The sequence below is a fragment of the Chiroxiphia lanceolata genome, chromosome 4, assembly GCF_009829145.1.
Source record: "Chiroxiphia lanceolata isolate bChiLan1 chromosome 4, bChiLan1.pri, whole genome shotgun sequence".
NCBI classification, from domain to species: domain Eukaryota; kingdom Metazoa; phylum Chordata; class Aves; order Passeriformes; family Pipridae; genus Chiroxiphia; species Chiroxiphia lanceolata.
Window position 1 is genome coordinate 37,608,818 of NC_045640.1, and position 144,179 is coordinate 37,752,996.

At 35.8% G+C, this 144,179-nt stretch overlaps 1 protein-coding gene across 4 annotated transcripts; it reads left to right on the forward strand.

Moving 5' to 3' along the window:
• Window positions 1–15,590: 15,590 nt before the first annotated feature.
• Window positions 15,591–100,114, forward strand: GLRA3 (glycine receptor alpha 3). Of its 4 annotated transcripts, none has more exons than XM_032686636.1 (10): window positions 15,591–15,838; window positions 36,951–37,078; window positions 42,016–42,083; window positions 63,719–63,942; window positions 66,799–66,881; window positions 76,085–76,222; window positions 88,391–88,473; window positions 90,037–90,183; window positions 95,286–95,405; window positions 99,172–100,114. In XM_032686636.1, exons 1-10 carry the CDS (start codon window positions 15,720–15,722, stop codon window positions 99,439–99,441), a joined length of 1,380 nt encoding a protein of 459 aa, XP_032542527.1. In that variant the 5' UTR covers window positions 15,591–15,719; the 3' UTR covers window positions 99,442–100,114. The 4 variants fall into 4 exon arrangements, with proteins under 4 accessions (XP_032542527.1, XP_032542525.1, XP_032542526.1 ...); XM_032686634.1 differs by having other exon boundaries at window positions 15,593–15,838; window positions 88,259–88,473; XM_032686635.1 differs by lacking the exon at window positions 95,286–95,405 and having other exon boundaries at window positions 15,594–15,838; window positions 88,259–88,473.
• The last annotated feature ends 44,065 nt before the right edge of the window (window positions 100,115–144,179 follow it).

The window sequence follows — 144,179 nt, forward strand, 5'->3', positions numbered from 1 at the left end:
ATTACAGCAAAATGCAGCCTATGGAGTCTGTGTTGTAACTGTGTCATGTAAAAACGTCCTCTGAAATACCACTCTGAATGAACTTACACCTGTTTGATTACAGAGCAGGGCACACTTCCTTCTCCATGGGGCAGTACCACAGGGTCCTTCATGTGCCTATGCTTTGCAAGCACTTTTTCAATGACAAAGCATATATTTTCTGAGTACGGAAACACATGCAAGACCTAAGTAAGTGGGAGTCTGGGAGTAAAGGTCCTTCTCCATTTCCCAACAGTTATTCTCTTGAAGTGGTTACATTAATAAATCCCCAACATAGTTTTATCTAATAATGTAAAACCTTCATGAGGGCACTGTCATTCTTCACATTAGGAAAACATTTGTTTAAGTAAAGTCTTTAAATAGAAATCTCAATTCTGCCATGATTTTATATTATTTAATGAGTTTACTACAAGAGAAGGAAAGAATGCACTTCTATAAATTTTACAGGCAGTGCCTGCTGTTTTCTGAAATTCTTTAAGTTAGTTCACATGCTTTCTTCATTAATAAATGAAATAAAGTCTTAATATCAGCTGTATACCTATATCTGAAGCAAAATTCAGGGTGTGTTTAACTAAAGATGTAGCCAAGGATGTTACTTATTGTATATGTACATTACATATATGCGAAATATATACTTCACTAAAAAGACAACATATTTTTATGATTCACAGTAATTTTTTATTTCTGAAGTCTTTTAATTTATATTGCAATTATGCCCAAAAAGGTATTTAAAAATTCTTTAATTGTCTCCACTCCATGATAACATAACAGAGATAATAGGAAATAAATACTTGAAATCAAGCTTAAATATTTTCAATCATTAATTCAAAGTGAGGCTTTAATATTTCTTTTGAACCTTATTTCAGAGGAAACTTGATGCTATGTCATATTTCAACATATGCAGTATGTGTATTATGCATGTCACAAATACACATATCTGATTCAGGTCATGGAACAGTTAATAGAACAGAGAGGAAACAAAACACTATCTAAGCCTGAGACTAGCTAAGTCTGTCACATCTCTCCTCCATCTACACGTTTACAGTATTCAGAGCAGGATAGTCATTCCAGCCTCCTTTAAACATCTAGCTATCACTCTAACCTCCTGCTGTTGAAGCAACTGGAAGCACAGAGTTCAGATTTTCTGTAATTGGATCATCCAGGAACAAAATAATTGCCATACTGGAACAGAGAGGAGCTAGCAAAGATAAGCCAAAAGAAAGGCAAGTTTTCTGTTTCTTATTTTTTCTTATTCACTTAAATGATGTTATGAGTAAATTCAATGAGATTCATTTGGTTTTGGATGCTTTAAAGGTGAGATGCATCATGTGAATGACCATACATGTGTAGGAAATGCTGACTGCTGAATAGAGATTTTAAATCAAAATTTACTACATCTAGATAAACAATTATCTGTTTCATAACAATGAAGAATACGCTGAAAATGAGATTAATATCTTTGAGGCGAAAGCCTTTGATTACAGTGCATTTGGAGAGGAAAACCACTTTCTCTAACACTTTATATTCCAGAATATACAAGTTATGGAAGTAGCAGCTAACCCTTAAATCTGTGGGATTTTGAGACACATAAAAAGAAAACAAGATTTTTAATATTGTTTTTTGTTAACAGCTTAACCTATAACCCATAAAACTCCTACCAGAAAGAATACTTATGAAGTCACATCTTAAGGAACGAAACAAGACATATTTAATCAGAGCTACTTTGTGTTCACTGTCTGATAGAGAGCCATTACTGAAAAAACTTCTTCACTGTGACATTAACATACTGTCTTAAAAAAAAATCCACCTTTAGAAATAGGCAAGCTATTCTCTGCAAGATGCAACGGTAATGTGCCAAATCCACAAGCACAATAGTTTTCCTCTGCCTTTCCTCTTAAAGGATTACAATGAAGTGTATATATGCTCAAGCCAAAGATTACTTATTGGATATGCATACTTGAAGGCAGAATTCCACAGATATCAGATTCACAGATCAGGTCAGGACAATCATCTTCACAGCTCTGTGAAGATAGTTATTGACTTTGAATCATATTCCAGCTATACAGTTTCTTATCAGTTGATAAGAGGACTTTGAATTCAATAAGAGCATTTAAATAATCGCTTGTGCACCAAATTTAGATTAAAACCCACATTTTGTATAAACCGTTATAAAATACGTGTTCGACCAATTTCAAACATCAAGTATTTCATAACATCATTTAGAGTCATAGCATCATCACTTTTAAGAATCCTACCATAAACCAGCACTGAGAAGTCCATCCCCAAACCACATCCCCAAGTGTCACATGTACACAACTTTTAAATACTCTCAGGATTGTGCCTCCACCACTTCCCTGAGCATTCTGTCCCGATGCCTGACAACCATTTCAGACAAGAAATTTTTCCTAATATCCAAGCTAAAACTCCCCTGATACAATTTGAGGCTCTTTCCTCTTGTCCTATTGTTTGTTACTTGGGTGAAGAGACCAACCTCCACCTTGCTCTACAGGAGGGGTAGCTATAGAGAGTGATAAGATTGCCTTGAGTCTCTCCTTGTCCCCAGACTGAAAAACTCCACCTCCCTCAGCTGCTCCTCATCAGATTTGTGCTCCAAATCTTTCACCAGCTTTGATGCCTTTCTCTGGGCACTCTCCAGCACCTCAATGCCTTTCTTGTATTGAGGGGCCCCAAACAGAACACAGGACTCGAGGTATGACCTCACCAGCTAGTCACACTATCCAATGCAATCTAGCATTTAATATTCTCAAAACTATGTGCTATATGCATTTCTCTTTAAAGCTCACATGCTGAACAGCCCTGCAGGCTGCATGCGCCAGTCCTAGTGAAGCAAGCCTCACAAGGTGGACAGACTTTTCTTAAAACATAAATCAAACAAGTCATCTTGAGAAACAGGTGAATTTCATTTGTTCCCATTTCCTAATATTAAAGAACTCTGTGCAAAAAGTGCTTGACACAGTTTTACCATTACTGAAAATTTATGCTCTCAAGAGTTGCATGATGTTTTCAAATTATATTCCTTTAAGTTATAACCACATGATGCACTTACCCTTTCCTCCTTTCCAGAAGAATGAGGCTAGAAAAAAAAAATAGTCATTAAAAGAATGGCCAAATAGTTAGTTGTATTAAGTGAATCAACAAAGCAGAAGTATCTGTATAGAACCACATTTCTCAAAGCTTTCCTAGACCCCCTCACCATATAAAGCAATTCGCTACGCACAAATAGAAGCTGGGCAATCAGTGGAAAGAGAGAAGCACAGCTTCAAAAACAGCCAGTGGTCAATTATTGAAACAATCTTCTCCCACTGTCAAGCTACTGTTGGGCAAAAAATTACATGTACGTATCTATACAATCCACAGCTTTAGTTGCACAGTTGAATTTGAGTACGTTATGGCTGGTTGTAGGAAAGTTTCTACACTTTGGTTGGAAGTAGAGTAATCTAAACAGCTTTCATTTACAATAAAACCAGAAAGAAAGACAATGCCAAACAGCTCCTAGAAATAATTTCAAAATATTGTCACAAATCCAGTATTGACTTAGAAAATGCTGTAGTAATATTGACTAACAGTCATGTTACAAGACCTTTTCTATATGTACTTCCTGTCACCACGTCTGTGTTTCAGTCATGAACAGCCTTAGCTAGTGATGCTTAAGTAGAAAGCATTAGATAAGAGCAAACCAAAAACTATCATCAGTCTTTTGCAGGGAGCAGAAAGAAAAAATCAAATAATTAAACATGATCCTTTTCAAATATGTGACTTACAGATACTGCAAACATGAAACAAGGAATAAGATAGTAAAAGCTCAAGTTAGGAGGCAGATTGATTTGAGAATTATTAGAATGAAATGAAACAACAGGGAAATAATAGCAGCACTGGGAGTCCAATCGTCATGTGTGCCTTTTCCATACTAGTAGTCAGCTAAATGTTGCCAGCACAGCCTACTTTCCTCTTAGTACTGCCTCTTTTCCTCTGCACAATATGCTTCACACTGAAAACTGGAATAAAAAGAGAAAAATTACAAGAAAGTAGAGACTTTCTTTAAGAAGTACACAGCTGCAGCTATAAAACAGCTGAGCCAGCCCACTAGTACCCAAAATCAGAATAGGATTTTTCAAGATTTCAAGTCTTCCCTAGAATTTATCAAACAAGCACATTACAAAGAAACAGTAAACCATCAACCACGTTAAATGCCCCTATCTTAAAAATTATTACTGTATGTGGTGGGTCCCTGTATTCAAAAAATACTCATAAAACAAAAATAAGGGATACAAAGAACCATATTCCTGAGGAACAAACAGCAGTCCAGAGACAGGAAGCATTGCATTAAAAAAAACCCAAACAACTACAACAGCAACAACAAAAAAGCCCCTCCATAAAACCATCTGCTAATTACTTCTCTGGGTACCTGTACTGCATCAGCTGCTTGGTACACCAGAAAAGCATATCTGATCTGCCCTTCCTTATGTAAAGAAAGAAACAGTGTCTGAATCCAGTTTTTTTTGTTAACTTGTTAAGAGCTTAATTTAATTCATCCACTGAACATCTGATTCTACCTGCAGTTGCATTAGCCACTGTCTGGAGTGTGAAATAGAGCAAAGTGGTAAGGGCTACCATTGGAGAGAAATAATCTGGAAACACATTTACACACACCCCAAGCATAGAGACTTTTGCAATATTTTATTATCAAAAGTTTTTCTCAAAACTCCTCTTTTTAGGGGACAAATACATTTTTGTTTTAGTATGCTTTTGAATTTCAAACATGTTTTGTATAAACTGCTTAAATGTTTTTTGTCACTTTGATGTGACACTTATTGAAGTTTAGAAAAGCAGTATACATCAACAATAAATTGTACAGGCCCGGTGTGCCTATATGAACAGCATATCAGCATTAAAATCAAAAGAATAACATACATAAAGTCATATATTTTTTTTACTATACATTTCTGCATTGATAAATATGTATTCATACAATAAAAAAACCCAAATTCAGTCAGACATATCAGGTTGTTTAATATTTCTAGTTTGAAAACTAGATGCAAAGCTGTACCATTGAAGCTGACATGAGAGGAATAATCTAATGGAGAATATACTCTATGAGAGCTGCCATCACTAAGATATTTTTTAAAATCATCAGAGCATGGATATGGGTACAAAGCTGTATACTATGTTGCTGAGTCTTCACAGCCTGGCCTTTCGTATGATCAAAGCAGACATAAACCGCTACCACGTGAGAACAGAAGCTTTTCATACCCACTTTTCAGTGCACTTTCACAGACACTACACTTACCCAGAAGTTTACACGTTTCCAGGAGCACATACAGCAAGCTGTCAGGGAGCCACAGGGGCTGGCTGGTCCTGGAGGGAAGGTGAGCCAAAGGCCCAGAGCACAACCAATGCAAACCATGCCTTCTGTGATGGGATATAGTCCCACAGCACTCAAGAAGGGTGGGTACAACCACACGACAGTAATGCTCCATCAACAGTGCCAGACACTGCAAGGAGTAAACCAGGTCCAGGAGTGAGATCCACCAAGGAGCAGCAGGAGATGAGCCAAAGAGGTGAAGGAAAGCCTACATACAACACAGGTCCAACCAAGAGCAGCAAGAGACACAACTGGAGACTGACACACCCACAAGGTAGCTCAGGCCGTGAATGTAGGCTCAGTCTAGACCTGTTTTGGTGAGGTGCTGGCTCTTTTGGGGTCTCGATAAGAAAGGCATTGTCAGTGCCTAACAAATATATTAAGTAAAAGATGGAAATAACAGATAGAGTAATAGCAATCTTATGTCCCTCCTGATTTTAAATATGACTGGAGACTGCAGATGAGGCCATGTCAGCGTCACTAGTAGCTATTAGTGCACTTAGGACCCTGACATGAGTGTACAGGATCACTGTACAAATTCCAGAATTTGAAGAAACTCTTCATATTTTCTTTTAATTTAAAAATCACTGAATCCAGTAGACTTCATGAGCATATGAAGGATCAAGATAAGCAAGACATCTAAAGTAAAATCTAAAGACATCTAAAGCAAGACATCTAAAAGAAAAAATAAGATGGTCCAAAACCTATGAACAGGGATATTTTTGTTTATTTTCTTTCATTAGGTTCCAAATGAATACTGCATATGTCCAGAATATTGAAAGAGTTATTTTTTTAGGAAAGTACTAGGTCCACTTTATAAAGTCCTGAACTGACCTTAAGCAGAATATTGCATTTTATTCTCATCATTTAGTTTTGAGAAAAAGAAATTCAAACTGAAAAAAAAAAAAGGTGAGAAAAGCTACAGGAGACAACAAGAGCATGGTTTATTTGGTAAATGCATTGTCTGAGGTAAACACAAAAGAAGGAACAGAATAATACTGTCCAAAAAAACACAAACAAAGACAACAAAACCACCAATCAAACAGAAAAGTGTATGTGAACTTAAAATCCTCAGGAATAAATCAGGGTTTGAAATTAGATAAACGTTTCTAATCACCAAGCGGTGAGGTAGTATCCTTCTAGGAACAGTAAGAAAAAAAAAAGAGTTAGATATTTTTACAATGTAACATACATTTGTCAAAATGTGGATGACTTTACATGGTACAGTTACCCAATATATCTCTGAACTAAACTTATTGCCTTGGAAGTGAACTTCCAGACCTATGATCAGCTTAATAACACACACAGACATACCACTGCACTGAAGAAACAAAGGATCTCATTAGGAGAAGAATCAGTGCTATGCAAGCAGGCGTGTATATCCTGTTCCCTTCCCACCATCTTCCCAACCTGACTAACTAGGCCAAGGCAGAGCATGGCCATAGCATGGCTATTGGTGCTGTCAAATTGTTTCAGGCTGGCTCGAGTATCTTTATAGATTACTATACTGAGTCGGGTAGATTCATAAGTAATATCAAATGCTTCTATCAGTATATTGCTGCTTAGACCATTTTGACAGCAGACTTCATAGGGCACTGCTCCTCTCTGTCTCAGAGAGTGGTTTCTCATACATAGTCAAGCCTGCTGGAAGCACTCTGTGTTGAAAGTAGTAAAGTGAAAGCTAGAATAAATACAAAGTAAGAGAGAGTAAAATAGAATAAGCATAACCATGACCAATCATTGACATGTGTTACTTTCCCAGTTTTTAATGGATTGATCACATTCAATAATTACTAGTAAAATTAATAAATAATAATATATAATTATAATAAATTCCACTAGTCCACTATGCCACTCTACGACAATACAAAAAGAATTGCTAAAAGTAAAGTTGCTAACTGTAGAACATTAGCTTTGTAATGGAAAATTTTCAATCTTTTGCTGATATACTTGCAATCCTTTATCTTTGAGAAGTGATGCCAAAGAAGAAAAATTATTTATGTGAAATTGATTGTTATTACATATGTAATTTTGAAATATCATGTGTAATTGACTTTGATGCTTTAAATCCTTCAATCATGGATTCAGATCAGCAACAACTTTTATAGAAAATAGAATTTTAAGGTCCAGTTGAATTCAACAAAATTAAAGGAAGATATTAACAAGTATTTTGTCTGACTTAGAACATGAACATTTTCAAAATCTTATGAGCTATGAGATATTTTATGGTTTATCAGGATTTGATGAATTAGGACATTAAGGACTGGGCTTACAAGGGATGAGGAACAACATTTAAACTGAAACTGGGTCTTAAGTCTGAGTTTGACTTGTTATTTTTTCAGGCTCTTTCCTCTAAACTCGTTCAGCAGCAAGTCTGAGGGTGATGCATTCACTTTCCCTGGAGGATGTTCTCACTGCTACTCCCACGTTTCTTTGCAAAAATATATTTATATTTTCAATGAAGATATAATTCGCAATGTACTTAATCAGGATTGCTCATATGAACACATTTTCCAAAATCCCAAGCTATTAAGTCACTTACTGTAAAAGGAATGAACCTTATGATGTCATATTAATTAATTCTGCTCTTAAATGATCTCTTTTACAAGCTATTTCAAATTTTTCCAAGTTATTATAGCTCATATTCTACCTAAATGGAAATGCCTGATACATCCATTGCTGTAGAGAACAATAGGAGATGGTTGTAGTTTGTTCTATTTAGCTTCAGAGACAATGTTCATTTGATATATTTTTGAATGAGCTTCCAAGTGCAGGATTTTCAAGTAAAGTGCCAAAGAGGGAAAGTCAGGGAGATGGATAACTACACCTCAGTGCAAATGATCTAGTTATATACAAGTCAAATGATCTAGTTATATACAAGTCAAAATATGTTATCAAGCACTCATTACATGTAAAAAGTAATGCACATGAAAAGAATGTAATGTAATTGATTATCAACAAAATAACACATTTTTTACAGCAAATTAATTAGCTGAAATAGGTCAATAGATGTCAAAATGTATTTAAGAAAAACAACTGAGGAAAAGGTGAACAAAATTAATTTGGTTTTCAGTCACAACTCTGAGAATCAGTTTCGAGTAGCAGTGTTTATAAAGTAACACCAAGCTACCAAACACAGCTAGCCCAGGTTTTACAATTTGGAATCACCTCCCAGATTGTTATAAAGGATCCCCTGCAACCTATTTAGGTCATACAGGAATCCAAAGGATTATCGAAAGTTTATATAGCTCATAAAATACTTAATAGATTTATGTCCTTTCTCTTACCTTATGCTACAAGTATTGTGTACAGTCAGTACAAACTTTGGAGCTGAGCACAGACCGCAATGAGAGAGAGAGAACAATTAGTGGGAGATTTTCCACTTTGTTCTACATCTTCAGTATTCACTCTCTCCTTAAATTCATATTTGTGTTTCTTAGCTTCCAGAACATGCTGCAAAATCTGCATACTATCAAGATGAATGAGAAAAATACTGTAAAGTATGGCAGGATAAGAAAATCTGGGTGTCCAGCTTTAATTACTTCTTTTTCCCATACGCCTTCTGTCACTATGACTTTGCTGCATCTGTTCATGGGCACTGAGAAGTTTGGGGTTAGATGAGTTTTTTACATTTTAATGTAAAATACTCCAACAGAAACAAAGGTAGTCCAACACTAAGAGATTTCAAAAACATCGTATCTAAACCCTGTCTCTAAGCACAAATGACACAGCCTAAAATTTAAAGCATTGAAGTGTTCTTGCGATAATTTGCCTCATCACTAGCGCCACAGATTTTCAACCATTATTAAAATGGTCTCAACCCATACTGTGTATTACACATGCAAGCAAACATATTTGTAACATCAAAATCCGTGGGATTTAATTTGTACATGTACAATTTGCTTCTCCATTAATTTTTTGTATACAAAACTATCCCACGGGTAAAGAAAAAAAAAAAAGAAAAGAAACACTCAAGAAAATAGAAGGAACTGAAAGTTTCACACTGGGAAAATGGCAGCCTACTCTGGATGTTTAAGAATTGTTCTGCTATGATTACAAGGAGTAATTAAATAAAAAAAAAAAAGAAGAGCACTCACTAACTAGCAGGGATGGTCTCCCTTGACACTTGAGCCAGCAAAACACTCACAGAGCTGCTGACTCGAGCAGAACAGCTCACTTGCTTTGAGCTAAACAGAGTTTAATGGATTGAAGCCTTGATTAATAAACAGAGCTAATAGTATAGTATAAAATTAGTTTGCAAATCTTTCTGCTTTTGGTTGAACTCTACACACAATGGTTTATGGGCATTTCTGCCCTCTTTATAGATCTCTGTTTGTTCTGTTCTTTTTTATTAAAACATAGAGAAAATACTAAGTTCCCATTGACTCTTATTATCTAACAGAAATTCAGTTTATAAGCACATAAAGATCATTTTTTCTCCAAGGCAATCAAGACACCACAGTGAACATAAACATATCAGGTACACCTACAACTCGGCACTTCTTTTTGAGTGATGACTACTTTTGGAGTACAAATTTACATTGTATTTATATCTTTGCTTATTTGTCTTCCTATAAAGTGAATACATATGCACACTTCCTGTAACCACAATGGCTAATATTTAACAACAATTTCATATTTAGATATCAGACAACTTGGAGGTATTTTCATGTATATATCTATTATTTACTAAAATGGGGGGAGTTCACTGAATTTTCTAGTCTGTTGTCTCTGTATCAATATATTTTTCATATTCTCCTTTATATGCAGTTGATATGTACATGTGATATGTTATTACTCTGAGATACACCACTCTTCTTAATGTTGGATGGGCTCTGACCCTAAGAGTAAAATATAGACCATTTATCTGTATTTTCATTTTTCCTACTACTATAACCCACCTCCCTACAGACTAGTGTCTCGTATAGATTAGCACAGATCTAAAGATCGTGATGGATAGAACAGTTGCCATTGGAACTGGGGAATTCCATCAGAATTAAGAGAACTAAGGCTTAAGAGAGAAGGTGCTTGAGAATAAAAATTATCTGAAGAAAAACACATGCAATCTGGTGCTCATACCACAGTTTACTAAAAGACTGAAAATTTAATTAACCATGAATTAGAAACAATTTCTTTGTATGCATCCCAAAATTAAATGCAATGGCCAACAGTTAAGCAAACCAAACTAAAAAGTTTATTTATTTTAGGTATCCCAAGACTTGCTGTTGAGGTAATACATTTTGAAGAATGTTATGTTACAGTCTTGAAGTGAACACCTATATTTCTTACAGAGAAAATTGTTCAGCAAATGCCCTTATATAGACTCCTCACTTTGTTTCCAGTGACTGAAATACATTGCTAAGCCTTTTCTTGCTTATTGGGGTATATTGAACAACTAAATTTTTTCTTTTTAGTGAAGTCATTCTCATATTTTGAAATTGGCCTTTCTATTTTAGGACTGTGTTTACCGAAAAACATCTATTCTATTTGTAGTTTTGTGTTTAGTAATAGGTCAAAGCCTCTAGGGTTTCACACTTGAATGAATTACATCCTGAGGAATCCTGTGTACTGAGAAAGGCAGATTAATTAACATAATCAAACATGTCTCAGTAAAACCAGTATCTAAAACTACAGTGATGTCATATCCCATCACAACACCCTCTTAAAATGCTGCAACGTTCAATCTGGCAATACAAGTGTGGTAAAGACTACATACATGAGGTCTTTACTCCTTACTATTTTGATACATGTGGTTTTCAACTGTCAGCTTGGAAGCCAATCTACTGTTTGCAAAGTCAATTTATTGCTTTTCTAAGAAAATAAATAATCCTACCTTTGTAGCTGAATATATCATTACTAAACTTTTTGGGTTTATAGGTTCACAGGTTTTAACACTGCAGCCATTGTTGACTTGAACTTAATCTCAAGGTTCATCAGATTTTACCCAGTGGCTTCTGGACCAAACTCAGAACGTACAGCTGACTTAGATCTAAAGACCTTAAAGGGTGATCAGTTTTCCTCCCTCTTTAGTTGTTTCCATCTTTTAATTGCTTCAAAGGAGGATTATTCTTTTTCTATTCTGAATTCATCTTTTATTATGTTCCAGTCTTGCTAATTTACTACCTCTTCTTATTTTAAAAATTACTTTCACTTCACAATTGCTTTCATTTCATGAAGGTGTCTAAAGGTTCCTCTAAACTCTTCTGGTTTTTACAAGCTGAACTTCTTTAATCTTATATTAGGAAAGTATTCCAAACCATACTGTTCTTGCAGTTCTTTTCAGAAACCTTTCAAATCTGCCAGCTGCCTTCTTACAGAATGATTATTTAAATATACTGAACCATAACATGTTTAGAACTGGTCACACTAAAATGATAATAACAACTTCTCATGACTACCACTATGATTAGTTTGTCTTAATATTCCAGAAGAACTCTGTCACATCAAAAAACATATTAAGTAATCCTTCCATTCACATGTACACTTCGGTTTCTTGGTATGAATACTTTTGAGTACCTGCTTTGTGTAAACTGTGTGTTAATAAAATGAGATATTCTATAAAATTGACCTATCTTACCTTTTGCTGAGTGCAAATATACAAAGTTTTGCAAGTATCCCCATTTCAGAGACCAAAAAAAGAAAGTTATCTACTGTTATGATCCACATGAGGATCATCTTCTTCTAGTAACCTTAAAGCATTTTTGACTTGCAGGCTAGTCCTGGTGAACATGTCTCAAGCTCCTAAATACAAGTGATTTACCTTCAAATATACCTAAATTTTGGTTGGACTGGAGAAATAGTAGCCATACAGCCTGCTGGTTATAAGGAGGATTAGAGATTGACATTAGAATATTTTGGTGAAAATTTTATTTCAACATACTAGTGTTCTCTATTTGTAAAGAATGTACTTCGATTAATCTCCAATACTACTGAAAGTAAATTATACAGTTCAGCTTTGTGTGCACAGGGTATCCACATACCAGCTATCATATTTTGAAAGATTAACAATATTTTATGTTGTTGTTATCCATGTATATGAGGCATATATAAGTGAACATCATTAATATTTGAGAGAGATTTATGTCATGAAGAAACTCTGTGGATTATTTTTAAAACATATGGTCAAATGAGTCTCACCTTTCACTTTACTGTAACTGACAGAATGATCAAGAGATACCATAAAGATCTTCTAAAGATTGGACAAAGCCATTTGTTTGGCTTTGTATATTAAACAGGTAGGTCTACCAGTAGTGCTATGGTAAAACTAGAAAGATGGTAATTAAAAGAATAGTGAATTAAAACGCTTAGGACAGTATTAGGGAGTATTTTATCAAGGCTTTTGATTAAAAATGAAGTTTGCTTCTATGTTTCTAACCTCATTGGAGTCAACAGTGTATGCTCGAGTGCTCTGTTGAACTGGAACCTTTTATAAATCAAGGTGGGTTGTTTGAATTCACTCAGAAGAGAGAATTTTAATATTCAACACTGCCCATAGAAAATTTTCAAAAGCTTGAAAACAGCAGTCTTATTTAGCAGAACAAAATGATGTAATGGCAAATTGCTACTTAAAACACAAGCGAGTATATATTTTTCCCAAAAGGATTTTGAGAAGCTTGAATACTGCGTATATAAAGTATCACCTGCATTTATAATTAATAGAACTGTTCCTATTAGAAACCTGGACAGTTTGTGATGGTAGTTTTAACTAATAGCACCATAAGAAAAATGCACTTGCCTCAGTGCAAATACATGAAACGTTAGATCAATTAATTGTTGAAGTACATAATGCACAAGAGTAAACAGTGCCTGGAGAAGTAGCCTCACTACAAACTTATTTTGAGGAGAAAGATGGGAATCAACTGTTCTGAATATACTAAGAAAGTACTCTACACTGATTCTGTAGAGCACCTGCATTGACAGACTGCCCTTGAGTAAACAGAGGATTTTTTAGTTTGTTTGTTATTATGTTTTCTGTTAAGCGTTTAGACAAGTTCCTTTCACAATCATTGTTGCCACCCAGGACTACAGGGGGAACAAGAAAAAAAGTAAACTTTTTGCAAAGTGGGCCTAGAAACTTGAAGCATCCCTGCTTTAATGTAGCTACTTCTAATTTAAAAAGTTCGGGTATAGAGGAAATAAGTTAGTGATATTCTAGTTCATTCTTCAGCTGTACACTTGATATGTATTAACAAAGAAATCCCAACTGGTTCTAAATTGTTTGGCAGGTGTTATTATTCAGCAATACCTGCTGGAACAATAAGAGCTAAAAAAAAGAATAAGGATATTGTGGAAAGGGAAAATGTAAGTTAAGAACTGAGGTGAAGCTACATGTGGGATATTTTTGAAATAAAATTTAAAGAAATAGAAAAGAAGAGGTAATATACCTGAAGGTGGAATATCTGATTACTCTCAAAATTTCTAATTAAATACCCTATTTCTAACTCACACTCTATCCTTGGATATAAGGAATGTACAAAATCCCCATTTCTAGTTTCCTTCCTACATCTTCTCTACCAAATGACCTTTTAATCTCCTTTTCCGTTTTTTTCTATTCTGTGTTAAAAATTGATCTATATTGCACTCTCTGTCTTTCCATCTTCCTTTTTCTCTAATGAGGTTATTATCCTTCCCTCAAATTTCAGTTTCTTTTACTTTGCTTCATGTACCTTATCTTGCTGAACCTTCACCTTTTTCCACATCTGCTTTCTTCTTTGGTACTTTAGTTTTATATGGCTTTTCAATAGTTTTAATAAGATTCCAACATGAGAAAATCATGTGGGCTGCACAATTAATGGAGCTGCACAAGTAGTGGGGCTGCTATCTAACACAAATTAGTGGCTACTGGAAAAAACAAGCCAGCAGATTACACTAAGGCAGTTAAGGAGAGGGGAATATGCCCAGCCAGATTTCTCCTTCCATCCTTGACATGATGTGGGTGCTTGAAGGCCACTTTTTACAGATTCACACAAAGCATCCTTACTTTACAATCTCATACATATTTTCCTCTTCCGTCCCTCTCCAGGTGTAGCCCTTCCTCACAAATTTTTCATTTTCTTTCATTCACAAACCATACAGATTCCCATAAGAATTTCTCAAACAATATTTCTCAAATCAAATCCTAAAGCCTTATCCTTTTCTAAGGAAAGCAGCTTCTGGTTTGCATGAAATGTTATTTGGTTAGAGCTGATAAGACCAAGGTCATGGTTTGATCCCCATATGGACCACTCACTTAAGAGCTGGACTTGATGCTCCTTGTGGGTCCCTTCCAACTCAGAATATTCCATGGTTCTGGACTCACTTTCCTGCTGGCACACATACTTGTAACGTTATTCTCTGTTCTTCCCTCTTCTCGTAAGTAACTTTCTGGTTTCCCTCTTACAAGGTTCCTTCCCTTGTTCCTTCCCATAATCCCATCCACTCTCCTCCCCAACTAAGCTTTCAAACTCTTTGGGTTTCCCTCCTAGTCCACCTTATGGCACTAGATCATCTTTCTTCTCTGAAAAAGTCAAATAGAACAGGATATACTTTTCCTGCATCAATCAGCACTGTACTTTCAAAGTACTGAAATACAGAGATGGGCTTCCCTCGCTCATCCATTTCCTAAGAAAAAGCACGCCATCAGCCCTACAGGCAAAGCAGAAGCACCCCTCTTTCACCAGTCCTTTCCGACACCTGAGGTCCAGTGAGTTCATCCCGGCCTTTTGACAGTCGCTGCCCTGTGTAGGCATCCACCCGGTCGCCCTTCTTCCCGCGGGAGGGAAGGCGCTCAGGCAGGGACCCTTCTGAACACAGAGCAGCTGAGCTCTCCCCTACGCCTCCGCCCGGGGCACCCCTCCAGGGAGCCCCCTCGCCGCAGCTCTGTGCCCGGTCCCTCCCCGCTGCCTCCGCGGCGGCCGCGCTCTCGGGGGGGCGGCCGCAGCATCCCCCGCCCTGCCTCCCGCCCGCCCCGCCGCCGCCGGGTCGCGGCGCGCCCCGTGCCCGGGATGCGTCCGGCGGCGGAGTGCCGGCTGCCGGCAGGAGCCGAGGGCAGGCGGGCGGGCACGGGGGCTCCCGCCGCCGCCGCGGCTCGGCGCCGCCGCCGCGGCTGGAATTAGGCTCCCGCTCGGCTGCGATGCGGATCGGCGGGGCGGGAGCGGCGGGGCCCAGCGGGAGGGCGCGGGGGGCCGCCGGGCACTAGGCGGGCGGCGGGCGCGGAGCCACCGGAGCTCTCCAGGGTGCTGGGGCGCTGCCCGCCCGCCTTCCCGCGGGAGGGGCGCGGCCGCCCTCGCCCATCGAGCCGCTCCGCCGAGCCCCTCCGATGCCTCGGACAGCACCGCTCCCGGGGTCCGCCGCGCCTGCGAGCAGCATGGCCCGGATTAGGTACCTCCGCGCGGCTGTGTCGGGCTTTTATCTGTGGGAAGCTGCGCTACTTCTCAGGTGAGTTGTTTTATTTGGGGAAGTAAAGGTGTCCAGCCTTCCCGATTTTCGGGCAGCTGAAATGCCTGGGACTGGCTCGGAAAGACGCCGCGGTCACCGCCTTTCCTCACCACGAACGCCCGGCTCCCTTCGGCAGCCAGGCTGTGGGCACGGAAACTAAATGCACGGGGTCCACACTTCGCAAATGGCTTTGCAACATTGACCTGCCTCGACTTTTGGATTTTGCAAGCAGGAGGCTATGTATTTCCTCCACCTGCTCGTAGTTAGAGTTTGCCGATATGATCTGTGAATTTTATGGGTGTTTTTAACAGTAATTGTAACATCAATGGTATTGAAAATTCTCCATGTGCAAAGTGTCTATATGTAAAAGTTACAGAAGATAATCTGAGTTGAGAATATATAGAACTTCCTTATTACTCTCAGTTCTTTTCAGTAAAAGGAAAATCACGGATCGATCAGTGGTCAAGTCAGGTTGGGGAAGTCATATAGAAAAACACTAGCTGAGTGAAGAGAGGGTATGGTCTACAAAACTTCTGTTGAGAGGGAAAGCTTTTGCTGTGCTCCTAGCAGTCTAAGATTTGTATTATGAAAGATGGCAACATACCCATAAATTATGACCTCAGGAGAAGACTGAGGTTCATACAGCTTTTTCTACCTTCTGCCTAGCACACTCTTTCTAGGTAATGTTATTATATTAATTCAAGCATTTGAGTCTCAGTGAGGGAAAACTTATAAAGAAAAATCACACATGTAAAGAAGCAGCCTTCAATGTCATCATGTATTCACTGCTAATGCAGTTACCCATTCTTGTTATCAACAAATATTCTAGCTCTGTATCACAATAAACAAACTATGGCATATAACATGCCAGACTATTTTAAGAATCCTGCTGTTACTTAATAAAGATTAAATAAACTTAAATTCTGAGAGTTTGGGGATACATGTAAGGGATTTATAACCACAAAGTTAACAGTGTGGTGCCCCACAATGATGGCACACTTCACAAGTGATCAGAGGCTTATAACAAATCTTTCCTTTTTGACATTAAGTTAATGCCCTGCTTTGTATCACCATACGCAACATAAATAGTTTATAATGTGATTTTATTGTAATTGTGCCAAAAGGAAGAGATTTTAAGAAACTAGGTCACAATGAACATGCTTACTGTGCACAAGGACTATGTAGACTGAGAAAGAGTTAAGAAAGCTGCTCTGAATCTATGTATATGTTTCATATCAATCTCTGTATAGAGACTGCTGATGCCTTTAGGTCCAGCAATAATACAGAAGAAACCTGAGTCAGTTCAAGATACAGAGTAGTCTTCCCCATGCTTTAATATGGAAAAAAATGGGGGGGAAAAGTTAAAATATTAAAAACTGTAAAATTCTCAGGTTTCCTGGAGTCATTAATTCTAGTTCTTTTCCTGCTGGTAGAATGCTGTTTCCACTCTCTATGAGTCACCCAGAGTCCAGCCTTAGCACCAGTATAATACTTGATGAGAAGATGGATGTGCTGTGAATTTCTAGAAACAGTCAAAACTTAAGTTTTTATTTGCTCAGACATTTTGGAAAAAATAATGTTATCTTCTCTTAAATCATGCAACGTTAAAACTTTTCTGCTCTTCATTAAGAAGCAGAAGGCTGTGTGAGAAGACTGGATGAACCTAAGGGGAAAAGCTTTCAATACTTGTTCAACAGCCCTGAGGCTATTTAAAATTACTGTTTAAAGTATATGCCTATGAAGATAGATGTTTAGTTTTATTTTTAGTGCAGTTCAAATAAAATTTAAAAAGAATTTTTTTTGGTATAAAGTTACAGGCTTGCTACTTTAATGAGCAAAGTCTTAAGATTGGCATGCTTCAAAAGAGGAAACTGCACATTATTTATTTTTTTAAAAAATAAATAATTTTTCATCCCACATCAAAAGACTCTTCAAATTGCAATGAATGAAACAAGATGTATATTGCTCATTGTAGGATCTAATTATTAATTTGATTTCTGAAAGACACTGTAGAAAGAATAAAACAGTAGAAGAACAACAAAGCTGGTGAAAGGTCTAGAGAGTAAGTCATATGAGGAGGACTGATGGAGCTGGGGTTGTGTAGCCTGAAGAAAAAGAAGCTCAGGGAAGACTTTATTGCCCTCCACAGCTACCTGAAAGGAGGCTGTAGCAAGGTGGGGGTCAACCTCTTCTCCCAGGCTACTAGTGACAGGACAAGAGGAAATGGCCTCAAGCTGTACCAGAGAAGGGTCAAATTGGACATTGGAAAGGATTTCTTAACCGAAAGTGTTGCCAAGCATTGGAATAGGCTGCCCAGGGAGGTGGCGGAGTCACCATCCCTGTAAGTGTTCAAGAAACAATTAAAAATGGCACTTAGTGCTATGGTCCAGTTGACATGGTGGTGTTCAGTCAAAGGTTAGACTCAGTGACCTTGAGGTTTTTTCCAACTTGAATGATTCAGTGATTATTAATAGTCTTTTATAATATTGTAGGTTTGTACTACTATGTCATAGGTGAATAACACAGTTATTGATAATGTATTAATAGATTTTAAACGTGGAAAACAGTGGTGAAAGCACACAGCAGTGTGGTTTATGCAATGTATTTTAGGACAGGGAGAAAAGCTATGATCAGACCCAAAATTAAAAAAAATGTTGCTTATTAAGGACTGCCAGTCCAAACTCCAGTGTGATACTAAGAGAGTGGAGATGTAAAAAAGAGGGTAAAACCTAGAGAAAATAATTTAATGTAGCCTAAAAATAGCTTTAATTCACTACCAAAGAAGGAAAACCACTTCTGAGATATACTTTGAATTTATGATAATATCTAAGACTGAGTATTCTTCTGAGTAAAGTAATAGTGTTAACAAAAAACCCTCTGGATTTATCTGGATTCCAAGAGATCATAATGAAAGCAAGATCATATTTGTAGAGTCAACACAAATATCATATTTGTGAGTCAAACAGTTTTATAACAGGTCACGAACTTGCATGGGCAGCAGCACTGGGTCTCTTAGATCTACCCTGTCAGGGACTTGCCAGGGACTTGTTTTCTCTTTAAAGGATGTAGTACATCTATTTTGTATGTAGACCTGTGTATAGGGAAAGCACAGGGTGAAAAGGTAGGTGGCACTGTGGAAATGCAAAATAGATTCTCCCTATGTCATTTTTCTTTAGTTATCCATATTAGTATAGATCAAGAATCACACTACAATTAGGTTATTTCCTTTTGCTTTGCTCTTTTTAATACTCCACTGGCCTTACGTTGGAGAAACAGTATCACAGACATAGCTAATTGCTCTTTGAAACGAGATTCTTGTGGAAAAAACCTCCACGCAACCTAACTCTGGGGCATATCTGAATTTACAGTTAACTGATTTTGAAATTGTTCCTGCATTTCATTGTAAATTGATTTCAGGTGAATAGCTTTAAGAAGCAGAAGTCCTTATCCTTTAAGTCAGCGTTAGTGCCTTCAAATAAAAAAAGAGAAAAATAATCAGTCAAAAGCTATTAAATCTGACATAGCTTTACAAACATCTTTGAAAATAAAAATTTTCAGATGTTCTAATGAGACTTCAGTTGATTATTAATATGCTAAAAATTATACCTACAATACTAATCAAGAAATAAAAGTATCTGTTAAAATCAAGACAGGAATAAAAGTGTGTGAAAGAAAATCTATTAATTCAAGATGAGAGCACTGAGGTACAGTACTTTTCATTGTCAGTTCAGACTCAATTTTAAATGCGGTTTTTGTGAAATAAATCAGTTGACAGACTCCAGGTCTTAACGAAAAAGATTTAACATGTCTCAGAGAGTAGCAAGGGAAGGGTAGGTGAGCTAGGAGTTGAGATTCACAGCAAGTCAGGAAGGATCAGGATCCTACCAAAAAAGTTTGCAGTTGCACAGCACCTGTGCAGGAGAAGAACAGTTCAAACAGCAGTCCAGATTGATCAGCAAAGTTGGTAGTTAAGAGGTAGGTCCAAGGTCAAAGCCAAAGAGTCAGGTCAGCAGACCAGGCTCAGGATCAAAATTATGAAGGTACAAGTCTGGGTAAAAGTATACTTGGACACTAGCTCATGCAGAGACCAAGAGCATCTCTCCAGCACTCTAGACGGTGAAAAAAAAAAAAAAAAGTGAAAACCAAACATGGGAAAAAGGAACAGATCCTGAGAGAAGAGAGGTGAACCCTGCTGAGGATTCTACAATTCAAACAATACACACAGCTCTGTTTCAAATCTGCGCTGCTGCACTCCCAGAGTTCACACTGAGCCTGGGTGGTCAAACCCCTGTGACGGAGGACACTTATAAAACATTAGGAGGAGACCATCAGGGTCCCCTTGCATATACCCATATGGAGGCATTGTACTTTCCAAGACTGAGACAAAAATGAAGTGGGGGTCTTGTGACCAAGAATATGTAATTCTAATTCTCTTGTATTTCAACTGTTCCAGTGAAAACACTGAAATCCATTTGTATCAATTAGGAGTTTTGTCATGAGTACAAATTTGATCAGAACTTTCACTATCCATTCCTTATTTCTATAAAAATTAAGTTAGTTTTCTAAGTGACTACCATGTTCATAATTTTGAGAAAGAATAATATGTATATTTTTTGGTTTTTAATACTATAAACTGGAAGAAAATTAAATAATAAATAAATTTCAGTTAAAACCATGAGTCTTTCAATTCTTACAGTGCTAATGATGGTTTCTTACTTTTCAACCTCTCCTAATTCATTCCTAGCCAATTGATGCTAACAACAACTGAAAGCAAGTAATATTGTGAGATAAGTGCTGTGCTTCTGTATGATGATAAATGTAATAGCTCCTCTATCAGATTAGTCTTGTCCAAACATCCTAGGAATCATGACAATCAAAGAAAATGAAAATTTTTACAAGATTAGAGCTTCTCATTTTAACAGATTCAGAATACAAGCTTCAAATGACCTTACTGAGTATTATGTAATAATACCTATAGGGAATTATTCCTGCAAATCAGCTTTTCTCAAGTACTGAATGATGAAGAGCCCTTGTGTGTGTTGCTTCTTGTCCTCTTTATTGTTTTTCCTACTGATCTTCATGATGTTTATTGAAAGAATCAGTAAAGGGAGATAGGAAATAGAAGGTATCACTTTCACTACTATGTAGGCATCACGAATAGATGAAGGCACCTTTTTAGGGATATCAACTACCAGCAGAAAGGAATTATCTCAGAGAGCAGGAAAAGACACAGCTAAAAACTATGCTTAACAGGAATGTAGGACCAAAACAGAAGAATGAGAAGAGCATCGAACAGCAGAACAGCCTGCACAGTAAAGTCAAGAGAAAAGAAAGTGAGAATCTGTAAGACTACTTTTTTCCTAGCACAATCCACTATTTTTTATGGCTTCCAAAGCAATATGATCCCTTCTGACTGATTTCTTCAAACCTGTGTCAATGGAAATGCTAGAGTAGTGAGGATAAAAAGAAAGAAAGAGGAAAAAGGTAAAAAAAAATAGACAGTATGTGTTTATAAAAGTATAAAAGGACACATTTCATTATTACTTTTCCAGTCAGATGTCTAGTTAATTGCTCCAACACACATGTTGTTGAATACAACAGCAAATGGGGTAATGATATTGGTCTACACTGAACTGAACTTTCTACATAATGAACAGAATCACAGATTCAATTAGATTGGAAAAGACCTCTGAGATCGTCAAATCCGACCTATGACTGAACTCCACTGTGTCAACTAGACAATGGCACTGAGTTTCACATCCAGTCTTAAATACATCCGGGAACAGTGACTTCACATTCCACAATTTTATTTTTTTTTTTTCTATACCAAATACCACCCTATTATATCTCTGAACTTACCACTGATATACAAAATACGTGGGGACAGCAAGGAAGGTCGAGGGTATTTCCAGGTAGGAACTTCCCTAAGAAAAATCAGTCCTCTTCAATAATGTTATTACTGAAGTTTCTTCCTGGTGACATGAAACATTAGCAAAATGCAGTTTCTGAGCTAAACAGTTTGAGACCACAGAAAAGGTAGAAAATTTCAAGAAGGCTCTGGCCTGACAAAGTCATGTGGTCACTTATGGTGCTGTTGAAATAGTGGAGCTGCACAAGTGGTGGGGCTACAGATTAATACAAATCAATGGTTATGGGAAACAGCAAGCCAGCTAATTACCCTGAGACTTTTAGTGAAACAATAGAGTAGAACACAGGAGTACTAAATTGCCTCAAACTTTGAGGTTAATTGCTATTAAACTGCATGTGATTTTTACAGTTAAAACAAACTTAGGAAGGGCATCATAAACAAAATCAGTAACAGCTATGATATTTAAAAAGGTAAACCTATTTTTTTCCTCTTCCTAATTAAAATTCAAGCTGTGGTTACAACTACATAACTTACTGTTTTAATATTTTGCTCCTTATTGCATTCCCTCTTTGATATAAAATAGATATATAAATACGATTAATCTAAAAAAAGGTTCTGGATTGTGCTCCCCATCACACCATTGCCCAAGCCTTCATATACTCTCTACAGTTTGTGTAAAACTCCACTATGTCTAGAGTCTGTCTCCAGTTCCTTTTAAAATACATTATTAACACATTCTCCCTTTCTGAATTTTGAAAGGTAAAATATAAATCTAATGTAATCCTAAATGGCATCTCTGAGGATCCACAAGTGCTAGAATATGTAATTTCACAGATGAATTCCTAGAAAATTGGCTGTTTACAATTTTCTATGATTTTTACCAACAATTAACTTTAACTAATTTTAATTTCACTCAGCAGAAATACCTAGTTAATACAGCTATACCAGCATGTTTTATCAAAAGGTTGATATTTGTTTGGGTTTTTTAAACTGTTATGACTTTACGTCTTGGTGGGTGACTGCAGAACTTAGAGACTATTTTGTGAAAAGTTGGTTTATACTGTTCTGGGATACAGTGGGGTTCAATTATTAAAAAGATCCTGAGTTTTTTCCTGATAAGATTTTTAATTTCAAAAAGTTTTCAAAATTTCACTGTCCTCTATTATGTTCAGTAATGTACAGTAGAGTCCATGCTCTGGGCATGTGTAGGCTAAGATATATCCATCAGCAAGGACCAACTTCCATTTTTGTGAGCAACATATCTGCCGACTAAGAATGTTCTACTAGATAAATAGGAAAAAAAACACAAGTTGTAAGTTGCTGGCAAAAATAAAAGCTTTGAAATCTACCGTGACTAAAGCACTGACTTCACACAGCTAAATTATGGGTAACTCCAGTATTCTATGATAAGTGTTAATTCTGAGTCTAAGCATCTATATAGCTTTTCTATGAAGGGATGTCCATCCGGGCAATGTTTTCCCTGATGCTGTCATGTCAGATTCATTACCTCTGATTCAACAGTATTAGAACCAAATTGAAAGTGGGCAGATTTCAGTCATATCTGGACTACACCCCATAAAAGACATAGTGAGATTTTTAATTACTTTATACTGTTACAAAAAATCCTTTATGGAAAGTTTTAGGTTTTGTTTTTGTTTCATTTCTTTAAAAAAAATTATCAGTGTTTGCTTAAACTCTTAATTTGCAAGAGTTAAAGTAAAAATAAAGTATCTTCTAGTTTCCCTCAGTTTTTGCAGACCAAAGATTGATAGTCAACATTTTGAATATATTGCAAATTTTTACTACAGAAAATGAATATGAAGTGCCCCCACTTAAGACAGTAATCTATGATTATAGAAAGTACAGTACAGTGGAGAACTGGAATTAAAAATGCACTTTGCAAGTTTCTCCACATACATGTTAAAATTTTACCAGTTTTATCTCCAAAACTTATCCCAAAATCTCACTGTGCAAATGAACTCTCAGAATATCTCTATCTCTTTAACTGGTTTTTTTCTGCCTCTGCACATATTTTTGGATCTTGGATCGCTCAAATTTTCATCTGTAACCAAAATGTGAGCATAAAGGCATTTGTTCAGATTCTCTAAATAATAGTTAACAGAATATCCTTTTTCATCCCTTTTGACAGGGATAATTTCTTCAGGAGATGTATTGAACATAATAAAGGTTGCAGCACTGTTTGGGGGGTGGTGGGGGTTGCCATTGCCTTCATGATCATCCAGGAAATGGGAGGGGATACTCTACCTGGACCCCATGAGGTCCCTTGCTCAGCTGGTGTAGGATTTACAGGGGCAATAGGGGATCAGTGCAGGTCATGATCTTTCCTTCACTCAGCTTGTTTTCAGTTCTTTACACAAAGATTAGAAGACTGAGATGATAATTAAGAGGGTACTGGCATAGTGAAGACTAGAACAGCAACGACTAAATATGTATCTGAGGGGATGTATCTGAGGGGATGTATCTGAGGGGATGTTTAAACACCACTTTCTGTACATGAAAGAGGATGCGTGTAGTGGACCAGGATAATTTTGGTAGAAGCAGGAAAGGCTAGTAGCACTGTTTTTTTAACCTTCACACTATTTTCTCTGACTTATTCCGTAAGGAATATGCTTCAGTGCATGCATTAGGAACACTGGGTTCTGTCATCATGTGGCATGAATTCTGTCACTCTCATCATCACCCTGAAGCTCAACTCTGTTGTTTGTTAAAGAAAGTCTTATACTGATTTATTATGGTGTTGATCCTGGATAGAATTAATAAAAAGGAAAAATTATTTAATCCACATATCTTATGTAAATTAACGCAGCTGATTGAACATCACCATTCCTGTCTCACAAAAAATTCCAAAGCTCTGTAAAGATTTTCTTGCTTTTTCAATGCATAAAAAGAAGTTTAAGTTGCAGAAAGCAGGAAAAATCTCTACCAATTCTGTAGGGATGTTCAGAGTTTTAAAAATTAGAACCCAAGACCCCAACTTCAGTTCCCATTGACATTAGAGAACAGATTGTGGCACACAAAATAGGAAGGACACTGAACAATATTCCACCCAAGCCTGCCAACATTTCACAAAATGACATTGAAACAGATATGTTTCTGTAGAACTGTGTTTCAAGAAAACAGTATTTTTTCAAATAGAAAAAATTTATCTGAAGAAACTTCTAAATTAATAGTAATAACACAGATCTACACTATAATTAGCTGGCTAATCAAAATAAACAATTTCATGAGAAGTGTTTTGGAAAAAAACTTTATAGAGTGACTTTTCAGGCTATATTCAGCTTTCCTCTAACTGAACTTATATCTTGTCAAACTTATTTTGGAGAAAAAGTGTAATCTTCTAAAGAGTCATCTGACATGCTCACTCAAGATACAGAACTGATACAAGCAGAGCTTCCCTAAGACAAACAGAACAGTGTTTAATTGAATTGTTCTTGTCTTCACAAACCTGAGGTTTTAATTCAAAATCAATTTTGTATCTACCTTTGGTAAACCTCAAACATTTCATTCTACTGTAGGATTTTCTGTGAAGATTTTTATGAATAGTAAAAATTAAGAAACATTGGAAAGAACTCATTTTCAGTTTTGGTTATGGCTTACAACTCATAAAAGTGGATTTTTAAAGCAAAACTAGACAAAAGAGAAAAGGGATTCTTATTCTAATTGGTCATAAATTATGATAACAAGAAATATCCCTTTTCTACAGATGTACACTTTAGTGGACACACTGTTCCTGTTTATATTGAGTGAGAGTACAGCAACCTAGTAGATGCAAAGCTGATGGGGCAATGCCACAATATTAAAAAAATCCATTAGAACTAGAAAACACAGTAATATGCAGCTTTACAATTTAAAGAATATTTTGAGATGTATTCAAAATACAGAAGCAGCTATAACCTGTAGAAATCTGTTCACAGAATTCACAGTTTGCTCCTAGACTTAGGAAAAATTTGCCTAGAGAAACAATAGTTTGCGATTTTTAGCCAGTCAAAAGTCTCATTTGTATCAATTCACCTTTCATTCTGGTGTTGCCTCATTGTCATCAGTTGAATTACAATTTACTATGGTGATGAAAGATACCAGTCAGTTCCTTCACAAGTTCATTTGGCTAGAGGAATCATTCATTAATCATGAAAATAAATGTAATTGTTCAATTCTGACAGCTTTTATAGAAGGATAGCTGCTGTAATAAAATATAATAGTCAGAAATTATTTTACTTGGTCATTTTGCAATCTATCCATTACTCCAATAACTTTTCTCTATTATTCAGTTAATACACAAATTATTCTTTATAGTGAGATAGTAATGCTCAGACTTCTATAAATAAGTGGTTCACAGTTTCTATTTTCAAAAATATTGCCTTATTTTAGCCAAGTACTATCTAACTAAAAAAAAAAAGGAAAAAAAGTTAATTGAATATGAGGAAAATCTCACTATCTTTAATTGAAAGTTAAGATTGTCAAAACCTAAACCGATTTAGTAGTTCTTTGGGAAAGCAAGTGATTTATCAGAATTTGAATATTTGAAATATTCTCTGCTCCTGTTTGAGTCAGCTCCCCCCCCCAAAAAAAAGTAGGTTGAATAAATTAAGAAATAGCAAGAAGCTAAGACCTGAGTTTAGAGCATTTATAAAAATAGTCTACACAACAGGTAAAAAAGACTATTAGGTAGGGGCTTCTGGGAAAACAATGAATGAATATTCAGAATAGAGTCATAATTCATAAAATATATTAATTCACATACTGCATGGCTGAAATTGGCAAAAAAACCCCTTGTCTTAAACAAGAAAGCAAAACTACAGACAAAACCTCTAGTTTCTTGAAACTATATCTTAATTATCATAGAAAACTTTGCCCACAGGATTATGAAGGATGTTGACAAATTAATTTTCTTCCTTTACCCTAAGAGATCTTTTTTCCTAAAGAAGGAAGTAGTAAAGTTTTGTGCTTATATATATGTACCAAGTCACAAACAAAACCAAATGTATATGAACTTAAACTTATCTGCCCTCTGACCTGTAGAATGGTGATCATTTCAAAATTACTTAATCAGAAGACTTAAAACCCAATCATTTTCTATTTTTCTCTCTGTTAAGAAAAGCCAAAACATTACAAAGAGATGTAAAGCTTTTTGAAACTATAGTACACAGTTTATGTACTTTATGTAAACACGTCTTTGCATAAAGTAAACACATTTACTTCAACAAACTAATTTATTTCCATGACCAACATGACTGGAGGAAGACTGTAGAGCTGGAGGAATTCTCAGTTGTATTAATAAAAGGAAAAAAAATTGACACCATAAAGATATCAGAAACATCCTAAAATAAGGCTTGTAACCATCACCTAGGCTACAAAGATCACTAAAATTTAATGTTAATTTTGTGGTTGAAATAGAAAAATTAATTTTATTCAAACCTGAAAGAAAACATTTTTTAATAGTTGCATTGAAATGCAATCCCATATATATTTCATGTAGCTTTCATTTATAATCACTAAAAAATAAAGAATGGATAATTAGTGAACTTAAAATAGAAATTTGTTGTTTGTTGCACATAAAAATATTACTTTGGCTGAAAAATGTGTCCTGATATAACTCTACTTATCTCTGTAGCATTATACCAAAAAATTAATCTGACCATTTGCACTTAGTCAAAATAAGAGGATAAAAGGACAACTAGAAAAATCTAAAACTGTGAAAAATCAGTAGAAAATCTAAATCATTACACAAAATATTTAAAATTCTCTTGAGGATTTTGCTCAGAAAATACTCCTTTAAAATCTTGGTCATACAATGCTTCTGCTCCTCTTAGTTGAAATGACAGTCTTTTCTCTAGCAAGCATGAGTTGAGAGTTCTGTGTTTTTTATGATCTGATAAAACTATTATTATCTAAAACATTGCAGGATATGAAAATCTGCATTTTCATTGCATTAGGAACTTTCAACTTTATGACCTCTAACAAATAAAAGAGTTTTCATCTTTAATTAGCAAGAAATATATTATTGTCAGTTTTATCAGAAATAAAGGGAAAAGCATTTTAAGTATCAGTCTTTTTAACACATCACAAACTTAATTCTTTCTCCTTCATTTAGTATCTTTGGTTTTATTACATGCCACCCTCTTCCACTATTCTTTCCCCATAGGAAACTTTTTTTGTTTTTTGGTCCCTCAGAATGAAAGTAATTTATTCACCAATAAAGAATAATTCAAGTAGAATTATTTTCATTCTGGAGTACAATAGAGTTGGAAGGAAATAATCTCCACATATGAACCTTGAAGAAGGTAATGATCACAACACAGAAAATGTAAAGAGCTTGAGTCTTCCAATGGATAATTCAGAGAAGGAGAGGATTTTTTGGTTTTGTTTTGTTTCTTAAAAGAAACTCTCTCTATGTGAGCTAGAATGGGACAGCAGTGACAGCTGATTCTGTGTCACTTTCAGTACTTGATCCATGCAGATTGGATCCTCTGACACAGATCCTGCTTTTCCAGAATGGCCCTGAATTTTTATGAATAAATGTTGTTAATGGGTGGCCTCCAAAAAGACAAGTCTATTCATCTTTTTTTTCTATGAAGAATTTTTATTTTCAATACAGAGATTGGTTTAAAATATATTGAAATTTTTAAAAATATTTGCTATAAAAATATTTATCCCTCCTTCTGAACTCCCATTCCACAATATTTGCCTCATCTTCAAGGCTTTCAAAATTTAAAATTGTTTATTGCAATAAAAGAGAGAACTATATTTCTTTTCTCAGAAAACTATCTCAGGTAACCAGTTTGAACACATTACGCCTCAAAAGAATCACTGAATCTGTTAGGCTGGAAAAGACCCCTGAGATCATCGAGTGGAGCCTATGACCCAACACCACGTTGTCAACTAGATCATGGCACTAAGTGCTGCATTTAGTCTTTCCTTAAACACCTCCAGGGACGGTGACTCCACCACCTCCACCACATCCCTGGGCATCCCATTCCAATGCTCAATCACTCTTTCTTTGAAGAACTTAATGTCTAACCTAAACCTCCCCTGACGCAGCTTAAGACTGTGTCCTCTTGTTCTCTTGGTAATTTCCTGGGAGAAGAGACTAACCCCCACTTGCCTGCAACCTCCTCTCAGATAGTTGTAGAGAACAACAAGGTCTCTCCCCTGAGCCTCCTCCTCTCCAGGCTAAACAAACCCAGCTCCCTCAGCCGCTCCTCACAGAACTTGCACTCCAGACCCTTCCCCAGTCTTGTTGCCCTACTTTGGACATGCTCCAGCACCTCAACATCCTCCCTAAATTGAGGGGCTCAGAACCGAACACCATACTCAAGGTGTGGCCTCACCACTGCTGTAGAGGAAGAATCACTTCCGTGGTCCTGCTGGCCACACTATTGTGGATATAGGCCAGGATGCCATTGGCCTTCTTGGCCACCTGGGCACACTGCTGGCTCATGTTCAGCTTCCTGTCAATCAGTGCCTCCAGGTCCCTTTCTGCCTGGCTGCTCTCCAACCACTCTGTCCCCAGCCTGTAGCGCTGTATGGGGTTGTTGTGGCCAAAGTACAGGACCCAGCACTTGGTCTTGTTGAACCTCTGGGGATAAAGCTAAGGTTGTTCTAAATTTTTGCAGTTTCTCATTAAAGTGCATGTGTTCAGTTATATAGCATGACACAGCTGTTTTATTATCCACAGAAATCAAACAAATTAGTATTGCTTTACATTGATGCATTATATTTTTTTGGTGTAAAATTGAAGGCAGTTTTTGTCTTTCTAAAAAAAACAGGATTTATTTTTGTAAAAACAAGGTAAACATGTTACTCTGGACAGGCTTGAGGACTTCAGTAAATATTCTTGTTAATGTTTTTTATTTTTGATTTTCAGCTGTCATGCACTCGAACATTCTTCTGTCTAAAAAGTGTTTTTGTCAGGTTTATGTACAGCTCTTGAATAATGTGTGCAAATTCTACTTACTATAAATTCTGATCTTATTGGCCCTTTACTTATTTTAATTAGTAGATCAGATAATAAGAGACATTCCCTTTACAAAATAAAATTCCTATGCTTTGACCTCATCAAACTTACTATTTGCTTTTCCCATTAATTTTACCAAATATATTTTATGAAGATCTATATTGCTCAGAAGAAGATTTAAAGACTTTCATCATACCGCAAAATCTTATTGCTACAATTTTCAAAATGCAAGGCACTGTCAGATAATCCATCACTACCAATTTGAGGACCATTTCCTTTTAACAGACCTTGTTAATGGCATGGTTACACTGAATAATTTTTGTTTTTAAAATTGATGAATTCTATCACCATTACTTACAGTTACAGAATCAAGGGGAGTAGTCATGAGATTAATTCACCTAACTATTATTGGTGAATTAATGAATAAGTACCAGTAGACTAATTTACTGAAATGCTTTTGTGTGGTGCTGTTTGAGAGACGCAACTTAGTGCATATTGGCTGCAGTTTTTCCTTTCCTTATGAGGGCGTAATTGATTTCTTTGAGCTTCTCTTTGAACCATTTTAATATAAAGCGCATTAAAAACATTCAAACATCAGCTGGAGAGCATGGACCACAAACACACAACATCCAATTGCTCCAGGGGTTTGGCCACACTTGCTGTCTGAGAGAATAAGTTAAGTAATGAAATGAAAGAGCTACCGGACCATCACAATGCATATAGCAGCACTGAAGTATGCATTTTAAGATGAAATGCAAACCTTCTACCTGTCTGGATTGTTTTTAAGACAAAAGAAGTAATTTATGATGAGATGAGAAAAATCAGCAAGCAAAATACGACAGTAACTTGGTGTTAATGTAAGATTATTCAAGATAAAATATGCAGTTTATCTATGGAAGGAAGAAAATTAACTTACCATATAATTCAAAGATAATTTGTGTCAGTTATATTCAAAAGTAAGTCAGTGAGACTCTGGAGACTACTCTCAGAATAATTGGGATAAATTAGCACACTGTCCTAACTTGGACTTGGAAACTTCTTTCTGGGAACTTTACAGTAGAAGGTAAAATTACAGCACACCATATTCTTGCTTTATCTCTGCAGCTTGTAGCTGCAACTAGACTCAGCAAATGGTGTAAGATGTAATTTCTTCCTTCCCTTTCTATACTATTCTTATTTAGCCCTTCTGGAGCGACACAAGCTTTCTTATACAAATGTTGACAATAGTCCATTATTTCTTTTTTTCAGTATTTTCGAACAAATAGATATATTTTTTAAGGCTGAAACCACATACTGAAAGCAATTTTTAAGAACCCACCTTGAAGGTGAAGTGTTGAAAAGAGAGAAATCAGTGAAAACCAGAACTTTCTGCAGTACATACATGATGCAAAAGTATCAAAGCAGTAGGATTGAAGTTGCCTTTGAAAGTATACGTTTTAAAATAAATCTTATATAAAGCACTTTCATATATAAAGTTCCTTTCCTTTATTTGTGCTTTGGTAAAAATGTGCAGAAGTTTAGGATAGATAGAAAAGAGACAAGTTCTGAGTAGAACAGAGTGACTCTTCAAAATAAAAAAAAAGACACGGGAGAGCAATCTGATTTTTACAGCTTTAGGTGTTTTAGAGAAGGAAACATTTGTGAAGACTGTAAAATTCCCTGCAAAGAGTTCTTCTTAATCATTTCATTTTGGAGGAAGGGAGGAAAGAAGTTTTCTCTTACAAAGATGTCTACTTTAAAAAGACATTTCAGGAGCTCAGATTCATGACCCATCTTGGTAGCTAAATTGCCAGTTACTAGATGAGATCTCCCATTGAAATTCTGTACATGTTGATGCTATGGCTGCTGTGTTAACTACATATTTTTTTTTCAGACTTCTGTAGTAGCAATTATTTTAAAAGCATAAGAATCAATAATGATGTAAACATATTCTCAGTCAAGGATTAAAGAACTGAGTTCCATTACCTACAATCACAGTCATCCATGTCACAGAATCCTAAGGCCTAGCTCCTTCTTGAAACACCCAGGGCTTTTCTATCTCAGCTTAAAATTTTGAACTATTCCTGAAGTGTTTCAGTGGTTGAAAGCTTTTTCATTTTGATCTAAATATATCCCTGGACACTTCAAATCCATTATCTTTCATGCCGACATTATAATTTAGCTTAAAATTCTTTATTCTTTGCAGGTCCATGTCATAGATAGAACATTAGCTCACTTTTTCCTAGCTGTCCGCCTCTGAGTTTTTAAGCTGTGTGTAGTTTATGGGCAGCTCAAGTGCAGTTTCCATTCTGGACGTTAATTCCATACTGTGCAAGGAGCTGATGCTCATACAACTGTTTTGTAAGTCAAATACCCAACTGTGAAAGGAATTGAGCAAAACAAGCCAACACTACGACACGTAACTTGCAACCCTGTTTACAGGTTACAGTACAGGCTACTGCAAGCCTGCAACCCAGTCCCTGCGTAGAAGGACCCTGAGAAGACACCATTTTGTACTTGGAACTATGCCCATTTCTCCCCTGCCCTAAGCTCCTCAAATCCATCTAGTGTCTTTTGACAGTCTGAAGATTTCTACAAGAGATTTGTAATGTTTACTCTGAATTTAGCCTGCTTTTCAATATATTATAGCTCATTCCTTTTCACCAAGCTAGCCTTATATGAAACACAATACCTTATATTTTGCTAAGCTGTTTCTTCCAGAAAACTGTATTGTCTTGGTTGATACAGGTTGATCTTTATTGTTAAAGTGTGTATACAAATTCCCATTTGAATTTGTCTGTCTCTCATTGATTTTTCTTCTGCCTTTCTTCTTTAGATAAGTGTCCAGCATTTTCTGCTCTTTGAGGTATTTATACACTTCAATCATGCTATTTTTTTCAATCTTCTTTTTTGATAAACTTTTGATAAAAGCAGATTAAGCTCTGAAAGTCTCTTACTTGAAGCAAATTTCCCTAACTTTCAGGTCATGGCTTAGTGGCTTTGTTCAGTACCTTTCCTAATGCTTTAATGTCCTTTTAAAACTTGGAAATGGAATTTGATGCAACGTCCCAGAACTGGTCTCATTAATATCATATAAAATAATAAGTGACCTTCACGCTTCTACTCATTCTTTCAATCTTTCCACACCGCTGGATTACACAGTAGTGCAGTGAGAACTTTACCATCACAGTGCTGAGCTGCTCGACATGAATTCTGAATCCTTTTTCAGACATAACTCTTTCCTCCAACTCTGCCCAGATTCCCAGTTCATATATCTCTTAATATACTTTCTCAGATTGCTTTAAATTGTTCTACTTAAATGGCCTGAACTTAAGAAAAAGGTTATTTTCTTGACATCATTAGTATTTATACCTCTGTCAATTCTTTTTGTATTTCTTAGTTTTAAACCATCAATGATTTTGCATTTTCTTTCCAGATCATAGAGGGCAGCACTGAACAACATTCTTACCTTTTTGTTTGGAATTTAGAATGTTGGTGCTGTTCTCTAGAAGCTGCATCTTGTCTATGCTGGGCTGCTTCTTACTCTTTAACATGTATATCCCACTGTTAAAGGCTTCAGCTTGACGTAACATAATATTTGAGTTTCTGACTCAAATATGACTTTTGATAGGTTATGCAGTGTCACAGACTGGTGATTTGGCATGTCTTCCTATCTCAGCCATGAAATTCCAACTTGACAGTCTTTCAGGTATTGATGCAAAGCTTATCTACCCTCAGATTTTAGGTGAACAATGAATAGACCAAATAGAATAACAAGTCTTTGTTATTCTATTTATCTATTCATGATAGAATAGGTTTTGTGTAATACCTTATTTGAAACAGAAATTTTTACCCTAATTGTGATGGTGTAAATTCATCTAGTCACTAATAATTTTTGAATTCATCTTTTGACATTTTCAATTTTTTTCTGGATTCTTATTTACTACTGCAGCTAACAAATTTCTTTTTAATAGATTAGGAAGGCTTAATTTACATTGTAAAGATGTTCAGGATACATTCAGGAAAGAGAAATCAAGCACTGTTCAAAGTCTGAAATTGAAAAATTTAAATCGTTTAAATCCTTATAACTGTTAGTAACATTTACCAATAGCTTACAGACACAACACAGAATCACTACCTGGGAGAGCATTCTTGTTGGTAACTTTCCTCATAAATTATGAACAGACCAGAAGAGTGTGAGGTTATAATTTCTCTCCAATAAAAGACTTCAGCAATGGGAAGCCTCTACATGTGAAAAAAAAATGTACAGCTTTCTTTTTCAGTAGTGTAAAGTAGCATAATGTCTTTATGCTAATCACAAGTCCATTGTACCTTACTTTTGAATGCACTTACTGATATTAAAATTCTTGCTGATACTAAATTATTATTATTATACCTGTTAGAAAATACATGTACAAACTGTTACAGGTCAGAAATAAATTCCCTCTGGAGGCACACAAAGCCATTCCTAGACTTATGCAATAGTTGTATGTTGAGGACGAAGCTCTGTGCATTAACACTAAAAGGAGATAAATTCTTAGTTCATGAAAGGAGTGTAACCTTCTCTAACCCTTTAGCCAGAGGCCTAGTATTCAGAGGCAGTGTGCAATAAAACTGAAGAACCCTTACCACGCAGATTAAATTTTTATGTTAAGCTGTAAACAGAAAACCCCTTCCTAAAATCCATTACCTTACTCAGGTTTTACAGTATTACCAAGTCTTGCTCCTCCTTAACTAGACAAGTATTACACAAGTCATCTCAAGCAGATGAAAGTTTTACTTATCCAATAGTATTCTAGCAATATGTGTTTTTTATTAAAGTTACATTAAAAGGGCAGAATTCTACAGCTTTTATTCATAACACATCAAGATAAGTAAAAGGGAAAACATTCCCTGAAGAAATATTTAGTTACAAATTACAGATGATTTCTGAGATAAAACTTACTTATACAAAATTGTATTAATTGTACTGAATGTATTGTTTTCATAAGCGGGCAATAAAATTATTCAAGATATTTTGAGACTTATAGCTGACTAATCAAGGCAAATCTTAATGATGATGCCATCATACAAAAAGGTAAACATCGCTTTGAGAAAATCCATAATCACAGCAATTACTATTTTTCCTGTTCAGCAATAGTTATCTTAATTTCAAAGTACTCTATTTCATGTCAAAGCAACTACAGGTACAACAAAGAAAGATTTAGAAAAAGTTCAGTGAAGCGTGAAAAGGACAAACAAAAAATTCTTTATTCGGAGAAAATGATTGATATTGAAGCTAACAATGGGCCTTTTTATATTTGTGTTCTGCATAATTTATTTATATTAAGAATAAAATTATAGGATTATATATCCTGTAGTAGAGAAATTCCATATACCTTTTGAAATAGAAATATAACTTCCTTATAGAAGAGTATTAGATAGAAACCTAAGTGTTATGTATACAAACAGCAGCTTGATTCTTCTGCCTTGCAAGTAGATAATTTCCAGTGAAGTGTAACTGGACTTTCATATTTTATTTGCTTTATAACTGTCTGTGATGTTTTACAGAAACATAAGTGACTACAAGTTGCAATATCATGATGAATCAGATTCACTCAGAATGATAGATAATGAAAATTATGGTAATAGTATAATTTCAAATTAAATTATAAAAAAATATGTTGACTCATTACTTCCTCAGAAAAGGAAATACATTCTCCACCTGTGGGAAGAAAAAAAACTAGGTTAGCTTCTGAAGGAGAGCAAAGAAATATTTTTATTGAAAGGTATTCAGAACAATTTAGAAATTTATTAATAATTTAGAAATATGCAAATAAACTTACACATAGAATAGAATAAATGCTAGATAAGCAAATAAACAGAAGGATCAATTTTATCTTTCTGATTTCATTTAATATTACCATTAAAAGACTTAATTTCCAGTTTTAATTATTATATGAGTAAACCACAGCATCCTAGATGTTTCTATGTTCATATTTGGTGTGTTTTCAAATTTGTAACAGTTAAGACCTAATATGAAATAATTTTCATTTAAGATATTAAATCCAAATTCCACACTTGATTAAAATTTTAGCAAATCTTCTAAATGGAATTTGCCATAAAAGTGTAACTTTTTACATTGTGAGTAACAGAGTCTTGAGAAGAAAAAAAATTACATTCACAGTCTGCCCTCCACATGGCATCTACATACATACATACCCGTATTGAATTTTTCCATTTTGAAACTCCACCCATTATTAGCAATCGAAGTTTAGTGTAGTTTTTTTATGAGTTAGAAAATTCTTAAGTGTTTTAAGTTATTCCCTGTGTTTACTTCTAAATAAAGGCATATCTAAGCACTTCTAAAAGAGTGAATTGGCATAGAGACAATGTAGTGAAAGTAAAAGAGATTCAAATCCTTCTGGAACAGATTTTTTACTAGAATTCAGCACAAACAGTCAAATTTCTTCATCTTTTTTGAGATTCCAAAAGCTACAAATGGTTTTAGTTGCATTGTGTATCACAGTGTTACTCAAAATTTTATTTATGTATATATTTACTGACTGTATTGTTTTTCCAATGTGTTGGACAGCAGTCGAGTAAGAGTTTCACAGTAATAAAGACTTTTTCTTTGGGTCCACATGGCTGATCACAGTGCCAATACTCTTCTGCAGAGCACACTTTACAATGTCACTGGGAGTTTTGCATGCATATGAAGAGATGGCTATAGGAGATGACATTTGTCATGTGGCCCTAAAATAGTTCCTTCAGGAAGATGTTGGGGTTTTTTTCCCACTGTAGCAGTCACTTTTGTTTTAACAGAAAACAAAACTCTAAGACAATGTAAAGAATACCATCTGCCAAGAGACTGTTTAATATGTTTTATTATGTTTAAATATCAAAATAAAACAAAAACTGATGATATTAGTACTATTCTGTTTGAAATACTTGCTTTTTTTTTCCTGATCTAGGCTTCTATTACACCACATCTGCTTAAACAGACCAGTCTTAGAATAGACTCCGAAATATGACATTCCACATACCCAGATATTTTTGTAGATGACATTATTTAACTCTGTGATAATGGATTGATGACTGTTGACTGAAAGTGTTACTCATCTACAGAAGTTCTGAGGAAGAATTAACAGCAAGCTGTAACTATTCAGCTTAGCAAAATAAAATTTTGCTGTTTTCCTGTTCATATAAAATGAACTATGATTGACTACACAAAATTAGAGTTTCCCTAACAAAATTTCTAACAAATGTTTTGTTTGATTGTTTGTTTGTTTGTTTTTTCTTACTGTTAGCTTGGTAGCCACAAAGGAAACGGACAGTGCAAGATCTCGTAGCATGCCAATGTCACCATCGGATTTCCTGGATAAGCTAATGGGTAGGATGTCAGGCTACGATGCAAGGATCAGACCAAATTTCAAAGGTAATTTCAAAACTAAGCTTTCAGGTTTCTTTTATTGCTCACACAAATGCAATTTCAGGAACAAATATGAAAACAAAGAAGTACATTCACTGAAAAAAATTATAAGGCGCCTTCTTTTGCCTTTCTTTTGTATATATGACAGTTCATTTCAGTAGGAATACACTCTATCACTGTCACTTTCACAGCTGCCCAATTACAGGCCCTTTGTAAATTTAGTTTATCATTAGATTTGAATTGCCTAATATGGTTTGTTGGTTTCTTTTCTTTCCTGAAATGCTTGCTAATGGATTCAGATTGCCGCCTTGGACTACCATAACCTGAAACAGTCCAGAAAGCAAGTTCTGTGAAATATAAGCCAAATCTTCATATCTGCCTGGTTCTAACTAAAAGGAAGAGTGTATTAAGGACTTGACCATCAGAGTCAAACTCCAGACAGCTTATCTTAGTTACCAGTTCTATCACCAAACTAGATTCTTTACTCCTGCGCCCCACTTGTGCTTTGAAATGCCAAAGACACCATCTTCCTTCTTGTTCTTTTCCCAGTTCTCAGTTCTCCACTAAAACTGCAAGTTCTCAATACCTGCAGTTGTCTCTTGGCATTTGAACAAGACAAAGGAGATTCAAAGAAGACTGAAAGTCCAAAGTTTGCAAATGAAATCATTACATCTTCCAAGAGTCTTAGCATAAATCATATTATCCAGACTCAGGCATGCTAAAGTAGAATATTTAATGAAGGACTACACAAGCTATATTTTTATATGAATATGTAAAGTTTTTTATGGACAAACACCACCCATTCTAGCTTTCACAGTCTGGGAAGTTGTTTTTTTGAAAACAAGGAGTTCCAATAATATATTGGAACCATATTTAACTCTATTACTGAATCTTTAAACAAACTATCAGTCTTTAAATTATACAGAATATAAATAGTGTTTTGAAAGAATAAAGTTATTGTAATTAAAAACTATGTTTTTCTTATTTTGCCTTAGCTGCTTCCCCCAACGCCTATCTTCCTAAGTCCAAGAGATTCTCTTAGCTCTAACATTTCACTACAAAGCAGGTCATGTTTACTACAAAAATTTTCCTTCACGCTGACAGTCCTTTCTCCTGTAATTCATCTGTCACTGCCTTTCCATCTTCATTCTTATTCAACAACAAATGTTATAATTTTTGACATCTCTAAGTCCCAGAAACTTAAGTTATTTTGACTCTAAAGCCACTGCTATATGGTGGTTTTGCCACAATTCGCCCAGTCTGATTCACAAGGACCATGCAAGCGATCTGCCAAATTACTTCCTCATCAATAAACCATAAACATTTGGTCCTGTATATATAAACTTATTACCCAGGATTTCCTGTAGCTGGAAATGCCTTGCTTTTTTTTAAGTTAATGATCTGATATTTCTCAGAAAATTATAAACATGCACTGAAATTTCAAACACATCTCTAGTTGATTTGGGAATTGGATTGTGTAGTTTGACCTGGACAGCATGCAGTGACAATCTTCTGATGAGGCTGCAGTGAAGAACAGGCAGATGGTTTAGAGATTAGCAAATTCAATGAAGTAGTTCTTGAAAGTATAATTCAAAGGACTTACAGCTTTGTTTTGTAACTATTGCAATTTAAAGAGACAAAACCTAATTTGACATTGTACTTTTTCAAAAAGTGCACTTTCTAAATCTTCTAGACAGCTATGTGGTTTGAATAAATCTGCCCAGAATGATTCAGATCTACCACTAAGAATAAGTATCTCCTTAAGTGACTTTACCGCTTTCTGGTTAGTTGTATTACTGCTAGAACGAGTGCTGGGTTTGAGTTTATAATCTAGAAACAGTTTTAAAAAAAGAGGATAAGTACTAATAAGAGAATTCAAACAATCATTTTAAATAATTTTTACTTCCAGTAAAATTCCTATGTACACAAGATTTTTAGCTACCAATTTTAGTAATAATGAATCTTGGTCAAGAACACATAATTATATACTTTGAATGCTCTGCTTTTGCATAAGGACTCTGCATATAAGTGCTTGTTCAACAAAAATAATAGAGATGACTTAGTATTTATTCAGCTATGGAATAAAACAGAATATTAAGAACTCTTGTAAAATCTTTGTTCCAGTTCCAAACTTTTTTTTCCCCTTACATCAAACCTATAGAAAGGTGCTTCTCTTAGTTTCTACACTGCAGACTATAACCATTCCTGCAGCCCATAACCATTCCTGCAGCCCATCAGCAGGAATGAACAGTAAGGATCAACTGGTATTTGACTGACAGTGAATTTCATCAAACATTTTATAACTTAATAGTTCAGCATTTTTTAATTTTTCTGCACCTCCTTGCAGTCAGCTTTATACAAAACCTTGCTAAACAATCTTATATCACAAGCAAAATTGTATTGCTATATCGTTTTACTCATCAATATTGAACTACAGAGGTTCAGTGCAGGTGCTTGGGAAACTCATCAGCAATCACCTTGAACTTTGAAAAATGACTGTTTATTCCTAATATTAAAAAAAATTAAAGAAAAAAGCCTATGAGAGAACTACCTCGCATTTCATCAAAACTAATATTCTTAAAAACCTCTGACAAAATATTACATTGAAAAGTTTACAGGGATAAAGTTCATTGCCAATGTCATCCACCATCATACCTGAAGTTTTGGTTTTTTAATTCAAGATATACTTGCTGGACATGGTACATATTTCCACTGATTACAAAATTGATACAGGTGATAGCTGACTCACAGTGATTCGTATTTCCACAATTTTGCAAAGATTTTTATCATGTCTGGATTTATATCACCTCACACTGACAATTTGTTCCTGTTCACTTAGTCTGGAATATCTTCTAAAGTCCTCATACAAATTTTCCATCAGAATGGCTCTAGTATTTGACACAGCTGGCAATTGGAGACAAATGCTGCTACAAAGACTTCATTTACTTTGCTGCTCTGACTTTCTGCACTTTCATGGATACTTTTATACCTTAATCATCATCTCTCACCTTCCAGATCTTGGCAGGATTCTATTTTTAATGCCTTGTAGACAGCTATCATTGTTAGCTTTTTCGTCTCTAGTGAGTTTCACTCTATTTCTTTTCTCCCTCTCTTTAATCTATTTCAACTTGTCTGAGTTCCTGTGTTTGAATATGACTTTCAGCTTTTACAGTTTCCATTTGGGCTTCTTTTTGACCATATTTTGGGAAGTTCATTTTCACTCACAGCATAGTATCTTTAAATTATCTCTAAACCATTTGCAAGCTACTTTTAGCTTCTATTTTTGTGTTCGTTTTAACTAGATATTAACTATTTTATTGCAATGCTGCTTTTGAAATTAAGCTTCAGTACTGTAATTATTTAGGGCTTTTTGTTAATAAAAGCAACTATGTTGATACAGCCAACTTATATTTAAAGTATAGTACTATTTTAAACAAAATAGTATCACGTCAAATTTGAAATGATGGCAAGTAGTCCAACATGGAAGTGTTTGAAAGGAAAGCTGCCTTGCAAACAAATTAGCTAACATTAGCAGGAAGTACAGTTTTCTCGCTGACAGTTTTTCATGACACTGTTCATCTTCCCTGCTTTTTCTTTTTTCCTTGATCCTTTCCAGGGGTTGTGCATGTAAAGCTTCTACTGAGTTCTAAGAGGTACTGTATATGCTCAATGACTCTAAATAATTAACCAGCTTTGGAAGTGACTGCAAGTGGTACCTCCTTACCTGAGAATTCTGCTCCATAGGTGTAGTCTTGTGTTTTACAAAGACTGAAGTATATGTAGAAATGTTTTGTTGCAATTACTATACAGCACTTCAAAACATTTATTACCTTGAGGAAAGAAAGGTGGATGTTCCAAGGTGTGTCATGTTGGCAGAATTTTTAATGGACATTCTGATATTTCAAGTGTTTAATATCAAGTTCATTGGTCATGTTAGATTTTGCTAGTTGCAAACCACCAGTAGAGGCAGAACAGTTTCTTACTTCAGTGATCCTAAAAAAGAAATATTGCATCAAAGTTTGTAAGACCAGTCCTCAAATTCCAGATACAGATCTTTCATTATTAGTGACTGCTTACAACTACAAAAAGAATCCAGGTTTTCCAATGCTGAACTGGATTATTGATTTAAGAATATTGAGTTGCAGGAAGGTAACAAAGAAATCTTGTGATGGAAAAACCTTGTTTCTGTTGTACGCAGACTGAAATTTATAAGAAATAATGAAGAAATTAGCACGCTCTCCCACAGTGATGTTTTTAAAGAGACTTTAAAAAAATAATTTAAACCCTTGTTTAAATTCATTGTTCGGTTATCATAATGACTGCTCTGCCACTACTGATACTTCAAAATGCAAGATAAGACAGAACAACAGTTGACTGAAGACCCATGGTAGCAGAGAACTGAGTTTAAATGAACCTTTAACCATTGTGTGATTTTAAGAGAAAGGGAAATAGAATCTAAATAATTTTCCTGTAAGCAGTAGAGATAAGAGCAGCATAAATGCATTTCTTTTCCCAATGATGACAAGTAACATTAAAGGTACCAGCTGCCTTGAGTGAAGAAAGTCACTTTTCCCCCTGAATTGTTGAGAAGTAATGTGCATTCTCACTGAAACACATATAAAAATATTTTTACTATATATTTCAAATTGGATGTTGCTTTTTTTTTTTTTGCATAGAAACATCTGTGCAAGTTTATACTGAATTTTCTCCCTGTCTTTTTTTTTTTAATTTCTAAAACTGGCCAGTCAAGTAGTGTACCTTTGAGAAAAATCAAAAGGAAAATTATTAGAAACCATTCAATTCCATTGTGTATTAAATAAGTTGGGAATGTTGCATTATTTCCTCCTAAGTCAGCAAACATTGTTTCATAATGGTTTATATTTTACAGTCACTCAATAAGCAAAAATTCTGGAACAAGGACTGATGTTTTTTCTCTTTTGCAGGTCCTCCAGTTAATGTCACATGCAACATATTTATAAACAGCTTTGGGTCCATTGCAGAGACAACCATGGTAAGATATGTTAACTTAATCAATGTTTAAAATTTGAGTTAAAGATGTTCCAGAAGCTCTAAAGGTAGCTAGGGCTTCTCTTCACCTGGAACAAAACAAAGAAGGAAATCCACTTCTGAGAACAGAGAGTGAGAAAATCTAATTTGGCAATTGATTTGGCAATTTTCTAACAAAAAATCCATCTTTATACCATCGCACAGAAGTTAAAGTAAAGCCAAGAGTTGGGGTTTTTCTTTAAACTTCTCTATAAGTTTTATTTGACAGTTTTAATGAAATAATTATTAGATTTCTATAATTTCTATAGTGTATCACTTTTCTAATCTCAAAAATGCCAATGCATTGTTGCTTTGTTCATAATATTTTATAATTTCATTTAATACAGTGAATATGGAGATGTATATTTTATTTAAAAATCTTTCTTCCATAGAGCTATTGCACAGAGATAATAGAATAAGTAAAACTTTGAACTGGTATATAAAATTTGGGTAAATATAAATGGATTGCATGCCTTTGTACATACACTTATAACTTGTCTAGTAAAGAAAGGCACATGATAGAGTAAAAAAAGATTGGACAGTTTAAGAAAATAAGGAGAAAAAAATGTCAAAGTGTAAAGGTAGTAAAACTAGATATTGAACTGTGAACTGACAAAAACCCTCATTTAACATGAGAAACATATATGCTAATAACTTGGAGCACAGAATTAATCATTAAAATTTGGTTAGAGAGGACATACATGCATTCTTTTTCTATACAATGGCTTCACATTTTTTTGAAGAAAGGTAAAAATATCTCTTTGAAACCGGTTACATAGTAATTTGGGGACAGAGAGGGTTAAAATACAGGGAAATGACAGAACTGTGTAGGTTGTAAGATCTAAATATAGTTAATACTCTGAAATCCCTGTAGTTTCAGAGTTGTACTTGGAATGACCGAACAGAGACTAAAAGTAATTGATATAGTAAAAAACCCCTCCAAAAAAACCAAACAAAAAAACTCCAAACAAACAAACAAAAAAAACCCACCCTAATGTAACCAAGGACCTCTAGTTAAGAAAACAATAGGACAAATCCATAAAGTGAAATATTTATGTCCCCTGTCTCCAAAGTGATATTAACAACTGCCTGATCTTTACCCACCTTGGAACATAGTAGTAGAGGTTAGTGAGAGAGGTAGATGATTTTTTTCCAGTTAGAAAAATGACTTTAATTTGTATTTGGGGGCCTTTCCAGATTGCAAATCCTAAACAGATTGACGTGGCATCTAAAGAGATTTATTCAGGTTCAATCAGAGGATTAAGCAATACCCACATTATTAGAATAGTGTTCAACAGCTACTTTATGGTGTCTGGATGAGTGAATTTCATCCAAAACAGGAGACAGACCATGGGGTCAATAAAGTGCCAAGATCCAGCCACTACATCATTATTTAAAGGATATCTAGAAAATTGGAATTGTTACCTCTTTGAAAGATTGTCCTGAATTTGGGAAGAGAATGGCTGAGTTCACATCTGAAGTGTATTTTCTCTCCAAAACCAGAGAATTATAAACATTTCCTTTCAGTGCAACTTAGTAAGTTAGTTCAATACATCTATTTTTACAATGAAACTACCTTCTGTACTGTGTTGCCTTGAAAGCAAATTAAAACAATCAAGATAGATAATGACCTGACCTGTAACAAATAGTTCCAGGTAGTACATTATAGAAAATACCAAACCTGGTCAAAACCACAAGGCTTTTCATTCTCTTGATTATATGTATTCAAAAACTGGGCACTTAAGCACAACCTTGACCTTCATGACGCTTGTATTCTGTTTATAATGTATTCACCGATGCACTTGAAAACAGACTTCTGCTTATTGTCAGCAGCTGTTGACCTCCCAGAGACTCAGATCTTGCTTTGCAGAAGAACAAATGCTTTTGTCTAGATAAGACTTTTTATTGTGTGTTTTATTAGCTTTACTTCTCCCCAACACTGAAGGTGAACTTTTAAAAAACATTAAAACCTACCTTAAAATATATCTTAAAATGACAATGAAAATCATTTTACATTATTTTACAAGCTGAATTTCTGCATGGTTTAACAGAAGTTCAGTGTTTCACCAATTGGTACTATTTTATCATTTTTATTTACTGTAGCCCTTAAAATTCAGGTACCTATGTCTCAATATCTGTTATAAATCTTTGTGCATACAACGACTCATTAGAACAATTTTTTAGACTCAAAAAGGGCTTTTATATTCTTGGTAAATATTTCTTTTCCAAACTGTAAACAGAACAGGTTAAGTAAGCAGCAGGTGCAAAATAAAACCTGGCCACTAAGTGATACCTTGCATTTAAAACAGCTAATAATGGGATATGTGTATAATCTCCTAGCTTTAAAGAAATATGAATACATCGAGGCACGACCTTCGCTGTCACTGTAATTGCCCTTGGCACTGTCAAACTCTCTCCTTGCCTCTCCGGTGCCCTCGCTGATGACCAAAATCTTTGAGCTCCCTCTGCTGCCCCGGATGTGTATAACACAGTAAACAGTCACACAAAAACAAGGGGTTAAAAAAACCCGCATCGGTTGCAAAGTAGCTCGGTGCCAACTTCACATTACCAGACTTAATAGCTCTCGCTGAGGTCAAGGAGTCTGTCAGTGCGCAGTAGGAACTGCACTGTGTGTCTCTCAGGCAAGCAGATTCTCTTAAAGTCATCCACACCTGGTCTAACAGCTCAGGAGAGACAGAGAATCCTAAAAAGTATCTTAATTTGGCTTACAGCTTGTTAACTCTGTAAACTGGTTCTTTCTTTTCTTGTTTTTTCGGTTTTGGGTTGGCTTTTTTTTTACATTTCTTTCACTTTCTTCAGATATGGGTTACAGTTATTTCATGTTCTCTTTCTTTGTCTCAAAAGACAGATCAGACGGTTCATAGCAGGGAAAAGACATGCCACCTCTTGCTAGGAAGCTGTGATTCTACTTGAACCTACATAACTCAAAGTGATCATATGAGGAATTTAGTTTGTGTCATGTATGCTCTGAGGAGACAGAAAAAAAGTGAACCATATAATTGAAAACCCTCTTAAACAAACTTCTGTCATTGGCATCATTTAGGATCTAACCTCGCCAATCTTTCTGTGTTATTGAACTGAATGGTAGTATCAGTTCTGTCCATGTCTCAATGGTACTCAGCTTGTATTTGCATTGTACCTTCTAAAGCTGAAAGACTTCCTGATCCTTAAGAGCAGTCTGGTATATATTGTTGGCAATTGCCAACAACAACAAAACCAAGAACAGATTATTCCCTCTTACAGGGTAAGAGTAATATCAGTGCCAACATTTTCAGCTACAAATGCTCAGAGTCGAAATACTGAATACAAGAAACAAAGGCTACAGGACAGTTTGGCAATTGGGTAATAGTAGGCCATACCAAAAAGTCTGCTTTTATTTTAGCAGATATGACCGATAAATTTGCTAAAGGTTTTCTGAGTTTTAAAGGTCAGGTACAATACTGATCTTAATGTAGGTTTACAACAATTTTTACTAAGTCTGTGTTGATATGTTTAGCATAATGCATATTTTAGCATAAAAAGTGCATTGAAAGGGAAGCTCACTGAGAGACCTAATGGCAAATGACAATTAACACATTGAAAACCATATGTCTCTTATTTGGTCTTGCCATGTTTTTGCTCATAGGTATTTCTTGGTTCAGTCTGAAAAGAACTGAATGTTGATAGGAAACATGTGATAGAACTTTCTCTATTCCCATTGCTAATGATATTGTCTTGCATTTACAAATAAAATGTGCTTTTAAACCACATTAACCCATTTTTATGCAGTCGTAATTACTCTCTTTTCAGGAGTCACAGGTCTTTAATTTCTTTAGCTTAATCTTTCTTTCAAGTGAGCATTTCTGTTTATGTTCTATTGTACCTACTCTAGGTTGTATCTCAATAGAGTGCTTGGAAGAAGTGTTCACTTGCATACATTACAAACCTTAATGCTGAAGAGTTTCACCTAATATTTTTTTTCAGATTAATCACTTTGTTGGTTGTCTCAAATACATTAAAATATATGCCTTTATTTGGTGAAAATACGCTCAAAAAAATCTGTGTAGCAATGTGTCAATATTGACGTGGCAGGAAGAAATATCTATGGTTTTTATCTCAGAAAAGTGAAAGTGAGGCCTTGCTATAAAGGCCACTTTACAGTTTCAAAATTGAAAAAAAAAATCTTTTTTTCACTCTATTTGTCAATTAACTCCCTTCTATCACAACACAGAAAACTTGATTTTTCTTGTACAAGTTTGTAAGACACCTTATTTAAGACTCTTTATTTTTCATAAACTTGCCTCTGCCACCCTGATCCTGGGTCAGAGTCAGGACTAGACAGAGGTTTTACAAATTCTAGTGGGTCTGCAGCTGTCCAGTCTGTTACATGTTCAGACTAATCCATGCAAATCCCTCTGCTGAATCTGCATTCTAAGCAGAGATATCACATCACCCTCCTGAGATACAGCATTTATTCCATATTATAAGGAAATTCTCTAGGATGCAATTAAAGTATGCCTGGAAAAGCACATTATGATATATACAACATATGAATTATCAAATAGCATAATTTTTCTTTTAATTTAAAAAAATAATAATTCCTATACTGATTGGTTTTACAAGCAGCAATGGAAAACATTTTTTTGTGCACTTCTGCTCTGACACTTTTAGTCTAGGATAACTTTTTAGAAGGGAATCTTGGAATTCAGATACTGTGTGGTGGAAGATACCAGGTAAAATGCTGACTGGTTGTACAACAGCACAACAGCATAACGAAGCAGAGAGAAGCAAGAAAATGCTAGGCAACGGTAGCACAACCATCTCCCACCCATCTCACCAAGTTACAGGGTGTGACATGGTACCAACTGCTTGGAATAGCACATTGCATATTACTAACACAAGTTGAGCCAGGTGCCTATTTAAAATGAGACCAATTTGAAGTTTTGCATAAAAACATGACAGTCAGGTATCTGATTTGCTGATAAGCTGTGATAGTGCAGCTAATGGGTAGGTTGAGTGATGCTACACATAGAAAAGGCTAGTACAGATGATACAACATACGATAATTATCAAGTACCGAGGGCTGAATTTCCAAATCTAGGGAAATCTGTTTTCCTACTAAGACTGAAAATTGTCCTTATATAAGTCAGAATTGAGGACAAAGAATATCACTGTGTTTATCCACTGATCTCTGTGAATCTTATGAAAATGATCGTACTATTCTATACTTTTCCTAACCTCTTTCTATGTTATAAAATGAGGACATTCCTGTATTCTTTCCTGGCATCTCTGAGTTTTTTCTCAGGAAATAACTCCAGCCTTTTAGGCTCTTTTGATGACTCTGAAAAAGTAAGAGAAATATCAATTTTTCTTTTGGATTCTTTTGATGGTTTATAAATGATTCAGAAAAAAAAATAGACAGTGTTTGGACTGAATAATTCCAGAATTAAATTACTGGAATTTGGGCAGCAAATGAGCTCTGCACTGAACCAAAGAGTTCAGACTCTTATGTTTGGTTTAGGCATGGACTAGCAAAAATGGCTGATTAAGCAGATTTTTAAAAATCATCAGATGCTTTGCCTTCACTGGAGTTGATGGCTGTTGCAGAAACTGGTAGCAGAATTCTCTTTCTGGTCTCTCAAGACAGTGGTTTTTAAACTGTTTTCAGAAGTAACTCTCCAGTGAGTTATTAGGGACCATTAGTGTTCATTTCTTGGTTAATAGAGTGTGTTCATGTTGCTTCAAAAAAAGGCTCAGTTACAGGGATGGTTTGCACATATTTCCTTTGCTTGAAAACCAGTTTATTAAACATGGATATACCAAAAAAAAAACCAGAAACATAAACTATGAATAGACACATCACTAAAAAATGAACAAATAAACTTGCCTTGTTAAACATCAGGTTAAACTTTCCTGTTTATAGCAGTAAAACTCCAATAAACCAATTTAAGACTATTTTTATAGCATCCTGAGGCCAAATTCTGCTGAAAGCTCTAGAGATATAGTCAAACTTACCTAATAACATAGTGTATTTACCTGAGGAAAAAAAACCAAAAACAGCAGGGTTTTGTTTTGCAGACATTTCTAGATAACATTTCAACAATTTATGAAGAATTGAAACTTCCTTTATGAAAAGAAATTATATCATGCAGTCAAATCTCTAGAATAATTGTGAAGTTCCAATCTAGAAGAAATGATACTGTAATGATGAAAAACTGCTGGAAAAATTTTTGTACATTTTCAATACCTTTAGTTGAATGAACTGTCGCAGAAGATCTGACTCAGTTGTTAGTGTGCATTTGCAGTATAAATGAAAATTTAAAAGTGAATCAAGAACTGAAAAGGACTATATTCTGTGCATGAACAATTCATAGATCTGAAAACATAATAACAAGTATCTACAGTAAAGCAGAATTTCAAAATGACAGTTTTCGCTGAGTGCAATCGTATAACAAACAGTATAAAGGTGTGGTCCTTTTGTGAAAGCAGATGCCTTTAATGCAGAATGAAGTACTAAAATTCCTATTCCAATTGTTTTGATTTGTAACCTGGATTCATGTGTGTGGTTGTTACCTATAATTTATTTCAGTTTTTTTGGAAGAAGATAAATCAGAATTTTTTTTAACCTCATTTGAAGAAAAAACTGAATCCAGGCCTACAGTTGCCTTAGTACTCTAAGCCTACAAGTAATAGTTCTGTTTCATCTAAAATAGATAGATATTTACCAGAACAGATAAATATGAGCTCCTCCAGACACACTAGAACTAATAATTTTGTTGTTCTCTCTGGTCCATTTTAACAAGCATTCTTAAAGATTTTACAAGGCACTTTGTACAGTACAGAAAGCTGAACAGGTCAATTTATAGACAAAGATTTTCATTTCCCCACAGACACTTACTGCAACTATTAGCAACAGAAGACCTGAAGTGACCTCCTACATCATCAGTGCAAACTCTTGCTGCTGCAAGAGCAGCATCACCTGTTCTAGTGCTGCCTAAATCTGAATGATTTCATTACAACCTTACAAAAGGTTCTTCCAGAATCTTTATATTCTCATGCCAAGGGAGACTTAGCCTTTAGTCAAATTTACACAGAATCACAGAATATGCTGAGTTGGAAGTTGGAAGGCACCCACAAGGATCATTGAGTCCAACTCATAGCCCTGCACAGAACCATCCCCATGTGCCCAAGAGCATCGTCCAAATATATCTGGAACTCTGTCAGGTTTGGTGCTGTGACCACTTCCCTAGGGAGCCTGTTCGGTGCCCAACTACCCTCTGAGTGAAGAATTTTTTTCTAACATCCAACCTAAACCTCCCCTGGCACAACTTCAGGCCATTCCCTCAGGTCCTGTGACTGGTCAGCACAGAGAACAGATCATTGTTTGCCCCTCCTCTTCTCCTCTCAAGGAAGTTGTAGACTATGATGAGGTCTCCCTTTTTACATCCTTTGTTTACCTACAGCCAACTGATCTTCTAGCAAAGCTGGAGAACAGTTCACACCTCTTATTTCCACTTCCCTATGCTTCCTTATATTGATTCTTCTTTCTCTGACTGCTCTTTTTCACTTAGAGGGAAAACCATGACTTTTATAGCACTGCACTATGAAAGCCCATGGCACTACTTCTATCCCTTCCAGTATTTTTTTACTTACTTTCACATTTTTATATTAGTCTTTTCAACCTGTTTGAAGAGCAGCTATCAGCTATCAGGTAGGTTGTTCCTAAAAATCTATATCCTGCTATAGCAATTACAGCATTACCCAGAAAAAGCTGTGGAGATAACTAATTTGCAAGCTGCATGCTACTCAGTCACTATTGTAGAAAATCTGAGGATATGTGGAAATAAGATTGTGGCATCACTGCATAGCTCTGTTCACATCATATGAGGTATGCTGTTTATATAGTTTCATATTTTGTTGCAATCATACAAAAATATTAACTCTTTTGAGCTTATAATTATGTAACTCATGGTGTCTCCTAAAATTATAAGAACACAGATACCGGTGTAAAGACATTATAAAAAAAAAATAAATAAAATAAAAGGACTAGGCCAAAAGTAATACTTTTAAAAATATCTTTAGTGTAGTTGCCTCATGATGTGTATTTAAGAGATGGAAGTTAATCTCATCATGATATAGGTGGATTTTGTCCTTAACTCCCATTAACGCTAATAGGAGTTAAGTCCATAAATCCCCATCTATCACTATAAGACTTTAGCCTGTCTCCCTCAGTTTTGCATGAATCTGAAATTTACTAACACTGTTTACAGAAACAGAAGCTGCAATCAACTTTAGAAAAATCATTGAAGGAACTTGAATTAAGAAAACAAAGGATTTTCAGATTGTCACCTTTGTTCCTAATTTCTGTTCTTGAGTCTAGTAAATATGCGCTGGAAAAGCTCCCAGGAAAAAGATTTTACATGAAGCATTAACCTTGAAATTCTTTCCTTGAATAAGTTTCAGTTATCATTAAAAATTCTGTTCTGCTCTCACGTCTTCATTTTATTCTGAATACTTGGTACTTCATGCACTCTGCCTATGCATACTCTGGGTGTGCATTTTTAATTACAGTAGCCAAAGCAATTACTCAGCATGAAAGGGCTGTACACTTAGAATTTTCATACTTTTCATTGGGTCTGGCTGAGATGGAGTTTATTTTCCCATAGCCCTCACAGTGCTGTGCTTTGCATTGCTAGCCATAGAAGTGCTGATAACACAACAGTGTTTTGGTTACTGCTGAGCAGCGCTGGCACAGCATCAGTGCTGTCTCTCAAGAGTCCTCTCCCCCACCCTCCCTTCCCATTGAGGGGTAGGACAGGGAGGGCAGGCAAGATCCTGGGAAGGGACACAAGTAGGCCAGCTGACCTATACTAACCAAAGGGATATTCCATACCATATGACATCAACTTATAAAAAAAGACCATATAAAAGCTAAGGAAAGGAGGAGGAAGTGGAGAGCATTTGTTATATACAATGTTTGCCTTTTGGAGCAGCCCCTACATGTGCTGAAGCCCTGCTTCCCAGGAAACAGCCAAACGCTACTTGCTAATGGGAAGTAGAGAATACACCTTGTTATTTTCCTCTTTGCTTATCTGTGTGCAAACTTCTATTTTTGCTTTAGTAAACTGCCTTATCTCAAAAGACTGTAGTGGGTTAACTCTGGTTGGATGCCAGGTACCTATCAAAGCTGCTTTATCTCTCCCCTCTGCAACTCGACAGAGGAGAGAAGATACAATGAAGGGTTCATGAGTTGTGATAAGGACAGGCAGAGATCACTTACTGATCACCATCATGGGCAAAACAGATTTGAAGTGGGGATATTAATGAAAGTAATTAACAGAATCAGAGCAGGATAGTGAGAAGTAAAATCTTAAAAACACCTTCCCCCCACCCCTCCCTCCTTCCCAAGTTCTACCTCCTCCCCCTCAGCAGCGCAGGGAGACGGGAAATAGGGATTATGGTCAGTTCATCACAGGTTGTTTCTGTCGCTGCTCGGAGAGAGAAGTCCTTCCCCTGCTTCCCTGTGGGGTCCCTCCCACAGGAGACAGTTGGACATGAATTACTGAACGTGGGTCATTTTTCCAAGAGATGCAGTTCTTCAGGCACAGGCTACTCAGTGTGGGTCCCCCACAGGGCCACAAGTCTACCAGGAAAATCTGCTCCAGCATGGGCTCCTCTCTCCATGGGTCAGCAGGTCCCTGTCAGGACACTGCTCCAACAATGACCTCCCACAAGGTCACAGCCTCATTTGGGCATCCACCTGCTCCAGTGTGGGTCTCCTCCACTGGCTGCCTCATGGTCCTCCATGGGCTGCCTCACCACGGTCTGCACCACGGGCTTCAGGGGAACCTTAGCTCCAGCATCTGGAGCACCTCCTGCCCCTCCTTCTGCACTGACCTTCTGCAGAGTTGTTCACATGCTCTGCTCTTCTCTGGCTGCAATTTCATCTGCCCCCTAAGTTTTTCTTTTTCCTTCTTAAATATGTTATCACAGAGGTGTTACTCTCATTCCTGATTGGCTCAGCCTTGGCCAGTGGAGGGTCTGTCCCAGAGCCAGGGGGCATTGGCTTTGCAGGACATGGTGGAAGCTTCTAGCAACTTCTCAGAGAAGCCACCCTGTATCCCCCTCCCACTACCTTAATGTGCCACACAAACCCAGTACATATTCCCAAAGTACAGAGATATATCCTAAATCATATATTAAAAAAAAAGTTGAAAATGTTTTATAATACTTTAAAATTAAAAAGTAAAATCATATATTTTATCAAAGGAGCTTGTAAGGATCCAATTTTTACATAGTCTTTTTCTTTTTCCATAGAGAATACACAGCATGTTATCAATTATGACCATCAACAGCTGGTAGAACAAGAAGTATTATGAGACTTGTGAATCAGGCTTTAATTTTGTTTAAAAGCTAATATGATCACAGAAAATGTGGTCTGATATGCATTTTTAATGCCCTGTCTGATGTCATTACTGCCAATATTGGTGCCAGATCTCTTTCTTTTTTTCTTTTCCTAAATCCTTCTAGATTCTAATACCAGTTTACACAAAAACAAAACTGAGCGTCTCTCAGATGGTTTCGTTTCTTCAGCTGCACAAAATAATCCTTACGACTTCAGAATCTCACTTATTACATGGATCTCAGCTGCAGCAGCCATCTCCTACAGCAGAGAAATTGGATTCTGTGTCTTCTCTCACTCCCAAGTACCTCCCTTTGTCCCTTCAGCTAGTTATCCACCTTGTCCAGGAAGTGCAACCCTGCCATTTAGATTCACCAGACAGATGTCTCTAAACAGGGATGTGCAGATTGTCACCTTCTTCCCACTCTCCAAATTTCAGGTAATCCCAACTCACAGCTTCTCTACTCCTACGCATCTAGCGCTCCAGCTTGCAGAGACTTTGAATTTCTCAACAAGTTCATCCAAGTGCTTTTGGCACTGCAAAGCCAACAAAAATCCCTCATCATGATTTAACCCCAGCCAGTAAACAAGTACCACACAACCACTCTCTCACTCCTCCATCAGTGGAATCAAGGAGAGAATTGGAAGGGTTAAAGCTAGAAAACTTGTGAGTTGAGATAAAGACAGTTTAATATGGAAAGCAAAAGCCACACATGCAAGCAAATCAAAACAAGGAATTAATTCACTAATTCCCATGGGCAGGCAGGTGTTCAGCCATCGTCAGGAAAGACAGGTCCATCGTGTGTAACGGTTACCTGGGAAGACATCATCACTCCAAATGTCTCCCTCACTCCTTCCCCTCTCTCCCCCATATATACTGAGTGTGACACCAGATGGTATAGAATATCCCTTTGGTCAGTGGGTGTTGGCTGTCCTTGCTCTGTCTCTTCCCAACCTCCTATGCACCCCCTGTCTCTTTGCCAGCATGGCAGTATGGAAAGCAGAAAAGTCTTTGGCTCCGTGGAAGCACTGCTCAGAAATAACAAAAAACACCTCTATATTATCAACCCTGTGTTCATCACAAGTCCAAACATAGCCTCATACTAACCACTGTGAGGTAAACTAACTCTACCTCAGCCCAAACAAGCTGTAGCCTTCTCCACAGTTCAGAAAGACCCCAACTTGCAAGCATCAAGGCTTAAAATTTAATTCTACCTAGGAACAAATTTAATCCCATATTTTCTTTCCCCAAAAAAAACCAAACCAAAAAAACCAACCAAACAAATAATCCCAAAACCAAACAAAAACAAAACCCAAAAACCAAAATAAAACAAAAAAAACCTCAAGCAAAACAAAACAGCAACACAAAAAAAAAAACAAGGCAACTGTCTCCTCAAGGCATTTCTTGTCAGAAACCAAAGCATTGTGAACAGACACTGAGCTAAAACTTTATCACAATCATGAAAATATTGAAGGTGAATTGAAAGTAAATATATTGAACACACAGAACTGAGGAAAAGTAGATATTCACTATTTCTTCTTTACCTGTTTTTAATGATAAAACAATAATTTTCAAATCACTTCTGGAAAATCTGAATTTATTCCCTTGTTTTAAAAAATAAGAAGTCTTTATAAAAGCCTTTACATTGCCTGCTCATTCAGACACTAGATTTCCTTTTCAGTTAACGGATTTCCATAACGTAAATGTATAAGAACATATGAAAGCTAATTTATTGGCATAACGGGATTAGCTAAAGAAGATTGCTAGTCTGCTTTCCATCTACAAACATTGTGAGCTACAATACACGGGATCTCTCACAATCTTCTTTTAGTTCCTCTATCTTCTTTTAGAAGATTTAAATTAAATAAGGTTTTAGCTACTTGACTTCTGGTAGGATTGAAGGGATAAAACACTGAAAATTTGATGATTCTAGTCAGTCATTATTAGTTCCCTTGTTTGCAATATATTTTTCCTTATTTTTGTGAATATTATGAAACTGGTTACTCTACAGTTTCAGAAAACTGAATATATAAAATGCATGATTTTCATGCCTTGATAAAATGATATAATATATACTACAAACATGTGTAACAACAGTCTTCAAAGTATATATTTGTACTTTGGTTAATTATCCCATTAAGTTTGGATAGTTTTACTTTTATTTTTAAATATTTATACTAGACCTTACAGGGTAACAAGACTGTTTCCTAGCTTGGGAAAACTTGGGGAAAATATTTCAGATTTGTGTCTGTGACTACTGTTCTGGTATTACTGTAGTATTATGAACCACAGGACTTGAGATCTATCAAAATAAGGTTAGATTTGCTTTTCAATGAGTAACCTCTACTTCCACCCTCTTCATCATGGACCTAGTGGAAGCCCATGAGCTTGACATTTCTTCTTTATCCCTTGTTACTCATCTGGACCCACGTGCACTGTTCACAAAGTTATTTTCCTTATGTAAGGAACAGGTTAGCAAATGGATACTGAATGGAATTTGTATTTGTTAAAGTTTTAGCTAGTTGTCCAAGTGCATTTAGTGTGGCCATAATAATCCCTTAGAGTCCCTGGGTTATCTAGGATGGTAGACATATCACAGAATTACTGGAGACATGCATCTTTTTGAACCAGCAGCCAAAAGGCAAAATATCTCAGGGCTTTTCAAGTCCCACTAGATGATGTCTCTGTCTAAAAAAACAAATTGTTCCCTTTCTCCTCGGTACTGGTACAGTTCAAATCTGCATTAAATTTTATGTGTTGCCATGGCATCATTGTAAAACCTCTAAAACAACATTATTTTCCTGATAGACCTCTTGGTGCATTTCGTGCATATCAATAAATTTAAAGTCAACTCATACCTGATCAAGTTTGTTTAAAGTACAGATGTATTCCTTCTCATAGCCCATTTTAGCAGTTTAAACTGAGGGAGTTAGCAGGCCCTGCTTCTGGACTTGAGCTAGTTTAGTTTTACCTTTTATTTTGCCTTATTTACACTATTCTAGGCAATGTCATATTTGCCTACCAACACAAGGAAAGCAGCAGGCAAAATTAATATGGAATTCCCAAATTTGTATTGGATCTAATTTGGTTGTATTTCCCTGACCAGATGAAACAGAGGATGATTTCAAATACATGTTTTCAGTAAAGTTTTCTACTATTAGCCAATTCAGTCACTAACTGAAGCCAGTCATATTCTAAGTGCTAACATAAAAGTCATTAATAACAACACGGACTATATGGCAGAAAAAAATTATGGGAACAAATTAATGATCTGAGAAAAACTTAAATTTTCACTTAGAAGAAGTACCTTCTCCTGTTAGAGCAAAAACTTCTTCAGGAGCATAACATTTTTTTCAATAAACCAGACTCTTTTGTCAATTGAGAACATTGGCAAGGACCAATGAAGACAGAGGCTTAGTGCATGTTGTTTGTTCATGTAATTGTCATGTCCATTTTCATCTAATCCTTTATATTACTGCCTGAAAGTGCAAACATTTTTAAAGCTCCTGAGCTAAAGCTTAAAAAGCAATTATTCTGAACAAGTTGCAATATGTGATTTTAGTGTAATGCATTAGGAGTTGGGAACACATAGCTGCCATTAAATATGGAAGTAGTATATTGAGTCTTTAATTAATAAATATTCTAAGACATGCAGTAGGAACTATGACAAACATTATTATACAGTATGTCAGTACTATGTTTAATTAATATTTTTCAGAATAAATATCCTAGACATTAACTACTTTTGACTTTCGATGATTATTTGTGAGCAGAGAAACTAAAATCTGGTATTGCTACTGAAAATAAACTCAGGAAAATAATTCAACACTAAAATTAATTAAATATGTTCATTTGCAATGTTTTCATCCTAAGACCTACAGAAAATAAGTAGATATTATATTATATTGTCAAATTCAACTGATTTGGGATGTTTTGTAATAAAGACAAGGGAGTAAAAGAGGTAAAAATCAAGGAGTTCTCTCAGAAACTGCTAACTATATTCTTCTTCTTTTAGCTATGGGTTGAATAAAAACTTTTAGTAAGGCAAAGACTGAACCGGAGTAGTTGTAGAACAGTTGTCATCCTCCAAACCATTCAAAGTGATGGCAAATGAGATATTACTCATCCCAGAAGAAAAGAAAATGAGCAACATTCATCTGTCCCAGGCAGAATGTTAGCAGAAGCCATTTCACTTCAGAATCCAAGGTTATGAAAAGCAGGTGACACACCTAGGAAGAGCACTTGGTACAGTAGTGTATAAATTTATTTGCTGAACTTTGATTTAGTAAGGGAGTCTGAGAAATCTGATATTACAGGTAGCAATTCAGAAGTACTAGTTTTAGCCAGTTCTTTCTAAGTAAGTTCTAGTTCTGTTGACTTCAATATGAGTATTGCTGGACAGTTAAGGGACTCAAACTCTAAATCAGGCAATATTGAAATAAAACTTTAACTAAACCATTCACACGACACCCACCAGAATATCTAGTACTTCAGAAATGTATGAAAAAACAAACCAAACCAAACTAAAAATCCCCAAAAATTGGGAAAAAAACCCCAGGAATATTAAAAATATTAATGCACACCTTAAAATCTGCTCCTCAGAGGACCTGTTAATCCAAATCCATCAACAGTCTTTTCTGAATAGCTCAAATAATTTCCTAAGGCTTCCTGAGATCAGATGCAAGTTAGTCCTCACCCAAATCTCCAAACCATCTAGCCTGTCCTACTTAATGGAGGGAGTAGGAGCACCTATAATTTTCAAACTAGTCTAGGATTAGAATTTTTATCCAGGAACTGAACAGGCCTCACTGCTCATCCTCAGCCTTCAAGGGATGAAATCTTGAGATCCTAATCACCAACAAAGTGCTTAGCCAACTAATTTGAGGTAGGGCTAGAAAAGAAATTTTTCCATGTCTTTGTGTATGGAACTTCATACTTTCCCTAATACAGCAAAATTGCGGGAGTCACAGGATTAGAAACAAAAATTGCAAGAGGAAGGCTTTCTCCCGAGGTCCATCGATGAAGACATTGCTTTCTGAGGAAGGAATTGTGGTTGTGGAAAATTCACAAAGTTGCTCTTACTGAGGGAGTGGTGCAGTACTGCAATTGCTCTCAGCCTCTCTATGGGTTCCTAATTCCAGAGTCAGAGCAATAAGGTCATACTTAGCTCTGGAAAGAGAGATTCTACCTATGGAAATATCCAACAACAGATCACAAGGAAGGATTCTCTGTGTCAGACAAATTCTTTATCATAATCAACAGTCTATCTACATTGCTTCTTGTAGTGAATGCCCTGCAGCTCTTCATACAGAAAAGCATGATGTCAGGCATGTTTGGCATTAGTCAAACCTTTGTACTCTGACACAGATTTGATGTGCCAATTAAAGTTAAGTACTCAGCAATTGATTTAAATCACAGTTAATTTCTCTTTAGCTACTACGGTAAATCTTTGACAGATTAATGAGTTACAGTTAATGATGAAGTATGGAACTTGTTGTAATTGGTTTTCACTCACTAATTGAACTGCCATACAGCACGTATGTGCTATTCTAGATGCTGTTCAGGCCTATAATCATCAAATCATAGAATGTTAAGGGGTTGGAATGGACCTTGAAGATCCCAAACACCATGCCATGGGCAGGAACTCCTCCCATTAGACCAGGTTGTTCTAGACCTTATCCAACCTGGCTTTGAACACTGCCAGTGTTTGGAGCATCCACACCTCTCTGGGCAACCTGTTCCAGTGTCTCACCACCCTCACAGTAAAAAATTTCTTCCTAGTATCTAACCTAAATTTTCCCTCTCTCAATTTGTACCCATTACTCCTTGCCCTGTTACTACAGTTCCTGTTCAAGAGTCCCTCTCTGGCTTCCCTGTAGGCCTTCCTCAGACACTGGAACGTTGCTGTAAGGTCTCCACACAACCTTCCCTTCTCCAGGTGGAACAGCCCCAATTTTCTCAGCCTGTCTCTGTAGCAGAGGTGCTCCAGTTCTCTTATCAGCTTCATGGTCCTCTTCTGGACTTGCTCCAACAATTCCATGTCCTTCTTATGCTGTACACAGTAATCCAGTAATAGTGAAAATATAATAAAAAATAGAGTCCCCTTATTTGCTATAATAAATCATACCAATGAAAATATCATCAGTTTATTAGCATGATAACCAAAAAGAGGAACCATCTCAGTTCAGCCTAAATTTATTGATAGTTAAGGAAGGATATTCTTGTCCTTAGATTTTAAATGTTTTCTCCCTCTAGTACTTACCTTTTGATATATTTACAAGTGACAATCAAGTAATCAATTAAGTCATAATTCAAGTTCTTTCCATTATCAGTTTAAAGAAATCCAGCTTTTCCTGCCTACTCTGACAGAAATGGCTATCCTGTCCACTCCTCTATCATCCTTTTCTGCATATTCTTTGGAACAGGCATGACTAGAGATGAGATTTCACCATAAATAATATCAGTAACAATTGAATTCCAACTATAAAATTGAATTCACTATAAAAGTGAATCCTTCAGATTACATGTATAGTTTTATTTTTCAAATGTCAGTGTGAATTTAAAGATTTTCCTACTTTGATTTTGCAATGGCATTGGCAATCTGCATGGAAAATGATTTGTTTGAGTGGTTTACTTAAATTTAAATATTTGAGTTTCTATACTAGAGACCTTTCATCAAAGCCATATTGAAATAATTAGCTGAATAATTTTTGGTCCAGTCTGAAATTTTCAGCTATGTAAAGGAAAACTAAGAAAACTGCATCCATTTACCCAAAGTAATTAGTTACCTAAAGTGCAGCCATAGTGCTTAAGACTAATGCATAAATTTAAAATGGAAAGATGTTATTACCACAAAGTACTACTATGCCACAGGGCATCCTGTCTAATTATACCAATCAAGACAGCAATAAAAAGCATGTCAAGTTGCATGTTTTTCAGGGACTGAGACAGTACCTTCAGAAAATCTCACCAGTAAAAATTAAAACAATTAATGTGTTCCGTAACATAGTAGCTTTTCTTGTACAGCAGTGAGAATGAGCTTTCGTTACAAGAAAGAGCTATAATTAACAGATTAAAAAAAAAGTTCCCTACAAGAACAATATTGCTTATGGTGACTTACCTTTACTCTTAACAGTGTTCTTCAAAAGTCTGTAAGATTTCCTTGTTAAAATTTTGCAGTGAGTTATAACAAATGAAGAATCATTTGACTATATTATGCAAAAGACAAGTGTAAATTTCACTTAGAATGATATATTAGTCAAAGTTAGTCAAAATAGTATTTGGAATGGCAACAGATAGGGTTCTCTGATTTATGCATGAAATTTTGATGATTGTTCAAATAACAGCATACAAAAATTATGAGAGCAGGTGATGTTCAATGTTCAAATGAGAGGTATATTTTGGAATCTTTGTCTCATATCTAGAAGGAGACATTGCATATTAAAATGTGTTAAAGAAACAGAGTTACGTAATTAATATTTTGAGGATTTGTGCAAATGTATTCTGTATGTTGCCTAAAAAAAATCGGAAGAAAAGGACTCTCCAGGCAATATTAGATATAATAGAGAGTAGCTCTTTCAATGAAGAGTACATAGAGTACAAAGGCACATGCCTACATACAGAATTCTTACACTTTTATGTCTTTTAGTAATTATCATATCTAATGGGGACATCCAATCCTAAGATCCTTTTGCCCAGGTACCACCCTCAGAACCACCCCACTGGAGTCCCTCCAAGGGCCTTCAACCTTCTATCTTGTTTTGTCTACCTTATCTCTTGCTATTCCGGTCCAGGGGCATATCCCAATGGAATGTCCTTGCTAAAATCTATTGCCTTGAAAAGAGAGTCAAAAAATGGCTAAGCTGAAGCTTCAGGAATGTGGCACACAAACTGTGAGAAAGTAATGGTCTAAAGCAACCCCAGCAACATTAAAATCTACAAAAAGCTAAAAATCCTAAAAATTCTAAGGTATCAGTATGTTATGGTAATATAGCTATATCTGTACAAGTATCATGAAGTAGAAATCAAAATATTCTCTAAGTGTGTCAGATTTCACTGTGTGCTGGAACTTGCTAATCAAAATGTTAGTACTGGAGTCCCTAATGGCCTCAGCCTCAGCATTGGCAGCAAAGAGTAGTTACCTGACCTCCAATTTTTATTTTATTGAGCCTTATGAAGCAGATGAACAGTATCCTGAGCCTCTATGAAAGTTCACCCTGTGGCTAAAGGGTTTTGAGGTATAGTGAAGCAAGTGCAGACCCATAAGCAGCCTTGTTCTGTAGAATCAGGGTACAGCAGCTGTTCAGACAATGGCAGCCTTAAGGTTACAAGAAAGGCTTTGGAAGTCACCACAACTTAAATGATTTCTCTCTCCCCTCAGGGAACATCCATGTCACAGTTATTTGAATTATGAGTCACCCTTTCAGTCAAATAGCACATCAGAATAGCAAGCCTCTTGTAGGATAAAAAGTCAGTTCAGGCAGTTTGGTTCTGGTGTCTGTGTTTGCGTCAAACAACCTTACTTGTTTAAAGCAATTAAGCCTTGTGTTCATAATGTGCAATTATAAACTGAGATGATGAATACTTGTCCTTCATAAAATAGCAGTTGAATATATCTCTTTCCTTTTGATAGATTAGAATTTTTTTTTAGTGAATAATGAGAGCTAATTTAAGTCAGACTTTTAAAGGAACGATGAAAAATAGCTTCAATTGCTTCAATGAGAAATTTAACCAGGACTTTTTTTCATCTGAAGAGCTGGAAACAATTTAAACCAGTAAACTTTATTCAAACTGACATATAGAACAACTTAATATAAGCTTGAAAAGATTCCTTCATTTTCTTTGTCCATTTTCCTTTTTCATTTCAACTTTCTGTTATGCATTTATCACCTGTTTTCTTTTACACATATGATTACTCTACAACTAATCCCATTCATAAACTGTTCATATTCTACTGAGAAAAATAAAGTAAATAGACATACTTTAGGTTATACGAATTAAAACATAGAGCTTGGGTTGGGCTGAAGTGCAGATAAAGTCCTGAGAGCTGCAGTGCTCCCACCCAGTACTCCAGGTTTAGAGTAAGTGTTTCCTTAGTGCAAGGATTTCCCATGCTGAGAAAGGCAGGAGAGCCGTCACTGCTCCCACATCCTACTTCTTTCTGTCCTTTTGATTTTATACATGAATCTGGAAAGGGAACTGGTACTACATGGTATTTGGGATATCATGCAAAGAAATAAGGATATTTCAGTGGTTATCATGCCCTCTTTAGAAAAGACCAAAAATTCAGTTCTATGAGCACTGAAGCACAAGCTTGTCTAAGAATTTTGGCTCACTTTAGAAACAAACAAAAAACAGAAGCTTGTTTCTACATCTCTAAAGTACAAATGCCTGGCCCTGTTTTCATCATGTCATGCTGCTAATTATGAAAAATACTAACAGCTTCTCATAAGAACTTTGTATGGCTCTTGAGGCTGTCATTACCCATGATGAAAAAGAAAGGAAATGTCTTTCAGTTCTTTACCGAAGGAGATTGGGGTGTATGTGTTTAACAAATTAGTTAACTATTTTTATATTTTTAAAACAGCTGATTAGCAAATCCTACATTTGTTCTACATGGCATTTCATGTTGCATGCTTCCATTTGGCTAGAGAGCCTTTTTCCTGTCTGCTGAAAGCAGTAATTTGAATTAATTTCATTCTCCAGGTGTAGTTTTCCACCCAATTTCTTTGTCTTGAAAATTTATAAGCTTATGTGAATATAAAATCCTCTACTGGGACTTTCTCTATAAAATGTGCAGTATTTTTTCATTACAACAAACAAACGCTTCATAAGCATGTTTTTGCATATTCAACTACCTTTATTCAAGATGAATAATTAAATTGACAAAACTAGCAGGATGCTGCATATATGGAAAACTGTTTCTCATGAGTAAATGTTGCATATTGAGGTTCCTGTTCTTGGCTTGATTCTCACAACTGTATAGCTGCATGTTCCAAGTTTCCTAAGATCAATATTAATACAACACTGGCTTTCTACACCAGTGAGGTTTTAACTAGTTATTCTAACCTGTAATAACTAGTACCATTAGTTATTGGCCAAATTGTATTGCTCAGCCCTGCACACTTCATTTCCCATTCTGACTCAAAAATATTCTTATTAAAATTCATTTTCATTTCCCTTTTTAACCATAAAGAAGTGATGTTTTTACTTCTGTTACATTCAGAAATGTCATGTAAGGTCTGACAATCTTTCCCTTCTGCCGCTAATATGTCTTTGTTTCTTTTTTATTTTTTTCTTTATTCATTAATGCAGTTGAATAATGAGGAAAATTATATTATGACCAATAAAAATATAGTTCCTATGTCCTTATGCTCAATCTTAGTTTTAACTACAACATAATGAGATGCTAATATTCACTTTTATTTAAAAACAAATATTTTCATTTTTCAGAGTGGTAAACTTTTAAGTGTGCAGCCATAAATACGACATCTCTGACAGAAAGTATATACAGCTCCAAAAGGAATTCCAGAAGTTTGAAGCACTCCACTTGTCTTCTCTATAAAAGCACCCTTGATTAAGACAGGATTGTCTGTGCCTCCACATGTAACTAAGCTAATTTTTCATAAGGACGTGTATGATCTCCACTGTATTTGAACAGAGGAGGAACATGTGTCCTCCTCAGACTGCTATATGGCAAGTTACTGCTCATACAGTTTTCAATAGCAAACTGAGGCAGAGAAAGCCTAGTGGCTTCTAAAATATGTAAGGATTAGAGAGAGAAAAAAGAAATTAATTTAACTTCCCTTACAGTGGGACAGGTTCTCACTGACAAAGAGAGGGAAGTGGGAATGCCCTTGCCAGGATTTGGGCAGAAAAACATAACTCCAAAGAACTCTTATGATTCTCATTTTGATTTCAAGACAAAGTTGTGGTAGGGGTAGAGTTATATGGAATTTTATGAACTGTACATGGAGGTTGGATTTCCTTATCTTGGGATTTTTTTTCAATTGTCCTGAAATGCATCATTATTCTTATCCATTGTGTCCCCACTAATACAAATAGGTATCATTCTGGCACTCAGCTAAGTAATTCTGTTGTCATCCACAGATGGACAGGAGATTACATGGCTAAGAAATGAAATAAAAGCTAAATCTCTATGCTTGATAAAGCTCTGCTTGTTTTCTCTTTCATTCAGGATTACCGAGTGAACATCTTTCTCCGTCAGAATTGGAATGATCCACGCCTTGCATACAGCGAATATCCAGATGACTCTTTAGATTTAGATCCATCCATGTTGGATTCAATTTGGAAACCTGATTTGTTCTTTGCTAATGAAAAAGGTGCCAACTTTCATGAAGTTACAACAGATAATAAATTGTTGCGGATATTCAAAAATGGAAATGTACTTTATTCCATCAGGTAAGTCTCTAATCAAATTATTTTTTCAGATAGAAGCTCAAAAGTATACCTAAGAACTGCTAAAAGATAAATTCAGTTGCTAGTCACGCAGAAGTATCATCCGTGAGTTCTGAACACAGAACTTGTCAACATTACTGTTAATACTAAATTAAAAAATGATCCTTCATTAGGCATGCACATAGTAAAAGTAATAAGAAAAGTATCTTTCCCGTTTTAAAGTACGAGTACTGATCCTAGAGGAACTAGGACACTGCATAGAGCAAGCAGTTCTCTAGTATTATAATCTATGTCGGCCTATGTATGAGTTTCACAGTCTGTAGCCTTCAATGTCACGACAATCAAACGTTATTTCTCTTTCGCCTTTTTGCATATTGAAGTTGCCCTTCAACATGGAAACATGACCTGTTTGAGGAAGTATGACATTTAAAGATTAGTCACTTACTGCTGGAGTTGGAGAGAAAAATGGAAATCAAACTTTTGAAAAGGTTTAAGAAGCTATAAGCAGCAATCATAAGTATTGACAAAGTCTAGTTATCATAGTTCATTTCTCTTCTATTCTTATCATTTTTATTGATACAGATACAGACATCAGTAGGCATTTTACCACTGTCTTCAAAAACTCAATCAAATGAGAAATATATTGGATATAAGTATGCTAATGGCCCACTAGACATGGTATAGATTTGGCATTGAAGCAGTGTAAAATGTTACACTTTTCAAAATAAATATACTATTGTCCACTTAGTGTTTTACTTTGCACGCTTTTATGACTCTTAATTAATGGGTAATCAGACTCTTTGAAGATATATCAGGAATAGTTTTTATACCAGAAAAAAAAGCAAACATTTGTGATTTGTATGGATGTATCAGTGGCAAGACAGCTTCTTTCCTCCCTCCCTCCAAGGCAAGTGGGCAGTATCTTTTCAAGTTTACACAGGGAGAAAGGATTGGGTGAAAATTCTTACGGGCGTTTCATATTCAAAAGGAGGTTCGTCTGCCACTCTAGGAACATAGTGAGTCTTCAGTGTCACAACCTGTATTCTGTCATTAGAAACAGATGGAAAGAAAGTTAAAAGGATTCCTTCTCTAGATTCAAGTAGAAAGTAGATCTAAATCAATTATCTCCAGACTGTCTAAGTCACTCCAAGAGGCACTGGCAGCTGTTCCACTCTAATCAAGTAGCTCCTCCCCCTTGCCCTACTCCTTTCAGATACATGCAACACAGGATATAGACCCCACCGCTCAACTGAGGCAAGTTTGGATTGCAACTTCAATAGAATTCAAGTTTGTGCCCAGGTGAAATGGGGGAAAAAAACTCAAACATGAGAAATATTATAATATTAAATTACAAAAGAAAACTTTGAATGTGATGAAAGCAGATTCCAGATGGTTCCTGTGATTCTTATGAAGCCAGAAAATTTATGTTGCCATGATTTAATTAAGAACTATTACAATTTCTGAAACAAATTTAAAATCATACCATTGGTGTGTAGTTTAATTGTTATGTACATTTCAGTCAGTTAAGCTTTTGATAAGAGGAGACATGCTAATTGCTAATGTGTTGATATAAAAAGAAAAAAATCAAGTTTTCTAAATCTGCTTTTTTCTTTCATCCTTAATGTCTCCTCCCCTAATTGCATTTGAACAATTCAGACAAGAAAATAATGGAAGGTTACAGTGCCTATTTCAATGAATACTTAATACAAAATACTGAAATATTTACTGAAGCATAAAATACAGGTGCATCTTCTCTGAGATGGCTTGCTGTGTTACCAGCCTACTAGTCTGATTTTGCATTAGCAACTGTTTTTAATAGCATAGGAATAGAGCCTGGGTCTGACTTCCCTCCTCAGTCTCTTACCCTGCAGCTCTGTCACTTGCAGGCTAAACAGAAATTATAGAAAGAATGAATCAAGAAGATTTGGTCAGCAAAAAAAAATACATAAAATAATATACAGCCATACTTGCCACCTACTGCCCACTTCCCTTTAGCCCCAATGACAAAAACAGGGGAATGGGTTTAAGAGAGGAGGATTAGAGTATTCCCATGCTAGAAAAGCCTTATATGTCAGGTCTTGAATTCAAGTTCCTCAGGTTTTTGTAGGGCATTCTATCAACTGAACTGATTAATGACGTTACAGTAATGTCCACAAATGATGAATGGATACCTAAAAATGGCCAGTGAGGGAAAACATGTGCCTTTATCTCTTATGTTCTTCTTTCTCATTCCATTGAGAAGTATTACTCTGAAGATAAATTATTGTATTTATATAAAATGTAAAAATACCTCTTTTGCCCACAAGTTGCAAAGTATTTCACGGGAAGTATCAGGACTAACATAAAACACGGCTGCAGTTCAAAATTACAGGCATATCTCAGTTTACCATCCAAATCATAAAATGCTATCTTAAGCCTTTGTGTTGACATTTTAAGTACCTTATTTTAGGACAACGCCACATAAATTACTTTGCCACTATAATTTGCAGCTGACATATGTTATGAAATTCTTGCAGATTTGGGTAAATTTTATGTCAAGGATTTGAAATACTGAAACAGTACAATAACTCTGCTGTAGTACAAAAAGGCAGGCTGTTGCTGCATTCTTTTAGATTTCTCATAAAGTTAGGCAACCCTACTGAAAAACTTGTTTTTCTGAAAGTCTGCAATAATTTTTTTCCATATTATCATACTAAGCTAAGTGAGTTAAATGGGTTCAGCTAGTATGCATCATTTTGAGAGCTTTCTAACGAAAACGTGTTCTATTTCTATTTACTTCTAATGTATTCATGCATTCTTCCTGCGCAGTTCTATGGTATTTTGGTGGTATATTTTTAATGGGGTTTTGTGTTCTTTCAGGTTGACTTTAATACTGTCCTGTCCGATGGATCTCAAAAATTTTCCAATGGATGTGCAAACATGTATAATGCAGCTGGAAAGCTGTAAGTTTGTGTAATGTATTATCCAGTAAATACTTTTGCAGGGATTACAATTATGCAGGAGGTAGAAAAATCCCTTGTAGTGGTACAAAAATAAATTTCCAAAATGAATCTTCTATTTTACCAAAAGAATCTCTGAAATATACATGATTTTCAGAGGAAGAGATATTTTCATCCTTATTTGCACTGATAATCAATAGTTTTCTGTAAATCTGAAGTTATCACTAAACTTAAATAGCCAGTGACAGCTTACCTTCAAACAAAATTTCTGCATATAGGGTTTCACCATAAGTCTTCCCCGTGTTCACACGTGCAGGAAGAGAATAATATGGGAGAGCATAAAAGAAACATGAGAATGGAAACTGTAAAGCAGCTATACCATTTCAAGGCACATACACACACTCACAAAAGGACAAATCAGCTCTTCTCTCTGATGTTATGATCTGAGCTAACAGAGGATCTATGAGGAGAAAGACATAGATATGCATTAAATTTTCATCTTCCTTGTGATATGACTATTTGAAAATTGCCATTTCCCTTAAAATGAGAGGACTTTGAAAGAGACTTCTAGTGGAGAAATCCTCCCAGTAATGCAAAGAACAAAAATAAAATAAAGTAAAGCATTCCTTGAAGGATTCCAGTAATCTGAAATTTGTGAAAATTAGTGACAGGGCAAAACATATTAGGAAGTGTCCATCTAAATGATCTAGATTTACAGTTTTAGTAACTCTAAATGTTTCAAAATATTTTTTTAAAAATTTGCATATAGAATGAACATACTGGATTATTTGAAACATATAGATGAGAAACACAATACACATAATATGATTAAAGTATTTCTTGGATTTTTTCTTCTTTTACTGGAGCAAAGTAGCATCTTAAGGAAGGGAGAGGTAATTATCTATCAGCCAGTATGTCAGAACTGTTCAATGTATGAATAGTGATATGCTTTTATAAAAAATTGCAGGTTGAGTATAAAAGCCAGATCTGTCTTTTACTGTAATGGACAGATGGTAACATTATGAAGCAGGCTTTCAATATGAGGGCAATGGCTGAATCTGACAGCAGAAATTTTCTTGACAAAAATTGAGAGATTTGCAGCAAATGTCAAGGAATTTAGGAAAATATTATATATATCCTAGATTTAAGCAAAACTCTGTGGTCAACCCAGGCAGATGATCCTTGCAATAACCTATGTCGCTTGCATAATTAAAGTGACTAAACAAAAGGTTAATATGAGGGAGTTGTATCAGAATATGTGCAGGTGGCAGGGATATTCATTATACATAATTATGCTTCAAAGAGGAAGTATCATAATGTTTGAACAAGCAGAAGGTATACTTTAAAAAATGTTTTAAAAAGTTATGAGATTTTTGCTGTAACAACTTCATAAAACCAAGCTGCTTTTCACCTCTCTTTCAGCTATTGCGAGGATAGGTCAGGCAACAACTGAGCATCCTTGAACAAACAGGCATCTGGTTTGCTTTATAGAAACCTTGCAGGAGCCCACAATTCCCCCAGACTGCACCATAGGGAACCAACACTTATTAGCTGAATAGCTCTGTAGATGTTCTGCTGTCTTTTTCAGTAGAACATTTTTCACTGTAGTCTTGCTTTTAATCATTCAATACAGTGGGAGTAAATTCCCAGCTGCACATTGACATAGTTGAGAGAGGTAATGCTCACAAAAGACGAGCTGAACAAAATACAAATGAGTGCTTCAAAGTCTTCTACTTAGAGAGAAAGATCAAATTTGATTTCATAAGGAAGTTACAAGTAATAAAGCTTTCCCCATATTGCCTTGTCTAATTCTGTTCTAGCTGTAACTTCAGACAGCAAAAAACAAACTATGAAAAAAGAAGGTGGCCTGAGGCAGAAAACTTTGCAGCATGTGGGAGCTCTGGCTATGTTTACATGTCTGATAGGGAATAACCAGGTAGGTTTGCAAGAGCAAGGCAGGAGTTCCCCAAAATTATTTTGGGACAGATCCAAAGCAGATAGGTACAGTGACCTAAGTACCAAGATCCTAGACCTTCAAGAGCAGGAATTCACCTGTCCATAGCCAGTTTCTCTGTACAGGAAGGACAGGAAAGGAAATAGACAAATTGGAAGTTTACAAAAAATATCTACATGCTGTGCAGGAGAGTAACTAGGTTAAAAAGAAAAAAAAAAAAAAGCTTATATAAATGTGAACTCTACCCAATTTGCAATACTTTGAAAAGGGTGAGCAGAAACATTCAAATTCCAGAGTCTCTGCCTGAGAAAAGGCATTCAGTTCTATTTAAAATTACAGAAGAAAAAAGGAGTTGGGTGCATTCGGCATTTTCCCATCAAATCTCCTGAGGTACAAACTGACATAACCCTGAGAGCCTGAATCCATCCAAGCACCTCTAATTTCTAGGCTACAGTGTCATACTCTCTTGTGGCTGTCTAGCTTGCATTTTATGGTGCACAATGAGATAATGTAAACAGAGGAATCGAAGCCATAACCCTTGTGGTTATTGCCCTGTCTGGGGAAGTGGAAGACATTTGTTTCAAAACTGAGAGCACAGTCGTCTCCTGTCCTGAGTAAATGGTCTGATTATCAGCCTGTTGTTTAAAAATCAAAGTGTTTGCAGGAGCAAAACAACAGTAGCCATGCTTCCAGGTGTTTCTTTTTAAAGTGGTGATCATTGCTGTTTTTTCCACTAAGTGCCAAGTTTGGTCGAACATTGTACAGTTTGGTCGAACATTGTACAGTTATGAATTTACAAGGCCCACTTATCTCATAGTTGCTTTAAAATGTATCTGATCTTGAAAGCCTTGCTCCTGTATGTGTCATTAAGAAAATTAGACTAAATCACTCATCTTTTTCTTACTCATCTTACTTCCAGGTTGCAAGGACTGACAGTTACCTAGAGAGATGATGCATTTTGCCTCTGCTTTAAATAATTATTTCTTTTAGTATTAGACACTTTCCTTCAATATTGATACTGTTGCTCCAGCATAGGAAGGTCTAAGAGGAAAATTCATTTATAGCTTTTCTACACAAATGATATTTTTATTTTTACCTGGCTCTGTTTTTTCCAAGGTCAGCCTAAGTAGCTGTATCTGCCCCTAGTAAAAGTAATTCACTTATATCATGAAGGGACTGAAAAATATTTAAGTGAAAGGTCTTCTATTTTTAAAGGATTTATTTTAACAAATGGCTCCTCAGCAACCAGAATAAGCTGCTTTTGTATCTTAGAAAGAAAGTAAATGAAAATGCATATATGAAATAACCCTCCTACATTTCTTTGCCTTACACTAGGGCAGCCTATAGGCATGTGAGATAATTTTAATTTTATTCTGCTTGAATAAGATACAAAGAAATGTCAGCTAGATACATATTTATTTCTGTGGTCTGTCTCCCAGGAAAGAAATGTTTTTCTTTCATGTGTTAGAGCTTGTTGTCTCTCTTTTTTAAGTTTCACTTTTATCTCACAGCATTTCTTTGTTCATATATTACAATTATAACTTTATGTGACATTTAATATTCCTGAATTCTCAAAAAATAATGAAAATAATAACTCAGTTACAAGAGAAAAAATATGCTATGAAAAGCACCTGCTTACTGCATAATTTTAATTTTATGCTTATTATTAAATTAAACAATGGTCTTTTTATTTTCCCTTTTGATTTATGAAGGCTTTTTAGTCTTTCTAAGCAATAATACTCTTGTCTTTTGGATTGTTAAAAAAAATTCATTCCATACTACATGATGTTGAGTTGAACAATTTCTTTCCCACCAACCTCTAAATTGTTGATTGTACAAGTGAAAAGATGTGTAGGCAAGCTGCAGTGGTACAAACTAATGTGTTACAGAAAATGATGTGCACATTGTTCATTTCCCACAACAGCACAAAGACATCATAAGATAAAAGAACTGGAGCATATTTCTTATCTGCCAGGAAACCTCAGGTCTCTACCTGAATGACAGAGATTATGGACAGACCAGGTCAGTGTCTGCCTGTGCCAGAAAATGTAGAAACCATACCACTTCTCTCCTTTCCATTTCAGTAGCATAAAAATTGTCAACAACTCATCCTGTGTTTTCCACTCTGCAGATGGGTAACTCAGCCTATTGTGCCTATCTGAAACGAGACCTGACACACAGTTACAAAGATCAAGATACTTGTAGTCTTCAGCTCCTGACCAACACAGGATGAAAGGGCAGCAGTAATTGTACAACTGCTACTGAACATACAGAAACTAATATAAAACTGACAGCTGTACAGTCCAGCAAGGAATATTAGCTTTGAGAGATGTGCTAGTGTACTGAGCCTGAAATGTTATTCTTCTCTGAAATTCAGGCCAAGAGGGATAAACCTATAATTCCCAAGGAATTCCATCAGAATGACTTAGAGGGCAGTGCAAGAGGCAGACCCTTTGCAAAGCGGTTCAGAAGTACATTGCATAGAATTCTGCTTTCCTGGAGCTCCAGCATAAATTTAGCCTTGAAATGAATCACAGCTGATTTTTGAAGCTAATATTTTTAGTGCATATGGTAGAAGAATTTGTTCTAACCTCAAGCCAAAACTAGATTTGTTAGCTCTGTCATATCTTCCCCCCGCTATGTTGCCTGGAATTTAAGGCACAATTCAAATATCTGTCATGTTCTTAGGAGTAGTACTGTCCAAGCAGCCTGTTCTGGAGGTAAACTGCTGTGATGCCTAACAGAAGAGGAGTGAAATAACTCTAGTCAACATGACTGTAGTCATTGCATCAGCTGGATACCTAGAGAATGGCTTGGTTTGCTGACTAAATCCAAGCTTACTTTTGGGCCTGTACCTTACTTTTTAAAATTAAATGAATGAGAATGGAATTTAGATAAATCGCTGGGATTAAAAATTAAAAAATAAATTCTGTAGTTGAACCAAACTCTCTTTTACAAAAACGCTAGATATTTTGCTCAGTTTTTTCATGCCATTTATGTGTTTGTTTCTCGAACATGAGGAAAAGATTTGGGTCTTAATATACCTGTAGGGATTGTAAAATGACACAAGGGAAGCACAGTCTTCCTGTAATAAAATAGAAAGAGCAGAAAATTTACAAGATATATTGGTATTCAACTTTAGCCCAAGTTTGTTCAAAAATTTTATTCCTTGTGACTTGAAATGTCATGCTAAAGGTGATTAAAATGAATGAACTTAGCAAATAAGACTGTGTCAGCACATGTAAGAAAGGCATTGGAATTGGGAAGACAACGACACTTCAAAGGTGTGGAGTCTCTGAAGGTGCAGGTGAATTGTTTGCCTTGAATAACAAACTTCGTTTTTCTGTAATGATGTAGTCCTTGGACAAGCAGGAGAAGAGATGTTAGACACTTCAATAATCATCAAGACAAACTTCTTGTATGGTCTCTGTCTTACCTATGAGATAATGGGTTTTTAATGCCTATCATTGATACTGAATTAGCTAAGATAAAATCTTCCTACTCTTAGCATGCATGTATGCAACTGATACAGCTTAGTTCCAATACGTTCTGTAGAGTCATGTGGATAGATGTGGTTCAAATGGAACCCTATTTGTTCATTTTATTTGTTGTCTGGATATTAAAAATCCTGCAACAACCATCCCGGGCACAAGTCCTGAAAACCACTTTTTATCAAGGCCTTAATTTTTCCACCTTCTCCCTCCATTAGTGTGACCACTCAGGGTTTTACTTTTATTTTACCATGCTTACCACCAACTCTGGCAGATCATTTTTGAAAGTAAAATTTTTGTAGGCCAGATCCAAGATGCCCAGTTGTTTCAGGCCCTCTTCCCTTCCAGATAATTCAAATTTCTACTTAATTTGCCAGTTCTTCATAGTCATCTCAGGCAGAGCTCTCAATCTGCCAGTATATGCTTATCCAGCTAATTACCTGGAATGACTTCAGCCACTTAAAAATTACTTGTCCATTTAAGAGAGCTGTTTGCACGGTTCACACGGTTCTTGAGTGTTCCTGAGAAATACTCCCTCTGGTAACCTTCTCCTCCCTGGATGATATTTTTGTCGTGTAATTACCAACTATTTACCACCTGTTTTTTGCACTTCAGATGTGCAAGACCTCAGACCTTTGGTCAGAAGAGTATTAATGTAATTTAACCAGTCCTGTACCTTCTGAACACCACTGTTCAACATAACAATGTTTTTTTCTGTCCTTTCTTTCTAGTCCTATGATTACACCACTTAGATTTTGTGTGATTAGTGATATCTTTTTAGAATTAGGTAAGAGCAAGTACCTACACAGTAGCCAGACGAAAACAAAATACATTGAAAACTGCACTCTTCACCCACAGTAGCTGGTTTGTGTCCCATAAAACACAGTTTGGCAGCTCTACTTCCTTTCTCAACCTTCATGCATCCATGCCCTGCAACCCAAACCCTAACACAGTGCATTTCAGTGACAGAAGTCTTTACTAACCCACCTGATTTAGTTTAGGTTGGCCTGTCCTGCAGACCATGCTAGATGAACACTGCTTTCAGCTATTTATGTAGAATAAAAGGTTCACTTTTCGCATCAGCAACTAAAAGTGATCAGCATCCTCATATACTACCTAGACTAGTGACTGACTGTCCTTTTTTCAACAATAAAATGTAACCACTAGGACTTTCCTATATAACATTGTATTTCCCAGCCACTGATAATAACAGAAGAAAGAATGATGTAGTGGTTGGAAAAAAAATAGAGATCATCAATTCATTTGGAACTATACCAAATAATGAAATATTTTCAGTTGTAAAATCAAGAATACCTCTCCTTGTTAACACTGATCACTAAAGAAGATTTAGAGACAAATTTGTGTCATCAAATAGTTCAGTAAGTTTGCATAATTTATATTTTCTAACTTCCCCAGGGGACTATTACAAGACTTCAGATTTCCATAATTCAGTGAACACATTTGATAGGGCCATGTATTTCCCATTTAACAAAGGGTCATAAATTTAATTGATATCTAATTCAAGTTAATTTAACATACCTAGTGGAAACATTATACTATTTTAAATTTATTTGGTATAATGTAAACTCACATCTCTCGCATCTCCATTAAGTCCTTTATGTTATAAGACACATTTACATTATAACTACGACCTTGACTCACAAAATTGAAGTTACAGTATTGAATACTAAAGCTATATTTTGGTATTTAAAATGTAAACATAACAAAAATTAAATACTACATCAACATTTTGAATACACCGATATTTTTTTAATTTTCATTATTTTTACTTGATGAATTAGTGGGCATGCTGGATAATTAAAATTAAAAGCATACATTAGAGATGAATGAATCTGATTTAGTGAAATACATTTTGATGCAGCAGTTGTTTCTTGCCAGTTCAATGAGTTTTATTCAGGGGGATATCACCTCTGGCCATAATCTACATGCTTCAAATGATAATCTGCTTTACACACGACTGCTTTTTGTTTGAATTCATGCAAGGTTTGATAAGATATATACTTCTGACTTTTCATAGTTTATGGCATTTAATAGTGAACTTTTAGACTGTGTTTATGGAATATCATGCAATCATTAAGATAGAAAAATGTCTCCTTGCACAGTTGATGTATGATTGTATTACTTGAGTAATATTTGATCTTAACTAAATACTTATTTAAAAGGATATGGTCTCATTTTAGCGTATTCATCTATCCCCAACAAAATATCAAAGTAAACCAAAAGTCAGCCTGAGTCCCTGTGAATACCTTGCTCTTCTCAAAAGGAACATCAAGAATCTAGAAGGCAGAAGTGCTGAAAGCATTTTAAAATTTGTAAACCCTAATTCTTACCTTCTAGGTTCATTCAACATAGACAGATCAGAAAAGATGAAGTGTATTGAAGATTTCAGGTCAGCAGATCAGGTCATTGCGTATGACTGAATGGCATTTATAGGTGTATTCAAAGAGTAATGAAGTAATTGAATATAACAGGGGTAAGATTTATACTCACATAATGTTATTTTCTTCACTGGAACTCAAAATGTCAGCATTTGTCTGCAAACAGTTACTCTTAGTAAGTTCTGAACAATATACTTTAAACAGTAGTTTGTCATTGAAAGGTTAAAAGATTTTCCAGTTATAAGTAGGTTGTCTTCAGCAGCTCTTTAATATCACACTAAAGCAGAAAGGAAATATTGCAAAGAAACTGAAAGCTATATAAATTAGATGAAAAAATTGCTCCCTTTTCCTTTTGATTCCTTCTGGTATATGTGTACCCTTGTCATTCAACCTGTTACAACAACAGAAGCTATATAGTTTTAGATTTCAGTCTTAAAATATCACGTTGTCCATATCTATTAGATTCTGAGAAAGTCTTAATGAAACCTGCATGAGAAAAGGAAACTTTTTTTTCTTCCAGTTGTAATAACCAGATAAAATTTTTTCAGAAAAAATTAGACTAAAATATCAGGGATATCCTGGAAAGTTAATATATTCAGAGGAAGTAGGGATATTTTCCTCAATGATATCCCATGCAAATATTCATCTGAGAGATGAAAATAGAAGGAAAAAGTACTTGTCCTTTGCAAAGTCTGGCCCTCAATTACTATGGCTTTTGTTGTTATATTTAATCTTATACACACATGCAGGAGGTATGGATAAGCGCAGGAATATTAAAACTGAATGCTTTTTAATATCATTATATGTCACAGACAGTTAGTATGAGAAGATTACAATGAATTGCTTTCCCGTGTGTGGTTCCAGTTTCAGAGAAAAGCAATTTTTCAGTTTGACTACTACTACTGTAAAAATTTGCATTTTTTGAAGAATTTTCACCTAACAATTCAAATTGACATAAATCCATAAAAACAGCTTTGACAATCCACCATTTCACCTCTAGTAAAAGGAGGAAGAGATCTGAGTGTGAAGGGCCTATTTTATCCTTCATAGTTTGGGGAGGATAAGATGCTCCCAAACACCCAAGAGACCTGGAGGTTTAGCTAATTTAGATGCTTTGGTTTAATCCATTAATAGACCACCCAATTACTAAGATTTAAAAAGAGATTCATAAGAAAGCCTTTTTCTTTTTTTCTCTTGCTCAATATTGTATAGAATGGCAGATAATAATTCAGGATTAACAGGTACAAGCTGTATTACCTCCTTTTTATGAAATTTACTTAAAACGTTATAGTTTGGTACATTCCTGCTTTTCAACGTTTGCCACTGACTTACAGTTTATTTGTTTTTTTTCCTTTTTTTTAGTTGGATACACAATGAATGATCTCATTTTTGAGTGGCAAGAAAAGGGAGCAGTTCAAGTAGCAGAAGGTCTCACTCTGCCACAGTTTCTGTTGAAAGAAGAAAAGGATTTATGTTACTGCACCAAGCATTATAATACAGGTATGAAAGCATATTAGTAATTACAACAGGAAAGACATTTAATGTTTTTTGTTATAATAAATGTCACAGCTGGGATATTTTTTAAATGTTCTCACTGAACTCCAAAGAACATTAAAATGTACAGGTGCATTGTGCAGGATAACTTAAATAACTGGCAAACAAAACAAAACTACTTAAGACTGACCAAACTTGTATTTTAGTTACCTTAAGAAAATATATAGTTGAAATTCAGAAGCAGTTCAGTCAGGAGTTTTATTTTTTCAGCAAGTGCCATGACCACATTTACACTGTGGATCTGAAACACTACTGAAACACAAAGGTCCATATGCTGCACACTAATCATAGCCTGGCTCAGCCAGGAAAAAGGGACACAGGGTTACCAAGCCAGATATTCCTGCCCTTGTTCATAAAGGGCCAATATGAACAAGCCGAAATCATGCTTAGCGTGCAATGCCCAGGTGTAAAAACTAGACATGAGTCTGCAGTGGCAGATAAACTGAGAGTAGGTTTCAATCAGCTATTAGGAATCAATCCTTTAACGTGAGAGTGGTAAGTCACTGAAACGGGTTGCCCACAGAAGTTGTGGATGCCCCAACCCTGGAAGTGTTCAAGGCCAGGGTGGTTGGAGATCTGAGTAACCTGGTCTAGTGGAAGGTGCCCTGCCCATGGCAAGAGTGTTGGATTTAGGTGATTTTTAAAGTCTCTTCCAACTCAATTCATCCTATGATTAAGATTCTATGATTTATGATACTGAATTGAGGCCTTTGTAGAACTGAGATATTTAGTTCATTATCTCTGGGATTATTTGAAAAAGGAGGGGATTAACATTAATAATATAGTTATTCATTTTTAATTGTAAAAAAATATTTCAATAACTGCACAATCTCAACCATAATAATCCTCAAAAAACATGTAGCAATGGCTAAGAATGCATAGCTTATATCCACTCTCAAGAAAAAAAATCTAGAAATCTTTTATTATAATCCATGTATCTTTTAATTTCTGCTCTCCAACATGAATCTAGATTAAATGTATTTTAAAATTTATGATTAGAATGATTCATTTGGATTCTGCTGGAATGTCAGGGGGGAAAAATTTAATAGGTGGTATCCATAAAGAATGACTTGTTGTGATCAACATTGATGAGTGCTTTTCAACCCTGAGTTTTATCATAACTCTTGTGGTGACCTAAGAGAAAAAAAGGTTTTCTAATGATTTCCATTTAGAGGAGAAAGATATTGATAAAGACATTTTGAACTGTTCCCTAAAATAAATTTTAAATACTTAGCATATATTTTTACTGTACAAATACTAATATTGGATAATCCTTAAAAACATTCTAAAAATGGAGTTATATATATCCTATAGTAGGGTAATTTTTTCACTCAAACATCTCTTTGTTAATGATAATATAGAATTGCCTATTATTCCTTTTTTTCTTTCTACCGTAATCCTTATGACAAATAAGAAAATTTTATTTTCATTATTTTCCACTGTCTCCTTTGAGATATACAGGCAAGTTATCCCTCTCCTGCTTTTGTGCCATTTTAACATCTGCCTGTAACTGCGCTTCTGTATCCTGTCTAGTGATATTAACAAGTGCGAATTCATGATATAGAAAATTTTCCGAAGTTCATTTGCATACCATGATGCATAAAAAATCTCTAACTGAGGAATTAAGACATTAAAATGGTGTGTAACCTGGTACTGAATGGAAATCTGTATTAAAATTTCATAATTTCCGGTGATTTCCAAACACCTCATCAAAAGCTGAGTTGTACCCTTACTCATTTGTCTGAGAACTCACATTATAATCATCGTGGTCTAAACCTCATCTTTTTGATTAAAACTTCATTGTTTCAATATTTTTGCGGCATTACATTTTTCTTCACAACCTATGTTTCAAGCCTATTTAATTTGGTATGAATTTTCATCTAAGGAAAAATAGGAGAACACGCTTCACCTAGGCATACTACACTAGGTTGTATGGGGTCAACTTAATTCTACTGCTTTTTCCCTGTGGTCCTAAACTGAGTTGAGAAGCAGGAGCAACAGATGTTATCAACATGAGGCATGTGAGGCCTCATGCTTCTCAAAATGTGGCTACAAGACAAGTGTGCTTATCTCTGTGCAATTCTGTCACATTTAGATGGGAGAAGGGGTTTACTGTGATAAGTCTAGAGGACAATGTGGCCAATCAGCAGTCTGTTGTACTCTGTATTGCTTTGGCCAAACTGCATTTCTGTGGCCAAGCATACTGTAAAGCATCAGTGCAACCCACAATCCTGAAAAGATGGATGAAGTTCATGCCTCTCCGGAAAGAATAATTGGACAATTTGTCCACCAAAAGTCAAAGTATTTGCTAACATAGAAAACTTGGAACGCTGGATGCAACTAGACAATGGAGACTTTAAAAAACGTCAGCAAAAGAGAAGACAATTGCACAACTGTGGAACCAGCCTGTGATGGGCAAGGGGGAAAAATGTGATCCTGAGCAGCACCATCTGCAGACAAAACTGTATGTCATCACCAGAGTAAGCAGCAGAGTGGACTGCTCTGAGTTACAGCAACAAAATTAGACGTACAGATCTAGAAGAACTTTGGCAGGACAAATCAGATAAAAAAGATGGTCTTGCTCATGCAGGACTACATTTATTGTGATACTCTCCTCTTCAAGACAACAGTATTTTATCCAGAGTAATTTTTTTTTTTTAATTCAAGTCTTCAGTATAAAGTGAGTTTAATAAGATTAGAGAGGTTTGGTTTCTAGGAGTGTAAGAATGCATTTTATTTCTTTGTTACAACCAGTATTATTAACTACCATTTGTAGGCAAAAAAACCATAAACATTATATTAAAAGACAACAACAGCTAAGAGTTTATTTTCATTATGTCACTTGGACATGTGAACAGTAATGTGCTTTCTTAAGACTCCTGCAATGAGCTTTTGCAGGCAGATATGCCTTTAGAACACCACAAAAGAAACAAAATTAAAAAAAATCAATTTTCAAAACTTGAAATAAAGTCTATTTCTCTGGCCTATGACAGATTAGATAAACTGAATTCTTAAAATAATGTTAAATAACTGCACCTGGTATGCAGTAAGTGACCGAGAGGAGTTTTCAAATTAAATTTAGTTACAACACAGAATGGAAAATTCTTCTGAGACATCCTGTAAAACAGAAAAAAAAAAACAAAAAAACAAAAAAACCAAACAGATTCTCCCTGTGAAAAAAATTAATATGAAGCTTCAGGACAACTTGTGGAAACTCGTCAGTGCATGTCTTGTCAGTGTTTCATGCCCAATTGAAAATGAATAACTGTAACCACAGCTCAAAAAACAAACTACGTCTAAATATAGAGACATAACAGTTTCAGCAAAAGTACAGCAAAATGGCTCATCAAGTCTTGTGTTTTGAAGTGACACAACAACATTTCCGATAATTTTCATGTTTTGCATCCACAGGCATATCCACAGTGACACATTTGGGAAGTGAAGTAGAATCACAACAACCAGCAAAATCACATATGAACCATTTATGTTACAAGGATGGTCTTGCTTTACCTCATTCCTATGTGACATTCATTGCTCCCCTGGGCAATGAATTTGTATTTCACCTAATTTTTATTTCAATCACAGATAATTTCAATCACGGCTGCAGAAAGCCCAATATACAATAGCTTGAATTTGTGCATAATAGCATTGGTTAACAGGCACAAACAGAAATACTCTGAGTCCTGGTTTTATTCCTGCTCCATGGATAATGCACACTTGCACTTGAATGATGCTGCTCAGAACTGTCTTAGGTCTATTAATGCTTTTTGGCTCAAAGGTTTGGATATAGTGGTCCTGGAAACAGTGGAACTATGGTTCCTACACTCACCACCAGAACTGATGGATTCCATATGTGACCATTTCTGATAATTGCAGTCTTGATGGAAAGCATGTTTCCTTAACTCCACATTCCCCATTCAACCTCCTAACACACACATTCCAAACGCAATCTTTTCTCGTAATCTCTTTGGTTCCACCATAAGGTCAAGCAAGTTGCTTAACAACCTGTAGATTGTAGCCTTTCTAGGTCTCACCTTCAGCTGACCTAATGCCTGATATTCAGCTGACATGATAATGATAGTGATTAAAGGAGACATAGTTTTGATGTCTTACTCTGCCAGAAACAACTCAAACCCCTAATTGTTTCGACAACCACCTAAACCACTCTTTTTGAGAGATAGGAGAGATTTTTAAGCCATGGTAGTGTATGGATGTGAAATCTCTGAATTTGCTCATTCCTTCACTGAAAAAGCAGAAGTTATAAGCACTTTGAAAAGCAGAGTCTATGCCAGGCTGAGAATGTGATGTAAAAAAAACAGCACTGCCTGACTGTTAACAAGGCAGTTTTCTCAAGGAGGAAGAGACCTCAGTTGTCACCATTGCACTGATCAAAATTTAAGCATTCTACCTTAAAGATTCATTGAATAAAAATTCAACAGCTGTCCTGAAAGTAGAAACATTACATCTAGACATCTCTTTAGTTCATACTTCTCCCCTCTCTGCCCTTGCTAACACAGTACAGCACGTCTCTCTCATCACAAGACTTCTGTTCAACTTGATATCTCCCAGACTCCCAGGCTTGTCCTGTAGAACTGCTACCTACCTAGTCCATCCCAGCCTGTATCAGTGCATGGGGTTACTCCACCCTAATCACAGAACTGAGCATTTGTCTTTGCAAACTGCTGTGATGTTGTGGTGGGTTGTCCAGCCTACAAAGGTCCTGTTTAATGACGCTTGGTTCTCCATTCTGAGAAAGACAGGAACTGCAAGTGCAAATTTATCAGGCTGAAAAAAAAATAGTTTCTCTTTTCCATATTTATTTTCAACTTTCTTTTATTGCAGTCATTATCAGTCTTACAGCAATGTTAAATTTACCACCTGCCCAAGTATTTGTTTCCTGAAAAGCTGCATAAAGGCACTTCCTTCATGTCCAGGAATTTATGTAGTCAATGACAGGTCACAACATCAGTACTGATTTCTCCCAATATGCTACTAATATCCACAAACTTGATAGAAAAACTGAATAGTAGTACACTCCTAGAGTTGTTTTGTGAATTTTGGCTTTAGATATATATATTTAGATATATAGACAACTTGTCTAGTTCTATATGCCAAACACTGGAAAATCATACTTTCTATTCAGGCTGCATGATGACACATACAACCTGTTTTATCTGTTTATGACAAGGAAAAGGTGAGTACTTTTATAAGCAGTTTTTATCAGCAAAATACATTCAAATTGCAATTTATATTAAATGCAAACTGCAAAGTTTTTGGAGACTGAACTAATCAAGTGTTTTTAATTACTCTGACTTCTTCCTAGAAAGGTATGAAAATAATTTCAGCTAAATTTACTTATATGTAGTCAATTTTAGAGGTACAATCTCTTGAAATAATGAGCTCTACATGCACATAATTTATGAATTGTATTTTTTGTTTAAGAAATTTTATCATTAAATACAAAAGGAGTGAAAGCATTTAACTGTATTTCAGTAATAAGTAAAGCAGACCTCCAGTCAAATGATGGTGTCACATTCTAGGAAGAATAAAAAGGAAGTGTCAGACAAGGCAAAATCAAGTAGACTGCTTGCTGTGTGGTGATTCTGCTGTGTGGAGAGAAAGGGACGGTATTGTCTCATGCAAAAGACAGTATACATATTTCATTCTCCTTCAAGCTCTCTGTGAAAATCATCTACCATTATGATTGCAGGGTGATACATAACATGCTGTTGCCAAGAAAGGTTAATTGCAATCTTATTTTAGCAGATGCAGAGAAAAAAGAAAGCACACAACAAAAGGCAAAAGGAAAGTGTTGGTGGTCTTTGTAGTCCCTCTTAGGGCAATACATTTTTATTTCCTTCTGAGACTGTGTGTATTTTTGGCTAAAGTAACTTCAGTTAGAACAAAAATCCATCCTTGGAAAATTTCTTTTCAACATTAGTAACTTTAAAAATAAAAAGCTTTTTCTTTGATGTTTAGGGGCTTTTTTTCCCCCAGTTCATCTGAAGACACTTGGAGCCAATACCCACTAAAGACAGTAACAACATTTGCCAGGGTGATTCCATCCTGTGTACTAGATAAAATATTAGAGTTTATGTATGCAGGAGACTTAATTGCATGATGAATAATTTTGTTTCAGGACCATTCTGATCAAAACTTCATCTCTCTGGGGCTTTAACACACACATAAAAGACTAGCTTTCTATTACCTGTCACAATGAAGTCTCCCAACCCAGGATGAGATGAATGTCAGAACCAGCATTAGGAAGGACTGGAAAAATATAGCAAAGGGGAAGTCTACGATGGCCTGCAGATAGATCATATTTGCTGTATATATTACATCTCATAAATTATCCTTAGTGTAGATTATCTTGCAATAGACATTTTTTTGAGTAAATATTTGTCTTTTTTTCCTTCATACAGAGGTGCAGAGAGTAGAAAAGAATACTCAAAACATTGCAATAGCAACTATTTAATAAGAACCTGTGAATCAAAGGTATTAAGCACTAGAAAACAAAGTCAAAAAGTGCAGTAGCCATGTTACATCATTCCATACAAAATCTGTTTCTTGAATCCACCTCTTATTTTATTTTAGAAGAAGACTCTGTTATTTTTGCTTTTAGAGGAAAGAACTGTCTTTACTTTTATTTCTATAGAGAAACGTGTGTCAGCTGGCTTTTGCAATATGTTATCTTTTCTACATAAAATGAGGAACTATGGTTTTTACAAGTCTAAAACTTATAAACATTGCTGAGGTTTAGAATAACATCTAGAAGTAAATACTCTGTTTAATACAATTTTCAAGCTCATTTTGAACTTGAATGTTTAGTAGAGTAGAGGAATTGAGCTGCTTAATAAAGGGATTTCCAGAAGACAGACAAATGGGAGGAGCTATTGTATTAAGAGGTCTAAATCTAAGATAGCCATTTAGTTTGAGCATATCCTAGCACTGAAGTAGTCTCAGTCTCCCTTTCTCCTTTCCTGTTGTCTCTCAGTACCTAATTTCATGTTAAACCTGTGTCTCTAACTGTTTATCAAGGGAGGAAATGCAGTGTTATAGGAGAGGACAATCTTCACAGTCCAATTGCTCCAGGACTCTCTTAGGAAATCTTCATAGCTAGCAATATTTTGGCTGCTAGGCTGGCTATTTGTTGGCCATTCGTCACTGTTAGAAGTAGAATTGTATAGTCTAAACCTATATTAACAGATGTGTTGGAATCAGAATATGATATATCTGCTTCCAAGATCCAAGGCACATACTCTGCAGCACTCCATGAAGATTTATTCAGATATGCTTAACTTAGTTCAATTTTTAGGGTTTGAATCATCTCTGTTCAGCCAGTATAAGATTCTAATTTTAAGTAAATAGATTCATGTAATTTCATCAAGCTATATAGTCTTTAAGCCATAGTCCTCTCTAAATCCACAAAATATTTCATAGTATATCAGTTAGCATTATCAATGACTTGCAAGGAGGGTCAGACTACCATTTACTAGTATCTAAAGCAGTATCAAGAACCTTCAGCAGATAACTCTCCATTCTGCATGGATTACCAGTTGAATGCATGCTTAGTTCTTTTCTTGTTTGTTTATATTTATTCACTTTGTATTTTACTACGTTATTTAATTTCATAGTTATTTAATAAATATTATTAGTACTTTATTAATTATTTCTGAGGCAAACTATTTCCTTGACTCAGTTTTCTAAAGTGATTCTCCCTTATGAAAACTTTCTATGTAGCTTCCAAAACAGCTACTCAGCCTTCCCGGGAATTGTGAACATGATTATGACATTGTAGGCCTACAGTAAGAAAAGTTTTCCCCAAAAGGCATCCTAAGGGCTGCTGAAAAAGAACAAAGAATTTTTAAGCCCTTCCAACTATTGTCTTTGGAACAGTGTGAGACAGATGAAACTGCAAAGGAGGACTCTTTAGGGCCTGAATTTACTACTTCGGCTTGATTTCTCTTTCACATCCCACACTACTGACAGTACCTTTTAATCACATGAGCATACTGCTGCCTGCATAGCCCATTGTTTAAACACCACCTGCCACGGTCAGAGGAGGCTGTGCAGTGGAAAGATGTGCTAAAGGAGAAAATTGCTCTTCTTCGGTTACTCACAGTTGGCCACAGCAGCAACAACTAAAAAAACAGTATGTGATGTAGGCACCAAGTGGAAGAAAAATCATATAAACTGACTGCAGTATATATTTTTCCACTGCCTATTAGTTTCAGCATGGACATTGCAGGGGAATCATGTCACCCCAGCAGCTCTAACATTGTTGTTACCAAAGAATATGGGTAAGAGAGAAAAATGCACCATCACATGCATATACACCACCGCATTCACTTCACATGCATAGGTACAACATTCGTCAAGACAGCACTTTTGGTGCCTTAGCACACTTAAATCCCTGGTTAGGCTAGACTTACAAACACAAAGAATGTTACCTTGTTTCAGGAAAGAATGCTTATCCTTTAGGAAGCCCTCAATAGCTTTTCTTTCTTTTGCCTGACAAAAATCTGTCCATTTTATGGACTGTGAGCGCATCTATATTTTGCTCTAATCTGAAACTACCATCAGGTCATAATTTGTTGCTCAGCCTCAGCAAACCCACAATACCAGAAAGTATCCTATCCTTCTTCTAGGCAGTCTCTGTGACACTTACAGTGCATATCAAAACAAACTAGATCTTATCTTTATGTACTGCAAATTAATTGCTACAGCAATGCTCTTAGATGCTTGTCTATCTCCTTTGCAGGCTGAGATGACTTCATGGGTATGTCTGTTCTGATCAAGCAACCAGTCAAACAGATTAAACCACAGCTAAGCTGGCTTTGAATTCGAAATGAAATACAGGAAGAGAAAAGAGGCCCACAGTTGGACGCTGGCTTTAGTTGGGAAACAACAGCACAGCCTCTGCTGGCTGACTCCTATCTGAAGCTCACACAGTTAGAGCAAGAGTTTTCTTTTTCCACCCTGCTTCATTAGCTAAGTTTATGCAGGTGGTTCTGATGTCAGTCAGGAACAGAAAAAACTATCACCTCTTCCACACTTAGACCAGCAACTGCTGCAACTGCAGTGCTGAGACTGACTTCCAACTGCTGCCTTTCTCTAATATTCAGTAATTGAGTAACGGAGAAAAGCGTCTAACCTGGGTAGCCACCAGTCTCCCTGGGGAGTTGCCATATATTAATTGTTCAGTGCTGTAATGGAACAGAGGAACACAGTGGTCTTGACTAGGAAGCACTGATATATGTGCCTGGCATGTCCATAAACTCAGTGGGTCTAAGACAAAGGCAGGACTCTTAAGTCACAAATGGTGTGGAGTTATTTTTCCACTTTGAGACTTTCTTTTCTTCCTTTTCTTCACTTTCTTTTTTCCTTTTTTTTTGTTTTGTTTATTTTTGGTGCTGTAGATTTTGAGGGTTTTTTTACTTTGGCCAATGATGTTTCCAAAAATACAAAACCAAGCAAAAAATTGTTGACACATCATTCAGTCCTAGTTCTGGCCACTTCATAATCCCCACTTTTTCTTCTGTGGTTACAATATATTCCATTTGCACTTCTTTCATTTAGAATATCTTTCATTTTGTTGAGATCCTGTTGTGCCCAGCTATTCCTCTCTTTCTCCTTAGTTCAGATATACCTGTCAAATTTTCAACCACATAAAATAATCCATACCAGAGCTACTATATTATTTACTGGTCCCTGTTTAGGACCATGGAATTTTTGTACTGAGTGGTCTGTAATAATTCAAGTCCACTGCAGTACTCAGGGAAGAGTCTCAGATCTCTTATCCCACATTTATCTGGACAAAAAAAAAAACATACAAGCAATAGCAAATGTTTACTGACACTCCATGTATGCATACACATATATTACGCACACTGATGCCCCTTAGTTTTCCTTCCTAATTTGTTTTGAAAGGAGAATATAGGACCCTGTAAGAAGAAAATGTTGCATGCTGAATGATTCTTGCTGATGTGATGCTGAATAAAATGACTTTGCAAGAGGCCTAGATTTGGTTGATGCATTTTGCTACTCCTTACCACCATGATTTACTGTGGTATGTGAGGAAACTGTTGCTGTCCAAAGCTGCTGAATTAACAGAATGAATGTCACAAAAAAAAGAAAACTTCAGGGTAAGAACCAGTTTGAAGTAAGAATGTGATTTCAACAAAGGGCAGCCGGTGCAGAACTTCTAGTTACATGGGGTGTACTGACCACCTAAGCAAAAGAATATATTGTGTAGGTATTCTTTTGAAGACCTTGGAAGAGAAATGTAGGGGGAAATCCTGGCCTTTTCTGAAGCAAACACCAAAATTCCCATTCACTTTGTTAAACCAAGATTTCGTCTCGTGATTGAAGCAGAAATCAGTCTCAAAGCTGGGGCAGCAGATGGTTGAGCCAGGATTTGGGACACAGATTTCAGGAGTGTAGACAGGATTCAGAAAATGCTGGCAATTAGGAATGGAACTAATAATTGAGCTTGCAGATATAAAACTCCTGAGATACAGAATGTAATTTTAAAATTGAACATCATAAAAAATGTCTTTTTAATTTTTTTTTAGTGCCTCAGCAAAATAAAAATGTCATGAAATTACCTTGATTATGTCATCATAGAGAGAACTAATGGCCTCTTAAGAGAACTGTTATGAAAATAATCAAGTTCAGAAAGTATTTACAATCACTTAATATGCCTTGAATAAAAATATTTCAGTTTGACTTCATCTGAAACTTATTTCTGTATACCTAATGCTATTGCCACATCATAATACACAATATATTAGTATAGGATAAACTCATAAATAAGTCCACTACAAATATAATTTTAATATGATAAATATCAAACAACTATTAATGAGAAACAACTTGGTATAAAATGGCATTTTGCAAATAAAAATTGATTGAGAAAATAGCTATCAAAAACTACTGGAAAACATAACCAAAAACCACTTAATAAATAAATAACTGTACAGCTTTCCATGTTAAACTTAGAATTAGAAATAGCTTTCATTCAAAATAAAGAAGAAAAATGAGTTATGTATATTTCTTACTCTACAAAATGGCTTAATGTATACACCACTTACAGTAAGAGCATTGCCTTCAGCACCATTCATATGTGACTAATACGAACATTGAGCAGAATTAGAAAATCTAATGTGACCAGGTCAAGATCTGTGATATAATCTACAGTTTACAGGGTGAAAAAAAAATGAAAAACAAACCAAAAACAAACAAACAAAAAAAGTAATCTGGATACTATAAAAAAAAATGGGTTTATGGCATTTTTGTGAGCCAGCAATAGGTTTTTTTTTTGTTCTACTTTGGTTAAATCAGTAAAAGCTCCTTGATGTTCAGTACCTGGGTAAAATTAGGTAATTTAAGTACCTTCCTAAAGTTGCCTAATCTCAAGTCTTCAATTTTTGTTTGAATCTTGGTCATTGTACTTATGAGCTGGAACTGTTTGAATGAGAATAAAGGGAGAGACTTAGCAGACTCTCCTATTGATAACCTAATGCCCATACTGATCTCACTATATTTTTAGCAATTTTTTTAGACTAAAAAAAATAAAATTAAGTTTAAAATTGAATGAAAATATAAGGGAGATGTTATGCAACAGAGGAGTAAGCTCTTTCTTTGCACACAGATGTATTTCCAAATCATAAATGGCAAAAAATTGTGATCACTCACAGGAAACTTCTTGTTGTCCTAATGCATTGTGATTCAGTTTTTATATGGAAACAAGTTTCAGAGGTTATTGAATTGTTAATTTTTCAGGTTTTCTGTCCCTTTTCTTTCCAGTAGATACCCTATTATAATGGAGACTGTGCATATTAAAAAGAGAAATCCAATCATTAATCTTTCATTTGTGAACAAATATATTTGACAGAGCATACATTCTTTAGAGTGTGGACTAGATGTTGGCAGTAAAAAACATTCTATTTCTATTGAATGTTTCTTCTTTGTTATAAAAAGGAAAGTTTACATGTATTGAAGTCCGATTTCACCTTGAGAGACAGATGGGTTACTATCTCATCCAGATGTACATACCAAGCCTATTGATTGTGATTCTCTCCTGGGTGTCATTTTGGATCAATATGGATGCAGCTCCAGCCAGAGTGGCTTTAGGCATAACAACTGTGCTGACCATGACAACACAAAGCTCAGGTTCACGAGCATCTCTTCCAAAGGTAGGCGAAATTTCCTTTGTTTGTACTACATTAGTCATAATGTTATGTGACAAACACTCTCAATCAACCTTATGTGTTTTGATTATTAGCATTCAACCATTTTCTAAAGGAGATAAATAATTTTGAACTATTTGGGGGGGGGGGGTTTGATTCTCCAGAAAAATACATTCTATTTCTCCCACCTCAACTATTTACCCAACCACGTATCTACCAAATTCCATGAACCTTAACAAGAAATGAAAACAATGTTATTCAATACTACATAAATACTGCTTAGTAATTGACTGGCTCATCCTTTTTCACATCCCAGTATCTGATGGCATACTAGCAGTTACAACTGAAATTCTAAAGGCCACAGATCCTAACCTGTTCTCAATTATATTCCTTTCTCAAAAACTGCCAACACTATGAATTAACTCACTACTTACAAACACAGTTACATTAAAATGTAGAAAAACGTGAACCTAAACAGCTCCAAACAATTGTGTAAAAAATGTTTACAACACAATGTAAACCGCTTAAAGTTTATTTCTATTATTAATTATTCTAATAATAATTATTCAGTTTTTTGAATTATAATTACTTTGAATATTTTCTGTTTCATTTTAAGGCTTATTCCTTGACCTTCTTCATGTGTCATTGCAATTAATAGAAATAAAATGTATACAATAAAAATACACAAAGTCCCATTCTGTGTTAGTTTTACCATAATATTTTTAGGTTGTCTAATTGCATTTTTTTCTAAGTAAAATAGATAGCCCTGAGCATCTTTGTGTCTTAGATATATGGATCTGAATGCATCCAAATGTAGCATCAACAACTCAGAAAAACAATGTAAGAGATTAACAGAGAGCTATATATGGGTTTTGTCAGATTTTGAGGCCTGAAGCTAGCCATGTTTGCTTATATTAAAAAGCTCTTGTAAATCTGCACGCAAAGAGGGAGCAGGCCTTACTTTCTTGGTTCAGATTATGTCCTGCATCTGAGCTTGGCCATACGGGATTGCAATGAGCTCTATTCTGTATCTGATTCTCAGTACTTTCACTGTGTCAAAATTACACCACTAATTTAAAACTATATATTTGATTTACTACAACTATATTAGCAATGACTGAACATATCAGAGTTCTCCACCTATGTCCTTCTTCTACCTAATTTTATTGCAGGAGTTTTCAGTTGCATCCATTTTAATACAGGAATTCCCACTGGTCCTACCATAAGCTATTCTTTGATTCCTTAGTGTCATTCACAGATCTCAGTGAGAGAAATGGAGGAAGAGCATGCATTTCTTGTGGATTATTTGGTTTGGGATGTTTGTGATACAGTATACTATAAGGAGCTGTTAATGATTTAAACACACTTTGTGAAAGAGTAAATTTTTAAAAATAACAATTTATTGATTGAATTTTTATTCCTCTTATTATGTAATTTCATGTTAAGTTTTGTTTCATAACAGTAGTGTGGGGATGTGGAGGTATTAATGCACTTCCTGCTGACATGAAATACTTAATTTCACATCTGTGGTTTTAACGTATTCGGTCTTCTCCTTTCTTATCTCCATAGGTGTCATATGTCAAAGCCATTGACATCTGGATGGCAGTGTGTCTGCTCTTTGTATTTTCTGCACTTTTGGAGTATGCAGCTGTAAACTTTGTATCAAGGCAGCATAAAGAACTTCTGCGCTTCCGCCGCAAAAGGAAGAAGAGCAAGGTAAAAGTAATGGTATTCACAGCTTTGAAAGAGAACCTGACTGAATTATGCCAGGATATAGGGTTAATTTGGTAAACATGCTACAGTTTAAAGTAGCAATATAAATAAAATGGCAGCACAGCCTAAAATTCACTATAGGCAGAGGGTAGCTACAAGGACTGTAAATTGTATAAATCCAACTTGAATTCCCGAAGAAGGGATTAAGAGGGATTTAAATGAGGCATGGAGAATGTAGGAGCCATCTGCACAAACATGAATTTCACTCTGTTAGAGGAGTTAGATTATTCTTCAGTGAATGAATGTTGCTGGTATTTGCAGCAGTTTGTGCTACATTGAGATTCAACAAATAATGTTTCCTAATTTAATTCTAGTACTCAATTCAAAGCCTTAACAGCTGTGTTTCATGCAAATATTTTTTAATACAAGAAATAATTTTTCAAATAACATTATTGGTGAAGAATAAACATTTTACTTTAAAAGGCTGATAAATGTGTGGTTTTTTCTTCCGTCCTGCTAATTTAGTATAAATTTTTCATATAAATGGTAAAAAAGTTTAATATAGTAATGGCTATTAATATTTATTTTATAGCTGGAGATATATAGACTACCGTAAAATAACTCACTACCAGTGTGCAAAGTCAAACAGCTAAGGCTACAAGTTTGAACTCTGAAACCTGTAGTTGAATCAAGCAATAAGGAAAATTTCTTACAGTAGTATATAATTCCTACTTCTGATTTCATGAAGAGTAAATAGTTCTCCAGCCTATCCATTAAATGAGTACCCACCTTTTCACAGGCTTTCAGTTACTATCTAGAATATGACTAGTGAATGGAAGTCTGATCATAGCAACATGATTCAGTTCTGTTGTCTTTCATTCCTAGACTTACCTCATGTTTACGGCTTACATGCAAGGAGAAGACATTTTATAGGTTGTTTTGCTCTTACTTAAAAGATATTGAAAATCTGCACTGCTGTAAAACCTACCTAAGCAGTCTCTGCTAGTAAGACTCTGTGTTAAGAGGCAGGCTGGACAGTCAAATGAAAATGACATTTTCACACATTTGCCTGCCCTTGTGTGTTGAGTCCCAGATTTCTTAAGCTGCACAGAGAAACTCATGTACTGTAGCCTAGATGATGATTCAGGCTGCATGTACCTGCTTTCAACATTCATCCCTGTGAAAAATGGGCTTTGTTCTTCTCCCTGACAGTAGCAGAAAAAATAGCAGTTTTGTGACAGAGTATTTGTTTCTGAAATATGGCAGCTCTCTGAAAGCTGCTTAAAGGTTTGGAATGGGAAGAATGGGATGGGGCAGACACAGATTACTGGACAGATGTAGGTGAGCCCCAACAAATGCATGGTGTATCAAATACAAACAGCTGTGGTGAGTGATATATTATGTCACTGTACCTTTAGTCCATTCATCTTTCTCACCATGTTGAGAAAGTTTCTTCTAGATCTCAAGCAAATTCACCACATTCAACTTTAATGACATCTTCCTTAAATACAAGTCAATTTTTATGAGCATAGGGTTAGAAACTGGCAGGTGATATATTCCTTCCTTGGAATCGAACCAAATCTCTTTCCAGCTCTCTCTTAGCAAGACTTCAAACTCACCAAAGGCACTTATTCAGCAATCACAATCAATGAAATTTCAGCTTAGAGGTATGTAAGGGAGGATCCACGGTATACAAAACAATTCTAAAAGAAGACCTCTTAAAAAAAAATATGCACATGAATAACCTCACTGATTTAAGTGTTTTGCTGGATTAGTGCTTGACATCATGGTATTTTTGAATTCAAGCTTAAAAGTCCTTATTCTAATTTTACACTTCATTAGACAGTCTTTAGCTTCAGGTACGTTGCCTGCTAGGTTACCATAAAATCACAGGATTAAACCTAGAAACTTCAGGGTATGTACTAAAGTACTCCCCTTAGATTCTGAAGGATGGAGACATGCACTTCAATGCTTTTCTTCATAACAAACCCACGTGAGGGTATTAAATATTTTTGGGGGTATACGGCTTTCCCTTCCTCCTGTATCTGTAAGCTTCATCATGAGACAGGCTTCTCAGTATAAATTTACCAAAAAATACTTTCTTCCTATGCAAGGTTATGATTTTAGAGAAACAGTAATTTTTCAGAAAATATTAATTTAACTAAATGTTTCCTGACTCACTTCAAACCCATGTAGAGCTAGAGCTCCCAGTCAGAGTTAACCTCTGAGAATACACCTTCTCAAGCTTTAGAGACAGCTCAGCTAACTGATTCTCTCTTTCTCAGTGTTTTAATAAAACATTCCTTGTCAACAAGTATACAGGATTGGAAACATTACAGCACGGAGATTTTATTTCCTCCAAAAAATTTGGATCACATGCTAAACCCTCTGGTATACAAATAATAAATTATGTTTTACAGATTAAAAAATTCAGTAAATAACTAGCCTTCCTTACCACAAATATTATTATTTATTCACCACAATTTCTAACATGAAATGTAGGCCCCAGGATCATAAGTCAAAGTAACCTGTTTTTTCTTTCTCTTTTGTCTTTTTCAAAGTTGGCTACTACAGCTCATGATTATAAAGTTTTGTATGTTTGTTATCTTTTTGGTCTAGGTCAAACAGACACTGGCTGTCAAGAATTAGATTGCATTAACTTTTAAAACTGTATAAAGAAATGTTTATTTGGCCACAAAGTCAAAAAAGGTGAAGCTATTTTAAAAGGCTGCATTTAAAATAAACTTCAGAGGTTCCCTTGAACATTAAATCCTCTTCCTTTGCAGAGTGAAAAACACTATTCTATTCAGTATTTATGTCCAAAACTATTAGAGAAATATATCCATTAGGATAACTTATTAGACTTTTTCATTCTGCATGCTTCCATTCTTGGGACACTTTACTAATGTCAGGTTTTTCTACCAGGTGAATTCTAACTGTTAAGTACAGATTTTTTTTTTTTTGGCATTGACATTTTATCTGCAACGGCACAGCAAAACTTATAGCGATTCGACTGTGTTACAAAAGTAAAAAAATAGATGAGTTTGGAAATATTTTGTTCTAGATATGTGCTGACAGAAGAGAATATTTATGAATAATATGTAATTGCAATAAGGAAGCTGAAGAATTTTCAAAGTCTATTTTCTTTGTAATTAGAAAGATATGCTTGTTGCAAGAAATATTTACTTTTACCAAGTAACTAAAACAATAGTGCAATTATTGAATTTCAGTGCCTTTGGGAGGTCAGTGGATCCATTTTCCTGACTTAAGTCAAGATCATTTATACCTAATTCATCTCAGTCATAAAAATTCCACAAGCTCCCCTGAAATCTATTCCAATTGTTTAAAAAGATTTTACTATTGCTTTTTTTGGCCTCTCATGGCTTGTCTAGGAGGGGCACAGAAAACAGATTACTTCTTTCCTTTATGTCACCATTTGCACGTTTCCATTCAGTCTTTTCTTTAAGTACTCCCAGTTGGTACAGTTTTGGGGTTTGTTTTGGGGTTTTGGTTTTATTTTTTTTTTTTAGTTTGTTTTTTCCCATTTGCCTTCCCTGGAAATTCTCCTAAAAAGTCCACATACTTCCTCAAAACTGTGTTTGCAACATGAACAACATGAAATCTACCCAGTAACAGTTGAAAACATCCAAAGGATCAAATGATTCAAATTATACACTTGTTTATCCAAATCGTTTTACCATTTGCCTTCTAAACAACATCGTGTTATTGACCCATATCAGGACTGTGACCTTCCATATCTTCTGGATTTTTTCCCAGAACTACTGTAGAACCATTGGGTTTCCATCTTATGCTTGTAAAGTTGATCATTTCTGGCAAAATGTAGTGCCTTGTATTTGCATCTACTGACTCTCCTTCTGTATTTTTCAGATGCTTTGTCCAAATCATTGAATTCAATTCTAACTCTAAACATATCCTCAAACAAATTTGAAGGTTTTCATAGGTTGGAATATTTTGTAAATTTAATTAAAAGTATGGGTTATTCCTTCTCATTGCTGGTTGAAAACACAAAGGAACTGGAATCTCTCTCTTAAAAGCATATGATGGAACTTGGATAAGACCCTTGCAATGAATTATACAGTTATACAAATTGCAATTGTGTACAGAGCTGTAATAAGATATTTTGGGATACAAAGCTCATATCCTTGCCATTTTTCTAATGCTTTTTCCAACTCTAGTCACTTCCTCTTTTTTACACCATCTAGTTCATTTGCAGCCTCCCTTCCCAGACAACAGTTACAGCAGCATCAAAGACAGTTCTTAGGTATAACAGCACCCTCTGGCCACCCTTTTTATGATTGTAAGTATGGACCTCATTCAATGATTCCAGATAACTAAATGGCAAATTTCTTTCCAGAGGCCCAATCCAATTTGCACAGAATTAACAAAAATTTTGAAGTGTCTGGGATTGTGTTATAAATACATTTATAAATAAAAACTATTATTGCAACATAATATACAACCTACTCATTGCATTTGCCAATAAGCATCACAATAGGCACAGGAGATTTTTTTAAAGGTTCTAATACCTTTATGATTACAAAAATGACATAATGAATCCTGAGAACAGGGGAATTTTGGTTCTCAATTTGAGACCTCATTTGTTATTCGGTATATGAACCATAGTGCTTTGTCTCTGACAGAGAAAAAACCTGTCTAGTGAACAGAACTATTTCAGAAACATTATATTACCATTCCTCCAGAATGAATGAATATTAACTATTCATTTACAGTTACACTCCTTTCTGTCTTGAAAGACAAAAGGAAAAAAATGGCAGAATTAGAAGTCATACAGTGATACTGAAACACACCTATGATCAGTGCTTTTTCTTAGTTGCATTTACATTCTATGGGGAAAAATATTAACTCTGTATATATACTGAATAATAACACTTTTATTTTAGATCAGCTGTTACTATGTATTTAGTTTTCAGGACTATTCAATCTTTTAATCCTATTTTCAAAAATCTAAAGATCACCATATCTTTAGAGAGGAAAATAGACATGCAAACTAGATTGTCTGTAATGGTAATCACACCTCTTTTCTTTTGTTTTCTTTTTGGTCAACCCATCCGTTTTGATGAAAGTATTTTGAGGGAATTCTTGATGGAAATGAAATCAGTGAATCATTACAGCATAGCAATGGCTTGAGATGTACAGGACCTATAGACGGGACTTTGCCTCAAATCTACAGTACAAATTTAAGGGTAAACTATGAAGAAGATTTCCCATTTGTCATAATGTGATATCCAATCATTAATAGAGGCCCTCTCCTTTTGTCTGAAATAATGTCTTCCCATGTGAACTTCATATACCTTCATTGCTACCTGTATGTGATGACGTGAAATGTTAATAAAGGTACTGTCTTGGTAATTTCATAATCCATTTTGATCTGTTTAAATCTGGATTAAAACGTAGTATTAAAATTTTGCACTGTTTGTAGTGCAAGACAATTCATTAACACTTTCCTTCTCGAAACTGAACAGTAAAAAATGTAGTGTTCAAATTACCAGAGTCAAGACTTCAAATAAGCTTTCAAGTTGTTACCACAACCTATAATCAATAGGCTGTGGAGTTATTTTCAGCCCTCATATATATTATTTCTCAAGATAAATGTATTATTAAATATATGGATGGAAAACAGCATGGTCACAAGACCACAGACAGTGACAGCTTTCTATTAATTTATACTTAAGTATTTTGTAGAACAGCACTGATACAGAAGTAACCTAATTGAAATTACTTTCTTCAGATCTTCAAAGAATTCTAACTTTCTAAATGAAAATTACCTAAATTTACTTGCATTCTTAAATTACAGTAATTTTAATAGAGATGATAAAATATTTATATCTAGCTGTATGTGGAATAACTTTCCAGTTGTGAATTTTAGAGCTGAATGTGTGACAAGTGCATTCAAATCAAACTCTTACTAAAATTCATTCATGATAGGATTTTTTAAGTTTTACCAAAAATCTATGAGAAATCACTTTCTTTGGCGATGATCCACTAAAATACACAAAGGGAAAGAAAAGCTTCCTTATTATTTATAAAATTCAAATAATCTAACCAATATGGAGGACTTTTTTAGGAGAATTCACTGTCCATATTATCAACTGGATTATACAGGGTATGTCTTTTAGATGATTTCTACAGTGGCGGGCTCAGAGGCACGCATTCTGAGAAATATTTCTAGTCAAAAAGACAGACTTTAGCCAAGCAAATCAATAATTAAAAAAAAAATGGCATGTCACTGACATTTTATATAAATGCCTTTGAAAGAGTACTCAAAAGTTAACATCAATAATAACAGTAAATGCATCTTTCTTGCTGCACACAAGCACCCTCATATTAATCTGAGGCCAAGTTAGTGATTTTGCTGCATTACAAACCTGCTGGAAAACTTGCAGAACCATATTTTGAATAATCCAGTTGCTACCCTAGAAAAGAACTATGGTGGCAATTCCTGCCTATCCATTAGTCCTAGCACTTTGATCTGACTTGGCAGGCTCCAAACATCCTGCCTGACCTCATGGAGACACCATCCAACAGACATTGGGCAAAAGTGCTGGATTCCTAGAAGGACCTTCACATCACTTCCTCAACAACAGAGGGCATTTCCAAGCAGCCTGCTGGCAGACTGAATACAGGATGTCTGCAAGCACAAAAAAAAAAAAGGAGAGATCTGCCCCTGAAAACATTCTAGGGGGTCATTCCATTCAGGTAAGCCTAAAACAGAGACAGTAAAGTCTTAGTACATAGTGCCTCATCCTGAAAACATGTATAACTGAAAGCTGCTACTCAGGAATTATTTTACTGTCTTTCTCAGCCTGTGAAATTATAAGCATTATTTTCTGGAGAAGCATGAAAAGACAAAACTCTGAAATGCACATATGACAGTGTTTAAATGGCAAGTTTATGGTAAATTCTCACAGTCCATGCATTTGTAACTTAATACTTCTGTTAGCTGAAATACAACACTACAACTCCTCTGGAATACAACTGCTTTAAAGATGTTATTTCCCATTCTTTTCTGACAGGAAAGGAACACCATTGTAGTAATTAAATCTCTGTTTTATCACGTCATCAAATAATGATCCTATCATTTTGTATTTCTGTTATTCATTTCCATAGTAAAATAAGTCAGTGATTTTTCCTCCTCCTTTTCTTTCATGTTAATTTTTCTTTATTTTTGTGTTTTTAAAGGCAAAATCTAATACAGATTTGAAGCACAGTAGTTTCAGTGAACTATATTACTCTCTTCATTTATTTAGTTTATATATATGAAAAAGTATTGCAGTTGGGGGATAACTACATCTCTGCTGGATGGTCATGCTGACAGCCAAATAATTCACTTCAAACTTAGTGGTTTATCTGCATTCTTTTGTAGCTAACTTATTCAACTATTAAGAAACCTCATTGGATTTATTTAAAAATAGTAATTAAAAATGATTCTTAAAGTAAGTACTATTGATGGAAGTTTTAAATATGTTTAGAATTAATTCTCCATTGAAAAATATTTTCAGATTTACCAAATGTCACAGGTAGTTTCAGAATGAAAAATTTGGAAGCTTGAATTTTAGCTGAGCTCTTTGAGAAATTGTATTTGTATAAACTAAGAGGTTAAAGTAAAACAAAAATTGCTTCAGAACTATTGAATTGAAATTCTATTTGACTTTGGCACATAAATAAATAAATACTTTTTTAGCTGGGAAGTGCTTTAAAATATCAAAAATTCGCTTACAGAAGGAAAATTGCTGCTCACCTCCTTTTATAATACTTACGTGAATTATTTTTCAAAATAATTAAAGAACTAATATATACATAATAATTTATATACTTCACGAAAGTCTAAAATCCTAAAGTAACTAGGATAAATTAGGCATGAAGAATAGACATTCTTGAATTTAAAATTATTGAAAAAATGGTGAATGCCATCAAAATCATGTGACTGTCCTTGAGGCATAGTGAAGGAGTATACTGGAATATATTTCAGAACCAAATTTGGCTCTGGCTTCACAGACTATATATCATTTACATGCCTGCATATGTACCTCTTTTACTGCTTGAGGATACCTATAACTAGGTAAAGAGAAGTAAAAAATATGTCTCCAGACACAAGCTACATTTTTTAATGTACGAATATTGTAAATGTAAATTAATATTGTAGATATGAATAATGTAAATATGAAATATGAAAATATGTCTATCTTCAGACCACGTACTTTTGTTTCTGTGCCATGTAATTAAAAATCACTTTCTCTTAAAGTTCCCTGAATTCTGAATATCTTTTCCAATTTTACCCTGAATTGACAGAAGAAAGCTGGAAGAAAAATCTGGCCTTTAGTTTTCATTCACTGTGTTTTAAACTAAGACATTTTACATACTATTCTCTTTATCTGATGCATTCACACAGATCAGCAGAAATAAGGCATACAGATACAATTAGCTAAATATACAATGGCCAAATATGCAGAATTCTCACTAATGTAATTAATGTGCACAATATTAGTGATTTTATGATGAGTATCTCTAGATATCTAGAGGCAAGGATCCTGGTTTGTTAAGCAGCGTACAGGCTTAATGGTTGTTGTCTAAAAGACCATTGTGAAGTTTTTCCATTTGAAGACTGCTGATATTTACTGTAAATGGGGAAACTTAAACCAAATCAGAAGTTGTGTGCTAAATTACTGTTAGTTTACTAAGCTTTCTCATTTCTCTAAGTAGATTACAGAATCTATAAACAAATAGAAAAATTCTGTGTTTGTTAAAACTCCTACAATATTTTTGACAGACACTGATAGGGATGAAATTTAAACCAGTTAAGATAAACTGTGGATTCAAGAAGTCATTGAGGTAATGGTGCAACTGTTATTTAGCAGCAGGTAAGATTTGTGTAAATAATAGTAATTAAAAAAAAACCTTCCTGCTTGTTTTCTTTATATTCTCTTTTTTTCTTTTTTTTTTGTCCAACAGGATGAGGATGCACGTGAAAGTCAGTTTAGCTTTACAGCATATGGAGTGGGCCCATGCGTGCAAGCAAAAGATGGAATGACACAAAAGGGGCCAAATAATCCTGTTCAAGCTGTACCAAAAAGCCCTGATGAGATGAGAAAGGTGTTCATTGACCGGGCCAAGAAAATAGACACAATATCCAGAGCTTGTTTCCCATTAGCCTTTCTGATTTTCAACATTTTTTATTGGGTAATTTACAAAATCATCAGGCATGAGGACATTCACCAATAACAAGACTAAGGCTTGCAATACATAAAGATCTGGCTGTCACACTCGACCAGAAGATTTTTGTTAGAAATGCACATCAGAGGAGTCACTGGAAGAGTTAAAAACACTGAGGTGGTGAAAAAAGATCCTGTGTGGCCTGCAATGACCAGGATGGAAGAATGACACCCAGAAAAGATACATCTGCTATTGCAAACTTTCCTTGTAAAACTAAATATTAACAAATTTTTCATTGTAAATCACTCTCTACTGAAGCTTTACTGCCAAGTATTTGTACATACTGTTACACAGTGGTATAACTGTACAGTACTCTCTGATGGTCCTTATTTTTTTTTTAATTCTAATGTATTTTTAATTTTAAAAATTGTTCCTGAGTACCTTACGTAAATCCCACAGTATTACAGAATAGATTAGTGTTTGTAACCTTGATTTCAACTTTACAATATTATGACAAATTACTGATTGGACAAAAAATTTAAAGGACTTGATCTAGTCTTAAGGACAGTACTGGTGGTTTTACAATGAATATATTTGACATATTTAAGTCATATAATTTACTAAATGTATTTATATTACTGTTCCCCTGGAAGCTGTTTATTGAAATAGTCTCTGACAGCACAAAGTATACAGCCTAATAGTCTGCCTATCACATGAGAAATATATTAAAATTTGTAAGGTATTGACTCCTGCAAAGGATTTTTTTTTCTTTTAATTACTTACACTTTGATAATTGAAACATATTTTTTTAATATTTTTTATATTTTAAGGGTTTTTTTCCTCAATTCATAAAACTCATACAGCTAGTGAAATAGACGAACTACATCAAAATTTTGCAATACTTCACTTTAATTGAATGCAAAGAGATCTTGGACCAAAACTGAAAGCAAATAGTGAACTCCACTGAACCATTTGGAGGATGAACAGAGTTATGTTTATGCACATTCATCTCCTACATGTTACATAAATATAGGAAGCTTAATTTATGAATATATCAAGTTTTCTGACACATTCTTTGAAGTTTATTGATATAACTTAGATATTGCTTAAGAAGCACTTCACAACTTTGGAGAAACATGAAGTTCATCTAAAACATAAAAAAGGATCTGGATGGTCTTTTACATTTACTGTATTTCACATTAATAAATAGGAGAACAACCATTAAAACTCTTAGAAAAATCTTCCCTGTTTAGGTTTAAATAAGTCATTTTAGTTGCTTCTTTGAATTGTAACACCATAGATCAATCTTGTCTATTGGAAAAAAAACCATGCTAAGATATGAAAATGCATCATTTAGAATTATTAGTCCAGTAGCTGAGGCTGATTCTCATTGCAAAATATTTTTATTTTGAACAGGTTTAAAATTTTTGGTTTGTTGTTGATCAGAATGTGTATACAAAAGCAAAATCAGCTAGAAACAAACATCTGGTGCACTGCCAAAGGCATGGTGCATATGAAGAAGCAGTAGCAATGTAACTCTGCACTGAGTAATATAGCAACCTTGGCTTTGGTTTGTTATTGTTTTCCTCCAAGGATTACTTAGAGAGATTCTGAAATAGTAGCTCTCAGATTTTGTTAAACTCTGTCAGAAAGAAGGTGTATAATCTGCCTTTATTTTAAAACTATTATTCTTTTATAGTTTTACTTCATTTATGATCTAAAATTAATTCAATTTACTTAAAATATTTTTTTTCTTGCTGAGATGGTGTCTGCTTTCTGTTGATCTATTTATGTGCATGTTCCAAAATATCATGTTCACTTATGAAGGTGCTCATCTGTGTGAGGAGGTATCATGAACTAATGGTTGATATTACTCAGTTGAGTTATATTCACCTCTCTCAAAGATGTCATTAACTGTATTGTATGAAAAGGGATGTTAATTTGCTTCTGTTAGCAGCAAGGTCAACAGTATTTTGTTTAAGGGCTGTTTTCAAATGCACATAACTTTTGGCATATCATTCTGCTGTCCTCAGGTGAGTAAAGATGTTCTATTTTGATATAATGGAACCAAGATCTCTCCTGAACTGTTTTTATGGGTTGGTTTTTTTCTGTTACTTTTGCCAAGGTAACAGAGGCCTCTGCAGTCCACTAATAATGTGTTTTTCAAAAGAAATAATAACTTAAAATTCAAGTTTCACTTAGATTATTCCTTAATGACTTGGTGTAAAGGCACATGGTAAAGAAAGAGAGAAATGTCGTTTGAGATTATAAGAAACTTCAAGGCACAAATGCCTGCTATTCACCCCTGACTAGGGGAAAAGTCCAAAAACTGCCAGCTGGCATGCCAGTCCTCTTTACAAAGCTAGAATCAATAGCTACAGACATCAGCTAAGATTAGTGTGGGAGTTGATTCTTTTGTAACTTTATAGTGAAGCAGCAAAGAATACTATTAAGAAGATGCAAGAATTGAAAGGTACTCTGCGGTATTTGTCAGCCTGCAGTATTTGTGCTACAGTCCCATGAAAGAGACAGTGGAGAAGCAGAAAAATAATTATCAAGGAAATAATGCTTGAGGCAGGTGTTATCCAGCAGGGTTCCACCCACATATAAATAAGAATCCATTAATTAGGCTGAAGTAGATAGCCACCTCATTTCACTATCACTGGACCAGGCCTGAGTACAAGTCCTTAGCAAGCAACAAGGCTTCTTTTAAGCACAACCCCTGTATGACAGGCTAATGTAGCTTTGTCCAAAGTCATTATTCACCATAGGTGCAGACCCTGTAGTTCTCAGGTCATGTTTTTGTGGTCTCTGTAGGCCAGCCCTGTACTTTCAAAATAAAATGCTGGTACTAGAAGGACATTGTAACACAATGAAAAGAGAGGGAGGCACTGCAGGATCTGGAGGAATACCCCAATAACACAACTACTAAAGAGCTGGCACAGTTACTACAAAGGGAAAAAAGGAAGGATGAGACATCCTTATTATTTTTCCCAGTCTCAAAGTATCCTTGCCCTAGATACAACTGTTCAGGCAGGAGCAGAAGCTACAGGGAGAAACAGTTTATATCAACTGCTACGAAGTATATATTGTTTTCTGAGAGCAGTTTCTGCCTGTGCAGATTGAATTCCTCACCATCCACTTTCCTAATGTAAAGAGAAGCAGAATAGGAAGGTACAGGATGAAAAGTGTGGGCTGTGCATAGCATAACAAGGGCCACAGGAAGAGAGAAAGCCCAAAGCAGAGCCTGGAACCTTTCATATGACTGTCTTCTTCCTGTAATAAAAAGAGACGTGGCCCAATCCGTGTCACCCCTCATAATGCCAAAAACTCCAGGACTTTGAGAGAGGATAAGAAAGGTCCCTTTGAGGTGTAGTAGAATTACTGAACTACCACAGTACCAAACTCCTGCTTAAATTCAAAGCAGCAAAATGCATTTTATTTTTAAAATTATGTTCAAATACCAACACAATGCGCTCTCGTGGTTAGAGGAATGGCTCTTTTTCTCTATAATGCTGGCAAATTATAGGAGGTTTGAAGGTGGTTTACTATTTAGAATTCAGCTATTTTAACACCAAAATAAAGCACACTCTACTTTCAAGAACTTTTGACAGCAAGCAGTATTATTTAATCAGGTTAGTTGAATTCAGGAAGAACAAGGCATTTAATTAGGATTGATCTTTTCAGCTCAATCAGGCATTGATTTTCTTTGGATTCCTTTTATTATAGTTTGTTCAAAAACCTGCTTTATAAAGAATCATTTGTAGTGTGTGAGAGGTGATTCTGTTTGCTCACTAGACAGACATATTTAGGTGATTTAGGTGTGCACTTTACATTTAAGGAGTAAGGTATTGCTTCCACTTTTTGTATTAATCCCTTACAGAACTGTAGGCTGATAATGTAGATAAAAATAGAATATAATAAACTGTACAAAACCTTATATTTTTAACAGTAGGAAAAAATAGAAAGTCTTCCTTAACCTTAGGGGGGAAAAAAAGTATTATTTGTAGCAATAATTTTATATTAGATGGAAATAAATTTATTTATACCATTTCCAGCCCAAGCTAACATGGTTTGCTGGAAAAGATGTACTTTTGTGTAACTTCTGCTCTCATTTGAGCTATTACAGGAATTAATCTAATCCAACAGAGCAGAATTTGGCCTTAAACTGTGAAACTGCTAAATGAGCTAGTAGTGCTCACGCCTGTGAAATAGTAAAATAACTTTACCCACATCTTACTGCACAATCATATGGCTATTTAGATGACAACTATATCAGCTCTTTTCCTTTTTGAGACAACTAAGGAGAAAAATATAATTCACAAACCAGACTACTTGTTAATAATAAAATGGGTATTCTGTTTTGGAGTGGTTATGGAAAAGGTGTCTTCAGGCAACACACATCACCTACAGTAATTACTGAAGTACTATCAATTTGGAAGGCTTGTGGAAGCAGGTTAGATTGCTAGAAACAGTGGGTTAATGCCAGAAAAAATGTTGGCTCATCCTATATTCTTGACATTCTCAAATATTACTGCACTTCTTCACTTTCATCTTTGTGAAATATGCAAGAAACGTTTCTTATGTTTGCGTTTTAATGGATGACAGAGTGATACTAACAGATGAAATGGACTAAAGTAGCTACTGATGTTCCATGAATGTGGAATTGTGAGCTGTATAAAAAGAAATTACACCATAAACTTTTGACATAAAGGTTTAACATAATATACAGTATTTTGTGTGTTAGTGATCCTGGCTTTTTAAAGGCTACAGCAAGAAAAAAGAAAAATTTATATGATAGTGTACTAATAACTTGTCTGTGAGTTTTCGAAATATTCTCCATGAGTTCTGTCTAATGGCAATTTCATCTCAAAGTACTTCCTCTTTGGTAAAAATCTATAAATGTGTCGTGCATGGATTTAATTAGATTCCTTTTTGCTGTATTACAGTATCATATTGCACTTAAGCTGACATTCTCTGCAGACAGAAGTGTTAAAAATGTGAAATTTATGGTAACACCCGTATCATTGTAGATATTTTGTTCAAAAAAAAAATAAACAACTTTTTTCAGAGAACGTGCACTTTTTTTATGATATTTTAAGCAACGAATTTAGAGTCAAAGGAGGGAGTATCAACACCATTGGAAAAAAAGGATTAAATCCTCAGCAGTAGTTAAGGTGCATTACCATTAAGTATTTCAGGAGTGAAAACTTGAGAGAGAAGGATAGAGTGCCTTCAATTGTTACATGGGCTCCAGTTCTGAAAAAAGCTCGTTCTGAAAACTCAAGGAAAATTATCTTGACAAATACCTATTGAAATAGGTACAGCCACGCTCAAATAGTCCTGCTGATCTTATTATCAAAAAGGCAAAGAACGTCAGTTGCAGCAAAATAGCCTTTTGAAAATTTTATAGAACTGTGAGCCCTCCTAAGTATTCCTTGATAAAAAATGCCTAAAGTTAGCAAATAAATCCTTTGTGAACAGTCTGAGTTCTGATAATCTGACTGCAGCAGTGTTAATGCACTTATAAAGAGCACAGAGAACGCTCATCTAAGTAATAACCACATGTCAATGGGATGCCATTTAGACTAGAAATTTTTAACAGGCATCACAAATGTTTTGCAGTCTCTGCCCACATATGACAAAAGGCAACATCAGTTTATACATTTCAACTTGCTTTTCACATTGATGGAATACAAAACAAAAAGTTTGACATAATTGCAAATGAAGTATTTCCATTACCTGTCTCTAATAATTCAGTTCAGCAAACTTATGACTTGGAGCTTTATAAAATGGAAATTTCTCAAGAGAACAGTCAAATGTAACAAGACCACCAGGGAAACCTTAACAGAAATCTTGAGCAAGCCTTCATAGAGCCCATCGTCTTGTGTGATCAGATCTTTACTATTTGTGACAACTGTTGCTCCAGCAGATCTGTAATACCTTGTCTTCCCAAAAGCAAAGCATTACTGTTACCTTTGACCTTGTTCCAGTATGTTCCCAAGCAATAATGCCATGAAACTACTGCAGTAGCAAATGTTTTCACATAGTTCCTAGAGCATGAAAACTGCAAATGTACTGTACCAGGTGCTCAACAAACAATTAAACAAGAAATTAACAGCCAAATAATGTCACCCGAGAGTCATAGAAAAGAGAAGTAACAGATCTTAAAGAGATCAATATATGATTCTATGGCATAAACTATGTGGCCTTTTCAACACAGAATTCTGGAAAATCAGATATCAAATATCCTTTTTCATGCTTGTATATGTAGCTACCTAATTATTTTTAAAATATCTAATTATTTTTTAAATTTTAAAAAATATTTAATTTCACATAGTCCATACATTAGATTTTATTTTGTACTATCCTACTCACTATACACTATCAGGATCTGAGAACAATTTTTTTTTCTGGATATGTGAATTTAAAACCCAGGACAACAATCATCAGAAGTCGTGAAACTAGAATTACAGGGAAATTGTCATTTTGGAAATAAATCAAACTTTTTCAAAATTTAAATTATATACTTCTAGACATTTAATAAGCAAATACATATTTTATATATAACGTTTCCTCATTAAAAAAAAAATAGAGATATTTCAACAATTACTTCACAGACTTACAAAGTCAGAGAATGGCTGATGTTGGAAGGGACCTCTGGATGTCATCTTCTGCAAACCCCCTGCACAAGGAGGGCCACTTACAGCCAGTTGCCCAGCATCATGTTCAGATGGCTTTTGAATATCTCCAAGGATGAAGAGTCCACAACCTCTGTGGAGTGCTTGGTCACCCTCGGAGCAAAAAGTGTTTCATGGTATTCAGAGGGAACATCCTGTGTTTTGGTTTCTTACCACTGAAAAGAGCCTGACTCCATCTTCTTTACAAATTCCACACAAATTTTACACAAATTGATTAAATCCCCCTAAACTGGACACAATAATCCAGATGTGGTCCTACCAGTCCTGAATGGATGGGAGCAATCACCTCCCTCAGCCTGCTGGCAACACTGTTAATGCAGACAAGCACACCATTAGTCATCTTTGTTGCAAGGGCACATTTCAGGCTCATGTTCAACTTGGGGCCCACAGGACCCCTAGGTCCTGTTCTGAACACCTACTTTCCAGTTGTTCATCCCCCAGCATACACTGGTGCATAGGTTGTTGCTCCCCAGATGCAGGGCTTTGCACTTTCTCTCACAAGACTGAAAAAACTTTTCTTGTAATGTTAGTCTTTATTTAAGTGATCTGTACTTAAAACCTCTACTGAGGTAACGAGTTCAGCCTCAAATCCACTTATACCATGTTTTAATTCCTCTCTTAAGAAGTCAAATAACACTCTGACTTACTTGAAAACATTACTTTGGATGTGTTTACTTATTCTCAGTAGGTATGTTCAGTAGGTACAGAAGACATTAAACAGTTGTTTCTAAAAGCACATGATACTGCAGCTTGTTCTTCCACCTGAATATGAGGAAGCACTGGAACAGATTGCCCGGAGATGTTGTGGAGTCTCCCTCACTGGAGATACTCAAGAACCATCTGAATGCAATCCTGTGCAATGTGCTTTAGGATAACCCTGCTTGAGAAGGGAGGTTGGACCAGTTGACCCACTGTGCTCTCTTCCAACCTGTCCCATTCATGATTCTGTATGAAGCTGGAGTAAACCTCGTGTAGGTATGCTAGATCACTCGTTATGAGTATTAAGATGAACTTATTTAGGAGGATATCGGACATTTTTACAAGTTTCAATTATACTTGATTGCATTATATGCGAATGAGGTTTCCCTCCCCATCCATTTCTTGCTTTATAGTAGCAAAAGCATCGTCATTTCTCCGGACAGTATAAATTAGACCACGAGATGGCTCCCTCGCACATGGATTGAGGGATGTCATGGGTATTTTGGTTTTGTTCCAGGAGATAAACTTCAGCAAAATGCATTCTTCCGGAAGACGATCCAGGCACTGACTGTCATTATTAAGAGGGAAATTTATAAAGCATAACTACTATTCATGCTACAACTTCATTTTGAAAGTTATTAACAATAGGTGTGCTGTCATGCTATAATAAAGGCAAAGAAGGAAGTATTAGAAGGCTTCAGGGTGACCTAATTTTGGCCTTTCAGTACCTGAAGGAAACCTTCAAGAAAGATGGAGGGAGACTTTTTAACAGGGAATGTAGAAATAGGACAAGGGATAATGGCTTCAAACTGAAAGAGAGTAGGTTTAAATCAGATATTACAAAGAAATTCTTTCCTGTGAGGGTGATGAGGCACTGGAACAGGTTGCCAAGAGAAGCTGAGGATGACCCACTCCTGGAAGTGTTGAAGGCTGGGTTGAATGGAGCTCTGAGCAACCTGGTCCAGTGTAACCCCTGCCCATGGCAAGGGAGTGGGAATTAGATGATATTTAAGATTCTAAGTCAAGCCATTCTACAATTCTATGACATATAGGTTTTGCTAAGGAATGGGTAACTTCATATTATATCTAAGAGGACATGAACCCATACACTTCAGCAATGTAAACAATGTAAATCTGTAAGTCAGTTTGTCTGTTGTATCACCATCATGTTGCTTTCCTAGCAGACTTCACCTTTTTCACATTTACTGAACAAATATGGAAACACCCTGAACTTTGATCTGAAATGATACCAAGGATATTATTATAGATAGATACTACAGAATAGTTGCAGACTAGAACAGACGCTAGCATCCATTTACTGTTTATCCTTAATTTCTCAAGAACATGATTTAGATGTTAGTTAAATGGGAAGATGATGAACACTATTAATTTTGAATTTGTACTAGTTAATAAATTGTCTCCTAAAAGTTAAAAAATTATATGTTTAAGGTTCACGGAAGTATTTACAACCTAAAAATCAATTAATATCATGGTCGTTATATTCTTTTCCCCACTGGCTTTGCAGAGTCTCCTCAGTGATAACCTGATGGAATTACTTTGGCATAACAACCAACTGTTCAATATTTAACTGCATTACCACTAAAAGAAGGTCAGTAAAAATAAGACAAGAAGAGTATATCTCACTCCAACAGAAAAATTTTCAATTGTATACAGTTGTGGTCAGAGGTAACACAGAAAATTTTATTCCCACACACGATTTTGAGAAAATAAATTTAAAAGCACTTTCAAAAGTGTCCTACCCCTTTTTCAGCAGCCTCAGATTTAATTAAGGTTTCTAAGTACCAAAAAACACCTTGAATTTTTTATTGCAAATATATAAGGCCAAGTAACTTTCTGAAGAATTTTGAAGCAGTATCAAAGCAGCTTCTAGGTGAGGGAACAGGGAAAAAGTACTGGTTGTGTCAGTAGTTCAGGTAAAGTTCAGTACTGGTACACTGGTTGTGTCAGTAGTTCAGGTAAAGTTCAAGAAGGCCCCTTTCTGCCCCTTTCTGAGAGCTCCTTACATGCTGACCTGAGATGATTTCACCCATTCATTAATTCTTTCGTTTCCTAATGATGCCTCCAGGATGCTGTTTTAATTTGAAAAGCAGTACATTCCAACACCACTGTAGGACACAGAGGAAGTATATTGAACTGGTTTGTTATCCCTGCTCACCTTCTAATATTTCTCCCATTTGACACAGCTGTTCCACTTGTAGAACAGTTACATTGTCCTTCAGATTATTAAATCTCTAATACTTCATTCTTACCTATAGTACCCATGCTTGTGTTCCCACTCCAGCTCCCCCTGTAAGGGAAGGTGTGGACCCACAATAACATGAACATGCCCAAGCAATCTCTTAGGATAAGAGTTACAAGAAAATTCAGGTACTTAGATCCCTTCCTCACCTCTTTCCTTTCTTTACTACCTAATCCTGGAAAAAGTTCAAGCTCAGTTTTCAGTATTACAGAATCAAAAAATCACAGAATATGCAGAGTTGGAAGGGACCAAAAAGGATCATCAAGTCCAACTCCTGGCCCTGCACAGAATCATCCCCAAGAGTCACACCATGGGCCTGAGAGTATCATGCAAATGCTTCTTGAATTTTGTCAGGCTTGGTGCTGTGACCACTTCCCTGGGGAGCCTGTTCCAGCACTCAGGGTGAAGAACCTCTTTCTAATATTCAGCCTAAACCTCCTCTGACACAACTTCAGGCCATTCCCTTGGGTCCTGTCACTGGTCACCACAGAGAAGAAATCAGTGCCTGCCCCTCCTCTTCCCCTCATGGGGAAGTTGTAACTGTGATGAGGTCTCCCCTCAGCCTCCTCTTCTCCAGGCTGAACAGACCAAGTGCCCTCAGCCACTCTTCACACGGCTTCCCCTCAAGGCCCTTCACCATCTTTGTTGCCCTCCTTTGGACACTTTCTAATGGCTTAATATCTTTCCTGTGTTGTGGTGCCCAAAATTGCACACAGTGTTCAAGGTGAGGCCACACCAGTGCAGAGCAGAATGGGACAATCCCCTCCCTTGACCAGTCAGTGATGCTTTGCCTGATGCCCCCCAGGACATGGTTGGCCCTCCTGGCTGCCAGGGCACTGCTGACTCATATTCAACTTTCCATTAGCCAGGATCCCCAGGCCCCTTTCTGTGGCACTGCTTTGCAGCCTCTCATATTACTACAGACATCAAGAGTGGTTAGTTTTAATTATACTATAATATTTTAAATGGTAAAATAAACATGTAAAATATTATCAGAAATGGTAAGATAGTAATAATGCAACATCCAGAAACATTACCAAAAAAAATCGTTTTCATTATATAACTCTTTGACACTTCTTTTATCCTCCAGTCTCTTTTTGTTGGTTGTTTTGTTTGGTTGGTTTTGGTTTTTTGTTTTGTTGTTTTTCCTTTTTTTTTAATTTTAGAAATAGAAGACTGTGAAAACAGACTAAATATTTTTGTTTGTGCTGTTTATATCCAGACAATTATAGTTACATAGAAGTCAGAGGAGGAAAGTAACACTGAAATCACTTAGACTTAGACAATACATTTGAGTTGAGGTCTAGAAAATTATCACTTTTTGTCTTTTTATTTATCATGTTTTAGAGAAACTTCATAACTATTCTCAATGGTTCCTTTACAATGCATTTGTTCCTTTTCCGCATGAAAGCCCAGATTGAAATTTCTTCTATCAACGTTTTAAATCCAGCAGAGGACAACAGCTCTTGCCTTTCCCTGGACAGTTATCTTTATTAAAATCTTTATCAAATCCCTCACAGAAGGAAGTGGACTCCTTCAGAAGCTGGCTATCCCTTCCAAATAGATATACCAATTAGCAGAGATATCTTTGGCACTACTCAAAGTCCAAACATAAACTGGCTCCCTGCAGATTCTGTGCTGACAGGAACTTATCTTTGATCATCAGAGAGAGGGGGAAAAGCTTGCGTAGTTGATTAAACAGATTTTACCCATGTTTTACCTGCTGAAAGTGCTGGATATTGTTGCACTTTTTTGGGAAAAAAAACCTCAAAGCCTTGGAGACCTCCTTTTCAATCAGCTCTTTTATATCCTGTTCCTTCTTCAAAGGTATGAGAATTCTAGTCATTTAACTGCAATACACTATCCCTAAGATTATCTAGACTGGAAAAAAAAAGGAGGAATTTGGCAGATATATCACTCTGTAGATGGATGTGGAAATAAGGCAGATGCTTAGTGTGCTTCTCTTGGGAGATCAGTTGATTCAGAAGGGGAAAAGTGTAGGAGAATAGTGTATAGGTGGATTTTCAGTCCTTTTGTCCGTACAAATAAATCCATAGAAGGTAATTATTCTTGACCAGTTAACTTGAAACCTGATCCAAATAGCCAGATTCCACAAAGGCACCTACATAGTTCTGAAAGCAACAGAATCAAAACAAATGCTTGTGTTTATTCCAGTCTGAAATCATGTAATGAAAGTCACTTCTCAGTTGTGAAAAATGACAATGTGATATGCAAAGATTACTATTATTTCTTAATGATCAAAAAGCTATGAACTGTTACTGCCAAACCAATTATGTAATGTCCCAGGAATGACAGCTCAAGGTCAAGGTAAAACCAAGCTAATAGATTCCATGGAAACAATACTGTTGCAACTGACATTACAGAAACTGAGAGTAACACTCTGTTGTTACTCAAAGTATATTCACCTTTCCATGAACGTGTCCTTTGACTTTTCTCTGGCTCAACAGCCAAATATACAGCTTTTCATGTCTGGTTATTAGTGTTACAACTAATAAGGAACTGAAAACAGTTCCTAAAGAATGCCCTCCAAACATCAAGTAATAGACAAGTTGTTTATACATTAGATTTACCTCTATTTGCATAAATATTTTGAAACCTTTTAGTATCAAATTGATTTACACTGACATGTCTCAATTTAAGATTTTTCACCTATTCAAAACTCAGGATAAATTCTGTTGTAGGCAGTTCCCTGGTAAAAGCTAAGTTGTCATTAAATAAGGGATTTCTCCTAAGAATATGGAGCTTCTTAAGTTTATTTTATGCATTTCTGAGGCCACAGTTAGCAAACTCAGTGAAACTTGCTCTTTTACAGAAGCTAGGTGGTTAGCATTCATTCAGCAGGTTAAGAGCTACCTTAAAAGCACCTAACAAGAAGAGAGAATTTACTGCCATCATAAAAGCTTTAAGTGACAATCTATACAAATAATTACATAAAGGTATTACATAAAAAGTAATGATGACAGAGGTTCATATAAATAAATTAAATTTTAGGTTTTCAGAACACTAGGAAGCTTGCCATCATTGGATAAATATAACTTCGGTACCATCACATCTGATAAGGGAAAAAACAGAAAAGTCCCATTTCTAAAAAGCAATTGAGATGTTCTAGCTCACCTCATGTAAGTATTTAGACACAGCCTCCAGGATAAGTCACTGTAAATTAACCTAATTAACTCAAATGGCATGACCTACTGCAAACTGACAATAATGCTTTCGTGGATTTTTGGGATACCTTGCGTTCTGCTGAGGGTATTGATGGTCAGAATGTAAACCAGTCTTGCAGTCTATGTTGCCTAGCATCTCTCTATCCACCCTTTTGTTGGTCAGAGTGGTTTGTCTTCTGCTGAAGCTTTATCCAGGGAGGGCGGGGAGTAAGCCAAGCATTGTTTTTAAAATGTCATATTCTCATATGCATACCATTGGTTTATTCCAAAGACATTTTGGGTTTCCCTATTGTGGAACCTTTACATTTTCTCTAAGTGAGTTTCAGCCATTAGCTAGTAAGGGAAAAAAAAAAATCTCTCATTCTTCAACCATAGTCCCAAAAGCTATATTGATGGTATCCACAAAAGGCGGTGTCACTTACAGAGGCAGCTGGATCTGGTGAGAAGCCTTTGCAGAAAGTGAATTCAGAAATCTGTAGTACTGCCATGGAAAACTGTGGTTAAAGTTGTCTTTCACTGTTCTTAGAGAATATGTAGGTGAATTTTTTGAGTTTTTATACACTTACCATAATCTAAATTGTAATAAAATGTGGCAAAACAATTCAATATACTTACAGTTGGGTTTCCAATATTTCCAAGAGGACACTCATACTCTTTTCCTCCTGTTGCTAAGGACAATGTGTTCAGATTCAATACTTATTTTTAAAGGAAAATTTTCTCTGAAACTGCCAAAGTTTTCAGCATGTCAAGAATTATTAACTGGGACTGCCAGTTATTTCAGAAAGCAGGGGGGGGGGGGGGGGGAAACTAGATACCCTTCCAAAATCCAGAAATGTCAGGAAATCCAAATCCTTCCTTTGATGTAATTTCAAACATCTGCAAAAACATTAATAGCCCAATGCTAAGGATTTCTCTTAAATCATTAAAGAAACAAAGATAATAGACCTAATTCTTACTGGGTTTTGTCTTATATAGTAAAACATGTACACAAGAAGATACTAATTTTAAAATTGAGTGGGAGGGCAGTGAAGTATTTCATCTATCAAAAGCAAACTGATGTAAACTGGAGGGTGATTAGATATTGACTGGCTCAGATTCACTGGGGAAAATTTCTCCTTTTCAGCACTTTCTAAAGAAAAGAGATTTACTATTGATTGGTGAAGGTGAATTGTCCTTTTGCTTCCCTCTTTCATATCAGTTGCATTTCTGATTTCTAAGTGAGAGAGGGAACACAAAGTTATGTGCCCCATGGGAAGCAGAGTAAATAGCAGTGTGTAATATATTGAGAATTTCATTTCAAGGAAAGTAATTTCTTTTCTTCACCCTAATATATTTTTCTGATAAGGTTCTTATCTTGATTGTGGTTCAGACTTAATGGCTGTCATGATTTACTAAATATATTAAAATAAGTGACAAAATGCTATTTCAGTAGTGCTATCTGTGATACAAAAAGAGATGGGTTCTGTTGAAACAGGAATACAGTTAGAATTCATTAGGTAGCAGGGTAATAAGAATTCCCATGCCTTTTTTTTTGTCTGTTTATTTGTTTTATTTGTTTTCCCTAGAATCCTGGCATTGATATTTTTACTCATAGCTCATCCAAGAGGTCCTGTAATCCTGACTTTGCTCTTTTCCATGCTTGCAATGGTGTAAATTGCTACAAAAATATAAGATAATAGAAAAGAAGGTCTGTTTGTGCCTACAGTTATGTCTGACAAAAATTCTTTAGCTAAACAACTGTGAGAGTGTTGTTCTGAGAAAACTTCTCTGAGGACAGAAACAAAACAACTATCTGGAAATTAATTGTAACTTTACAGTGATTCTCTTTGATTTATTTTTTTTTTAACCATAAATAGAAGGAGAGAGTGAAAAGAGAAAATGGTTAAATTTTCCACATAAGGATGAAGCCTCAATAAAACACATTACATTGAACACGGAAAACCCCTGAGTGGTTCTGGACTCCTGTCACACCAGAGCCGTTATCATATCATAGGCATACACATTCCTGGTCACAAAAACCCTTTCCAAGAAGTAGATGCAGTTGATTAAGTTACATTTAACAGGTACTACTCCGTCAATCCTTTGACGATTTAGAAGCACAAGGCACAATCCCAGATCAACATTACCAGTACACAAGATCTATCACAGGAGGTTCTGTATCTCTCCAATACTGTGTGACTTAAAATTCATTTTTACAGTTTTCAAACACAGCTGTTTGGAAATATGTAAAACAGTTTCCATAAACTTCTCTATGATGTTGTGTTCTAGAAGAGAAGGAGGAACGAACTCTCATTCAATAGTATAACACAGAAAGTCTTTGAATTATGCTGTAAACTGGAAGCTGGTCAGCTTGAAATGCCCAGAAAAAGGACTTAAGGATGACTACAGAATGTCAGTAAACTGTCATGTGTTGCAGGCGAGAAAAAGGCAAAAGGAATTCTAGGAAACAGACTTCTAGTGAAAGCAGTAGGGGTAAAGGCTTTCAAATAGAGAACTTTGAAGGAACACAATTTGATTGCCTACAGCAGAATGGGATTTCTTTCAATGACTAATTTCCTTCTAGTCCATTGTTTTCATTACTGTGCAAACATGTATGTGTGTACATACATGCACACATATATATATGAATATTTCCAGTACATAGAAACTACATGTTATTGTACAACGCATTTTACCCATGACAGTGTGGAGTATTCAAACTGATTTTATATACGTGAATAGTAAATAGAGATACATGAAAGGTCAGCTAGGAATTAAATGTCATAACCTCTTGCCACTGCAAAGCAAAATATGTACTTTGGGTGTATAGCCCTGAGTCACTGTTTTTATTGACATTCAATTGTTATACAATATTTTTATTTTAGATAAACATGATAAAGCAAGAACAAATACATTTTTCCAGGAACTCGTTAGGATCTAGCGTACCTTAGTATACTCTGAAAAACAGTGTATAATTTAGGAGTGACTCATTAGGGCACCAGCTTTAAAGGATATGTTTAATTTCTGCTCTGTCATGGACTTACAATTAGTGAGAAGAAAGCCAAGTGGGGCCTATTTTTACTATTGTTAGTTCAATCACAGTGTTGATGGAATTACTGAAATCAGTGCTCACCTACTATACTGAGTACAACAAAGTCTTCAAGACAGTTCAATAAAAATTCAGACCAGCAACCCACTGACAGCGAAAGAGGCGAACTCAGCCTCCTCCCTGATGCCCAGATGCACAGCTCCCTCCTCATACCAGCTCTGAGGCTGCCCTTAAGAAATTTAATTCAGCTCACTAAACTCTCTATTTTACCAACAAAAATAGGAAAGGAACAGTCAATTCTAGCTGCCCAAAGTCAGGACCATGGGAGACAAGGCTATGTTTTCAGTATAAAATGTTTTTCAATTGGTTCATTCATCTGAAACTACATTCACAATCTTCAAAAGGGGTGAAAAACACTATTTCTTAAGTGTTAATAACAGCATTTTCACTAATATCTTTTAGGTAATCATTCTGCCAAAACATGGAAGAACAACAAGGAGACATGATTTGTCCAGGATTATACCAAAAATGTACACATTTTTATTTAGTATTAATCTTTAGATCTAAATTTCATCTGGATAGATAAAAATGTGTACGCATTTGTGAGTGTATTGTATATATATAAATAAAGAAGAACCAAGTTACCCATTTCATGTTTCAAAACTTGTTATTAACATTTATAGCCAAAAATACCTGTTGCCTTGATGATTAGAATATTATTCAGAATAGCCACCCAAATCACTAGAAGGAGCAACAATATTTGTTCCATAATACTGAGGGGTTTCTTGGATATTTCTAAAGGGGTAAAAGAAATTGTAGTATTTCTTGAATCAGCTGACAAAGACCTCATTCAAGGCCTTCCTCAGGCCAGCAATCTGTAAGACTCAGTTTCTGAAGTCCCTAAGCAGCTTTCTTCAAACCGAGCTGGGTTAGTTTGAACAAGTGGGTGTTGTCTTGTTCATTTTGACCGAAACGATCTTACACGAAGCTAGTAGCAGCATGAGGCTCCATACTTAAGTGATGCAATGATAACAAAAGGAACATGAGATACATTTAATATTTTACTTTACTGCCTTTATCCATCTTTTTTATGCTCAGTGGTATTAGCAAGAGCAGTGCAGCATGTTTTCAGCCACTCCCAGCAAAAAAACCCAGGAACACATAGGCAGTTGGAACAACCTTCCCTTCTCTTCTTAATAACTCAACAGCTGCTTACCATGCCTTTGAATAACACTTTTTCAATGCAACATGGTAAGGTTGTGGTGATTTATTGGCATTTTTCCTATCTAACTGATAGAATAAATCCTACAACATATGATGCATATACGGCTCTGCATAACTTTATGCAAAAGAAATTTCACTAATTTCCTTCTACAGTTTTCCTTTTTAGTAACATTATGTTGCTCGTCCTTATGAGAGTTCCTTTCCAAAGAATGAAATGCTCTCTTTTTCTGGAATGATAATATGGCTAGTTATCATCAGACCCATGGATTACAGATTAAGCTATGATTTTGTGCCTCAGTAAACAGATTGCAATCAAATTTTTATAAATGCAATACCTTTCCGTTTCCCCTTAACTCTCTAGCTTTCAATTCCATACTTATTTTTGTTGAAAGGTTTCACATTGTGAAGGGAATTACATGAAAAGCACAAGTGCCAGAGTTGTACTGAGGAAATATTGTTATGCTTTGTTATGAGTCAGAGGGGATGGAGTCAAAACATTAGGTTTCTCAAGACTTGGTCTTGAGAAACACTGGATGAAAAAAAATCAAAATCACAGATATACATCTGCTTTTATAGTTTATAACATCTGGACTGAAATTCTTCCATCATCCAATTGTAATGATAAATATTCTCTTTCCCTTCCTTCATTGGATCTACTCTTAATGACAAATCTATGGGTTTAAAAGCTTAAAAATTTTATAGAAAAATCTGGAAACAAATTTCTGTGTAAAAATTATTATGCTAGAGTCAGAATAGCTTCTTTTGGTTCCTCTTTCACACAGCATCAGAGGTAACCTTTCATGTCTTTGTGTGTTTTCAGAAAGCTTCGTTTCACACTACGCAAAGTCCAAAAACACAAAGTCCACCAAGTTATAGACACCAGCTTCCCTCTCAATGTAATAAAAGCCTTTAACCTATCAAATGTTACAGTTTCATTACAGTGATAGGTTTTAACCTATTAAAGACTATCACTGTAATTAAAGCTCTTCTTTCTCTTCTGGCATCTTTAGCTTCACCCTTCACTTTCTGCAGCTTCCTCAAACTGCAACACTCAAGTGTGAATTTGTCTCATAAATACCATCCCTTTTCATATCTGCATGAGAGGTGAAGTTTTAGTGTGTTTAATGATGGAAACAGAATCATAAAATCCACTTTTTGCAAAAGGGCTGAATGAAAGTAGTTGTGCAAATTTAGAAAGACTTTTTTTATGTCAGAGAGCTTTAAACCTTACTTTCTCACAATCATGGCAATTGCTCTTCAGAATATACAGTGTTGGAAAAGGGATTGCTGTGAGACAGGAGAAAAATTGGTCACCAAACTTATGGCTGAATGCCCTGTGGAAGTGGAAGTTTTTGAAATTTGAAATGAGCTATTTGTGTAATTCAGAATTTTCCCTTTAAAATGTAGAAAGATTTCACTTATTTCTTGTTTCCGTTTTTTTTGTTTGTTTGCTTTTAACTTTTACCTGAAAAAGACTGAACAAGTTGTCTTGAAGAGCATTTTTTAAGAGAAAATATAATCTAGGAAGTTATTCTACAAGAATTTGACTTCATGTCTTCAGAGAGGGGTGGGGAATGGTGGTGGTGTGTTTGAGGGAAATAAAATACAACTCTCATACAAAGCAGAGAGAGATCATTTACCCTGAACATCTTTCTTCTGTTTTATCATTACTTCATGAGCTTCATCCTCTTATTTGAATGTCAGCTTTTTATGAGAAGGCTGATGAACTACTGTCTCTCACTTGATCCTGTTACCTCAAAAACACATAAGAGGCAGGTTAAGCTGTCCCTGAAGAGTCTTCCTGTGATGAAAAGCTCATTTCACACAGTCTAGGAAAAAGAATTCATGTGGTGGAGTGGAGGAGAAAAATGGTGTAGAAAAGATTCTGCAAAACAGACTTGTTTCTTGTGGTCTTCTGCTCAGTTAAAATAAACATCTTTTAAGCCTAAAGCTATCTCCTAAATTTAGAACTCTCTTTGTCCTCAGTTGTGTACATATTCTTGTGGACAGTAAGAAAACAAGAAGTTCATTGTTACACGTTAAACTTATACTTGCTAAACCTGCCAAGAGTGTTTCCAGTTGACTTAGAAACATGTCAAGCTATTGCCTCGGAAAACAGGATATTAAGAAGCGTGTTCATAAGTTTGTTTTTCCTGAAAAAAATTGAGGAGAGAAGCCTTCCTGAATTGTTACATAATGACAGTGACCATGTGTTTCAAATCACAGTTTGTTCTAATTAAAATGTACATGAAACATGAAATTAATGAATTACTTATATGCATAAGAAATTGTGTCTTGCTTAAAGGAAGGTGTGTAGCACAATAAAAATCTTTGAGCAGGATATAGCATCAGATCAATTTAAATAACTATAATCCTCATTACTTTCCTGCAAAAGACCAGCGTCACCAGATGTACAGTTATCACAGCAAAACTGTATCTCTTTGACCATTACTGTCAGAGTTTTCATTTACAAGTTTCTCATTTGTTTTTCACTAGGCCCAGTAGGTAGATGACTTAGATAAGAAAACAAGTTAGAACGTGATTTATGGCTAAATGTCACCTAATTATTTTGAATTGTATTGTTTACATACACCTATGCACGTATGTTTATATATGTGCGCATGTATAACGTATGTAAACAGTACCTTGTATATCACCTGCTTGAAATCTTTGTTATTCCTACAAGCCTGTAGAAGACAGCAAGTATTTAGCAAGAAGTCAAGAATTTCATTCTGTATTATTAGGAGACTGGAAACATATGTGGGGCTATGGGTAAATTACCACTATATGACTGACCTAAAAAAAGTTCAATGGAATCAAGAATTTCTGTCAAGACTATCTACCCTAACTGCAAAAGAAGTACCTTTAAATGTTGTTAATCCATTTCTATATCCTCTGCTTTTTTGTAGTCATGACTGGCCTAGCAAGACAATGTTTTGCTACACAGTTTTCAGTCCTCCATAACAAAAAAGAAAGAGAGAAGTCATGCATCATATTAAACAGTTATTGCAAAATGAATCATTATCTGACATACATCAGAAAAAAATTATGAGATTAATTATGGCATGTTCTAGCTACAGCATTTGGAGTCTTGCCATTTACTAGATTTGATAACTTTCTTGAAAACACTGTAAAAAGTCCACTAGTATTGTTTAGATACTTATTATTATTAGTTTTCTTAACAATCATAGCTGTGTTATTTATCTACCTAGTAGCATCATTAGTATTTGTTCTTTAGGTTCCACAAACTTTCTACCACAACATGAACATAGTCTTTAGCAAACAAACACAAAAAAAGCAAAATAAGAAAATATTAAAACAAACAAAAATAAGCCACTCCTTGCTATTAAGAGAAACGTTTAATGAAACCCCACTCTATAGAGCTCTCTAAGCAAAAATTTTAAAGGTCTGCATAACACCACCCTCAATGGTCTTGAACAGCAGGCTCTCTCTAATTGATGGGGGAAGGGGGAAAGGCCTAAAATTCCAACATTTAGGCTGTGAGCCACAGAACATTTAAGTGCTTCATCTGAAGCAGGCAAGTAGTCCAAATGACTGTTAAGTCTGTGTGTCTTAATCTGCCTGTCTGCAGTTAGCAAAATCTTTTCCAAGCATGGAAGCCATTTCCATGGAGGATGTGTCTTCACTAGAAAACAAGGTGTGTAGTCACCTAGGGTAAAAATGGCTAATAAATTCCCAATGAAGTCAGGCAATGTGTAGCTTTCACACATCAGCAATTCACTGCAGCAGATGGTGCTGCAGCAAAGGTCCAGCTTGATCTCTAAATTCATGTTGAAATTCTGAACTTATTTATCATCATGAGGACTTGACCTCATATTTGTAATCTTAGTTATCATGTGCTAGCTAAACTGAGTAATGAACACCTTGATTTTTTGGAGAAAACAAGATGTATGAGATAATTTATCTGTTTACCTGAGATCTAAATTGCAACTCATCTGTAAACAAAGTCTGCTAATGACTACATTGAGAATAGTCTGGTGATCTTTATCATCTTAGTGTTACAAAAGAAGGAAGTTTCTTGAACTGTTAGGATGCAAATAACTCAAAAGGACCACAGGGCAGGTGGGAATTGACTGTGTGTTGGGCTAGATATTGGTCCTTTTTCAAAGGCCTTCTTGGCACAATCTGCTAATTAGATTGAGTCATATAGGAGGTTTTCAATTTTTTTTTTCTTGGCAAGCAATCTCCAGGTTTACATTCTTTAAAAATCTAAGCCAGGGTTCTGGTGATTTGACTGCTTTTCCAAATGAAACATACAAATATAATGTTCCTAAAATCCTGGGGTTTATGCTTTGGTTTAGATTAGTGGAGAAAATTTCCTGCTTTATTGCTTTAGAAAATGGTAATTTGAGTGGAGTTGTTTTTTTACTGTTGTTTTGCTTTGCTTAATTTTTACATCCAGAGTTACAGACATATGCTGAATTAAAAGCTTAGTAGAGGCAAGATCCTTCAGTTTTGCTTTTAAGTAAAACAGATTAGGTTAGCAGCATGCCTTCAGGTCTCTCTTTTTTTTAGTTTATATTTATTTACCTGGTAGAAACATTGAAGTTCCTTGTCACTGCATGCATTTTGCTTGTAGTAATTACCCTGAAGTAAAAGCTTACTTAATAATGAAAACCAGACTAATGTTTTTAAAATTGTGGGGTTTGGAGTGGTGGTTGCATGGAGTTGGTAAGAGTACGAGGCCTGTTGTCTGCTTGGTATAGTCGAAAATTATTACTGTTTAGTAAATACTACAAGGTTCTCTATTCTCCTGCAAGAGAATCTGCATGGAACCAAGCTAACTCCTGTCTTGCTTTCAGATAAAATTTTTCTCAGACCATGTCTCTAGGTACATTATGAGTAAAAGTTAAAGCAACTCTGTATTTTATCCTATAATATCACACCTTTGCCATGGCTCCTGAATAGAGCAAGCAAAGTCACTATAAACCTAGAAGAAACAGCTACACATAAAAACTTACATGCAACAATAATTGAGTTTTTGCATATAACTTTAATTAACTTAGTTTAATGGTAAAGTTCATCCAGCAATTTCCAGCAAATAAGCACATGCTTTTATTCATTATCCTCATTTGCATGAATAACTCTTTGACAATTTTTTTCTTTGAAATGTGTTTATTAGAGAGGCAGACAGCATGCTTGTATGCGTGCTTTAGTATAAACCAAATTTGGACAACTTTGTTAAGAATACCAGTGTAAATGAATCAGTTTCAATAAAGTGACTACTGAAATGAACTAAAGCAGAGACTGATTTGATTTAGAGGAATAAATATAAATAATTGATAAGTAGAAAATATAAATAAATAATGAAACCAGAACTGAAACACAGAAAACTATCAGATGATGGGTTATGAGTAATATTTACTTCCCAGGATCCTGATTCTAAAAGACAGAGGCAGTAACTAGAGAAAAGCTAATACACAGCAAACATAGATTGTATTTTCTCTAATAATTCCTTGGCCTCTATTATCTTCAGTTTATGGATTTTTTTTTAAATTTAGTTTACCTATTTTGTAACCTCTCCCAAGTACTTGTATCACATTTCTAAGTGCCTTTCCAGTTGTCTGCTTGAGCACGTTTATTTTTAAAATATAAAACATTGTTTAGCAGAAAGTTCAAAAGATATAAAACCATGATCAGACACCTCCGTTTTAAATTAAATTCATACCAGTTTTATTCATTAACCCCTAGTTCCTGTCCTGTAAGAGACAGAGAAAAGTTCTCTCTAGCTTCTCCACAACTATCTCCATATAGTTATGATTCTGAAGAGTTTTACCATATGCCTCTTTTAGTTGAATATCATCTCTCTTTTAGTTGAATATCATTCAGTTTAATAATTATTCATTCTGAAGCTGTTCTATATCTTTGATCATCCTTGTTGGTCTTTGAACCTTCATGATTTCTGCTGTAGGCCTATTTTCTGCTGTAGTGAGATGAGAAAAAATCACAGTATTCTAGGAGAAAATGAAGCATATGTTTACAAAGTGGCATAAACATTTATTTAGCATTAGCTCTTTCTTCCTTTTGTAGTAATTCTTAACATTCCTTTTTGTCTACTGCTGAATGCTAAGTCAGTGTTTTGACTGATCTATTTATCACAGGTTGAAGCCTACCAGGTCAAACGTAAAGTTAGGATTGTTTTTCCTCGTGTGTATATTTAAAATGAATGTCAACTGACTTTTCATTACATAGTCACATAGACTTCTAAGGTCCTTCAGCTGTCTTCAAGTGCTCTGGTAAATAATGTCATCTGAAAATGGTCTCGCCCAATAATAATATAATTTTCTAAATAATTTAGAAATACGATGATGGGCAGAGCTGCAGTGAAACTATAGTATTAACCTTTCTCTCCTCTAGTGAAAACATATATATTTTATTTTGGTTATCTTTTAACCAGCATTTTGTCAGTGGGACCTTCCCTCTTATTCCAAGACTATTTAGTCCCCTTGAAAGCCTTTGGACAAATACTGGTGTTCTACAGTCTTTAGGTACATGTCTGCTGAGCCCTTTGAAGGTCTTCAACAGTTTTGTAGTGCAGGACTTTCCATTAGTAAAGCTTGCCAAAAGATTGTATTGATCCAGGTTTCTACCCTCAATTAATTTAATACACACTGAGGTTCACACAGCTAAAAAAGTTGCAATTTATCTTACTCCCAGACATTTTAACAGGTCTTTGCTAAGGATTATTCCATTTGTTCACAAACAGATGTTCAGCATTGACTACTCGATGAAAACATATTTACTCTGTTCAACGGAAAAAAAAGACCAATATTGGCAAGTCTGTTAAAATGAGGAGTCATCTAGACTAAGGAACTCCTGAGGCAACTACAAGATAGATAATATCTAGCTTTGGGAATAAGGGCAATGAGGAAACTGTTTCAACAAAGCAACAGTGAAATATATGGAGTTATTATAGACATCCACATAATAATTGGGGACATGGTAATTACAATGTCAATCAAGGCAGAACATGATCAGAAACAGATGAAAGAGAAGGCAAAGATCCAAATAGAAAATATTAATTTAATTCAAGTGAAGATGGAAAGATGGTAAATACAAAAGGAATCTAGACAGATGACAGCAAAGATGTTTCAGCAGAAGCGAAAATGAAAATTTTATAGTATGGGAAGATGTATAAAACATTCTGCAGATAATTAGAGTAACCACAGAGGGTACCCAAGGGAAGACATCTTTGCTGAGACAACAGAATAACTCGTCAGTGGTCAGAGAAATATGATGGAACTTTGCAGCAACTGGATACAGTGTTGTGTTATGTAAGACTGCAGTGCTTGCTGTCCAACAAAGACAGAAATTCATAGCTTGAAATCTCTTATTGTCTGACTTTCCAAACATCACATTGCTTTTTAGGCACTGAATACTCTTCTAAATTAATCTTTTGTCATTTGAACATGCAAAGATAGTTTAGGAATTTCTATACTACAAGTAAAGTGAACTCTGACAGAAACAGAACAAAGTTTAGGAGAAACTAATAAGGAAAACCTGGCTACCATGTTTGCTGGTAGGAACTACAATGCACAAAGCTTCAAGAACAGAAAATGGAACAGAAGTAATAGAGAGGTGTTTTGTTGTTACACTATCATGAATGGTATCTAATGGAATATGATACTAAAAACATCGATCTGTAACAAACTTCAGCTCTCACACTGAGTACAAATTAGGTGAATGTGTACAGGACACACACATAAGAATCCTGCAGTGCAAATTTACAGAACACTGAGGCCAGATTATGGAGCCAACTACCACAGTAGCAGAAATTGTCTGGGCCTGTGTAAAATGGTATTTTATTACAACACAGATTATAGGTCACAGATGACTATATGCTTCACCATTCCTACATTTCCAAAACACAAGATCTTGCACCAGGCAGATGATGTATTGATTAGGTAGATATAACTCAACAAGCAAATTAATTTATTGCTATATCAGAAGTAGAGGACAATTAATCAAAAGTGTGTTCTGTTATGATGAAATGTCTAATTAAAAATTACATAAAGCAGTATGCTTTTCCAACATAAGCAACTCTTGTGCCTAGCTTTTGCAGAGAAGCTTGGAAAGCTGTTCCACATTTTCTTAAATTCATTTTCTGTTGAACAAGTGAATATATTCCATCATTGTTGAACTGCATTTTTAAAAGACAAGAGATTCCTATGAATTACAAAATACCTGTAACTCAGTTTTTAATGGATATATTTTAGAAGTCAGAATGAAATATATTCAGTCCGGATTTGAATAAAAATAATTCCACAAAAACCGATCAGATGAGAAAAGCCAATGTTTCTTGAGATGGATACACAACATAAACATTTTTGAAGGAGAGGACTGCATGACTGGTAAGTGTTTATTACTCTCCTGAAATTTTTTTCACAAGTAGGACACGAAGAATTACTTTTTCTATGTGACACACACTGATGTAATTCACAAGATCTCAGTAAATTTACATGAAAGTAGAATATTCAAAGGCACAAAGAAGGTACTATGCCAAACATGCAGCTAAACAGTTTATTCCACAAAATACAAAGACCTGTGTGACAGTCTTAGGTAGGTATTCACAACCAGACTGAGCTGGTGATAGAGACTGAGCTCAGATGAGTTGTTAGCAATCTCTAACCCACACAGATATAACTAGCAGATTGTCAGAAGTATGCCTCAGGCCTAATGATGAAGACATTATTTGTCTGAGATATTTTTAATGGGAAATGGCAGAGGTAGTGTATTTTGATACTATCCTTTAAAATTAGTAATATATCATTATCAGGAAACTTCCATTTGCAAGAGGACTCATATGTGAGGCTCAGAGTCTGTGAGACTGACATATCTGCACAAGCCATTTTCAAACAAAATCTCACTAGCAGAGCTGTGTCTAGAATGCTGCATTCTTGGTCTCACTGCATGTCTGGTGGCAAAACAGCCAGAAAGAGAAATTAGAAAGTATGGAAACCAATGGATCACATCCTAATGGCCATGAAGATTAATTACTAGGTCCGGAGGACAGAGTAAGGAACAAGCCATGACAGCTGGAATGGGAGCAGGTGTAAATCAAAGGCAATACTTACCCAAAGCTAAGATATAAAGTGGCATTACAATGAAGAGCTGTTCCTATGTATGACTGCCACTCAGCATCAGAAAAACGACAAATTTGTTGTGACTTACCTTCACAATTACTTCTGACAATGAAATCACAGTGGCATAAATAAGATAAGCATTATGGTCCTATATGGTCTCTTTGCTGTGTTTGGCACTGGTTTTGTATACCTATATTCTAGCTTGCAATGGTTGGGGTTTACTTTGCAAAAACAAATTTTTATTTGATATAACAAAAATTTCATGTGTGTATTTTGTAATTTATCTTGTAATATGGAGAAAGAAGATTTCTTTTATTCCCTTTATGGTGTCTTGTTTGTTTGTGTTTGGGTTTTTTTGTTTGGTTTGGTTTTTTGGGGGTTTTTTGGGTTTTTTTAAGAAAAGGAAGAAGAGAAAAAGTGTAAGCACTGTTTCACATCTCAGGGAATAAGCTGCTTCCTTGGTCTTACTGAGATCTGGAAATTTTCCTTTCCAAAAGAACACTTTTTTTTCTAGCACTGAAAGAATGCTTGTGATTTATGTGTCGAATGTAATAGTTTATTTTACCTGAGTCTACCTCTCTGAAATAGATTCAATTTTTCCATCTCAGATAAAATTGTAACATTAGCTGGAATTTTCATTAAAACATACTCTATACAGAAATAACACTTATCTTAAAGGAACTGTGATATCTTCTTTTCCTAACATACAAAACTCATATAATTTTCTCTCAATAAGCTAAGAAACAAAGTGGAGTGCTAATATTTATGCTGTGTTATCATTTTTCATGTTGTCACAGCTGTCTTAGACTAAACAAAACTGTTCTATTTTAAAGTAAGGGAGTGTATAGTTATAGTTATTTTAAAGAATTAACAGAGATTTTAGGATATTTGCTTTGAAGAATCTAATCGGAGACACAAATATTAAATAAACATACTAAAAGACAAATATACCCATTATCTAAATAAAAAAAAAAAAGTTAGAAGAATAGTTTGGTTATATATTTATTTAAACATGTTTCCATTGCTAAGATGTTAACTATTTAAAGTAATAAATGCCTCTATTATTTTATTGTCCTACATATTGTTTTATTTAATTTCCATTTCCATGTATTAGTCACAAGAAATAAGGGCATATTATTCACATTATTTATACATCTATATTTCTCCTTCAGTGACACAAATTTAAGAAATCACAACATGAGAGAGAAATACATTTTTAACCACTGCAGTGAGATGAACATTTAGACTTCGAAGTAAACATGTTGAACTCCATATCAGCTTTAGTGAGATCCAAAAAATATATTCAGGAAAAATAGTGAAGTGTGCTGGTTGGTTTTGTATTTATTTGGTGTCAATTTTATAATCTGTGTTAACAATAAATTGTAGACAGGGATCAACATGTCTCTTCCTCAGTGGTGTTTGCCTCACCTTTCTTGGGAAGACCATGACCATTCCTATACTGAGTAAATTACTTCTGATGTATGAAGAGTACAGGAAAATCAATTTTATCTAACAATAAATAACTGCACATTCTAAGAAAAATTACTTTCTATAAATTAACCTAGGCAATTTTATTATTGTTCATAGATTTTTAATCTCCCTTTCACATCTTTTCAGAATATCCTGTTAAAACATTTCCCTGCAAGTTCATTTCCATGTTTTAACTTCATACTGGTTTATGTCTCATTACATATACTCTAGATGTTTAGATCATGCTCCTGTATTTTTTTTCATTGTCATGACTACTATGTATAAGGCTAAATTAGTTACAGATCAGCATACACTTATGAAAATAGTGTTCGGATACTATGATTGCAAACAATGGCATTAGATAGATATGTTCTCAAAGGTCTTGAATTTACAAGTAAACTTTATATAAGAGTAGGTTCCATTTAACTGAACAAACTGCTTACCTACTTAAGCTTAAGAAGACGTCTAAATACTTGCAAGATCTGATCTTTAGAAGATTTCTTTAGAAAAGGAACAGCTTTGTGTACCAACTGTATTTAAGAAGAGCTATATATTAAGAAGAGCCCTTGGTTTTGTCTCTGAGGCAAAAAAGACTGTGACATGTTACAGTTTTCCAATTTACAAATTAGTTTGATTTCAAATTTATTTGAGATTTGGAGATAAAAGAAGCATGAAGCCCTATATTCCCCTGATATTCTCATAGTGCTTTTGGCACATGTAATGGGCATTTTAGAAGACTTTGCCATAAGGGAAAAAGTTTTGTTTCAAATTTATTGCATCACATGAGTTTTAAATATTACAACCCTGTGAAAAAATTTTAACCACAAGGATTTAAGCCAAATTCTGCCTAAAGAAATGTAAATCTGGAATCTCTTTGTTGAAGTCAATGGATATGTTCCAGATTACTCTGCAAATAAGAGTAGAGTTTAGTTTCACATGTCAGTCACAATCAGACATTTTTTTTTAAGAAGAGTAGGATATTCTGAAAATTATTTTATGTAGGTTTCCTTTGGAAGGAAATATTTATGTCTGTTATGCTGTAATCTGGAAAAAGAAGTATGGTTATTTATTGTAACCCTTGAAAAATTAAGCTGATAGTATTGCCACATAGGATGAACACAAGACTGAGTCAGGGTTACAGTAAGCTGGGTGTGACTACAAAAGAAAGAAATATTCCTTACCTTGACAGTATTTGTTGTTGGGGGGGGAGATGAGGATGGGGCAAATATGGGTGATTTTATCAGTGAATGAGTATGTTCCCAGTTGGATATGCCAGCTGAGTAGGGTTCTCTATGAACTTTTGGTAACAGAACATAGTAGCAAAGACAACAAATAGTCCAATAAGGAGGACCCCTGGTGGTCTAGTGGTTAGGATGCAGCGCTCTCACCACCACGGCCGGGGTTCAATTTCCGGCTAGGGAACTCCTCCGGGCAGATGGAGCTGGTCAGCCCTGTAAGGCCATCCATCTAAGAGAAGGTCACTCTAAACAAACCTATGTCCTGAGGACCTCACTGCCACTGTCCAAGCTCACTCGGCCCTGGCAGATGAACTTTAGGATTAAAGGGTGGGCTCAGTTCAGCGCACACTGTGTCTCACCTAAAAAATCCACTGCGCAGGCTCGAAGGGTAAAGACCTTTCCCAAATCTTTGTTCGCGAAGACTGGCCATGATGAGTGTATATAAAGGTGTGTACATACATGTATACAGTTATACACTCTTCATGGGGTGGATGGAGTCCAACAAGGAATCACAGGAAATCTTAAAGTTGTAGGAAACCCCTTACACTAAGTTTGAAAGTCCTTAAAGCATCTGAAGGAGGGATGTGATTTTCACAACAACAAACCTTTTTCCAGGTTCCTGACAAAAAGGCTACTGGTAGATCACAGGTAGATCACACACAGATACCATATTTGGCCATCTTCCAGGTTCTCTACTAAAATCCAGTGCAGTTCAGCAGCTATGTAGATTAAACATAAATCTCTATATCAAAGGATTACAGCAGAGTATTTTTGCATCCACTGGCCCCCATTTTCATAGTCTTCCCCTTCCACTTCAACCTCCTTACTTCCTGATTTCCAAAGCTCACTCTCCCTGTGACCACAGACAGTGCTGTCAGTACCTAGCCCCTCCTTTGCCCTTACAGATGTTACCTGAGCATATGGGTTATCTGAGTACTTGTTTTCAAAGATCAGAACTTTAAAAAGACATAGATTACTAAACACAAATATTTACTCCTGAAAATAACATCTTGTGCACACAAAGAACAGTTATCCCTCCCTCCTGCAGAATCAATTTCTGCATGTCAGCCAACAGCCACAGGAACTCCCCCAGCATCCATCAGAACAGGGACTGTCTCACCACCCCAGCCAAGCATTGGGAAGGGCTTGGTGGCTGGGAGGTAGCCTGTGGGTCAGCCCAAGTCCCAGACCCACAGATGTACACAATGGTTGTGGCAATTTCTCAGACCGGTCCTGTAACCAGCCCAAAGTGGCTCCTGAGGCCCTGCCATGGGCCACCTGAAGCCACCTCTCCCCACATCACCTGGTGGAACAGGGCCATGTGTGGTGACCTGTGGGATCCACAGACATTGAAACTTACTGGACACACAGGTGAGGTACTCCCAAAGAGGGGAATCATGCTGAGCTGAAGAGCCATTCTCATTTAGCCCCAGTGCCACAGGGGATGATAAGGGTTGAAGTTGTCCCCTGGCCAGACAACATACAAACACAGTCCCTCTCTGGAAAAGTAGCATTGGATGGGGATGGATAGTCTCCGTAACATCTGGAAGCAACTGGACAATCACAAAAAGTGTCTCCTATCATGGGGCCTGATGGGATTCATCCCAGAATCCTCAAATGTTGGCTGATATCATTGTCAAAGCTCTCTTGATTTTTGAACAGTTTTGGGAAGTCAGAGAAGTTCCAGTTGACTGGAAGCTGGTGAACATTGTCCCAGTTTTCAAGAAGGGCAAGAAGAAGAACCCCAGAAACTACAGGCCTGTCAGTCTCACTTCAGTGGTAAGTTATGGAGAAGATTATTCTGGGAGGTATTGAAAAACACCTGGAAGACAAAGCTGTCATTAGTCGCAATCGCATGGCTTCATGAGAGGAAAGTCTTTCTTATCAAACCTGATTTCCTTTTATGACAAGGTAACCTACCTAGCTGATCAAGGGAAGCCAGTTGATGTCATCTTTTTGGATTTCAGTAAAGCTTTTGATACTGTCTCTCACAGCATCCTTCTGGACAAAATGTCCAGCACATAGCTGGATAAACACATCACATGGTGGGTGAGCAATTGGCTCATGGGTCAAGCTCAGAGGGTGATAGCGAATGGGGTGACATCAAACTGGCAAGCCGTCACAAGTGGTGTTCCACAGAGCTCCATCTTGGGCCCTGTGTTCTCCAGCATCTTCATAAATTACTTGGACACAGGAGTGAAAGGGATACTAAGCAAGTTTGTAAATGACACAAAACTGGGAGGAGCTGTTGACTCCCTCAAAGGCAGGGAGGCCCTGCAGAGAGACCTCAACAAATTACAGGACAGGGCAATCACCAACCATATGAAGTTCAAGAAGGGAAAGTGCTGGATTCTGCATATGGGGTGGGGCAGCCCTGGATGTTCGTACAGACTGAGGAATGAGAGTCTTCAGAGCAGTGTCAAGGAAAGAGACCTGGGGATCCTGGTCGATGGCAAGTTGAATATGAGTCAGCAGTGCCCTGGCAGCCAGGAGGGCCAACTGTGTTCTAGGGGGCATCAGGCAAAGCATCGCTGGCTGGTCAAGGGAGGGGATTGTCCCACTCTGCTCTGCATGGGTACAACCTCACCTTGAATATTGTGTGCAGTTTTGGGCACCATAATATAAGAAAGATATTAAGCTATTAGAGAGTGTCCACAGGAGGGCAACGAAGATGGTGAAGGGCCTTGAGGGGAAGCTGCATGAAAAGCGGGTGAGGTCACTTGGTCTGTTCAGCCTGGAGAAGAGACTGAGGGGAGACCTCATCACAGTTACAACTTCCTCCTGAGGGGAAGAGGAGGGGCAGGCACTGATCTCTTCTCTGTGGTGACCAGTGACAGGATCCAAGGGAATGGCCCAAAGTTGTGTCAGAGGAGGTTTAGATTGGGTATTAGAAAGAGGTTCTTCCCCCAGAGGGTGGTTGGGCACTGGAACAGGCTTCCCAGGGAAGTGGTCACAGCACCAAACCTGACAGAGTTCAAGAAGCATTTGCATGATACTCTCAGACACATGATGTGACTCTTGGGGATGGTCCTCTGCAGGGCTAAGAGTTGGACTTGATGATCCTTGTGGGTCCCTTTCATTTCAGCATATTCTGTGATTCTGTGAATATTACTGTTAGTCCCATTTCTTCCTGTGACATCCACATACAGTTTCAAAGAAGTCCTAGCAGGAGGTAATCTACTTGATAATGACTGATTAGGCTTCTGGGTTTTTTTGGTCTAAATATTACCAATGATCTATCCAACCTACTCTAAATTGAAAAATTACTGATACTGAGAAACTAAGAAATGTTTGACATATACTGTGCCCATCTGGACTGTACATTCTTCATCAATCTGCCTTTTAAATATCTGTTTGAAACAGGAAACTGCTAAGCAGCCCTTTAAATGTTGTTGCAGGCCTGAAGAAAGCTTTTTCTCTGTGTCATGGCTTAATAGATGACATATTTGCAGAGATGATACACAGAGCATAGGGCAGGTGCTGGAGTTACAGCTTGTTCTTCCAGATCTCAAGGAAGAACAGGAAGTTCTTAAAAGTTTGTCTTTCTAACATTTCCCTTATTAGCACACTTGTTCTATATTTGTTTTGCATTCAGCTCTGCAAGTAAACACCTTTCAGCATGGCTCCTAGCAATAAAGTACTTGTGAAGCAGGATATTTGGGAGGGATTTTAAAGCGGAATATGCCTTTTACTGAGTTAAACAAAGACAATTTTCAGCCTGCATAATGAACATATCCCAGAGAAATATCTGCATGTCAGAATTCAGTCCTGATGCTTTTCAGCTGAAATTCTATAATTTAGTTCCCCTAAGAAGCTTCTCGCTTACCATGTGAGGAAGCATAGTGGCACATGTGAGGGAAACTCAGGCTAATAGGACTTCAAGTCTTCTTATTTCTTTTAAGATCTTGCATCCAACAAACAGTGCCAGGTCACATGAAATCCCTCAGAGCTCTTCCCAGAGGACTGGCCACATATTGCAACAGAATTGCAAGTATTCAATACTCTTCTTACTCTTTCTTATTGTTTTACTAATTCTTTTTAAAGACTAACGGACACAAAAAAAGATGAAACATTGTGTGTAAGTCAGTCTGGATACAATGAAAATTTTCTTCTGGAGACCCAAAACTGATTTCCAGGAACCCAAAAACTGATTGCCAGGAACCCAGTTCACACACTGATTCCATGGTACTTTCAAAAATAAAAGAAAAGCAAGCACCAAAATGTGTGGTACGTATTTCACCTACTGTCAATGAAGGGAACAGGAATTATTCTAGACAAGTTGATCCTTCTGCTTAAGATTGTGTTTATATCAGGTTCCACTTGATTTCCTTTCTACCCTGAATATCCCTTCTTGTCCTATTTTAAGAGCACAGTTGTCATTTCATCATTAAAGTAGTACATTTTCTAAAAGAGCATCTCCATTAAGGCCTGTGAGAAAACTTCCTGTACTTTCTTGATGTATGGTAAATCCTGAATGTACTGCAATCAACTGGAAGTACCTCTGGGAAAACATCTGCATTTTAAAAAATAAAAGCATTTTTAAAAGCGCAGTAATAAAATGAACTTTTTAAAGGCATCTGTGACTTCAAGGATGTCTACAATCCTGAAGTAAAGAGGGGAGAGAATTACATGACTAGACTGTTCCCTAGTTTATGTTGGATGACACCATCTAGTTTGCAGTGAGAAAAGAGAAACATTACTTATACACCGTCAACATCCCATCTTTGCTCCGTTTATCTTTGTGGAGGGTCAACTATTGGACAGAAGTCACAGCATAGCACAGAAATTACATGAGGTGTTATCCTGCCAGCAGGAAAATTGGTGACTCTATTGTCTTAGGAAAATGGTCTTCCTTCCCCTCAGTAAATTCGCATATGTGCTATTGTGTGCTAGAAACTCCAAATCCCTGCAGGAGGTATACACTGTTTTTCAATTTAATTCTCAGCAAATGCTCATCCACTGAAGACTGATTGTCACTTACCATCTTTCCTTACTTCATTTCTTCTGCTCCCCCACTCTGGCTCCCAGTTTCTGTGAGAACAAGATTTATTCAGTTGATAAAACATGATCAAAAATGTTAAAAGTTCTAAGGTTTTCCATTTCAGAAGTTCACAGGTAAGTTCTCTTTTGCTGTTGAATTTACTTTTACTTTTTCAAAATACATTGAAGGCTATTGAAACAATGATCAACTGTTTCTGACTAATTAGTTGTCAGAAGACAGCAGGAGAACAGGCAGTACTTTTGATGCATTTCTTTTAATTTGTGCTATGATGTTCCATGTAAATAATTGGTAAAAGGTTGGACTCGGTGCTCTTAGGTCTTCTAACCTAAATGATTCTGTGTTTCTGTGATTCTGTAATAAGACAATGTGAACGTGTTGTCAGTGGGTTTTTTCTGTTTGGTTTCTCCCAATAGATGTTTGGCAGATTTTGAACAATTCTTGTAGAAGGTTGGAGGTGGTTTCCATGAAAATAGATTCCAGGGAGAAAATCCAAACCATGTAGTTCTTCAAACTGTGAGAAAAGATGCAGTCAGTTTGTACATTATTAAACACAAACAAATCCCAAATGCATGGGAGATACATCTTATAAATATGCCTGCCACAGAAAAATTGCTGCCATTTTTAGAAATGAAAACCAGTCAAACGTGAGGCACACAATTCTAGCAAAACAGGTTAGTCCTAGTCATCACTGAGCTATCTGGACCAAGAAACTGCAATATTTTTAAAGTAACAGTATCTACCACTTTTTTTGTGAAAACAGGCTTTTTTGAAAATAGGCTATTTCTTGCTGAACAAATCAAGCATTATTACTAGCTATCATTCTAAATATTATGTTTCTCCTTGTAAGAACATAAACTTATTTTGCTTTTTAACCATCGGTTTGTGCCCACCCTAGTGTTTACTGGTTTGATTCATTGGATTGTAAATCATCTAGAGCAAGGACACCATTTAAATTTTTAGAAAGTGCTATTCAACTCTGTGTTAAAAGAAAAATAAAAAATTACTAAGGTCTCGGTGAAATGTTAATTTGGAAAAGCTGGTAACTAAAAGACTAACTTTTATTTTGTTTCAGAAAATTATTTTATTTTATCTAACTATACTGTTCTCAATAGACCTCATCTTAGCTTTTTTTATGCCAGGTGTTTGCTCCTACATCTATGTTCCCTACAAAAATGAAGATACCTAGATAAAGTCTTCAATAGCTGCATTTATTTTTCCTCAGTAAAATGCTGTCCACAGAACAGAGGCTTTCCCTGCAAGGAAAACATTACAGCGTATGAGAGCAGACCATATTAGTCTACTACATAAAAACTAGGTGCTTTTAAGTTCATAACCCCTAATGTTGTTTTGCAATACAACCTGGGCAGGGCTCTAAATCTTTCAAAAGTGACAGCCAAAAGTAAATAATCTATTGTAAATTATGTAATTTTCAAGGCCCCTTTACTTTCTCTTTGCAATGTCATAACAAAGATTGATGGTAGCTTTTATAGCTGACACCTCACAAAATCCCTATTGGTAAAAATAATTTGCTGTTTAAAAAAATATGCTTATTATCTATAAATACCGATGTATGCATGGATTGCAGTGAACCTATGGTCAGGTCACCCATAGTTTAATTGGCTTTAAGACTAGAAGGTACTGTTAGGATCATTTGTTATGGCCTGATATATATGTCAGATAGAGAGCAGATCAGCAAGTAAACACTGCATTAAGTCAATAACTTCCTCTTGAGTTGGAATATATCACAGTACAGAAGAATTGAACTTCTACCAGTTAAATTTTAAGAGATTAATGGGAACATGTGCTGGTAATATATGCTGGAAAGAGAGTTTGGAATACAGCCTACACTCGGACCCTTGCTAATAAATGCATCAGACTCATTTGGTAAACCAGACTTAAAGTGAAAAACCTGCTGCTACTAGAGAAATACACCTACAGGTATACTACGTGTATACTTTCTGCTTATGGATGATCCACTGTCACTCAGAGACAAAAATCTCTTAGCTTCAACTGTAGGTATACATTGGTCATACTTGCAGGATGGCTACTTGAAGAACACTTTATTAATACTTAGCAATATTCTTTTAACATCCACTCCAAGATTTTTTCAGGGTCAGCCTATATCTATTTGTTCTTGTGCCGACATTGTTCTTTAACTTAAACAGATCTGTTCCCTTGTGGTGTTTATCCCCGAGGAGAACAATCTTAGCCCTTCTCAGCCTTCCTTTTGCAAAGTTAAATAAATCAGAGTCTTCCATCACCTCTCATTAGTCAGGCTCTCCTTTCCTCACCCTAGTAGTCTCCTCTTGAAAATAAACTGGTTTTGGTTCATTTTTTTGCATGTCTGTAACTGGAGTTTTGACTACTCCAGATGACTGCATAGCAAGGCCTAGCACCATCAACCTGCTCATTGGCTGCCCTGGAATTCTCCTCGTGGGGAGTATTTCAGTCTCCTTTGCCTTCTGGTATGGCTTCATCCAGTAAGCAATTTATACCTATGTCATGACCATCAAAAATGCCTTATATTTCTCTTCCTTTACTACTTTCAACTACGAAGATGTGAACTTACAACAAATATTTTTGCTAACAGCCTCCAAATCATATGTTCATAACTCTGATGAAACTCCACATAGATGACATTCTGAACAAAATTTGTTCTGGACAGATCAAACAGTAGCAAGAGACATGCATTCATGGATAAGAACAGTTAAAGATGAAGACATGGAATGAAATTGCTAAACCTTCTCATTTAACCACAACAGGATTAAGCTTAATGCTTACTCATACAATAATAAGCATTTAAAGAAAGAGAGAGAGAAAGAGAGAGAAAAGCCAACCTTGGCAGCATTCAAGTGCAGAGAAATATAAACAAATATTGTAAATCAATCCACAGTGGTTAGATTTTTTTTTTTCCTGGTATAATCTTTTTAAGTTTGGTAGGGTCTTTGTTAAATAGCAACATACTGAGTACAGTATTATCAGAAATTCTGCATGCTTTCATACCTCAGAAATAAGGAAAGGATATCCTTGCATATCCTTGCAAGCAATAATAATTAAAACTCCGCAGTGAAATGGGAGTCCAGGTGCCTCGTTTCTATAGTGAATATCCCAAAGATTAGAGTCACTCTTCTCCTTCCTGTTTTTAGTATCTCAGTCTTTTCTTTCTGCAGTTTCCATGACAAAGGACTGTTACAGGAGTAGTTAAGATAGCTATTCTAAACCTAGGAAGTCAGAATGCTCTTTCAGGAGGTAAAGGACATGATTTCAAATCTCAAAAATCTCTCATACAGAATGCCAGATTCCATATGCCATGTTTGAATATGCTAGGTTCTGGAAAAATAAAAGCTGAGTTTTTACTAGATTTGTGAATACACTCCTTCCTTTTGCTTTTCTGACAAAACCTGGAAAGCATTCGTTTTGAACAAAACGTTTTATAAGAAGTGGGGAAGGAAAGTAAGGATCAAGTTTTTTTCAGTACAGCAAACAACAAAACATATTTCATTTCAGCAGCCAAAAGAGAACTTATTTTTTGCTTCCTTTTTCATATCTTAGTCACTGCAATGTCTTGCAGCTGCATATTTTGACACTTTGACAGATACTTCCAGGTCTGCCAGTGGCCAAGGAATGACTCTCTCACTTGGAAGCACTGATTGAGGCATGGGAACGCGCAACTGTTTAAAGGGGAACTGAACTAAATTCACCCTTACTTTTTAGATCATTATGTGTGTAACAGAAAAAAAAAACAGTCTGCTAGGTCTTGTTTCTTATATCAAAATGCTCAAGAAGACTGTGTTTCCTTTGCATTCGTGCAAATTTAAGGGCAAAATACGTACCACATATGGGTGACTGCTTTTGACAATTTATACTAGAAGTTTACACTTTAGTCTCCCAGATCCTGGATCTTTTCTTCATTTTCTTCACATCACTGAAGAAACATTCTGCATTTACATTACCATACATTCTGTGTTCACCACAGCTTTTTGTGCAAAGCCTTTTTATTCAAAACTGTCACATCAAAGCGTCTAGCTTCTTTGACATACAATCTTTCAGACTGTCTGCTTGTGTTCTGGGATGCCTTCATCCCAAAACATATCTTGTAGTACAGACATCATCCAAAGAAACACACTCCTAATTTCCTCAAAGAGGGCTATGACTTGTTTTTTTGAAATGTTCATTATGAACATTTTCTCAAGAAGCAAGAACTTTGTTTTCAGCTTTAGACAGTTTAGTTCCTGTTATTTTCTGTACAGTTCTGCAAGGTCTTGAAGGTTATCTGTCATTTGTTCTAACTTAGAGAATGTGCTTTGGTAAGCAAGCAGATTTGGCTAGAGATGTAAAGCTGAAGTCAGTTCAGCCTTTTTTAAGAACATGAAGTATATATGATTTTTGGATTCTCATCCATTGCATATTAAATCTGAACTACTTTCAGTTAAAGTAGTGACTGAATTTGCATTAAAAGAAAGTACAAATTCTGTAAAGAGTGTTTCACACGATTAATTTTTTCATACCAAATCATTCACTTGATTTTTATAAGGATATGTAAGCATGAAGAATTGTTTTCAATTACCATTCAGAAGTGATTTTGTAGTTGGTTTTCAATGATAGTTGAATACCAACCATGATGCTGTTGGTATTTTCTTTTTCACAATTAAGGAATTGTGTATGAATTTACTTTGATTTTACAGCACACACTTACAACATCATCTCTATTGTGTTCTTCTCATGGTACTACAGCCTGACGAATGCTCTTTTTAAGACTATGGGAAACCTGTCAGTAAAGGCAGGAGCAGTAGCAAAATACCTAATATCTCTTATTCCCTAGAAGAAAGTATAACTGTGGTCAGCATCGATGAACATTACATGACGAAGTTCATGGCTCCAGGGTGTTTGCAATGATATTTTTGCTGCCTCTGAAAAGACTTGCTAAAGTCTGTTGAGCCATGCTGCTGGAATGAACTGATGAAATCATGAGAAGCAACAGTTAAATGTTATATTCAGGTTGCTAGCAGACACAGTGCTTGACTCCCTTTTACCTGAAGTAACTTTTTGGGGCATACTGATTCTGTGATTGTTTTTAATTTGTTTTATCATGCCTGGTGTCCCCATCCTTTTCAGATCAGAGTCAAAACATCTGCACAGCCAGCTAAAGGCCATTGTGCCATTTGATAGTTTTGGGTTCAAAAAATTACAAGTGGAGGTGGTCTCTACCAAGTAATATGTCACTTGATCTCCTGGTAGGAAATTCCTCTAGCTAGATATCATGAAAAAAACCCAACAACATTCTTTCCATAATTGAGTGTAGATCTCAATTATAGAATTAATTGACAATCTCTGGGAAATGGCTGGCAACTTTTGTGACTTTTGAGAAGTTATGTCAGTTGATTCCAGGCCAGTTAGAGATCTTCTTCTTCCACATCATTAACACGCTCAAAATGAAGAGCTGTGCCTCTAGGTCAGAGTTTGGCATAGGTAATTCATATTCACTGATTCTTGGGATTCATGTTGCAAAACTTCTAGACTAGCTGTTCCACTAAGCAATCTTCCAGAAGCAGAGGACTTCTTTCTGTTTCTCCTTGTGAAGTACTGGTCAGAGGAATGCTGCCTGTGAACAGCCTGTACTGCTGTTCCTAGAACCATAAACACAGTTTGTTGCTTTGAGAATGGCGAAGTTGCCAGATCAAGCAGCAGTATTGCATTATCGGAGGTAGTTCTCTTTCTTTCTTGAGACTAGGAAAATTAATAACTCCCAATCCTCTTTTCCATCATTCAAAAGTATACTTACGTATGCAATCACTCCACTTTTCTAAAGAATCCTCTGAAGTGACTGCTCCTTCTACTTCTGTTCCTCTGGGCAGTCCCTTCCCTTCACCACTGTAAACAGACACAGTTTCAAATGAACAATCTTACAACTACAATAAAGGGCAGACTTCAAGTGTTACCTCAGTTTCACAGTATGGTTAAGGTTGGAAGGGACCACTGGAGGTCATCTAGTCCAGTCTCCCTGCTCAAGCAGGATCCCTTAGACCCCTAGACCCTCAGGATTATGTCCTGACAGCTTTTGTATATCTCCAGGGAAAGAGACTCCACAACTTCGCCGAGCAATCTGTTCCAGTGCTCAGGGTCACCCGCACAACAAATTTCTTCATATTTGGGTGGAACTTCCTGTGTTCTTGTTTCTGCTTATTTTCTCTCGTCCCATTGCTCAGCATCACTGAGTCAAGAATCAGCCTGGTTCCTGACACCCTCCCTTTAGATACTTACACACATTGATAAGATCCCTCCTCAGTCTCCTCCAGGCTAAATATTTTGCTACAGTGAACCACATGCATCACCACTAGGAACTGACAAAGTCAACAGACACATGCAATAACATGTAACAGAAGTAAAACTTCCTGAACTCAAGTCAGAATGAAACAGTAAAACCACACTGATACCAAATAGGCAACATAATTTTCAATTAGCTTGAGCATGCTACTGGAAATTTTTCTGAAGCCAATACAAATTATCTGGCTATGGTTTATGAGTATTTTCCGTGGCAAAAATGCCATTTGTTAAAAATTCGGACCAACTTCAGTGAAAACTGCTTGCAAAGTGCAGAATAGACTATAAAACCTCAGAGATCTGATATTCAGAGTATTCTCCAACTGCTTGAAAAATCTATTGTCTATTCAGGGATGATACACTGATGTTAGCATTTAGGAACAAACTGAGGAGCTAAAATCCTTTTAAAGACCCATTAGTGAATAGTCACTTGATTGTACTTGTGCAGTAAAAAATCTATGTGGCAACCATTAGCATACAGTCAACACAGCTAAATTAAACACTAGTAATGAAGTAATAATCTATTAAGTAAACTGAAGTGAGCAACAGGCTCTCATGCACCAGAGGTAACACCTTTTTTAGATCTTCCATCTTCCAAATACAATTATAATATCTTCCTGGAGTCATCCTGAGGTAACAATTCATTTCATGCTCGGTTGCTGTAAACATCCTGGTATGACAGAAAAATATTTAAATTCTTTTTTATTTATTACCTTATATTGTTCCACGGTTAGGATGCCTTTAGCATGAGTTGCTCTAAGGTGAGAAAGCAGTAGGCTTAACCTAAAATTACTTCACAATGGATTGAGAACTAATCATTTATGTGATCTCAAACATTTCATGATACCATGAACTTATTAACTCATTGTCTCCACCTCTGTATATGTATGACATACATATACATGCATCTATATGCTCGGTCCCCTCAGCATAATTCTTGGATCTCAGGATTGTTAAGACTATATGGATATGAGAGTCTTTATGCTGCAGAGAAATTCATTTACTTTCAGAAATTCTCCACTTGTTGCATGGGGCAGACTTGGGTTTCAGGGTTATGTTCATGATTACATTTTCACTGTTGTTCCAGAAAATCTGGGTTTCTTGAATGCCTCATGTCAAACCTGTCAATAGATATCCAAGATTCCTTAAAACATCTAAAAATATGTGGATGTTAGTGTTTAAGCAGCAGAATCCTTCCTAGTATTGTCTCTAAACTGAAGTAAAAGGTATATTACAGAATACAGTGTGGGTCAAAGGTTTAGTTCAGTACTTTACCTTTCAACAATAACTATTTTGAAGATTTATGTAAAAAATTCTTAGGGAATAGCAGATAGCCAGAATAGCCACTGTTCAAAAGTCGGGATGTTTCCCATATGGTGTAAACCTTCATTTTTTGCTGACTAATGTTTATTTAACACTGATTGTACTGAATAAACATACAAACTAAGTTCTTACAATTTGAATACAAAGTTGACATTTTCTCATATGTGTATAATCTAATTTCTTAAATATTTAGGCATAATGCATGAACATATTTTTCTTTAGAAATTCTGAAGAAACAAATGTTTAGTTGCAAGTTCCCTATCACAGGATACTTCAGACAACAGGATGTTGTCTTTATACTTAACTAAATTGTAGTTACTGCATACTGTGTGTTTATTTTTTTTCCCATTTTCCGCTTCTATTTCTTTAGTTCTGGTTTTCTTTTTTTACTTTAACTCTGACTACATATGCCTTTTATAATAACAGCATTGAAAACTCAGTTCACTTCTATGACAAAAGAATACTGTCTGACGCCAGAAAAACAAACTGAGAACAGCTGTCTCAAAGTAGGCTAATACTCAGTTGTTTACCTAATTTTGTAAAAAAAATATATTGCTTTTTAAATACTGGCCACAACTAGTTAATGTTATGATAAATTACATTTTCTGCTGGTACAACTTCTAGGTTAAATGAATAGCAACAATCCCATGTAAGAATTCGATAGACTCATAGATTTTCTGCTTTACTTCTATATCTATTATTTAATTCTGTGTTCTTCTTGAAGACTATTTTAGCAATATCTAGATGCAATAGTTAATCCATAGTTATGATAAAATGGATTTTCTAATTGGAGTTGATAATTTCAAGATTTTTTTAATTCCCCACAGGGTGACACAGCAGTCTTTGCAAGAAATTATTTTGTCTAGAATTTAAATCAATCATGTTGGTACACTTAGAAACAAATAAACAATAAAAAAACCTCACAGAAGCCTGGAAGTTTCTGGAGCTACATAAAATGATCATTTAGTTTAAAATACACAGGCATACTTCAGGAACTACTGAAAGACTACTTCAAGTGCCCTAGTTTCAAAAGAAGGGCATTTCCCCCCACCAGTACACAGTATCATTGTACAGTCTCATGGCCTTATGGTTAAGACACTTTCCAGGGATATGTGGATTTCAGCGCATTTGTTTTGTTGAAAGTCTTGACAACCTTAGCCCCATATTCCATGCAAATGCTTTAATTGCTTAGGTATATTACAAAACAGAGGACAGACCATCTTTCCCACCCTTTCTGTAAATTTAAAGAAAGTGGTCAAAACAACCATATTTTGATTGAAGTTAATGTGGAGCAGAACAGGTAAATACTCGGGCAGAGAAACATCATTTTTTCAGACTACTGATTGGATTTAAGTTTCATACAGCTACCAGTCTTAATCCTAACAAGTCAGTCACTGAAAATTGTGGAATCTTCTGCGTTAGAGTAGATGTACTGCCAAAACTACAGACCTAACATGGTTCAACAGGGCTTTTCAGAATCACAGTCTTGGATTTAGTTGCTTGAACCATCTACAGATCCACTTTTGGCACTATCATATTTTTTTGGATCTTGGCCTGAAACTCTCTAAGCCTTGATTTAGACTAAAATAGCTCTAGTACTCTGAGAAACTACAGAGGTCTGCTATGGGAAAGTTACTACTATCTTTGAGGCCCAAGCTATCTGCAGTCAGGCATGCCAAGAGTTATTGTTGCTAGTAGTACTGTATTAGCTATCATGAGGACTGCTTCCTCACTAATACTAGTGGTTGAAAGATGAAGGGCAAAAGGCTAGTGTAGACACATCTCTGATTGTTTAGGTTAATTATTTGTTCTCAGTGCAACAGAAGGAAGCCATGCAATGAATTTGTGCAATAACTTAAGTGTTAAGCAAAGTGTTCTCCTGGTTTCAGGTATTTTCACAAAATTTGCTGAATTTCTCCAGCTGTCTTTCCCTTTTGAGTTTGCAACTGTATTAACTCTGCCTGATTAGTCATATACCGAAGTGAATCAGCACAAAATAATTCATGTGTCTTAGCTTCATTGGATTACATTTAGTCATGCAATATTTGATTTGTCTTGATTCCTTGATTCCTAGTGTACGGTTTTCAATTTGCACATAGTTACTCTCTAAATTTTTGGATGTCTTTGCTGGCTGTTGAGACATCCTGCCTTGAACTTTATCTGCTCCAGATGCCAGATGTCGTTAGTAACTTTGAACTAGAGCCCAGAAACTAAAAAAAAAAAAAAAAAAAAGGTCAAAACAGATATGGAAAAAGAACCTACAGTGGTGCCAAGATCCACCCTCACTCTTCATGCATAGAAGGTACACTGAAAACTTTGAGCAAACAAATGCTCAATCCACATGCTTAATGCTGTGAAAAAATGACCTCAGAAAAATTGCCTAAACAAAACCTGAAGGCTCCAGCCTAGTAGTACACTTTGTATTTACTAGACCTCTGATTCAACATATATAGTTTACTTGTGTAAACATACCTGGGAAGACCCTACACAACCAATTTCAGAAGAACATATTTCTACACTACAGAAGATAGACATGAATTAAATAAACAACCAGATTTACTTGTAAAAGCAAAAAGTCCAAAATAAAACAAATAAATTCAGAAATAGACTATCCAATGATAGTAAGAGGCATTGTGCTATTCTTCTTCTTTATGAAGAATACTCATTATTTTACAGAATTCAAGTGATTCAATAGGATTTACAGAGGTAGACAATATTTTAAGAGTATTTTTAAAATTTTATACCTCTATAATTTGTGAAAATAACACATTTAGAAATTGTGTTCAAACCAATGCTATTTTTTGTCTTCACCCGCTACAAAATAATGCTACTGTTGTTTTAAACTATATTATAAACTCTATGGTTAAATTGCCTTTAGTGTGTGGAATCCTGATCTTAGCAGAGTCTCATAAGAGCCACTAGATACCTGCAGCTTGTCTGAAATTAATTTATAATCACACAGAAACTGGATCTGTATGCCCGACCATAATCTCATGAAAGCCAGGAGGAGAAAGAGCAAAAAACCTTACTGTATAAGTGCTAAAAATATCACATATCAAAATTTCTTTTTTGTCATTTAAATGAAAATAATTTTTAAGGCATAGAATCAGATAAATTCATCAAAATGCACTATAAGATGCATATACCTATGCATTTTTTGTCACTGAACTCTGTGAGCCCCACCTAATGTCACCTAAGCCAGGAAAGAAAACATAAACTCACTCTGTAAATAGTGTTGCTATTTTACCAGCT

Bases quoted from the DNA above. Each gene is read 5' to 3' on its own strand.
- GLRA3 (XM_032686634.1), top strand. From the start codon at position 15,720: ATGCCTCGGACAGCACCGCTCCCGGGGTCCGCCGCGCCTGCGAGCAGC. The intron at 42,084-63,718 runs GTAAGATATGTT...TCTTTCATTCAG, and splicing joins CCATTGCAGAGACAACCATG to GATTACCGAGTGAACATCTT. The intron at 88,474-90,036 runs GTAGGCGAAATT...TTATCTCCATAG, and splicing joins CACGAGCATCTCTTCCAAAG to GTGTCATATGTCAAAGCCAT.